We start from the raw sequence: 102,471 nt of genomic DNA, 5'->3' as shown, positions 1-102,471 counted from the left end.
TCTGCAAAAGACCCTTATGGCCCCCTTGAGGGCAGAGTGAACAGCTACACTCCACCCACTGGGCTGAGTCAGAAGCGCCCTCTTCCACTAGCGAGGTATCTGAAGCAGGTGGGATGCCAGGCCCGCCAGCAGGCTGCATTGCACACAGCGGTGGCATGGCCATCGGTGAAGAGCACTGACTCTATCTCAGGCAGCTGGGGCCCCCAGGGCTCCCCAAATAGCCAAAGGAGAAGAAGCAGGGAGCACTGCTATCACTCCTTTAAGGCACTCTGGCAAGGGGGTGAGCAGCGGGGGAGCCACATTCTCCTGTAATTTGGAAAAGCCTTTGACATCAGGGTTAGCCCTCTGGTGAAGGCATCACTTCTAATTCAGCAAAAAGGCATCTGTATCCCAGGGCTTTATAAGAATTTGGGTATGGAGTAGTACTGGGTGGAGCCTCAGTTTCTGAAAGAGCCCAGTGGGATGCTGGAAGCTGGGGCTTAAGGGGAATGTGTCAGGCTGCCACTGGGGGGACGGAACTTTTGGTGCGAACCCACAGAGGAAGCCAGGTAGACTGGGTCCAGAAACTCCAGGAGGCAGAGTCAGCTGCGGCCAAGGACTCAACTCAGAACGTGGAGCCGGCGGGGACAAAAGGTGAGGCTTCTTGGACAGCCTGTTGGACAGTTTCTAAGCCCACTGTTGGGCTCTTTCCCAGTGGAGGGTGGCAGATGTGCACGTGGTTGCATATACAGGGTGGAGAACTAGTGAGATGTGTTGCCTTAAGAACATGAAAAGAGCATGTATGTGTTGTGCCTGTGTGAGTGCGGCGGGTGGTGTAATGCCATTGATGCTTGACTGTTGGGGGAATTTCTGGGCCCTTGGAGGCCCAGATGATGCCCAGAAACTTCACGGGAGGCTGGGCCTTGAATTTCGTGAGGGACGATTGCCCAGCCATGCTGGTGTTGCTGGTCTGTGAGGGTGAGCACATCTTCCTAGGCCGCTTCCTCAGACAGACCCCTCCCCTTGTCAAAATGCCAAAAATGGCACTTTGCAATTGCAGGGTATTGAAATACTGGTGACAGTGCATGTGCAATTGAAGGACTGTTTTAATACCCCTCTGGGGGACTCATAAATGTATACTGAGCCCCTACTAAAGTGAAAGCAAGTTGGGCCTGGGATTCCTCTGGGATAAGAACAGACTAGAACATACAAGCTAGGTTAGAAACCTCCAAGAATGCTTCCCAGTCATTGTATAATATGTCCTCGATCAGTTCTATAATGTTAAGAATTAGGACCTTAATCAAGGGAGTCTGAGCCCTGAGTTTTCAGCAGTCGGTGACGAGGTGCCACTCATTAGTGTCTGAGTTAGGGTCCAGGCAAACCTGGCACTTACAGGGGAGGTTGTGGGCTTAATGACCCCATCTCAAGTTGGCCATTAACGACAGGGCACAGACTTCAGTGCCCTGTTTCAGTTGGTGCTGGGGGTGTTTACCATCCTGAGCTCAGGAAGAAGACTCATGGATGTCCATTCAGAGAGTCTCACCAGGAAGGCCAAGAACTTGGGCTTGTTCCAAGTTGCACAGTGACACATCAGTGTCTCCATGACTATGATAAGGAAAGAGCGAGCCAGAAATCACCACCAAAGGGAGCCTTTTGAGGGGAATGGTCCCAACAGTTACATTTGAATGGGTTTGTAAACTTTGATTGTTTTACCCATCAAGGGTAGAAGGGCTTCCCTTTTGGAAATTTAGTGATTGCCTGGAATGATGGTGACTTGAGCCCTGGTGTCCAACCGGGCCAAAAAGAACTGTGCATTTCTGTTTTCCCAGTGGACCACCAGGGTGGTACAGGGTGATTGTCCCTGAGAGGTGGGACAAGCCCTGGGAGCTGCCAGTTTCCTGGGGTAAGGGCTCCGGTGGCTGGCCGTCCTGGAGGTAGGGGAAGGGGCAGAGGTAGTAGCAGGGACTGGCGGGCCAGAGGGTTAGAGGGCAGCTGTGTGGTAAGAGGATGGATGGCAGAAGGACATTTGTAGCTGGGAGAAGGCTGGTTTCAGGGCCTGGAGTTTAGAGTCTGGCTGTCCAGAGATTAAGTGGCCAGGACACTGAGTTATAACTTCCAGGAGAGGTTTGCCTGGGCATGTCCAAAGGGGCAAAATTGGGGGAAGGAGTGGGGAACGCTTTCCATTGAGGGAAATTTGTTCATGGCTAGACCCTTCCCGGGCAGCAGAAGCGGAGGCCCATGAATCTGAAGTATCTGGGCATCTGGGAGGGACGCCCCTCCATGTCCAGCAGTCACGTCAGCACCCTCCAAACCTGCGGTTGGTTTTGGTGTCCCAACAGAATGTAGTAGCACTGTCCTGCCATTAGAGGAAGCTCCCTGTAAACAGAATTCTCTGGACTCAGGGTCAAATGGGGCCTCTTCAGGGTTGTCAGTAAAGATGGGGTCAGTTGGGTGACTCCAGTCATGGAAATGGTAAACCCACTGTACCCTGCCAACTTTGCACAGCAGGAGGCGAACCTCATCTAAGGTTTTCCATTCACCTTGAGTCTTAGCGCTGATTGTGCTGATGGAAGAAGGGTGGGCACAGGGCCAGGCAGTAAGTAGTTAATTGAGGGGAAGGAGAGCCCTAGTATGAATATCGGTGGCTCTTGGGGCCTTTGCTTCCCCTTTTCCCTCTTCCTTCTCACTAGAGGCCTTGCAAATCCTGTCAGCTTTTCCCTGGGTGACAGCGACGCCTGCTGCCGTGTGTTTCTTGGGTCTGCCCCATTTAGGGGAAAGCCAGGGGCCTGGGGTTCTTGGAGTATGGACATGTAGCCCAGATGGATCTTTGAAAAAGTTATGGATTTTAGGATTTACAGATACCAGGCAGTTGATGCATTTCAGTAGCCATGACTATGTGAAGCCTGGCCTAAAAGCCCACAATAAGCTCCCTCATTTCCTTCCTGCTGCATGAAATCTTTAAAGAAGTTTTGCATTTCAGTTAAAGTATAGTTTCTGAACTCAGTTACTATGTCCTGGTTTTCTCCCATTGACTTGCCTGTTGTTAACGTAAAAATTTGTGGATGGCATCCCTGTGAGCCCTCCCCATGGGCAGCCACTTTCACTTCCACGGTGTCCTAATGAACCTCCCTGGAATGGGGTCCTCCTCCATGAGTTCAGTGTGCACAGGGTCTCCGGCCAAAGCCCCTAGGCCTCTGGAGCACAACACCAGAGCATTGGCTTATTGGTATCTGCAGTGCTGAGCAGAGCCCAGGAAGTATCCATGGGGTTTGCATATGCCAAGGAGCTGGTGCATATCCTTGGGGACTTTAAGAGGTGCTGGCACCAGGTATTCAGAACATTTCTATGTGTATATAACATTTTTAGCAACATTGCACCAGAGATTGGACCCACGCTATCCCATCAGGTCAGGGGATAAAGAATGACAGCAGCAAGTGAAGTGCTGATGCAGGGACCAGAGGCTTCTGCTGAATTTCCCTGTCTGCGGTGCCATCGGTCTCATGCTGCAAAGCTATTTACTTGTCCAAGTTAGGACACACAGTCCAGGCATCATGCACCGACTCCATGGTTGCAGGCGGAGGTCCCAGCCCTCCTTACCTTGGGAAAATCCTTTTCTGTTGGTTTTAGTCCAGAGCCTCTTCTTTTTCCCTGACAATAGTCTTGGTGAGCCAATCCACCCTCCCTACCTCTCCTTGGCTACTTGCTGAGTGTCTGTATTCCCCAACTAGCATTCTAGGAAGGCTGGGGCTTGGCTCTTACACTCACCACCATGTCACCCATTCCTAGAATAAAATGCCTAAGACTCATCCACAAACATACACGGGGTGCCTAGTGTGTGCCGGATGCTGTTCTAGGCTCATACTGGATACTGAATATATGTTGGTTGAGTGAGGTAAGAAACGAATAAGTGAATGATACCATTCCAAGATTCTTTTTTATAAGCCTCACTAAGGTGAGCATGCAACCATATTTCTACATATTTTAGCATTTTTAAAAGATTTTATTTATTTACTTTTAGAGAGAGGGAAAGGGAGGGAGGAAGAGAGGGAGAGAAACATCAATGCAAAAGAGAAACATTGATCGGCTGCCTCCTGCATGCGCCCCGACTGGTAGCAGGACCCCAACCCAGGCCCGCATCCTGACCATGAATCCAATTGGTGACCTTTCATTTTGCAGGATGACACTCAACCAACTGAGCCACGCTAGTCAGGACTACTTCAGCATTTTTTTAAAAATTCTCACCCAAGGATATTTTTATTGGTTTTAGAGAGACAGAAAGAGAAAGAGAAACATCAGTGTGAGAGAGAAATGTTGACCTGTTGTCTCCCATATGTACCCCAAGTAGGGATCAAACCTGCAATCCAGGTATGTGCCCTGACCAGAGATTGAACCTGCAGCCTTTTGGTGCACAAGACGATGCTGCAACCGACTGAGCCATCTGGCCAGGCCATACTTCAGAATTTTAAAAGCGATTTCTTTACATTTCCATCACCTGTTAATGTGCATCTTCTCTCTCCATTGATATTTGAACATATAATTCCATCTACCTGCTGGAGCCCCTTAAGTGAACATGCATAACCACATGTGCAGAGCAGGACATTTGCATCCCCACTTTGGCCCAGGAAGGCAGGTGAACATATTAATCTCTGGCCACACAGAGCTAGGAAAGTCTCTTAGTGTATAAGGATTGGTCCTCGGCTAACCTGGGAACCTTTCACTTTGCAAATGATTTTCCAGACAGTAGAGCTCACAGCCTCAAGTACTGCTTCTCATTCGATTGATATTAGTAAAGAAAGTGACAAACCAGCTTCCCCAGACACCAGGCAAACCCTTTCTATCTTTCCATTAGCAGCAACATCACCCATTTTTGCTGCTCCTGTTTGTGGCTTTTCCTTTGGCCTGTTCTTTTCTATCTTCTCTGGCTAAAGGGAAAAAAAGTTACAATCTCTTAAAAAATAGAAGATATCATTTTATACAACACTGCTGGATACTATGCACAAGAAAACAGGCATGGAGCAGCTTTTCACAACAATGTGCGTTTTTCAAATGTATCTTCAGAATAAAGTATTGCTGTGTTGAGCGGACATACAGAGATATCAAAATAATCAATAGAAATAAAAGTAGCATCAACTGGCATGTTGATGCTTTCAACTGATGTCTAACTGGGGAGGAGGAAGGGGAGGGGACGAGGTGTGGAGAGACCACACAGTCTTTGGAGGAAAGTGACAGGAGATGCGAGGTCTGTTGTCTCCCCCACTCCTCTCTTTGCCTCAGCATCTCTCCAAACTGCCAAGGGCTGGGTTGTGGTATGTGGGGCTACAGAAGATTAACCTGAGAGTCGCATTTGTTCGCAATGCACTGTAGGAACACTCCTGGGGCAGCGGCGTGGGAGCCTGCGAGGAGACCCCATCCCCTCCAGCAGTGGGGGACTGACCGCACGAGTGGCACCGCTGCCCACGCCGCGGGTCTCCTTCGCCAGCGAAGTCCAGAAACAACGTAGGAAAGGGAGCGATTGCATGGATCTTAACACATTTTAAATTATTTAGGGTAAAACCTGAAATGAAAGGAAATGCCAAGTATAAGCATGATTGAACGTGTCCCCCAAAACTCTTAAGTTGAAACCCAATCCCCAGTGTGACTATATTTGGAGACAGGGCCTTTATGGAGGTAACTAAGGTTAAATGAGGTCATTGGGGTGGCACCCTGATCCAATGGGATTCATGTCTTTATAAGAGGAAACACAAGGGAGCTCTCCCCCTCAGCTGTGCTCCCCACCCACCATGCAAGGGTACAGAGGGAAGGCGGCCACTTACGAACCAGCACCCCAGAGGCTGGTACCTTCATCTGGGACTTCTGGCCTCCTGTGGGAAAATGAATTTCTGTTGTTTAAGCTACCATTCTATTTTGTTGTGGCAGCCTGAGCTAAGATATAATCCTTTGCAAATCACTTTATATTCTTTCACATTTTATCCCCCAAATGCAAACAATCACTGTAGTGTTTTTCTACTTTATATGTGTTTTCAGCATTTAACCCTCTTCAGTTAGCGAGAATTCATTGTGTTACAATGAGGACAGAGAAGAAAAGAAGTAACCTGTCTTTAGTGTCTATTAAATGCAGGGTGCCATACAAAGTACTGTATATACATCATTTCCTCTTCATATTCTCATCCGTCCTATGAGGCGACACCCTTTTCTTTCCAAACATCACACAACCGCAGAACTCTCGCATGCAAACTCAAGTGTGTCTGACTTCAAAATATGAGCTCCTTCTCCCATGAAATTATTTCTCCTTAAACCTTAACTACATAAAATAAAACTGATGTTCAAAGGGAGGAGAGTAGGCTTATAGATGGAGGTCTGTCTTATAGTAAAAGATTAATATTTAAAAATGAAATAAAAGCCTGTTGTACGGTTTACAGGTCAGTAAGTTCTCAATCCAAAACACATCAAAGGAAAAGACACAGCTCTGTACCCCAGCATGGACTCACATTTATGCAAGAAGAGAGACCCACATCCTACCCTTCAGGTCTTGGCATGCAGTGCACAGCTTAAGACAGCCCGCGTTCAAGAATCACCCTGCTCTGCTGGTTGTGAGGCTGCCAGATGCTCTGGAAGGCAGAACCCACACTTGCAAGTGCTTCATAAAGTCCCTAAAATGTTGTTGGGACTCGTCTGAGGTTGTCCGGGGTGTGTACTGACTATTAGTTTCCATAAAGATGGGAGGGACACCATGAGAAGATGAAAGTCACACCTAACTGCTTGCCTGCTCTACTCCAGTTGCAGCTCATGGGCAGGTGCTGCCACTGGGATCTCAGTCCTCTGCAGGCCACCTCTCACATAAGTTACCAAAGGGAGGAAGTCAAGGGCAAATTTGGAGGTCTGGAATTTGCAGCTCTGTGCATAGTTACTCCAGGTAATAATGGAACCTTCCATCAGCAAGTTTTAGGTCTTTGGGTACGCGGACAGTATTTCAGGTGAGCCAGAGGAGTATAACAATAGCGTCTGTCTTCAAAGCACCTTCAGAGCAACTAGAGAAATAAATGACCTCATGTCCAACAATCAGAGATCTAGGACCCAGTGCTGTGATGGTATTTGGACTGTAATTACAAAGACAGATGTCATTGTGACCTGAGGTAAAGGAAGTCCAGGAGGGGACCTTGAAAGATGAATGGAATTTGGAAAGGGTAAGGATGGAAAGAGGTGTGGTAGTCAGAATAAAGACCTCCCATAAATGTCCAAGTCCTAACTCCTGTCACCCATGAACATGCTAGTTTACATGGTAACAATGTACTTTGCTAATGTGATCAAGTTGGGGATATTGGGGTGAGATTTTCCTGGATTATATGAATGTGCCCAGTATCACAGGGTCCTTATAAAAGGGAAGCAGGAGAGTCAGGGCGAGGAGTAAGAAATGCAACAACAGAAGCAAGAGATTAGAGCAGGGGAAGGAAGGGGCAATGGAAGGCAGGCACCTCCAGAAGCTGACAAAGGCAAGGACATGGATTCTCCCCTCAGCGCCTCCCGAGAAGGAACCAGACTTGCCAGCACCTTGACTTCAGCAAATGAGATTGATTTTGCACTTCCAACCTCCTTAACTGTGAAATAGTAAGTTTGTGGTCATGCGTTACAGTGGCAGTAGGAAACTAATATGGGGTCCGGGGCAGTATTCAATTTGGAAAGCAGCAAGATCAACAACCAAGAAGCAGTGACTCTAAGTGAAATAAACTCCTAATCCAATATTGGGGTTAGGGAAAAGAAGGATGAAAAGTGAGGTGCCATGATGTATTAGTTTGCTGGAGCTGCCATAACAACAGAAATGTATTGTCTTATAGTCCTGAAGGCTAGATGTCCAAGATCAAGCTGCTGGCAGGGCTGTGCTTCCTCTGAAGGCACTAGGGAAGGATCTGTTCCAGGATAAGCAGGTAAGCGGAAAACATTGAGAAAGCTGCTCCCAGAAGTTGTGCCAACTGCTTAGCCCTGCCCACCTCGGGAGGGTAGTTCAAGCTGGTCAGTCCCCCAGAGACTTTTTAAATCTGTGCTCTCATCTGCACACATGCCCCCTTCACAGGACAAGGTCACCATGTTAGGCCATGACAGCTGGTGTTCTTACTCCGGCCTCCACTGTGCCCTTGATCATGGCTTATGTCATTTAATTTTAAAAATAGGTTGGCCTGTGTTGTTACTTTAACCCCCAAAAATAAAAAATAAAAAAAAAAATAGAATGACAGTCAATTACTAAATACTGAATGCTATGGTGTCCAAATGCCCTTGTTATCCAGTACAGAATGAGAGAAGCGTTCACGCAATAAATATTGAGAGCCCACTATGTTCCAGGTACTGTGTCAGGCTCTGGGAATGCAAGCGCGAACTAGACATAGTCCGTGTCCTCAAGGGATTTCCAAACTAGGTATGAAGGCATAAGAAGAGTCAACACTTAAACACTCACAACACAGATGGCAACTCCTACAGTACACATTCACACAGGGTGTTTTATGTACCCTCCAAGGGAACCCAGCCAAGAATGGAGAGTTAAGGAGTGTCCTGGAGGAACTGAGACATTAGGGGCACTAAGTAGATTGTGGATGTCTTAGTGCATTCAAACTCTTATTACAAAGTGCCATAGCCTGGGTGGCTTATAAACAACAATTTATTTTTCACAATTCTGGAGGCTGGAAGCCCAAGATCAGGGTGCCAGCATGGCTGGGTTGTGGTGAAAACCCTCTTCCCAGCTGCAGAAAGCCAACTTCCTGCTCTGTCCATATGTGGGAGAAGGGTCAAGAGATCTCTGTGCAGTCTCTTTTATAAAGGTACTAATCCCATTCATGAAGTTTCCAGCCTCATGACCTAAGCCCCCAAAAGGCCCCACCTCCTGGAATCATCTATGGGTTTAAGATTTCAACATATGAATTGGGGGTAACCCAAACATTCAGACCATAGCAATGGGTTTAGAGACTTTTCCTGAAAAGGGCAAGATAGTATTGTTGACTTTACAGGTGGTAAGTTCTCTTTCACAACATCTCAACTCTGCTATTGTAGTGTAGACATGGTAGCTCTAGACAATACGTAATGATCAGTATGGATATTTCAATTAAACCTAGCTTATGAACACTGAAATCTGTATTCATATCATTGTCATATGTCACAAAATATTATTTTTTAAAATACATTTTAACCTTAAAGGCCAGTCTTAGCTTGTAGGTCATTACAAAAGCAAGTGGTGGGACAAACTGGGCCTGTGTCTTGGACATTGCTGACCGCTGAACTAGATGAAGAGGTGCGCACAGCATTACATGAGGAGGAAACAACTCATGAGAGAGGCTCATAGGCACATTCAGGAACTATAAGCAGTTGTTAAAGGTTAATTTTTTTAAAAAAGATAAAATCATGATCTTGTACAAACATAAAACAAACATGTGCCAAAGATTTATTTAACTTATTAATTAATGAGGGAGAAAGTAAAATATTATAACCAATTCAAAGAGCACTTTTTAAAAAATATATTTTATTGATTATGCTATTAAAGTTGTCCCAATTTTTCCCCTTTGCCCCTCCCCTCTCTACCAGGTAATCCCATTCCCTCAGGCAATCCCCCTCCCTTAGTTCATGTCTATGGGCCATACATATAAGTTCTTTGGATACTCTATTTCCTACACTGTTCTTAACATGACCCCATCTATTTTGTACCTACAAATTTATGCTTCTTAATCCCTGTCCCTTTTCCCCTTCACCCCCTTCCCCTTTCCAGCTGATAACCTTCCATGTGATCTCCATGTCTATGATTCTGTTTCTGTCCCACTTGTTTGCTTAGTTTGTTATTTGGATTCAGTTATTGGCAGTTGTGAATTTATTGCCATTTTAATGTTCATTGTTTTGATCTTCTTTTTCTTAAGTAAGCCCCCTTAGCATTTCATGTAATAATACCTTGGTGATGATGAACTCCTTAAGCTTTACCTTTCCTGGGAAGCACTTTATCTGCCCTTCAATTCAAAATGATAGTTTTTCTGGATAGAGTAATCTAGGTTGTAGGTCCTTGCTTTTCATGACTTTGAATACTTCTTGCCAGTACCCTCTAGCCTGCAAAGTTTCTTTTGAGAAATAGCTGACAGTCTTATGGGAACTCCTTTGTAGGTAACTATCTGCTTTTCTCTTGTTGCTTTTAAGAGTCTTTATCTTTAACCTTTGGAATTTTAATTGTGATGTGTCTTGGTGTGGTCCTGTTTGTGTCCTTCTTGTTTGGGACTCTCTGTGCTTCCTGAATTTTCATGTCTATTTCCTTCACCAAAATAGGGAAGTTTTCTTTGATTATTTTTTCAAATAAGTTTTCAATTTATCGCTCTTTCTCTTCCCCTTCTGGCATCCTATTATTCAGATGTGGTATGTTTAAAGATGTCCCAGTGTTTCCTTAGCCTATCCTCATTTTTTTTAATTCTTTTTTTCTTCCTGCCTTTTTCTTCCTTGTGTTACAAATCATTGATTTGATTCTCAGCTTCATCCCCTCCACTATTGGTTCCCTGTAGATTTTTCTTTATTTCACTTAAGGCAGTATTCATGTCTGTCTGGGTCATTTGTTTGCTGTTGCAGTACCCAATGAGTTCTTTAAGCATCCTGATAACCAATGTTTTGAACTCTGCATCTGATGGGTTGCTTATTTCCGTTTTGTTTCGTTCTTTTTCTGGAGTTTTGTGCTATTCTTTCATTTGGGCCATATTTCTTTGTCTCCTTATTTGTTTCTGTGTGTTAGGTAGAGATACTTTGACTTGCTTAGTAGCGCAGCCTATTCTAGAACAGTTCACTTGTAAATTGTATGGGGTGGAGCCTTAGATAATCGCCAGGGCAGAGCAACCCATGTCATCACTCCGTGGTTCTGTGTGGAGGACGGTTTAGAGAGGGGACAATGCCCTTGCCTGGCCTCTGGAGTTTTGTCCAGGAGGAAGCTCTCTCCCAGCACTTGCCCTGTTGCCAGTCACTTCACTTTCTCCATGTCCTGTATGCCACCGGTGCCCTTCCGGCTGTTGGCCTGGTGCTGAATCTGAGAGAGGGTGGGTCTGAGTTAAGTCCTAATTCCATTGTTGGCCCTCTAAGAGGAGTCTCTTGAGAATCCTGCAGTTTTTTTTCCGCTGCCCTAACCCCCACTGGTTTTACAGCCAGAAGTTATAGGGACTTATCTTCCTGGTGCTGAACCCTGGGCTGGGTGGTCTCGTGTGGGGCTGTGATCCCTTCCTCCCTAGGTATCCCTCCTGATTTTTATCCACCACATGAGGATGTAGGACCACTTGTTCCTCGTCTCCACACCTCTCTGCACCACTCTGTGACTCAGTGCCTCTCTGCATCTCTGCCTCTCTTACCTGTCTGGATGAATGTGGCTTCTTTAAATCCTTGGTTGTCTGACTTCCATACAGCTCAATTTTCTGACAATTATAAATGATATTTGTTTTGTACTCTAGTATGTTTTGCCATAGTTGTGAAAGGAGGCAACACTTGTTTACCTACGCCTCCATCTTGACCAGAAGTCAAATTTTTTAAAAACACACATATATAAGTATCAGAAATGCTGAAATGAAGTTAGTCAATGTCTAGAAGGCAATGATCTCCACAGGATACAGTTTGCATTTCTATGGACAAGAATCATTTGCATTATCAGTAACCAGGGGCAAGCTCCTTAACTTTTTTGTGCCTCAGTTTCCTCATCTGTAAAGTGGGAATAACTTAGTATACCTCACAGGGTCAATGAGTGAATTAAATGATTTAGTATGCCTCATAATCCTACAAAATACTTCCATTTTTCTGGACTCACTGAAACCTTAAAGTATGCTACTGTGGCACTATCCCAAAAGAACCACAGAATGAAATAAGTGAAACCTGGCCATGCACCATAGGCTGTTAGAGGGGCAAAGATGGGGGAGGGCTGTTGCCCCATGTGTAGTATGAGTGGCATCATTTCAATGTAGATTTTACTTTCCTCATCCTGAGGGCAAAGAGAATTGTAATTATCCATGACTCTTTGTTAATAATTTTTACATAGAAGTGACAGTTTTCACATTCTCAACAACTTAAAATTTGGTACATTTTAACACTTTCCTTTCGGGGTTGAAATACATTTTAAAATTCTGATAGGAATTATAAAAGCCCCCAAGGGACCCAAGTCACCTGGCTGTCTCTTAAATACCCTCTGAGCTCCATTTCCCTCAGCCCGGTAACAAGTGCTCTCCGAGACGGAGTATGAGCTGGGAGCTTCCAGGAGTCCCTCCAGTCCCTGGAGGCTGTATGGATTGTTCTATCTTCCTCTGTAAGGCAAGGAACTGGGAAAGTTGGTTATAAAAGAAACCGAAGGGTAAATCTATCAGCGTTCTCTCCAGGTGCCAATAGGCTCTCTGCCTGGGGTCACTGAGGTAACACAGGGCGGTTGACATCGGTCCTGACAGGAAGGGTTTTGCAGCTTCCTCGCTGCCTGAGGATGTTGTAGGCAGGCCCACACCCACCCTCCTTTCAGAGTTTGACAGCACAAGTCAGCTCCATTAAGCATTGAGATCTTAGATCATTCAGGTTCACGGAATCTTATTAAAGACTGGTGAGCTGTTTTAATGTCTTCTGAGACTTAGTAATCCTCCCCACACCCCATTAGGACGTGTAAGCATCCTGGTGCCCCATGAAAACTGCTTAGCCCTCGTGAAATCTCCTTGAGTTTGGGCAAGTCTCTGTGGGTGCTGCTTCCTGAGCCCTGCCATTGGGTGGGCCACCACCACCGAGGACAAAAGGCAGGGGTCACAGCTGGACAAGGCTCATCGAGGAATTCTGGTTGAGATAATGCTGCCATCTCTTGTTTCCCTTTCCAAAAAGCATAGTAGCTTTATTGCTTTCCCTGAACAAGGATAAATGCTCATCTCTTCCCAGGCTGCTTACCTAGGTAGGGGTATGAAATGGTCACTCCTCCTACATTCGAGTTCAACTACATACATTGAATTGTGTACTTCAAACAGGTGGACTTTATGGTACGTAAATCAAGCCTAATGGAATTTGCCAGCTATGAAGGTTTTGCGACTAGAGCAGTAGAGCCAAGCTCCACGCCGTTGAGTCAGGGACTCAGGCCTGACCCCCGGCCTGCCCACCTCTGCTTCTCAGGCGGGAGCACAAGTCCGAGCGGGCGGCAGGGAGATGAGAGATCTGGGAAGGGTTCACAGAAAGATTGTGGTCTTCCACGTGACTTTTATTTTCTTCTTCATGCTTCCTTATATTGTCTGATTTGGAGTAAATTAGCATTTATTATTATTCAGCAAAAGCAGTAAAACTCTTTTCTTTTTGGAAAAGAAAACAAGACCTTTGTTTAAGAAGAGCTGTACTGAAAGACTGCTTCTGATTAACTGGTAGACCAAACTTTTGGTTTAATGGACAAATATTTTTCTTGAAAATACCTCCTTTCTGACAACAGCCTAACCTGAACCTTAATCCTAAGGAGTAAATCGTTAAGTCAGATAGTGAAGGCAGATATCCTAAGAGTATGGCATTAATATACAAGAAGATAGCCATGGTCACCTACACATGGTTATTTGTAGACAAATTTCTGAAATTTGAATACTGTTGTCACTTTAATTTTTATTATAAAACTGGAGATATATATATCAGGGGAAAATCCCTCAAGATGTAATCAAATCACTCATGAACATAGCAAGCCTTTTAATTTATATATTTAAAAAATACTTTTTATGAAATTCCAATGTTTGAGATTTCTTCAAAATAAACAAATATTTACTGTCTAAAGTTTTACATTTAGCACAATAATTTAAAATACTACAGGGGAAATAGTATTAGGTTAATAAAGCAGATCATAATCCAACCAATGAACAAACTGAAAAGTTCCTCCATTTCGCTGAAACTCCCTGCTGAAGTTTCTACCTAAAAACCAAATACTACTCTTTGGTCTCCTGCCGCCTGGTGCTTTGTAAAAAGAAATAAAACAAGTTCAGCAGAAACTGACTGCCAGCTCCCTCCTCTGTGTCCAGCCTGAAATGGAAAAGACATGACTCCAGCTGTCTAGGAATTTGCTTTCCAGTATGCCTGTAGGGAACAAAATTAAAAAGAACAGTGGTAGCAATTTAGAATGTAGTAATAAATAAAAAGACAATTATATAACAAGTAAGAATCTTTGAAACACATTTCTGAAAAGCTTAAAGGTCTATAAAATTAGTATTTAAAGAACGTTTGAATCTATTCTCTACTTAGTCAATGTTGTGCAAAAATGAATGTCTAGTTTTGGCTTAGTGCACAACCATTACCTACCATGAGGGAATTTATTCTCCATGAGCTTATGGGAATCCTAAATATGCCTTTTCAAGCATCCAGCAGACTTACCCACTGACACTGCACATGAGGTTTGAAATGGATACTTTAATATACTGATGGATAAATGAAATTTAAGACTCTGACTTAGTTTCATTTCTATCCTATAAACCTTCTTTGTAGGAGAATGGAATCCCAAGACATATGGATTTCTGAACCACTTAAATCTGCAGTTCCCACGGTAGATATACTTGCTGAAATCACAAGGCAAACAAAAGGTGTGTGAGATATTTAGAATCATCCTGAGTCAGTTGGGATTTGACAGAATGTTGGAAAGCAGAAAGGAAGCATCCCACCTGTTTCCCCTAGAAGTAGTTTGGGGTGGGGCTGGGGTCTCCCGTTTCTTAGAAACAAGCCCCTTCTAGTTCAGCACATGTTATAGGTGATACATATCAAGCTGCCTGAAAATGTCTACTGAAGCATGAACTAGAAAAAAAAATGAATACATAAAACAGGGAACAAAATACCCCCGCATTAGCCCTGAAAATTAAAATTAACTTTAGAGAAAATGAGAAGGTTTAAGGGAAGAAAATTAAGAAGCTGTAAGAGATAGGGGAGGGGGAATGAAACAAAGGCAAATTACATTTTGTCAAGAAAGGCAGATGGTGATTAATTAAAAAAAAAAAAAAAAGGAACAGTTGACCTAAGTTACTGCAGGGCCTAATTAGGGTATTAAAAAAAATTTTTAACTGTTCTGCTATTAGACACTAGAGAAAATTGTCATGTTCATGTCTTGAATGTTTTGCTCTCAAGAAATTCCCTTTGATAACTTTCCTGTGCCATCCAACTCTGGTAATTTACTGTGCTTGATAAAAGCCAACCTAAGTCAGTTCAAATCACATGTCCTTAAATTTTAGAGTATAAATTTCTAATCTAAATAAGATATTTAGATTTTTCTGATATAAATATAACCATATAAGTTTCTTAGAACTTTCTGCAATTTACTATCATTCAGAAAATAAAGTGCCTACAGTGTACAGTAAGTTTGGCATTTGAGAAGAGAGTGTGATATATTTTAAATCCTTGGCCAAACCCTTGTGGGGTAGAAGATTATGCCCAAGCGAATTCATCACAATAGGGTAGATGACAAGCTATCCATCCATACTCTAAGACTAGAGAAGCGGGCAGGAAATAGACCAGATTCATCTAGATTCTGGGATGGCCAGCTCTGTGGAGGTTAGGCAAGACCTAACAGTGGAGAATCCATGAGACTTTCAGTACTGAGGATCTGTCTGTTGCAGCAAAGTGGTGGGAAGAGGCTGACATAAAGGGGGATCCACCCCGAAGGAAAAGACAAGGGGCCGGTTCCTGCTCAAAAGAGAGGACTCAAGGTAGACACAGTATAGTCTCCAGATACTGGGCCAGGTTTCCTACTAGGAAGAAAGGACTCTAGACAGACACCCAGTCCCACAGAACAGGAAGACAAGAGGCTGTGTGGTGGGTGAGAAGTGCTGCCCTCTGCTGGGCATGAGAACAGCCAGCGCTAGGTAGAGTCTGATGAAAATGAAGATCACGGTACACAGGAGTTTACCTGAGGGGACTGAGCTGTTGGCTTCTGAGCACAGGAAACAGGAGCAGCACTGGAGTCAGAGCAAGAGCAGTAAGCATGGGTCTTCTCTCTCGCCCTTGCCATCATGTTGCTCGGAGTATTACAGGGAGGCTGACACCAACATTTCATTGCAAAAGAAGCCTGTCTCTCTCTCATAGTACTTCTAAAAGAGAGATAGCCAACTGTGCCTGGAGGAGACGATAAAAACCTATGAAAGGGGAGAGTTAAAGGTAAAATGGAGGAAGGAGAATGGCGTGCCACAAGAGTAACGGTCTGTGTGAACCCAGTCGTAGAAGTGCATGGCATGTCCAGGGACAGCGTGCGTGGAGCAGAGCTCCCATGGAGGGTGCATAGTACAAGAGGTTGGGACCAGATTGTGAGCAAGTGTTGGTATGCCACAGTAAGAAAATTGGACACTGTACGTAAAAGGGAGCCAGTGAAGGTTTGTAAGCAAAGAAATAACATGTGTGAATGTGTGCTCTCTGGTGACAATCAGGAGAATGGCTCAGAATAATCAAGAACAAGATTTAGGAGGCAAGTAGAGTCTGTGTTAGAAATTATGACAGCCCTGATTAATAGTTTGATGTAAGGTTTTAAAGTGAAGAATAAATGGAGTAGAAAAGCTGACAACATTTGGAAGCTGGGGGATTTATTTCATAATATTTGATCTCATCTTGGAAAATGCTAGGTTAAGAGTACATCTGAAAATGTAATGTGTTAAAATGCTCTGCTTTAAGTAACTGAGGTAGCATAACTTTGTTTTGGTCATCAAGACCTGGCCACTAAATACTATATGTGGTTTTTCTAAGCAAAATAAAACAGTTCAGTCAATAATATTTAGCCTTTTTTCTCCAACCTTCTCCCACACCCCATTCAACCCCCATCCCCATTCTTAAAAGGATCGTAGGTATAAACAAGTCAGTGAAAGTTAAGGCTTTCTGACTGACCATGTGGAGTAGAAATAATGAGAATCAGGTGCTGCTTCAGGCAGACTGGCACAAAGAAGGAAGCACTGAGACTTTACGTCCTCCCATTGGGTGATGGTCTGAGGCCCAGACTGAGCCCTGCAACTTCCTTCTGAAAGGACATGATGGTTTTCTAATGCCAGCAAGCCACGGCCCGAGGGAAGTCGCTACTACTGCACCAGTCACCAGCCGTGTCTATGCTGAGGGGAAAACACAGGGTCTTTGCCGGGAGGACAGCCAAAGAAATAGCTAAGGCCACTTCCCTTTTTGTCACTGAAGCCCATCAATGGTTTAGGGAGGCCAGGTTTAGAGATTTTGATTCTATGTCTCCAGAGAATGAAAGGAAAAGAGAGAAATGAAGCATAGCTGAGGTTCCTGACTTGCACGAATGCATGGGTAAAGACGCCATTCACTGAGATGGTATGGAAATGAGGACGATGGACAGGTTTGAACAACTGTGAACATCGTATGTTTGAGGTGCTGGTGAGTCATCTTGCTAGAGGTATCAAGAGGCAGTTGGAAAAATGGAATAAAAATTCAGGACATAGGTTGGTTTAGAGGTGGAAAAAGAAGTGGTTTGAGCCATAAAACTGTCCAAGTGAGTTGCCTGAGGAATACATGCGGTAAAAGGAGACAGCAGGTGAAAAAGCAGAGGAAATGCCAGTGTTCAAGGGGAAAGTAGAAGAAGAGAATATTTTCTGTTTCATCTCCTTGGTATATGAAAATACAAACAACTTTGTTTGCTGGGTGACTTACTGAAATATTCCAATCCAATTAAATAATGGAGCAGTACAATCTATCACCCCAATCTAGGAAGCACTTAATAGTATCATTTTCAGAATTTCAATGTTATAGCATGTACTGCCAAAGTATCTGGGTAATGGTTAAAAAGAAGAGAAGTGTTTCAAAACCAAGTGAATTCTGGAAGACTGACCTTTTCCATCCTGAGGATGAACACGTGTTGTGTTGCGGGCAGCAGTTACAGGCAAGGTTGCAGCGTCCAGGACCCATCCGCGACATAGCCTCCTGAACTTTTAATTTCTTTCTTTTGTATTCTTATCTGTTCAATATGAGCCATTTCTTTTTGTCCTCCTCCTCCTCCTTCTTCTTTTCTTATTATTTTCTGACAGGTATAAATCAGTGAAACAGGTTAGCTAATTTTGTCTTAGTGTTGTATTCGTAGAGATAAGTTTACTACCCAAATTCTAGAAGCAGAAATGTTCCATGGACTGTGGGACTCTTTCTCTGTAAGTTCCACAGGACTCAGATTCCTCTCTGCATACCCCTGGAATCTTGGTTTCTGAAGGCAAAACCTGGATGCTCAAGCAAAGGACTCTACAAGTTAGTGAATCATGAAAACATCTGCATTTACCAACCACTCTTGTCCAGATTGAGAGTTTACTTTTTGACACATCATTATTGCAGGTAGGAAGTAAAATGTATTTGAAAAGGTCTATACTTTTCACCCAAGTGAACTTAGAGCATCTCACTCAAACAATTCATTCATTCCTTGAGAGGGCTTTGCACCTCCTTCTTTTGTGAGCGCAAAAGAAGTCTACCTCCTTAACTTCTACTGTTGGGGCAGCTACAAGTAATCTAAACCCTTAGCTATAAATTTGGTAGGAATGTTATAGTTCGTTGCTATAGCCCCTGATTGCAACTTCTCATAATCACTGCTTTCCAAAGTTTGGCACGGAAATGAACATTTGTTGTAAAGTTGAGTTCTCTTTCCCTCTGTGTATAGGGTGTGTATGTGTAAGTCAAAACCTAAGGCAAGTAACTTCACAAATCACCTTTTTTGGCAGGTTTGGAATACCTCTCATCTTTTTTCCCTACCCTTAGGTGCCTCGGGGGAAATGTTTCTACTTAAATTGACTCTCACTTTCAGGTGTGCCTTTACACGCCCTGCCTGCTGCCTGCGCCTCTCAGCAGACTCCCAAATCCCGGTAAGTCTCATTTCCATCTCACTGGCAAGTTGGCATTTTGGGGATTAAATGAAGGTACATGGGGAACCAGCACCAGTTTAACATATCAGGGTATAGAGTATAATCGTTACTTGTATTGAATGATCAATAATCAGGTAATGTACACAAACATGTACATATAATGCAGTATCCAATGGGAAAAGTAGAAGCTTAATGCATAGTGGATGCAGCCAATGACTTGAAGTTTTCTGTTTGTTGAAGGAAGCGTGAAATGATACAGTGTTGAACTGCGCAATTTTAACTTGTGTATTAGGTAAGTGCTTATTTTATTATGGTGATACAACTAGTGACAGTTTAGAAAAAGTTCAAATTCTATAGAACTATCCATATCTTCAAAATATTTTTTTAATATCCTAGGTGTGTGTAAACACTGTTTGAGAAAAACATAATATCTGCTTTGACAGGAAAGGAAGCTTTATAGCTTCAAGTTCTGCATTCCTCACCATGATGCAACTTAGCAACGCAGCTAAAATATCGAATGATTCCTGAAAAAATGTGTTACACAAATAAAGGAAAGTTAAACATAACTTTGTTGACCTGAGCACAGCCTCCAAGTGAGGGCAGATGAGGTAATGTTAGTGAACAGTAAGTAAATTAAAATCTATTAGTGATGCCAGAAAGTTATTGTCAGTTTCACATACTTTACTGTTTATTGCAACACTTCATACATTTTAAGAGCTTTTTATTGCAACACAATATATTTTAAGACCCCTGTCATCCAGCAACATTCATTAAATAATGACGAAAATGAACCCGGCCTCATTGTAAATACATCTACCTGCATTTCATCCAAAGAAGGGGCAGTATTATATATATTTATTCATCCCAATCACTTTTACATATATCAGTTAAACTCACCAATGAATTTAGCAAGAAAAAATTTCATGTAGCTCCTGTGAGGCTTTGCAAATGTCAGCTCTGATAAACAAGCCAGAAAGGCAGCACCAACGAAATGAAGAGCTTGATGAAGGGAGGGGGGGCCGCACGACCACAACACCTGCCGCGCTGCGTGCGCAGCTGTGCGTTTCATAACGCCGGCGTGGGTGACTTCAGGTAATAGAACTTCTACATGTTGCCAGACTTCCTTTAACACTCATCTAATTTGGGGCTCAGATCACCTGGGAAACAGACAACAGAGAGTCAAGACAAGCTGAGCAGTTTATGAAAATGAAGGGTGGGGTGAAGGTCCTGGCGAACGGCACTGTAGCCACCTGTGACTTTTTAAGCTCAGCCCTACTGATACTTCGGGTCAGATAATTCTTTGTTAGGGGGCTGGGCGTGGTCCTGTACATTGTACGATATCCATTTAGGGGCATCCCTAGCCTCTATCCACTAGATGTCAGTAGTATCCCCTTCCCTTATTTGACAGCCAGAAATGTCTGCAGACATTGTCACATGTTTTCTGCAGGGCAAACCAGCCCACTGAGAACCATTGCACAACACTTTTCTGAAAAATAGAAAAACTCATATATGGGCCTAAGGATTTGCAGCGTAATTACAGGGATCAGCAGCCATAATCCACATTCACTGAGAAAGAAGTCAAGAGTTCACTTGCAGTGGGACGTAAAGAAATGAGAAAATCAGGGATGACTTAAATTGCTTTACCCCATTTTATCGGATCATTTCAGGGAGACTATTTTCAGCAGCCTGAATTAACCAGAATTAACTTACCTCTTCATTTGCTGTGCCTCAGGACTTTCAGAGACAGCTAGATTAAAGGATTTAAAACCCCAGCGTTGGCATTCATTTGGGCCCATTCCCATTACTTGGTGGAGGAAAAGCTAGGCACCCCAGCCCTTTCCACCCATCCTTCTACTGGGCCCTGCAGAACGGCCTAGTGTACATGCTTTGGACCATAGACTAGTGCTTCTGACTGGAACACTGTGAATCCTTCACGGGATGTGGTTCAGGATCATTTTGCAAAGCATAGTTCTACAGTCATTTCTAAATGGAGACAAAGACTGGAAGTAAAGACCACTTTAGAAAGTCTACCAGGCTCTGGCCAGGTAGCTAAGCTGGTCAACTCCCTATTCACCAAGATTGGGGGTTTGATCCTGGTCAAGACACATATAAGAATCTACAAATGAATGCGTGCATAAGTAAAACAACAAATTGATGTTTCACTCTCTCTTCCCCTACCGCCCTCTCTCTCTAAAAAAAAAAAAAAAAAAAAAAAAAAAATCAATAAATAGAATGTCTTCCAACTTTGATAAAAAAAAAATTAGGAGTATCGTTGAGTGATTATATCTATGACCCTCTTTACCACTGAAGCACTTCCTATTCCAGTATTTAAATTATCAGATTTTAAAACAACCCCTGTTTCACACCAGCGCTCTGGAAAGCAAACAAATTATGAAATAGGGAGAAAGTTAGAGACTGAAAGCCATAGTATAAGGCTGTGGGAGAAGAGGCAAGTAAAAGGTCAGCAACAGGGAACACCCGGGATTCGCAATTGACAGATGGATCTTAAACCAAGGCTGCAGCAGCCCCAGCGGGAACGCGAGCCGCCAGGGCACAGCTGAGACTTTCGAGTGGGGGTAGAAGAGGTCAGGGTAGTGCAATAGCCAGCAAATAAAAATCAAGCTAAAATGCTTATGTCTGCAATTAGTGTCAAGGTTAGACACTGACATATTTCAAGACAAGAAATGAATTCAAGTCAACAAATTTTTTAAAAATATTTTTCTAAGTACTTCCAGGGACAAGAAGATTAATGTTTGCCTTCAAGTGCTTACGAAGGAAGGTTTAAACAAGGGTAGAAATTTTTTTAAAAATAGAATGTTTCTATTCCTATGTATTTACCCAAGAGAAATGAAAATACACACCTGTATTAAAAACTTATAGATAAATGTATATAGCAGTGTTATTCATAATAGCCAAAAAGTAGAAAAAACCAAATGCTCATGAACTGCCGAATGGGTACAGAACATTGTATATCCATATAGTGGAATATTATTCAGCAATAAAAAAGGAATGCAGGACTGATACCTACTACAGTAAGAATGAACCTTGAAAATATTATGCTAATTGAAAAAAGTCAGTCACAGAGGAAAACGTATCATGAGACTTTATTTACATGAAGTATCTAGAATAGGCAAATCCACAGAGAGATAAAGTAGGAAGGACAAGAATGAGCCGATGCAGGTGACAGCACAAGGGTATGGATTTCTTGTTTGGGCAATGAATGTTCTAGGGTTAGACAGTGGTGAAGGAGCACAGCTCTGTGAATGGGTAAATGCCATGTTGAAGGTGAATGTTTTGGTATGTGAATTATCTCAGTAAAGCTGTCACCAAAAAAATAAATAAATAAAAAGCAGAGTATATTTTATGCCTGTGCAGATAAGAATACCTCCATCCTTACTTTGACCAGTGTGGCTCAGTTGGTTGGGTGTCATCCTGCAAAGCAAAAGAAAGGTGACCAGTTCGATTCCCTGTCAGGCACATGCCTGGGTTACAGGTTTGGTCCCTGGTCAGGGTATGTGCAGGAGGCAGCCCACTGATGCTTCCCTCTTTCTATCTCCTTTCCTCTCTCTCTCTCTCAAAAAAAGATAGATAAAGAATCCCCCCATTCAGAGGGATGAGAATTTTCACGAGACTTCATAAAAGAAGGAAAACTCTTTTTCTGTCTTCTTCCTAGAAGTTTATAAACAATATAAAAGGTTTTATTCTGATGGGAAAATTATTTTTGTATAGTGAGGGGCTAGAAGAAGATGCGCTTCACTGAGCAAGTGCTAAGAAGAACATGTACATTCAGTCAGGGACAGATCTATGTACCCCTGCTACTCACTCAAATACCATAGCACCATAGCCTGGGCCTGCAGTGTCTAGCCAGCGGACCACCCAGATCACAGAGCTAAGAAAGCATCTGCCACTGAGAGGGTCTCATTAGGTGTTGGTTGCTGTCTCTGGGAGCAACAGCATCTCTGGTCTTACGAGTTACTTAGGGCAGTGGTTTATTAAACTAGAGCTGCACCAGACTCGCGTGGAGGGCTGGTAAGAGTACAGAGTGCTGGGCCCCATTCCGAGAGTTCCTGCAAAGTAGGTCCTGGGCTGGAGTTTGATCGTTTGCACTTCTAGCTAGTTTCCAGGTGCCCCTGATTCCCCTGTTCCAGTAGGGTGACCACCATCTGGGTTTGCCCGGGACTTGGGGAGATTCCCAGGACCTGGGAACTTTCAGAGTTAAAACCAGTAAAGTCCCAGGAAAATTTGTTAACATACTAAGTCCATGGACCACACTTTTGAGAACCACTGTTTAAGGAGATAAGATCAATATTAAATTTGAAAGGTGAGAGGAAGAAGAATACAGAATGAGCCACAAGTTCCTGGCCTAAGCACAGAGGTCCATGGTAATACCAGTGGGTCCTAAACTTTGCTGCATATTGGAATCACCTGGAATCTTTAAAATGCACTGTGAGGACCTCATCTCCAAGTGTTCTGGTTTAATGGGTGTGGAATGTATCTGGGCGGCAGGGTATTTAAATCTCCCCAGGTGATTCTAATGTGCAGCAAAGTTTGGAGAACATTGGCTTATGCCTTTCTCTTAGAATGGACTCCAGGAGAACAGGCATATGAAGCAAATTAATGAGCTTTAGGTGTCTGAGCCATCAATGGTTTTGATCCCTGGCCACATATTAGAATTCTTTGGCCCTGGCTGGTGTGGCTCAGTGGGTTGAGTGCTGGCCTGTGAACTGAAAGATTTCTGGTTCGATTCCTGGTCAGGGCACGTGCCTGGGTTGTGGACCGAGTCCCCAGTTCAGGGTGTGTAAGAGGCAACCAACTGATTGTTGTTTCCTCACACATCAATGTTTCTCTCCCGCTCTTTCTTCCTCCCTTCCCCTCTCTCTAAAAACTAAATAAAAATTTTTTAAATAAAAGAGTATTCTGGGGAGCATCTTAAACACATTACGCCTGGGTCCCATCCCCAGCAATTCTGATTGAATTGACCTGGGTTTGGTTTGAGCATAGGTAGTTGAAAAATCTTCCAGAGATTTTTTTAAAGGGAAGGAATGAAGCATGCAGGCAGGAGTTCTGAATCCAGGACAACGTCAGGATTTGGGATTTCATGCTGTCAAAAGTGTAGCTGGGTTATTGACCGAAGCCACATGCTCTGGCTGAGGAGAAGGCAACAAAAATGCACCCCCTAGAAAACGTGCTGAGGTTCAGGTGGCCCGCACAGAGTGGAACTTCCAAAGACTCCGTCTGGACCCTCCTATAGGTCTTCACAAGATTTGGTATGAGGTAATTAGTCCAAAACTACAGATTTTTACAACACACAGAGTTCATTTTCAGATGGAGATGCTTCCGGAGGGACTGCTTCTCAGTCATTTTCTTACGACATTGGACATCCCAAATGATTCCCAGGCTATGTAAAGAGCCTAGATCGCAGAATGGGAAATTTGCCTAAAATCAGGCATTTCAAAACACTTTCTAAAGGACTTCATAAGAAAGCTGGCATTTGAGTTTAGGAGGGTGGTATTCAAGGCAAAGAAGGCTTCAGAAAGCAGGAAGGCGTGTCCGAGTGCTGCAATACAGGGAAGGGGAGATTAGAGGGATAAAGACGTGGGAGTCACAGGGTAAACCATTTATTAGGACAAGCCCTGAAGGCCAGAATGTCAAAAATAATTCTCATCTGTAAATACATGAAAAATATTTTTATACTCACTACTATTGAAATAAATACTTTAAAATAATGATGAGGTACAGTTTTTTGCTTCCTCAATTGATAAAGCTTTAAAAATTTATAATACTCAATATTGCTAAGGGCTCAGGGCTACAGTTGTTCCCATAGACTATTGATGAGAATGTAAATTGGGACAAACTTTCTTATTGGCAGTTTGACATCAAAAGCTTTAAACACACACATGTATAATGTGTACACATGTGTACATGCATATGTATGTGTGCTCTTTATACATACATGTATATGTTTGTATGCACATGTGCATGCTCTTTGATTCATTAGTTCTACTCCATTCAATATATGCTGAGGAATAATTAAGGATATAAACAAAAATTTAGCTACATATTTATAACAGGAAAATATTAGAAACATGGTACACATCAACTGATAGGGTATTTGTTGAGTAAATTTTGGTTCCTGCATTTAGAGGAATATTATCCAGTAATTTAAAATATTGTTACAGAAGAGCATTTTACTTCATCTCTTCCCAAACCACTGAGGTGCACATACACTTCCATCTATATCAGGGCTCTCACAACAGCGACTTCGGAAGCCCTCTATCCAGAGGGTCTTAGCTGAATCTACAAAGCAGGGCACAGGTTTGGTCTGTGGAAGCCCTCAGAGGATCCTGATGCCCCTCCTTAGGTTAAAATTGCTAAAGTGAAAATATATTGCTGGTACTCTGGCCAGTGTGGCTTAGTTGTTTGGATTGTTGATCTATAAACCAAAGGCCTAGGCTGAGGGTTTGGTCCACAGTCAGGGTGCATATGGGAGGCAACCAATCTATGTTTCACTCCCTCTCTCTCTCCTTCCCCTCTCTCTAAAATTAGTAAGCGTGTCCTCAGGTGAGGATAAATATATATAAATAAATATATATTTAATATAATATATATTTAATGTTATTTATATATATATTATATATATATATATTAGTCTGTCTGGAAAAAGTGCAACCATTGTTAATACAACGAGAACAGTCTGTGCTACATCGATGTAGCCTGGCAGCCAAGGAGAGTGGACTGGAATGCACATGTGTGAACAATGATGACTTCACTGTACTAGTCAGTGGGAGAGGTAGACGCCATTGAGTGAACATGTGTACTGTGTGGCCATCACATTCAAAATGACTGAGCAAGTAAAGCAATGAATCTGCATCAAATTTTGCATTAAGCTTTAACATTCCTCCGCGGAAACTATTTGGATGATTCAGAAGGCTGCAGCGATGGGCAACTGGTGATAGAGAGCTTTATCACAACAACACACCCACTCATGCAGCACATCTCCGGCAGAGTTGTTTGGCGAAACATCAAATCACCCAGGTGACTCAGCCACCCTACAGCCCAGATTGGCACCCTGGGACTTCTGGCTTTTCCCAAAACTAAAATCACCTTTGAAAGGGAAGAGATTTCAAACTGTCAGTGAGATTCAGGAAAATACAATGGGGCAGCTGATGGCAATTGGGAGAACTGTGTGAGATCCCAAGGTGCCTACTTTGAAGGGGCCTGTGGGGTCATTGACCTATGTACAATGGTTCTTATATCTTCTGTAATAAATGTCTCTATTTTTCATATTACATGGCTGGATACCTTCTGGAAAGACTATACATATTCACAAATACATATATATCTGGAACAAAAAGATGTTTGGGATATACTGATGTGGTATCATTTTTGGAAAATATTTACATGCAAGGAAGAGAGTATGGGAGAACCTATACCAAGATATTAACCACTTTTCTCTAAGTGGTAGTACTGTGAATAATAATCCCTTTATTTTGCCCATCTGATTTTTCTGTTTTCAATAATAGGTACATATTAATTGTATAATTTAATTTTTTCTAAAAAATAAAATGAGAAAAATAGGTTAAAATAAAAATATGCAAATAATATTTGTTTCATATTATTTTCCACAAGTAATTGTATTTTGTGATCTCAAAATAGAAAAAAAATTTGTAAAAATGTATATACTTTTATTTTTTAAGGAATTGAGCACTATAAGTATTTTGTGTCCCTAAAGGGCAAGAACTAGCAAATTTTCAAATAATTGACAATTAATGCAATTACTGAGTTTATCAGTGACTGATTTAGCCTCTTTTTTTTAACCTAGCAGAATTGAATTTAATCATTTCCTGACAAAATAATGCAATTTCAACTGACCTTTCTTTTGCACCTTGGTGAGTATTTGTCAAAATCAATTTTCTGCTTATACTAAATTGTTCTAAAATATTTAGTAGAAATAGTTTCTAAACATATTCACCTCTTTTTTTCTATACTCCTACATATTTCCGTGGCTACTCTGTTGCATAGTTGTGTCAAGCAACTAAAAAACTTCACTCAGATATGTTTGGTACTCACACATAGCTATTTCTATCACTCTTTAAAGGAATATTATCCTCAACGGGTAAGTATATTAGTAAAGTAATATACTAATGAGAGAAAAATACTTTCAGATTCATTATTTACAAATATAATGCATTTCAATTTTTAGAAATAGTTCTACTTTGAATGTAGCATTTGTCCCAGTGATGTGATCTCATGAAGAATTTATAGGCAAAATTCCCTGTGCTAAGTGAGCACCAGCTCTGGGCTAATGGGCCAAATGCTCCATGCCTCTTCTGTTTTTAATAAGCTGAGAATAATTTACATTAGTCATAGAAAAGATGTTTCCAACAATCACTCTTTGATCCTGAATTTTCTATAACAGACCTGCTTTTGATTACAAAGTACTAACTAAATTGCTTAGACTCTTCTTTTCAAAAATTCATGCTGAATTTTTTCATGGTAGCAAACTTTAAGAATCCCGTCTTTTAATTTTGCACTTTTTAAACCCTGAGGCAATTGCCCAATTAGATTTGCTGGTAATGGAAGGAAAGAACAGCTCTAGAAGGGAAATGCTCACTTGTTCTCTGTTGAAAATTCCCTGTCTCAGAAAGGTGACTCACAAGCCAGTGGGAACAAAGATGTTTAATCTACATCTGGCTTGGATGTTCTGTTTGGAACTAAACCAACATTCAAAATTAGAAGCAACCACTGAGGATGACTGCGCCTTCTCCCAGCCTCGATGGAGAATAACTTACACCTTGCTCAGAAAGTCTTCCTCGAAGAGATCCCTCTTCTGAAGGAAAGGTCTTCAACAGCGATTTAGCCTGGGCAGAAAAGGCCTGGCTGCAATACATCCAGGATTTCTAAACCTAAGGGACCCCGATATAACCCAAATCCCTATGGCTGCCTATAGTCAAACTACAAACCAGGTTAACTCTCCATCATCAGCTTGGGCATTTTCTGTTTTTTTCAACCATAGGCATTTCTATAAATGCTAGCGCCTATTAAACACTGTGCCTTGCATTCTGACTCAGGAAAATGAGGAGAAACTACCATAAAACATGCATTAGTGCAAGGTTTGGAGAACAGGATGCAAATACAAACCTTATCAAATGCACCTTGTTTGTACTTTTTCTTACCCATAATAAATAATGTGTATGAGTACATAAATGTGTGTTCACAGCCTCTAAAACTGTGAAGTGCTCTCGAAAGTATAGGAAAATGTCTCACATGTTTCAGAAAATTATAACAACATACAAAATTACTGAGAGATTATATAATAAAAGTTTTTTCTACAAAATGATCCTTTATGGAAAATTTGCTGTGCATTTTCTTCAAATGGCCAGATCTCCCACATTCATTCTTAATAAGATTCTATCTTTAAGTTGTATGTCATTTTTGAGGAATACGTTGATTTTCTAAAGGCATAAATATCTTTATCTTTCCTCTTTACTGAATTAGTTCTGACCTATTGCTAATGTAATAATCTGGCAGCTGAAGCCTTTAGCCCAGGAAGGATATTGCTCAGTTTATGTTCAGGCATGCAGCCTTAATTACTTACGTTTCTAGCCACCTTTTGCCAAGTATTTTAGACTGTAAGTTCATTTTTGCTCTTAGAATATTACACAAATAATAGTTAAATTTCCCTAAGTCCTGGAATACTTTTATATCTAAAAAATACAGATCTGTTTAAAACAAGTTTGGCCAAGTTGGGTTATAAAAGCAGGTTAAATCTCTTAGGCAACAATTTCAATAAAAGAATGCAGGATGGAACTTGTCTAAAGGCATAAATCCCTGGAAGAGAAGTTTAAGTTCATCCACACATAGCATAAGCAGAAATTTTATACCTGACCTTGTTTCAAAAAGCCACTCTCTATTGAAATCCAAAATTCTGATTAGTCATTTGTTCTAGGTGCCAATTCTAGGAAATAAGAGGAGATCAGCATTTAAATTGTTGGGCAAATAAAAGGAAAATTCATCTTAACCAATCTAAGACCATTTATTATACAATGAAATAAAAAAACGTGTGACAGAACTGAGTGTTTTCACATATCTATCTCAAATAAAGAGAAAGAAATGTTGTTCCTTTTTTAGAATAATAATCTTCGCAATGAGATCGAAGATAGAAAATTCACTGTTCACACTGACATTTGGTAAACTGTGGGGAAGTAGACATTATGTATCATATTCTTAGTGGTAGAACTATGATCTATGTATGTTTACAGGCTGATGATAATAATAATAATAATCACAAAATAACCAAGTTATAAGAACAGTGGGAAATGTATGAATAAGAGAAGAACAGTATTTTTAAAAAGCTTATATTTGGGTGAGGACAAGTTGAAGGAAATTCATTAGATATAGGACAAGTACATAACAAATTTTTTATTTTTATAATGAGAAAACTGAGAAGAAACCAGGCTTAGTTCATAGTATGGCAATTACTTTTCATTTAACGCCAATCCTCTCACTCTTGCCTGTTGAAATCAGGTCTTGGAATAAAATGTCTGAAGGGAAAAGTATGAAAAAACAGCTGGAAGAGGTCATGTGTGTGTTATTTTAGAATGTAGGTTTACTTGATTCACCATCCAGAGGCTGATGGGCTGGCTGATTTTGAGGGAAGAGAGGATTATCTGGGTGTTTTGCTTTCATTTTGAGGTAATTGCAGGTTCTTGTGCAGGTGCAAGAAATAATAGAGATACCCCATATACCTTTCACCCAGTTTTTCCTGATGGTAACATCTTGCATAACTAGAGTACAATATCACAACCAGGAAATTAACATAGATATAGTCCATTGACCTTATTCAGATTTCACTAGTTCTATGTGCATGCATCTGTGTGTATTTATTAATTCTACACAATTTTATTCACATGACCATCGCCACAGCTAAGATACAGAACAGTTCCATCACCTCAAGGATCCCCAGTATTACCCCTTCATATCCACCCACCTCCTTCTTTCCCTGCCTCCCAAACCACCTAACAATCTGTTCTCCATCTCTACAGTTTTGTCATTCAAGAAATGGAATTACACAGTATATAACCTTTTTAAAAGATTTCATTTATATTTTCTTAGCACAAGGAGAAGGGAGGGAGAAAGGGAGTGAAACATCAATGTGAGAGAGAAACATCAATGTGAGAGAGAAACATTGATCGGTTGCCTCTCCTAAGTGCCCTGAGTGGGGACCAAACTGGCAACCCAGGCATGTGTCCTGATGGGAATCAAACCGGCAACTTTTGGCTTTGTGGGATGATGCTCCATCCAACTTAGCCACCCTGTTCTTCAGGGCGAGTATATAACCTTTTGAGATTGGTCTTTTTCACTCAGCATAACTCCTTTGAGATTTATCCACATTGTTCCCATGTTTCAAGATTCACTCATTTTTATTGCTAAGTACTATTCCATGATATGTATGTACCACACTTTGCTTAACCATTCACCCATTGAAGGAAATCTGGCTTGTTTCCAGCTTTTGACTATTATAAATGAAGATGCTATGGACATGTGTATATAGGTTTTTGTGTAAATATAAATTTTCATATCTCTAGGATAAAAGTTAAGAGTGCAATTGCTGGATTGTACATGCTTCTAAAAAACTACCATGTTTTCCCCCAGCCATTTTACATTCCCACCAGCAGCCCATGAATGATCCAGTTCCTCTACATCCTCTCCAGCATCTAGTGTTACTGCTATTTTTTTTAACCATTCTCATAGGTATGCAGTGCTATCTTATTGCAACCTTGATTTGCATTTCCTAAGGCTAATGATGTTGCACATGTTTTCAGGGCCTTATTTGCCATCTGTGTATCTTCTTCAGTGCAATGTCTATTCATGCCACTTGCCATGTTATAGTTGGGTTAGTTTTTTAATGCTGAAATTTGAGAGCACTTTATATTCTTCAAGACATTTGTCAGGTATGTTATTTGCAATTATATTCTCCCAGCTTGCCTTTTTACTTCATCATAAAGTTTCTAATTTTGATGAGGTCCAATTTATCAATTTTTCTTTTTATGGAACATGTTCTTGTCATCAGTTCTAAAAAGTCTTTGCCCAGCCCTAAGTCCTAAAGATTTTCTCCTACATGCTATAGGAGTTTTATACCTTTATACTTATATATTTTACATTTAAATCCATGATTCATTTTGTGTTAGTATTTGTATAAGTCGTGAAGTTTTGGTGACAGTTCAGTTTTTGCCTATGGATGGTCAATGGCTCCAGCACTATTTATTGAAAAGGTTATCCTTCTTCTATTCAATTGCCGTTGTACCTCAAAAATCAGTTGGGCATATTTGTGTGGATGTGTTTCTGGATTCTCTGTTCTGTTTCATTACTCTATGGGGCTATCCCTCTACCAGTATTACATTCTCTTGTTTACTGTACATATATAGAAAGCTTTAATATCAAGTAGAGAGATTTTTAAAATTGTTTCAGCTATTCTGGGTCCTGTGTCTTTCAATCTATTTTATTTCTGCAAAATTACTATGTCTATAATTTGAATTTTAATCAGGAGAAAACTAGTGCCTGTATTTTGGCCTGGAGAATCAAACAGAATTCTAACCCTTTAATCAAATTTAAAAAGATACTATACTGTCTTGTTCAAATATACTTTTAAAAGAAGAAAGAGAACTATACTATAAATAGCTATCAATAAAATATTACAGTCAACTCACAGTGTACCTGCATCTAACTTTATCTGTGTATTAACCTTACTTAGCCCCAGTAAGATTCTACTTTGTTTTCTTGAATCTTCCCAACAATAAACAAATCTGTTAATATATTATGGTTACAAAAGTGTAACTTGAACATAATAGAGCAAACCCTGTAGGCAAACCATGCAGGCAAGAAATAGTTCGGATTACCCTACCCATTCCACATTCACATACAGAGATTTAACAATTATCTTAACTCAGGATTTAACATTTTAAAACATATAGAACTTTAAAAATAGTTTTTAAACTGAGATTTAAGAGTATCATCTCAGAGGCTGTACATGAAAAGTAAAGAATTGAAGTGACAATAGAGATAGAGTTGCCCTTGCAATGATTTTATACCTCTTGTGACCATATCCCATCAAGACAGATCTGTCAGACAGCAGGTGTGAGGGGCTAAGTGTGCTACATAGACTGGGACTCCCTGCCTCACTTTATCCCAAAGGGGCATGATTTATTCTATGGCACATGTGAGCCCAACAATTCATGTTATAAATGGATCAATTGAATTTACATATGTTTGGAGAATATTAGGCAGGATTAGGATTCTCCTTCCTTGTGTCTGTGCATTAGTCTTTGTTTTTTGCCTGAAAATGATACACAGAGAATTAATTCCCAGTACAGAGAAGTTGTCTCAGGTGAGGTTACTTAGAGGCAGAGCCTGAGACAGGGATTTGTGGGCATGCGATTTATTGAGGGAGTGCTCTGAGGAGTAAGAGTGAGGAGGGGAAGTGGGGGATGTGGTCCCAGCTGGAGTCAGGCTGTAGCCTCCTCCTGTGGAGAGGTTCTGAGGGCAATTTGCACAGTGGAGTTGATCCTACCCCAAGGCAATGGCCTATGTACTGAACTATGTATTTATTAGTCATTGGCTACAAGCTGACCCAGGTGGAGACGTGAACGCAGATGGTATAACCTCCCAGGTTAAGAAATTTCCATCCAACTAAGGATACTAACAGCATCCAGGACAAGGGTCTCAATGATCAACAAAACTGGTATTAAAAATAAATGGACTGTTAACCTTCCAACTTAACCGGTTACTTCTTTGAGTCTTCAGCTACCTTTGGACTGCTTTCTAAATAACTGTTTCTGTTGTGTTCAAGGGTTGCTTAGTTATGCAAAAGCTGAAGATGAATGCAACAAACGTGCCTGTTATCCCACCACCGGCGATCTCCTGGTGGGACGCAGCTCACAGCTCACGGCTTCTTCCACTTGTGGGCTACATGGAGCCCAGAAATACTGCATCCTCAGCTACCTCGAGGTGCGTCGGTTCTAGGTTTACTTTTTGGAACATTATTTAATCAATGATGTCGATTCTTCCAAGTTCATCTGGGGCTGTTCAGACAACAGTAAAGAAGGAGACAACATTCCTTTTGGGACATCAGGGACACATGAGATACAATTCCAATCCAGGAAGCCTTAACAGATCAGAAAATAGATTTGCTTCATCTATTTCTTGTTATCTTTAGAATTAAACAGAAAAGTTTTTGTTTTTTTTTTGGTTCATCCTTTGAAGAGAATGACTATAAAATATGGCTACCATAGAGCAAAACTAATTGAATTAATCAGTGAAGACAGGATCCATCAGGCCCTCAAGGCCATTATGCTAAACAGTTCTCCCTGTCCTGCCTTAGAGATAGAAGGGTGTAGTACCTGGTATTCACTGCAACCTCATAATGCCACTTAAAAATTGCCTTGGTCTTACCTAAAAACCATAAAATCCCCTTGTGAACATATTTTGGGCCCTACTTTTCCTTGAAGACCAGTGTATTAAAAGGACAAGTTGCTTTAGAGTTTTTTCCTTCCCTGTGCTCTGGGAGCAGATCGAGCATCGAAGGTCATCTGTGCATCATACCTGCTGAAAAGCCTGAAGCAGTCATGTCAACCTTTCAATGAGAGGATGTGCAGGAAGGAAGCTGGACACAAGCCTAACGTTACTGGCCCAGGCTTTTCCATGTATTGTTCATTAAGGCAACTCCTGGAGGTCTGTGGGAAATGCTTTGTATTCTCACTGGTTTCTAGCAAAAGAGGATGATTATAAATAAATGGAGACAATACCTGAATACTTAGCACTGTTCTAAGTTTGGAAAGTAATTGTAAAAGAAAGCAAATTCTCTACATGTACAAGAAAATGCCACTGTGGAAGTTTGCTCAACTCTAGGTCAGACGGGATGGATAGCCCTTCAAGTAACTTTACGAGTCCAGGTCCTGTAGACAAGTGGTTCTCAACTCTAAAGTTAGAAACTTTCCAACCCAGGCATCACCCATCTTATTTGTCAACCACTGGCATTTCCTTACTGTTGTCCTAGCCAACCCATGATATACTCGGACAATAATCAGAAATTCCTGTTCCTATAACTTAATTTCACTCCACCAAAAACAGAAGTAAACCAAACTTCACAGGCTTCTTTTGTCTATAGAATCACAGAAATCTTAAAATCTTAGAGCTGAAAAAAAAATCTCAAAATATCTTCAGGCTGACAAAGTATCACAAGTAGGGCTGCAAGTCCACATAAACATTGTGCAGGATGGAGGGTGGTTTTTCCTCATCTGTTATCTAAGAAACTGCTACCAAGCAAAGCATTCTCTTCAAAAACTTCAAGTCAACATCATCCCACAGTGTCCCACAAGTTGGGACTCCCGCTTAATCACTACAACTAAGCACCCTCTGTAGCCAGTCCCAGCAAAGATTGTGCTTCTGAAATGTTCACAGAAAGAATAGCCCACAAGCCCTGAGTATAAACATTTTCCACCAAAATTTTTATAGTATTATTGGAAATACTTTGAAGTCTTAACATCTTTTGATGTTATCACTGGGCTTCTGCTGCTCTTTTAGGACAGGTCTGAGTCAAACCTCCCCATATACAGATTTGAGCTAGCTTCCATTGTTCCTTAATTTCTTCAGGTAGAAGGTTTACAGTGGCCAGTAATTCTAAAAAGACTTTATAGCCCTAACCAGTGTCACTCAGTCGGTTGGGCATCATCCTGCAAAGCAAAAGGTCTCTGGTTCAATTTCCCATCAGTGCACATGCCAGGGTTGCAGGTTTGGTCCCCAGTAGGAGTATGTATGAGAGGCAACTGATCAATGTTTCTCTCTTACATTGATGTTTCTCTCCCTCTTTTTCCTTCCCTCCCCCATCTCTAAAAATAAATAAATAAAATATTTTTGGAAATAAAAATAAAAAGATTACATGGAGCTCCTGAAAGGCTGATTTGCTTTGATATACGCTAGCTGAAATAATCGTTAAAATCATCATGTTTGCATTCAACAATTTTTATTGATCATCTACTATGGTCCAGACACTGCTCTAGGTAAGGAAAATACAGCCATAAACAAAAGAAAGTCCTTGTCCTCATTTAGCTTGAAGCCTAATGATGCCAATGGGCAGTGATCCAACCACTATATAATATAGTCACAGGGAGTGATAAGGGCTTAGAAAATATTGTCAAGCACGGTAAGGGACAAAAACTGGCAGGGGCCATAAGGGTGGGAGGTGGTAGTATTTTACATAGAAGTCAAGGAAAATTTCTCTGAGATGATGGCATTTAAGCAGAGACCTGAAAGGAGGAGAGGAGCAAGAGATAAGAATATTTGGTGGAGGTTCGAGGGGAACTGAGAACAGCTTGTGTCCAGATTGTAAGTCAGGAGAGTTCTTGGTAAGCTCAAGGAAAAGTGAGTGTAGCTAAGGCTGAGTGAATCAGGGAAAGCCGTCAAGGAGGTAGCCATGATGAAGTCATGTAGGCCCTTGTAAGTCATAGTCAGGACACAAACTCAACGCTCGCTGAAAACCAACTAGTGCATTCATTGCTGTAAGCAGTTCCCAGAACAACGTATGGTAATAAACAGCTCCTGCTTCCTGAAAGGTTTGCAAAAGTGTTCCTCCAGAGTCCCACTCCCACATAGTAGCCTGGAACGACTGAGCAGGCCATGGGCAGTCTTTTGGAAGTCTTTGGAGATTTCCTTAGCAGGCTTTTTGTTGTTGTTGTATTTTATTTTTTAATTTTTTATTATATTTTCTTCCAATACCACGTATCTCCCTTATACTCCCCTCCGTGATCACCACATGGTTGTCCATGCCCCTGAGTCCTTTTTCCTTTTTGCTCAATCCCTCTACCTGCTAACCTCCCTGCCCAATAGCTGTCATCCTGTTCTCTATGTGAGTCTGTCTGTATTTTGCTTGTTAGTTCAGTTTGTTCATTAGATTCCACATATGAGTGAAATCATATGGTGTTTGTCTTTCTCTGACTGGATTATTTCACTTAGCACAATGCTCTCCAAGTCCATCCATGCTGTCTTAAAGGATGAAATTTTCTTCTTTTTTATGGCCGAGTAGTATTCTATTGTGTAAATGTCCCATAGTTGTTTTATCCACTCATCTACTGAGGGACACCTGGGTTGCTTCCATATTTTGGAGATTGTAAATAACACTGTAATGAACATATGGGTGCTTACGTTCTTTCAAATTAGTGTTGTGTTTTTTTGGATATATTCCCAGGAGGGTTATCTCTGGGTCAACAGGCAGATTCATTTTTAATTTTTTGAGGTGTCTCCATACTGCCTTCCACGGTGGAAGCAGTCTGCATTCCTACCAACAGTGCAGAAGAGTCCCCTTTCTCCACATCCTCACCAGCACTTGTTGTTTGTTGATTTATTCATGATAGCTGTTCTGACAGGTGTGAGATGATATCACATCCTGGTTTTAATTTGCATTTGTCTGATGATTAGTGATGTTGAGCATCTTTTCATATATCTATTGGCCATCTGTATGTCCTCTTTGCAGAAGCATCTATTCATGTCCTTTGCCCATTTTTTAAATTGGATTGTTTAATTTTTTTGGTGTTGAGTTTTGTAAGTTTTTTATGAATTTTGAATATTAACCCATTATCAAATATATTGGTGAGTATGTTCTCCCATTCCATGGGTTGTCTTTTAATTGTGCTGATGGTCTTCTTTGCTGTACAAAACCTTTTTAGTTTGATGTAGTCCTATTTGTTTCTTTTGTTTCCCTTGCCTGGGGAGATATATCAGATAAAATGTCGCTATGAAAAATGTCTGAGATTTTGCTGCCTATATTTTCTTCTAGGATTTTTATGGCTTTGGGTCTAATATTTAAGTCCTTAATCCATTTTCAATTTATTCCTGTGTGTGGTGTAAGAAAGTGGTCCAGTTTCATTTTTCTGCACTTATCTACCCAGTTTTCCCAACACCATTTGTTGAATAACCTATCTTTAGCCTATTGTATGTGTTTGCTTCCTCTCTCAAATATTAATTGACTAAAAAGGTGTGGGTTTATTTCTGGAATGTGTTTTAAATAAGTACAGCTACTAGCAGACATATTCAATTAAGCATACTTCAAGGCCTATTTGGCTGCTAACAACATTTTAAAATCCATCTCATGCAAAACTAGTTCCAATTCATTAATAAACCTAGTCTGCAATACAAGAGAGTGGGGCTCTCTGTTGTGAGTTTATGAAAATCTTTTACAAAATCCATATGTGTGAAATAAACGTTTTGGAATTGGAAGCTTTTCTGCCAAAAGTATGCCTGAGAAAGAAAAGATGATGGTTGCAGATAACCTAGTGGTCCATTATTTCATTAGTTTCATGCCAAATATTCTCTTTTTTTTTTGCCTAAGGGAAATAATTCCACTCAAAATTATATTCTATTTATTTCTCTATAGTTGAAAATAATCTCCAGATTATCTGGATCTTGTATGAAAAAAGAATTAGTTCCACATATATTTGCATTTTTGCTCCAAGTATATAAATTTATAAAAATTCTATGTGATATTTTAATTTCATTTGTTATTGTATTTAAGCATCTCTTGATGGAAAAATTGATGTCTTGTTATTTCCTCTGCTTTTTATTCTTAGCCAGACTGAATGACAAATATAGTAAGTACAGTTTGTTTTTAAATTCAGATCAACAATAAGTAATTACAGTTCTTTATTTTAAATGTTAATGATGGTGTTTTCCAGAGGGAACAAAAATGCTTCATTTGTGACTCCAGGTTTCCATACGATCCACACAACCAGCCCAATAGCCACCCCATTGAGAATGTGATTACAAATTTTGAACCAGATAGAGAAAAGAAGTGGTGGCAATCTGAAAACGGTATGATTAAGTTCCAACGATTAAGTTTCCAATGTTTTCTTTCTTCATACTTTCAATGAGGTGTCTTTCTGTGTGATTTTAACAATGTGAGAGCAAGGAATTATATTGGAATGAAACAGCATTTACCAAAATGCAAAACCCTGTATAAGAACAAATCTCCTTTTCACTTTAAGAAAGGTTATTTTTTTCTAGAGAAATAGAATTGTATTTTATGCACATAACTCAGAACGTTTCACTCTTTCCATGCTAGAGAAGAAAATATCTCTGCATCCTTTTGTTTTTTGTAAATAATAATAATAATAATAAGGGAGTTTATGAGGTGTTGATAAATAAAGCCCAACATAAAACACACTGATAAGTGGAATTAATAACACCAGGGGAAGTCTGAGAGTTCATACCATGTGCTTTTTCCTTCAACATAAGAAGGAAGAGAGATAAAGGACATGCTGTTTCTTACTGCAAGCCAAAGATGTTGATATGAAAATTGAATTGAAAGAATAGTTGGCTACTGACTGAAGTTCTCTCCTTTCTGGATTTATGGCCTTCTCTGGTCATGAACAACTGCGCTATTGGACTTCACACTGGTATTTCCTAGATGCCCACTCTAACTCTGAGCCTGACCAGGGGTTCCTTATGTCCCACTCAGCTCTGGGCCTTAAGCACTTAAATTCATGTGGACTGGCTCACTCAGGATGGCCCCTCTTCCAGGCTTCTCTGGAACCCTGAACCGCACCTCCCCAGCCCCCACCCCCACCAAAAGAGTCCATTTGCCACATCTGGATATGTTGCACTTGGGGCTATAATCCCTCTATTTTCTTCAGAAGTAAACAGATTTCCCTGAGGGGATCCTAGCCCATTAGAGGGAAGTGTGAGAATAATCACACAGGATTGCTAGGGCAAACATAGCGTGAGGCTATTTTTCCATCATCCATTGGGCAAGTACATGATTGGTGTCTACTAAATGCCGGCTCATTTTGGATCCTCATTATTGACTCTAGCTGGTCTCTCCCTAATGAATGTGAGGTATTTTTTACCACAAACATCTGTCTTCACTGGTAAATGGTGCCATTTTTGCTGTATAGCTGTTTTGACCTACATGTCCAGCGTTTGCCCCACATCTCACAGAGGGAACGCCATCCATCAAAGCTGATTACATGGAAAAGGGTTCTCAACCAAGAATTTTAGAGAGGGGAAAGCGGATCTCTTTTCAAGAAAGAGTTAGGAGCCCTTGACAGGGTCTGGAATGTGGCTGCCCTCTGTGCGGCAAACCCATCCCCGAGCCAGTCACCCTGGAAGGACAGCTGCACCCCAGGGCACTGCAGTCCAGCCACGGTTCTGCAAGCTTCCCTGTCCAGTGCCATAGCCCTGAGCTGCACGTGGCTACTGAGCGCTTACAGCATGGCTCATTCCAGTTGGGGTGTGCTGCAAGTATAAAAACACCCCAGATTTCTGACACTTAGTTTGGGGGGAAATGTATAATAAAACATTACTAATTTTAAAAATGTTGATTATACTCAGAAATGAGAATATTTTTTATTTATTTTCTTAAATATATTAAAAACAATTTCACCTGCTTCTTTTTACTTGTATAACTATGGCTGCCAGAAAATTTTAAATGGCACATGTGACTCCTATTTCTATTGGACAGTACACTTCAGAGAGATCGGGGTTTCCGTGGTGTCCAGACTGGGGCCAGTCCTCCACGTCCACACTGAAGATGAGGGCAGCTAATTACCTCAGTGCGAAGCCCCGGCCAGGACACATCCACCTCCTCCTCATGCATGGAGGGGCCCAGAGATCCTCACTCCGGGGGAATTTCCAAGCTGTGTTTTATGCTACATAACAATAAAACTAGTTCAAATGATGGTTAGCAGCTGTTGGAAGCACAGGACATGTCGATTTACCATGCTCTAGCTTGCTAGCTCACATTTGTGTGTAGTCTTGTGTGTAGTCAAGATTTGAATTCAAGGAAATGAGCCCTCTTGTTTCACCTATGGGACATGCTCTTGGCCATATGTAATACTGCCACACTGTGGCCATAAGCATTGCCACCAAAACAAGGATGTGAGCACAGTCCGGGCAAACACTATATTGCTCTCCCAGAGATCTTCTCTTGGGCGTGGAATGGCATGGGAAACCACTGCAGCAGACTAGGAAAGAGTGTTGGTCAGCAGCCATGTGATTTCAAAGGGTTTTAATATAAATAAACCACAGCAATAGATTAGCATCATAAACAGGGATCTCTCAAAATCACTGACTTTCTTCTTTCTGGATTTTTCTTTAGGTCTTGATCATGTCAGCATCAGATTGGACCTAGAGGCATTATTTCAGTTCAGCCACCTTATTCTAACCTTTAAGGTACGGATACGTAGGCTTGCTGCCCCTTTTATCTACTCACCAAAGGCTGGGCCTACCTGAAATTTTACTTCCTTGCTTCCTTGCAGAGAACAAAAAGCTGTGTGCATCCAGACTCATGCTTTGTCATCTGGGTGTTTGTTCTCGAGCAGAAACACAATACTACTGTTCATTAATTAATAACTTATATGGTCAACAAGAACAAAAAAGTCTAAGACTCTGTAGCAAAAAGGAATTGACTGTGGGAAGGGGAAAAATAGAGATAACTGTAATAGAATAACATGATTTAAAAGTAAAAAATTAAATTGAAAAAAGGAAATCATGAAGCAGTGGAGGATAGAGATCACAGGAACGAAAAAGATAGCTTTGAGGGGAAGAGGGCAGGAACTGAAAATTATTTAGGGAAATATGGAAAGGCCGTGATCAAAAAAGGAAGAAAAATTAAAGGGTCTTTGCTAAGGTTAGAGAGATGCCAGAGAAAATCCTGTGCTGTAGTCATTTTCTAATCATTCATCAAAATTCTAATTATGCTGTCAGGTCTCGTGCTAAGTTGTGGTAATAAAACAAAATGAATATAAAATGAAAAGTTATAAAAATAGAAAAAATGTTAGCCTTTGTCCTCAATGAGTTCACAATCTAGTCATGGATACAAACACATATATAAATCAAAAATTATGATACAGGGCTATGAGTGCCCAGACACACGGCAAGAACGGTGGGGAGTTCCTTGACAAGGCTCAGTCTGCTCTGGGGAATCCAGGTAAACTTCATGGCAGATTTTCAAGGCTGTATAAGAGTTTACCAGAGGAAAAGCATTCTAGGCCAAGAAAACTGCATGCAAATTACTGTAAAATATCAATTACATTAGCTTTTTAAAAATTAATATGCCATCTTCCTTCAATTATTAAATTACATAGCCATAAACATTTTAAAATGGAATTAGATTACAGGGCAAAATATATGCTCATAAACACCTTCCCACTTTTGGGAAGAGACTTTGGTATATTCTTTGTATAGTGATTTTAAAGGATACAAATACATTTTGAAAATATAAAGTTAGAAAATGTAAATATTCAGTCTGAAGTGGGTAATAAAATCTTCCTTTGTGAAGCATCACAAGTTAACTCATTTTTCCGCAGACTTTTCGGCCTGCCGCAATGTTAGTTGAACGTTCCACAGACTATGGACACACCTGGAAAGCATTTAAATATTTTGCAAAAGATTGTACAACTTCCTTTCCCAACATCACATCCGGCCAGGCACAGGGAGTGGGAGACCTTGTGTGTGACTCTAGATATTCGGATATTGAACCCTCCACTGGTGGTGAGGTAGTGTTTCCTTTCTTGGATTTCTTTGATGTAAAATAAACTTTATTTTTAATGTGGTTGATTTAGGTGAAAATAACTTAAGTAGTGTTTGCTGAAGTAGAACTTGAGTGGTTGGTTTTTAAAAATAAGAGAGTTTAAAGTGAAATGAGTCCTGAATTAATCTCAAATCCAGATAAATGATAAATACCTTTTAAGAAACAATCCTGCACGGAGAGACCAGCTAAAGGTGAGCAGGGGCCAAAGGCCAGGCTGGGCACCGGGGCCTAGGGAAGCCAGGGGAAGAGCATGTGTTTCTAACGCTTGCAAGGGAGCACACAGGCTAGTGCGCACTGGGTTAGTTGTCTCATCTCCTTTCCCTATAAACCAACATCCCCTGCGCAAAACTGGTAACTGGTAGAGGGTCCAAGTAGGAGTGGGGTTGGCAGGCATTACCTACCAGGCCTAGGAGAAGGGATTGGGGCAGACAGCAGCTGCAGAATTCCCTGCCAGATCCAAGCTGATGAGGACTCGCTGAACTGTGGCCCCATAACTCCACCGCAGCCCAGAGCAGGAGCCCTTTTTACCTCTGGGGTCACAACTTCTGCCTTCATGGACTACTCGTGCATAAAGAACCAACATGACTGTTTATGGCTTTCATTTTCCTTCTTGGTACTTTTATTCATATGAGAACCCAATGATAATCTGTGTCCTATGCTAGCTGGGAAGCATGAGCTCAGCCTTCTTGTAAGATCAGGATCTCTTCTTTAAGAGTATACTGTTTAACAATAACATTTTGGGGTAAAATACTTTAAATTTACCTACAATTTGTTTTACAGGTTGTTTTAAAAGTTTTGGATCCCAGCTTTGAAATAGAAAACCCGTATAGCCCCTACATCCAGGGTATGAATCACTTTATATTTTTCACATTAATTTCTTTTCTAAAATCTCATGTTAGGCATACTCCTTGTCATTAGTACATTAAGAGGATGTCAGTCAAGAAGGGCACCTTGAAGCAACACAACCTAAATGCACTTTGATTCATCGCTTTTATTATTTTCCTTTCTCTAGACCTTGTTACAATAACAAACCTGAGGATAAACTTCACCAAACTGCACACCCTTGGGGATGCTTTGCTTGGAAGGAGACATAATGATTCCCTTGATAAATACTACTACGCCTTGTATGAGATGGTGGTTCGGGGCAGCTGTTTTTGCAATGGCCATGCTAGTGAATGCGGCCCGAAGCAGATGGTGCGGGGAGATGTGTTCAGCCCTCCTGGAATGGTGAGTGGCTTATCTAGAAGAGCAGTCGGCTCTCCTACCTTCCCGTCACTATCCTGGTGCTCAATGTAGATCGACTTTTCATGTGGGGATCAACAATGTGCCAGTCTTGTGTTGGGGCAGGTATGATTCAATCTGGCCCGACGGACCATCTCTGGGCCTTCAGTTCTCTCTCCAGAGAGTCTTGTGGATCCTGCCACGTATGCGCATTACTGAACTCATGATCAGAATTTATAACTCGTGATTTTAAGACAGCCCATCTTGCTCTGTTATTTGTTTTTTAGGGAATGGAGATTTGATAGGGAGGACCCATAATTTCACATGCATTTTCTCACAAAGATTTATTGAAGGTTTGTTGTACTCAACACCACAGCGTGTGAATAATACCTGATATTGTGAAGATGGTCACTCCAAGTAACCATCTTAACTATGAATGACTGTCTTCATAGTCCAAATCTCTTCCATTCTTGGGACCAGTCTTAAAGAGTGATGTGGTAGAAGAATTGTATTTTGATGCAGAGTCCTGGGGGTGTGTCTACTAAATAATTTTAAACTATCAGTCATAGTCAGGCAAGGTGTGATATCAGGGTTATTGCACCTTCTTCTTTAGATATCTCCATGTTTCACTGGAAATAGAACTTCTTTTTGAACTTGGACATTTAGGGCATTTTGTGGATAATTACATACCTTTCTCTAATTTCTTTCAGTTTTCTAATTCCCCCTTTTCTCTTATGCTTCTAAACCACCCTGGACACACACACACACGTGTGCGCACGCACACACAAAGCATCTTATCCTTCATTTTGCTGAGGGCTGCAATGTGCTGCCCTGAAACTAGTAGTCAGAAATACCGAAACAATTCTACTGTAAATGTATACTAAACACCTTAAACTTTTAAATTGTAAAAGCTAGTTAAGCAAATAATAATAAATAGTCCAGATTGGTAATGTAACTAACACAGGGGAAACTAAGTCTTGGACCCGCGGCCTGGTATTTCATTTTCCATTTAAAGAACCCCAGCATCCTCAAAGATGAGCCCTCTTTCAACACTGTTTGTTTATCACACAATGCAGGTTCATGGTAGGTGTGTGTGTCAGCACAACACAGACGGCCCAAACTGTGAGCGGTGCAAGGACTTCTTCCAGGACGCTCCTTGGAGGCCAGCTGCAGGCCTGGAGGACAGCTCCTGCAAAGGTGAGTATAAAAGAGTTCTCTGCACAGACCGAGTGTGCCTGTGTTTCCTTATTTCAGAGAACACTTAGTTCATTTGGACCGCTGGCAGCACACCTGTGGCTTCCAGCTCCAGCTGATTGAGGAGCCAATGCCTCCCATTGTCTCACATGGAAGAAGCACCAATGTCTCAAACCTTCACTCCAAAAATTAACATTAATTTGAAAAATGAAACAATATACATGTTGGGTGGCCCCTTTCCAGGGGAAGGACAGAGCCATATGATGATATTGGTGGGGAAGGCAATCCAGGAACTGGGTGAGTGTTAGATTTGGTACAGAAATCCCTACTGTTTTCCTGAATAATCATGCATTCCATGAGTATGACCTTAAACCCCTATATCAGATAATAGGAGAAACGAGGTCTAGGTTCAAGTTTGACAGACTATTGTACTTTTTATAAAATATTTAGGCTAATAACATGGAGAATTTTTATACTGTGTTTGCTGCCTCTAAATTTTGATGCACTTTCAAACAAACTTATTCAGTTTATTTTCCCAGGCTTGAGAAAAATAAGATTTGAGGGAGTAAGAAGTCACTAGAAGAGCCCATTAAAAAGCCTTGTCCGTGAGTCACAGTAGACAAGACCCAGCAAATATTTATGTGGTTTACAGGGAAGAAAAAAAGCCCTACAGCGTAGATAGATATTACCACAAAGACACAAATTCTTCCAGAGAGACTGCCTTCCCTGTATTGCTCTGGCTGCCCCCAAGGTGGGATGAAAATGACCTGCGACCCCTCTTCCAGCTCCCTGCCCACAGGGAGAGGCGGAGTGAGGCTCTGTTTCAGTGAGAATCCCAGTGCCTACAGAACATATAATGTAAACAAATCAAATTTACAAAGTATGTCAGTAAAAGTATTCTTTACTGAATGACAACAAAAATATTGCACCTTAGGGCTTCTAAATTACCCAAATGACTTACTTTTGTTTACTTGATTTTTAAAAATACCTATACGGTAAACCTTTGAGGAACACATTTCATGGAGAGTATATGAACATTATGAATACTAGACAGATCTTCTGAAAGCACCTAATTTACTGTTAGTATACATAGTGTGTCCTTAAAGAGAAGGTGGAGTGGCTGAAGAAAGAGGAAGAGGAGGGGGCGCAGGGATTAGAGGGAGGAATGCCAGCTCGGTCACTCCCAAGAAAGGGGTGAATCCCTCAGAAACTCTCCTTCCCCAGCTTGTAGCTGTAACGGCCACTCGGACCGCTGTCACTTCGATATGACCGTGTACCTGGCCAGCGGCGGTGTCAGCGGGGGTGTGTGTGAAGACTGCCAGCACAACACCGAGGGACAGCACTGCCATCGCTGCAGGCCCCTTTTCTACAGGGACCCCCTCAAGGCCATCTCGGACCCTTACGCGTGCCTTCGTGAGTACCCGAGTCCCCAGTCTCTGGCCTCATCTTTTCCACTGTTCTGAGAAATGCCGAAGGAGCAAGTCTCACTTGGGCTGCCAATCCCCACTCGGCTGAGCAGCATCTCCAAACGGCCCTCTTAGGGGGAGTGGGGGATTGCAAAATCACTTCAACTCTAAGATCGTTTCTTCCTCTGAACTAATTGGGCCAGATAATCTGTCCATCCTGGCAGTCTTGCAGCAGTGGCTTCTCTTGGAAAATCGGGAAACTATTCTAGAATCAACCAGCAGGGGGCGAGTGGCTTCAGAGACGCCGCGCACCTGGAGTTTCTAGGCGGTCAGCTCCAGCAAGTAGCTACTGAAATTACCTACATTTGACTGGCTGTAGAAATTTCAAATTTGTTGTTAAGATGGATTAGCTAACTATTACCTTGTTTATTTTTTCTTTTTTTAACCTTTAAGAATTTCATTTTATCTTTAATATCAACTTTCAAAAATAAGATATTTCAAGCATATATGTACAAAATAACGGAGAATAATACAGTAAACACCCTTATAACTACCAGCAGCTTCGTCATAATTTCTTACCTATCATTTTCAATACTTTAATAAAACACTACAGGTACTAGTGATGTCCTAGGTTTAGCCTGTCGCATTTGTCTACCTTTCTTTCTAGAGATAAACTAATATATTTAGCAGTTATCACCATGCTTATTTTTATAATTTAATCTTATTGTAATTTTTTCCATAGCCATTCAGTTCCCTATACCTCTCTCCCACAGCAATCACCACATCGTTGACCATCCTTATTTTTATACTTCCACACATGTTTTTATTTACAAATGTTATTAAAAAAAATTGGCATATTTTCAAACTTTAGATAAATGATATTATGCTGTATTATCTTTGAGTATTTCATTCAACATTATATTTTTAAGGTTTGTCCTTATTAGGTGGCCCTAGATCTCCAATTTTAATTTCTGTGTGCAATTCCTTCCTTTCTATAAATCTGACAAAATCTATTTGTCAGTTTTGATTTTGATGCTACAATAGCCATGTATGTGGCCTTGTGCACATGCACAAAGACTGTCCCTAAGAGCCATGCTTAGGAGTGAAATTAGTGGGACGTAATAGAAACTTCTTCAAATTGATTAGTGAATTGCGTATTGTCCCTTAGGCAGGTGAGCCAGGTAACAGCCTGACCAACAGTGTACAGGGGTTCCTGTTGCTCTATATCTTAGCCAACACTTGGTTTCATCACACTTTGATTTCTGCTACTCGAATGGGATCTCGCCATTATTTTAACTTGCATTTCCGGAAGCACTCACTCTGAGTCATCTCAGAGTCATGTTAGCATAGGGTTGACACTTGTCACTGGCACTAACCTGGCAGTGAGTGCCTCCTTAAAGTTTGTGTCCGCGGCACCTTGCCTGCCTCTCTCTAGTCTCAGCACTGCTGTCAGTTATTGCACAGAGAAATGCTCTAATCCGGTTTCAAACACCCAGGGTCAGTTACTGGGTTTGAGAACTTGACTTGCAAAGGAACAAATCAGCCTGTTACTGTTTCATGGATGCTGGTGGAGAACATGAAACTCCTGGGTTAAAGACAGGGGACTTTATTACTCATGGCACAGCAAGTGGAGAGATGTTTGTATTGGGGGGCGAGTTCCCAAGCCCCCAACCCTGAGCTCCGTGAGGCAGCACAAAGGGTATCAGGTGGATCCTGCACACCTAATGAGTTTATCTCATAACCAGGAAACACTGAGCAGAGGATTCATTGCTTTTACAGCAATGGAAGCAAGCTCATTCTTTGTCTGGGGGAAGAGGTTCCTCATTCTTCAAGGTAGCTTGCTACACACACAAGCGTGAGATGTGGCCTGGGCAGAGAGCAGTCTGGGCCTTGCACTGTCCGCACTCTCAGCCGAATGTCCCAGGGCCCAAGGCTTGCGGAGTGCTTCTCTCAGTACCCAGGGATCCTGCTTCATGTGCTATGTCGTCAGTATTGGGTAGGGGACTTGCTATGAAACTACATAATACATAACATATACAATGAAGTCTTATGCAAAAGGAATTCAGTAGCTACCTGAATATATACGATATTCTAGATTTCAAACTTTAAATCATCGCAACATAAAAAAAGCATAAATTAATTTCTTTGCTCAGATTACTCAGTAGGTACCTGATTGCATAAAATTTTACCTTACATGCCTATTTAAAACTTGAAGAAAGAACTGGAATCTCAGAAAATATATTTTGTAAAATCAATGTCCTACTTTTTTTTTACCAGAATCCATAATCTCACACACACACCTTTTATTTATGTTTTTAAAGCTGTATATTTATTAAAGAAGATGAAACTGCTCTCTTATGTGGAATCAGGAAAATTTGATCTTTTGAGACTGATAATCTCAGAATATAGAAAGAGGTTGGAAATAATTAAAGCAAATGTATTGAACTAATTCTTTTTCCTTGAGAACCTTAGGTATTAGCTTGATGGTGCTTTTGAAGGAAACCAAATAAAAAAAACTAGTACCCCCGATATGAAATCAAGAAGTCATTCTTTGTAAACAAGGAGTTTCTCGAAGAAAGGCAGATAATGAGCTTGTAAAAACTGACTCTTCAGTTTCTCCCAGTTTACCTAAACACATGTTTATGTGTGTGTAAGTGTGTCTATACAAATGACATGTATTAAGACTGACTAGCTGCGATCACATAAAAATTTTCTCTAAGTTGTTTTTGTTTGACTCTAAATATTTACATAATCAGATTCCAGGCATAAGAGTTGACTAATTTTAAGTCTTCTATGATTAAAACACAGAAAAAAACAAAGATTTGGTAGACTCAACCACTGATGATAAAAGTTTATTAGAATTAATTTGTGTGACACTAGGAGATTTTATTGAAATTCTATCCTAAAGGCCATGACACAGGGTTATTTCAAAGTTAAATTACTACCCACTCACCCACATCCCCCAAAGATGCTTCCGTACATAGTTAAGTTATTCTCTGGAACTCAGTGCTAACTCTTTGGAGTGTCTCCCAAATAAAGCTGAGCTTTTTCCTTTTGGCTACTTCTAAAATGAATCCAGTTTGTTCCTTTCTAGAAGCAATGGCTTTAATTAGAAGAAATTGTGCTTTTCCAAACTAAACAGAATCCAGTGCTATTTTTCCATAGTCAGATTTTCTCACAAGTCACAATTCAATAGCAAACAATTGACATCAAAAATTCTGTCAGACAACCAAGTGATTGTTTCGATGACACCAAACAACTGGTTTGACTGGATTTTTTTACTAAACACACTAACCTAACTGGTTGTTATGAAAACATAGCTTTAGACCTGAGGATTTTATTTTTATTAATTTAAAGAAAACATGTATATATGTGAACGTAATTATTCCTTAGTATCAGGATGTTCATTTTTTTTATTCTTATTACATTTCTTAATAGTGGAATCTCTTGAAAACACAGCACCACAAAGATACAAGAGTCCTTGGTAATCATTTAATGGCTACTGACACACGCGTCCTCTGAAAAAGCCTCTGCCTGGACACCACCGCCTGTGAGGAGGCCGCTGCTCTGCTGGGCAGCCCTAACTGTTAGGGGGTTCTTGCCTAGACTCAGGGAGGCTCTACGTTTAGTAACTTCTACCCTCTGGAATATTCACACTAGCAGCATCCATTATCATATAACACTCCTTCCTTCAGTTGTTCAAGTTTCCGCTGGAAAAAAGGGGGAAGGGGAAGTTGGAATTTTTGTTGCTCCTTTGCTGCAAGTGACTGTTTATCTCATTTTCAGAATTTCTTCAAGGTTTTGCCTCACCAGCAGACATCCATAAGGAAAACAAGGATATGAACATTTCTTGGTCTTCCCCCTTTCTTTCTTGTAGGTGCTCCTAACAGGAACAATTCAGTGGCACAGTGTCGTGCAACCACCACCTCTACCTTGCTCCAAAACATTTTCACCATCCCCAAAGTAATCAATCTATTATCTATGTCCAGTTTTCGTAATAGCTATCTTCTCTGGTCCTCTTACTTTAGAACCACTTAAAAGTCTAAAAGTCTCTTTAAAAAAAAAAAAAAAAGGTGGGGGGGAGGATTTTTTCAACACTTTCAAAGGCCAGAAATTTGGGAGATATTTCTGAGCAGCCCTTGCCCACTTGTCTAATTATTTAAACATATTTAATGATTTAAACAAAGTAAAATAGTTACAGCATGAGTGAAGTGCTATGCTTCCATTTTAGGTTTCCCAGAATTTGCAGTTAACTAAGATAACGCATGTCTGTGTCCCCAGCTTGTGAATGTGACCCTGATGGAACCGTTTCGGGTGGCATTTGTGTGAGCCACTCCGATCCTGCGTTGGGGTCTGTGGCCGGCCAGTGCCTGTGTAAGGAGAACGTGGAAGGAGCCAAGTGCGACCGGTGCAAGCCCAACCACTACGGACTGAGCGCCACTGACCCCATGGGCTGTCAGCGTAAGTCAGCAGCAACTGGGCAACCGGCCGGGGTGGTTGAAGGCTTGGGGCTGTCTCCGTCATCTCTAAACTTCGGACACTGTAAATACCCGAGTCCTTCCAGCTTCTCGGTTTTTAAAAGTGATTCAAGCACGCCCACCAAGTTTAGTTTAGTTTTGTTTAGTTCAGGTCTCCGTGGTTTGCTGAGTTTATCACAAGGGACCAGCAGGGGGCGCACACACCTTTTCTGCTGGAACAGGCAGTGGAAAATGCCAAGAAATTTAGTGCCAAGTTGTGAAAATTTAGAAAAGCGCCTTCCACTAGGACTCTCCTATATAGACTGTTAAATCACAGGCATTTCTGTAAAGACTGATGACTTCTTGGGAAATTTTCATGTGTTGGTTTCTTCATATTTTATTTTTTTTAACATTACTTTCTTTTCTTCTCAAACCTCCCTAGTATTTTTATGTTTGTTCTCTGACAAAAAATTAGAGGCAGGTGAGGGGTTGCAAGGAAACAGGAAAAACCTCAGGGTTTCCCAGAGCCAAGTGAAGAAGCCCTTGGCTTTAGGATCACACAAGTTTAGAGTTGCCTAGGATCTCAAGGAGCTGCAGAATCCTCGGGGAATCTAGGTAAATCATTTCCCTCCTGTCACAGCATCATCATACTCTATATTTTGCCCATATAAAGAACTATACATCATTTGCATGCTTACAGAACAGTGTGCTGAATCTTTCTGTAATAATATTTTCTTCTCGAGTTTAATAGCAAAATTAAATTTCAGGAGAATGAGTTATAGAGTCAAGCCAGTCCCATCACACTTTGCAGCACTCCAGAGATTTTCCCTGGTTCACTGACTAACTTAATGCCTTGAGAATAGGCCAAATAGGGGTTTTGGCTTTGTTTTGTTTTTCTTTTGTAACAGCTTTAATGAGGTATAATTCATATACCATGTAATTCACCTTTTAAAGTATACAGTCAATGATTTTTTTTGTATACTCAGAGTTGTGTAACCATCACTTCAATCAATTTTAGAATATTTGTATTATCCCAAAGTGAAACCTTATACCCTACTTCTGGCTATATACCCAAAAGATTGAAAGCACAGTCTAGAAGAGACATTTGTACATTCATGTTCATAGCAGCATCGTTCACAGTGGCCAAAAGGTGGGAGCAACTCAATGCACATCTATGAATGAGTAGATAAGCAAAATGTAGTATCTACGTACAATGGAATATTATTCAGCCTTAGAAAGGAAGGGAATTCTGATGCATGTTATAACATGAATGAACCATGAAAACCTTACACTGAATGAAATAAGCCAGTCACAAAAGACAAATAGTATATAAGTCTACTTATACGGGGTACCTAGAATATCAAATCCATACAAACAGAATGTAGAATGGTGGTTGCCAAGTGCTGAAGAGGAGGGAGAAATGAGGAGAGATGGGGTTTAATGGGAACAGAGTTTCAGTTTTGCAAGATGAAAAGAGTTCAGGAGAATCGTTGCCCAGCAATGTGAGTATACCAACGCTACTGACCTGTATACTTAATGGTGAAGATGGCAAATTTTATGTTAAATGTGTTCTACCATTAAAAAAAAGAAAGAAAGAAACCCCATGCTCCTTATCTACTACTTCCCTATCCTCCCAATCCTCCAGCCCTAGGTAGCACTACTCAACATTCTGTTTCTACAGATTTGCATACTATGACCATTTCATAAATTGGAATCCTGTAATTTGTGGTCTTTTATGGCTGGCTTCTTTCACTTAACATAATGTTTTCAAGGTTCATCCATGTCACAGCATGAATCAGTACTTCATTTCTTTTTTATTACTGAATAATATTCCATTGTATGAATATATCACACTTCATTTATTCATTCATCAGTTGTTGGACATTTGGGCTTTTCTATGAAAAATGATTCCTCCTGCATGGGAAATATACTTCTTGCTTTGGTAGCATGATTTCTTAACCTTCATAATATAAAAAAGATTCAGAAATGTCTATGGGTATAAAAGAAAGAGGAAGAGGAGAACAAAATGAAAACACAACAAGGCAGTAAAAAAAAGAAGTAGTTAGGGAAATGGTAGATGCATGTACTACAGAAGGAGCTGTCAGTGATAACCATGACACTCAGAAACCTTTGCCGCTACTCAAAGACCCAGCCAGCCTCACTGAGACTATCAGTGCTGGGCACTCAGCTTGCATGGCTTCCTCCACTTTTTTGTCTCCTCCTAACCGCCATCTAGTAGGGCTACACGAGGGCTCTGGCAGTGTTTGGCACTGGATTTCCTATGCACAGTTGTGTGCAATACAATAAGCATGCAGCCAGGCAGACAGTAAGATTGGCAGGGCTGGATGTTCTGTGTTCCTGTGGCCACGTGTTTCATTCAGTGTGAGCTTTAGGAACATTTACAAACAGGGTGAAATAGAAATAAATGATTGCGTTTATAAATGGTTGTGTGTGCTGTGCTTTCAGCCTGTACCTGTAACCCCCTGGGGAGTCTGGCACTCTCGCCCTGTGATGTAGACACAGGCCAGTGCCTGTGCCAGCCTTTTGCCACCGGACCACACTGTGAGGAGTGCGCTGTACGTATTTGTCTACAATTTCCCTTGCAAGTAGTGATGCAGATTTCTACTGCCATTGCCTAAGAGAGACTTGGTCTCGCTCATTGTTTTCCTTGCCCTATTGTGTTTGAATTCTCTTGTGCTAATACTATTTATACTACAGAAATCAGCAAACACTAGAAATCAGCTCCCACCCTCCTGCAAAGAGCTGGGAGTTAAACATTTACCAGCACACCAACATTTACCAGATTTGACTGAATTGACGCAGGTACCCATGCCAATATTTTGTTGTTTTGTTTTTGATTCACTTTATGTGTTTTGCTTTATTGTACTTCAAAGATGTTCCTGGATTATTTTTTATTTTCCCTCACCTGAAGATATGTTTTTATTGCTTCTAGAGAAAGAGGAAGGGAAAAAGAGAGAGAAACATCAATGTGAGAGAAACATCAGTTGGCTGCCTCCTGTACATGCCCCAACTGAGAGTCAAACCTGCCATCCTTTGGTGTACGGGTCGATGCTCCAACCAAATGAGCCACCCAGCCAGGGCAGATGTTCCTGGTTTTATAAATTTTATTTTTAATTATACTTGACATACAATATTACACTAGTTTCCAGTATATAAAACAGTGATTAGACATTTATACTCTTTACAAGATGATCACCACAATTACTACAGCATAAGGAATATAGCTCCTGTCAATAGTTTTATCCTTTGTCCACCTAAAAGTGCCAAGCACTAGAATATGAGAGCGTTCACCTCCCCCTCCCTTCGGCCTCCTAGACCGTGGGCCTCTTCTGTCCTCTGCCCTCAGCCCACTCCTACCACGCCTTGCCTAAAAATATTTTGGACAGGGTCATTTAAAAAAATGGATTTAAATGTTTTTAAAAACATCTTAAAAACATTTTTAAAACATTTACTCCTGTGAGAAATAAACTCTTAAATTTTTCACAGGCTTCACTAAACACATATGAGTATGGTATGTCTTAAATTAGTCAAATAAAACATTTTTACTCCATAAGAAATGTGTTATGCAACAGGGAGTTCAAACCCAACTCTTTTCTTTGTTCTCCAGTCTTGGCAGCCCATCATGACATTTTAGAAAGGGAAAAAAAAAAACTGAACCTAATAAAAGAACAGTGACCTTGATGTGTCTGAAGAAATGTAGCTGATAAATATGAAACATATGTCTATGAGGACATAGTTTTGTGCTAATATTTTCAGTAATTTTACTGAAAACATATGAGGGTGGAGCAGAGGAGATGGGAAAGAAAGCATGGAAGCAAGTGTGAAGAAGGCACTCAGTGTGAGACAGGGCGAGTCATCTCAAAGTTTCACTTAGCGAGGCGAGCCACTCCACGCTTGGTGACCATGCGTGGGCAATGCAAAGAAGCATGCAGAGCTGTTTAGCAGGAGCCGTGAAGGCACTGCAGCAGATCATTCCAATAAACCTTAGATTCAGGCTGCCTTTTTGGTTGGCAGGTTAACTGCCAGTTTGCAGTTAACTCACTTGTGTTTGCAGGAGGAAAATAACAGAGCAAGGGCCACCCCAGGGGCATCTGCCATTGTCAGGGAGCCCACACATCTGCCAGGCACCCTGCATCCACATCTGTCCGATGGTGCACTGGACCCGCGCTGAGGCGGCCCGCATGGCAGTGCACCCTGCCCAGGGGGAGTTTTCCCATCCACATCCCCATGGAAGCGGTTCATTTCACATTGTTTCTGCCTAAACTGAAACTTGGTTTTGGGAAAAATATCAGAAGTCCTTTGCTGCATTTTGTAACAAATTAGGTCAACTTTTAATGTTTAAAATAAATCTTCTTGAGTAAAATTGGACATAAAATTTTACCAAGATTTAAAAAAAGTATGGTTATTTAATGAACCCACTTCAAACATTAGTTCCATGCCTAGTATGAGCTTAATTTTATCTGAGCACATTCAACTGAGACTTGAGAGGAAAATATTTTCCTGATCATTTTATAAAAAATCTTATCAGATGTAAGAAATAGTTGTTTATATCTCACCAGTTGTTTATACTGAATAAAGGTCAAGATGTTGCAATGATGAAAAGTCTTAAGCAACAGAGCTGACTCTCAGGGAAAGAGATTATTATGACAAAACTTTATTTACAAACAAGTGATTCTACTAAACTGTGATATTCATATCAGCACTCAAAATCAGCTTGACTGATTTTTTTTTTTACCCCCAAATGTTTCAGTATTGTATAAGTAAAAATCCCTAGGGTTTTTACAGTAAAGAAATCTATTGGTTCTATAAAAGCAGTGGCAAATTGGGTAGTTAAAGAACCTCTCTTGACTGGCCTTAAGCAACACAGCTTGAGGCTACATTGGTCCTGCCAGAGGGGCCGTGTGGTTTCCATTGCATCTCCACTTGAACAATCCACAGACAGCTTGCCTGTCCCCTTTATTGCAAGTCCTTGGAACAGGAGCTATGTGTCTGAAAATCATTACCAAGTGCACAGGCAAAAAAAGCTACTGTGTGATTTTTCAGGCTGTGTGCTCATTTGATAGATGTCAATTGAACAGTAGTGCTTTCAGCATGATACGCCAGAGCAGCAATTATCTTCATACCTGAGTCAACGGAGCATTTTCTCTCTGTAGGTTGGATATTGGGGACTGGAAAACCATCTCCATGGATGTGCTCCCTGTGACTGTGATATTGGAGGTGCTTATTCTAATGTGTAAGTCAGTAAAATGAATAAAACAAAGTTTTGTGACAATATTCCTCCTTTACATGTCCACATAAGAGCACATTTTATTCTGACAAGCTCATAGTCACAAGTGAAGGAATTTATTTCATGACAAGCAAAAAACATCAAAAAGCAATGATCTCAAGACATTAATCAGAGCACAGTTGATTTATTTTACTTGAAATATTTTCCAGCATGAGATGACAATTCTGCTGTCCTGGGTCTCCCATGAGATGATGGGATAGATGCCTGCAAACATGTGACCTGACCTGACCTGCCTAAAACACTAACTCTTCGCCACCCTGTAAAGAAAGATCCTACCCTCTTCTTTTCCTGGTTTTTAGAGCAGAATCAGAGTCACTGAGGAAAGATGTGACTACTTGGTTTCAAGGATCTGGATTTGCTTTCCAAGACCAACCTTCTAGAGCCCACAGCTCCTCATTATCCTCCCTAGGACAGTTGATTGATCAATTCGAAGAAAGGATCCGAACTTGGGGAGCAGTTAGCTCAGCACTCCCATGCCTTTATTTTGCACTTGCCCCCTCAACATTTTTTTTCAGATGGATTCGTTTTTCCTCAGGTGTTCTCCCAAGGATGGGCAGTGTGAATGCCGCCCGCATGTCACGGGCCGCCGCTGCTCGGAACCGGCCCCCGGCTACTTCTTTGTTTCTTTGAACTTCTACGTCTATGAGGCCGAGGAAGCCATGCCGCTCCAAGGACTTGCCCCTTTGGTTCGTATTTCACTTAACTCTCCTTTCGGACTTCATTTGATGGAATGTCAATAAATATATGCCACCCACCCTTGAAATCACGGCTAAGGTACCTGGAAAAGATGGTTTTACCCACAAACACAGATCAGAGTAGAGTTTATTCTGTCATGGAAGTGCAGATTATATAGATTCTTGAGGGCAGAGTCTGCGTTTTGTTGATCTTTGTATCCCAGTTCTAGCCCAGAGCCTGGGCATAAATGTGAATTGGATTAAGTTGTGGTAAAACCGACTTAACTTTCGCTCTTTCAATGCACCCACCAGATAGAGTGTGTTTACTGAGCCTCTACTTGTCTGTCTCCCCCATGACATTATAACCATTAGAGGGAAGGGAGGATGTGTGCCCCATTCACCACTGTTGCTCTAGTGCCTTTCACGCAGGGGGAACTTGATAGATGTCTGCTAATGAATAAATGAATGATTGAATGAATGAATGAGGTACAGGAAAGCAGTGTAAATGTGCTCTCTGGCCTCTTACGGCTACTCTGGGATTAGCAGTTGTCACTGAAGTCAGTGATTTTCACAGGAGTGTGTGACTGCAAGTGACACTTGGTGCTCTACTTCATTTCCTACCAGCCACACTCCTGTGGGATATGTCAATGAAGGAAACATCCAAACCTGTAAGAAGTTTAGGAGTTTATTTGAGCCAAACTGACAACAGTTGCCAGCGAACAAAATCTCACCAGACTGAGAAAATGCTCAAGAAAAATGGGAGTTTTACCACTTATTTTATACATCAGAATCAAAGGGGAGGATGTAAGGGGGTTACATGAAATCCACTGATAGATTAAGGAGATGGGAGAAAGCAAAGCAGGAAAATCTCTGAGATTGGATAAAAAGTAAAAGGAATAGACATTTCTTTTACATAGGTGGGTAGAGGATAGTTAACAGTTAACAATTAACATGATAACAATAACAATGAGCGTTTTGTGGTCTCTTCTCTGGCACAGTTGAGGGGTGGGGAAATTACCCAACATTCCAAAGGTAAGTTATCATAGATGCGAAAAGAAAATAGACAGACTCAGTTAGGGTAAAGACTGACCTTTGTCAGGGAAGATACTGACCTAGGACATGACTACCTGCCATGACCTACTTTTAGTTAGGAAGTTTTAATTTCAGACCATCTTGTGTGGTTACTTTCTGTCTCTGAGTTTATAAGGCTACTATGAAGGCCTCCCCTGAACTTGTCAGGCTTAGAATGTGGCCCCTTTTTCATCCATAGATATTTTCCCCCAAACAATTTTTCTTTAAGTTTTGCTATAGGCACAGACACACACATGTAAAGTGATTATTAGAGAAAATACAAATTAGACTCCCATAACATTCTCAAGCATGTGACTCTGGCCATAGACAGGATATACGACGAAGGGAAAGGTAATGTGAGGTGTAATCCTTTGAGGAGAGAAAGCATGTGAAAGTCGATTCTGAGGATAGAATTTGGAAAGAAAAATGGGAACGCGTTCCATCTTCCAGTGACTAAATCTTTTCCTGATGTCTCTTCCTTTTTCTTCTTTTTTCTATGATGCACTTTGTTTCCATTCCAATTTTATTAGTTTATTTTTAAGTTTTTACTTATTTATTGTTAGAGAAGGGAAAGGAGGGAGAGAGGGAGAGAAACATCAATGTGTGGTTGCATCTGGTGTGCCCCTGGCTGGGGACCTGGCCCACAACCCAGGCATGTGCCCTACCTACCCTAGGAATCAAACCAGCAACACTTTGGTTCCCAAACTGGCACTCAGTCCACTGAGCCACACCAGCCAGGACTGATGTCTCTTCCTTATCTGATCAATGATAGAAATTCAAAGAGATAAAAGTGCATAAGGGGTAAAAAATGCTACCACAAGCCTTGGAATTTGCTGTTTTAGTGACTGGAGTTGGAGCGGCAGGAGGCTTACCACTGTAGGGGATATAGAATCAAAGGGAAACAATTCTATGTCTGCGTTCTTCCTCATGGTTTTTAACATTGCATCTTTATAACAGTAATGAAAAAAACTTTTGGAAAGGAATGTTGGTATTTATATGTAGGTGATATCTATTATGGATTAATAGCGAAATAAAGTTGTCTTGGCTCCTGATGCAGAGCACCTAACTTCTTCGTAATTCCTTAGTGGTAAGAGCACTTAGGAACCTTTTTTGTTCTAATATTGGGTTGACCTGGCTCTAGATGCAGAGCTCCTGAATCCTTAGGAATTTCCTGAGCAATAGAAGGAGGTAAGATTGTCCTTTGTTCTAGTGAGGCAACTCTTGATGGGCTTCTGGGTAGCTTCAGGATAGGAACTGGTCACCAGAAAAACCAAGCCATTATTAGAAGCTTGAAACTTTCAGCCCCATCTCCCATTCTCCAGGAGGGGGAGAGGGCAGGTTGTTGAGTTAATACCTGAGTAATGAAGCATCCATAAAAATCCCAGGAGTACTGGATTCAGAGAGCTTCCACATTGATGACCACATCCATGTCCCAGGAGCATGGTGCACCCCAACTGCAAGGGGACAGAAGCTCCCGTGCCTGGGGCCCTTCCAGGCCTCACCCTGCATATCTCTTCATCTGACTGTGTATCTGTATATTTTATCCTACCCTTTATTAATAATAAACCATCAAATATAAGTATTTCCCTGACTTTTGTGAGCTATCCTAGCAAATTGTTAAGCCCAAAGAAGGGGTCACAGGAACCCCCTTTGTAGCCAGTAGGTCAGAAATACAGGTATCAACCTCTACTTGTGATTGGCATCTGAAGAGGAGAGGCAGTCTTACGGACCTGAGCTCTTAACCTGTGGGATCTCATGCTAACTCCAGGTAGATAGTGTCAGAACTGAATTAAATTGTAGGACAGCCAGCTGGTGTCAAAGGCTTGATGAGTATGGGAATAAACCACACATCTAGCATCAGGAGTGGTGTGAGTGTGGTAATACTGTGAGAGTAGAGAAACAAGAGTGTTTGTCTTATACAACTATAAATACAATAGTTTCCATTTTGGGAGTAAGAATACACAAAACAAACATGATTATCTAAAATAGATGGAATGTTACTTAACATTTTTCAGTATGCACCATATGCTGACAAGCAGTTAAATAGGGTAATATCACATATGCAAATACAGCTCCAAACTGTGAACAGAATGACTCATGTGACTCCTTACTCATCTCTCCATCGCTTAAAGAAAAATAGCAAGGATACAGAATGGGTTTAAAAAGCAAGGAAAATTACCTGAAGGATTGGAAAATAATATATATGACAAAGGGAAGGAAATTAAAGATGGGATGGATGTTAACTGTTTAAAGGTTAATAAGTTAGACACAATTTAATTATTTGAACATTCATTTAACAAATAGGTATTATGTGCTGCAATATAAATAAAACTTCCATTGATTTAATGCTCTGTGCTTTGCACCTTATATACATTATCTTACTTAACTTTCCAGACAACTTACCTATTATCATCTGTAATTTCCAGATAAGGGAAAACATTAGAGAGGTTAAGTAACTTGCCCAACGTCAGACAGCTGGTGGACAGTGGAGTCAGGACTGAAACCCAAGTGTGTCTGCTTTCAAAAGTTGCTCTCAGCCATCAGTATGTTACCCATCCACGTGCATAATGCTGAGCTTCAAGCTAAGGTTTGCATAGAAAGGGACTAGTTAGGGTCCTGCCATTCTGGAGTTCCTAACTACAGCTACTACACTTACATATATAGATAGTACAAGACGGGGGCAGTGCCATATGAAGAGAAGAGTCAATAAGTGCATTAGGATTTCAGCCATGGGTGATTCTTGATGAACAGGCTTAACACAGAGATAGAATAATTAACCTGAGACTTGTAAACAATAAATTTCAATTAGTACACTAGGTGAGAAGATAGTCCAGCCAGGAAAAGTTGCAAGTAATGATTCAGAGAAAAAAACAATGCAGTTGTATTCACAGGTGTAACTGGAAATTTTTATAAGGAAGAAGTATTGGAAAGGAACATTAGATTCTCCTATTAAAGAGGCTAAATTTTATTCTCTGGACAAATGAGAACTCACTGAAACTTTCTAAGCAAGGGAATGACATTATGAAGACTATCCTCAGTGTTCTTTTTTTTTAAAAGTGTACAGAGATTTCATTCTTATTTTTTAAATTATTTTTTATTGATTATGCTATTACAGTTGTCCCGATTTTCCCCCTTTGTCTACCTCCACACAGTGCCCCAACTCCCTCAGGAAATCCCCACACCATTGTTCATGTTCATGGGTCATACATATAAGCTCTTTGGCTGCTCCATTTCCTATACTGTACTTTACATCCCCATAGCTATTCTGTAACTACCTATTTGTACTTCATAATATCCCTCACTTCTTCACCCATTCCACTAAGCCCCTCTCCCATCTGGCAACCATCAAAATGCTGTCTGTATCCATAGTTCTGTCTCTGTTTTCAAGTTTGCTTAGTTTGTTATTCAGATTCAATTGTTGATAGATATGTATTTATTGCCATTTTATTGTTCATACTTTTCATCTTCTTCTTCTTAAATAAGTCCCTTTAACATTTCATTAATAATGGTTTGGTGATGATGAGCTCCTTTAGTTTTTCCATGTCTTGGAAGCTCTGTATCTGCCCTTCAATTCTAAATTATATCTTTGCATCGCTTCTTGGCCTTTTGGCTAAGATTAAGTGTAGTATCTGTTCTTATCAGTTTAATTATATCCTTGCTAGGTAGAAAAATCTTGACTATAGGTTCCTGCTTTTCATGACTTTGAATATTTCTTGCCAATCCCTTCTAGCCTGCAGTTTCTTTTCAGAAATCAGCTGACGGTCTTACGGGAACTCCTGTGTAGGAAACTAACTGCTTTTCTCTTGCTTCTTTTAAGATTCTCTCTTTGTCTTTAAACTTTAGCATTTTAATTATGATGTGTCTTGGAGTGGGCCTCTTTGCATCCATCATAATTGGGACTCTCTGTGTTTCCTAGGCTTGTATGTCTATTTCCTTCACCAAATTAGGGAAATTTTCTTTCACTATTTTTTTTTCTTTTTGGGGTTTTTTTTTTCACTGTAAAATAAAACTTTATTTTGAAAAATTATGCAAAACTTACATACTGAAATGAAAATAGCTTCCCTCTTTTTTATAGTTATTCATCTATTTATTTTCTAAAATTTATAAATCATGTGTATTCTACTACAGTTGTCTCAGTTTTTACCCCTTTACTGCCCTCCACCCATCCCACCCCCCGCTTCCACAGTCAATTCCCACTCTGTTGTCCATGTCCATGCATCATTCATATATGTTCTTTGTCTAGTCCCTTCCCCTTCTTTACACCATTGTTCTCTTTCCCCATCCTTCTGGTCGCTTTCAGTCTGTTCCATGTTTCCATGCCTGTGGTTTATTTTGTTCATTAGTTTATTTTGTTGAATAGATTCCACTTTTAGGTGAGATCATATGGTATTTGTCTTTCACCGAATGGCTTCTTTCACTTATCTTAATATTCTCCAGTTCCATCCATGTTGTCGCAAAAGATAGGAGTTCCATCTCTTTCTCTTTCTTTCTTTCTTAAATGCAGATTGAATTTATTTATTTTTTTAAATGTCAAAGTTAATTGTAATATATTAAAAAAATGTAAAACCATTATGAAGTTTCAGCAATTAAACCAACATGACACCAGCACAGAAATAATCAAGTAGATCAATGAAATATAATGAACATTCTAAAGACTAACATATATATGTCTAACAATATAATATATGATTAAGTTGATGTTTCAAATCAAAGGGTAAAATAATGATGTTATTTTCATTATTCCTTCATTATTTGTTGAAACTAAACCTGTTTTAGTATCTTTCATGACTATTTCTATTTTTTTTAAAAAAGCTTTAAATGACTTTTTGGTATTCTTTATCCATTTATTGATTAAAGGTTTGTAGAACTTTTTTCCCTAAAAAAAAAAACAAACTATGAACCTTTTATTAGATGTGTTGCAAATACTTTTCTATTCCTTGTCCTTTAACTTTTTTTATATGTATATTACTATATAGTTAAATGTTTAATACTGTCATATTGTTAATATTTACTTTGTAGCTTCTGGGTTTGAATATTTTACTTCAGGTCATGAAAAATATGAGTTCTATTTTCTTCTAAAACTCCTTAGATTCTACATATTGATTTTTAACTCACCTGGATATTTCTTGTATAATGTGTGAAATAGGGCTCTATATTTCTTTTATTTCAAGTAGTAATGGTCGCTATTTTTTCAAATAGATTTCCAGTTTCTTGCTCTTTCTCTTCTCCCTCTGGTACCTGTATGATGTGAATGTTGGATCACTTAAAGTTGTCCCAGAGGCTGCTTACACTATCCTCATTTTTTTGGATTTTTTTTTCTTCCAGTTGTTCTGATTGGTTGTCTTTTCCTTTCTTATGTTCACAATCATTGATTTGATCCTCAGCTTCATTTACTCTACTGTTGTCTCCCTGTAAATTGTTCTTCATTTCAATTAGTATATTCTTCGTTTCTGACTGGATCTTTTTTATGCTTTTGAGGTCTTCACTAAGCTCCTTGAGCATCCTTATAACCAGGGTTTTGAACTTGCATCTGATAGATTGCTTATCTTCATTTCGTTTCAGTTCTTTTTCTGGAGTTCTGATCTATTCATTCATTTGGGCCATGTTTCTTTGTCTCCTTGTTTTGGCAGCCTCCTTGTGCTTGTTCCTATGTATTAGATAGAGTTTCTGTGACTCCCTGTCTTCATAGTGTGGCCTAATGTAGCAGGTGTCTTGTAGGGTCCAGTGGCACAGCCTCCCCTGTCACCCAAGCTCAGTGCTCAAGGTATGCCCTTCATGTGGGTTGAGTATACCCTCCTCTTGTAGTTGAGCCTTGGTTGCTGTTAGCAGATCCGGGGGAGTGGGGGGAGATTTACCCAGGCCAATCAGCTGCAAGGCTTGGCTATGACCATTAACCATCAACCTCCACCCTTCATGGCAGGTCAGCTGTGCAGAGGCAGGGTGGTGGTGCTCTGACATGGCCTGTAGCTGTCCACTGGGTATGTAGGCTCTGAGGTTTCCCTAGTGGTGCAGGCCAAGGTCAGCTGCCACCTGTGTTTTGCCTGGGACCACCCTGCCAAGTTATGAAGCAATCTGAAATGGCTGCTACCTGTGCTGGGCTTGGAGATTCCCAGTCAAAGCAAAGCTGTGAATCTAGGCTAGTTGCTGCTGGTGCCATGCCTTGGGCCACTTAGCAAGAGGTATGGGGGCAGGGAGCTCAGAGGCTGGGGGCTCACTGAGGCTGGCTGTTGCTTATTTGAAAGGATTTAAGAAGTTGTAAAGCATGAGCCATTCATATTATTTTCCACTCATATGGAAAAGCACCGTTAACAGCTGTAAGATGGGTGTGATGGAGCCTCAGGTGATCTCCAGGACAGGGAAAATAGTGTTAGCCAGGTTGATGGAGTCTCAGATGTCTCAGATATGGCACCCACCTGCCAGCTCTGTGGCTCTGTTGGGGGAGGGTTCAGAAAAGGGATAATGGCCTCTGCCTACCTTTCTGTCTGAGAGAAAGCTGTTCTCCAGCTCTTGCCTTGATTCCAGACTTCAATTTCTCCCTGTATGCCACTGGTGCCTTTCAAGGTGCTATCCCAGTGCTGGGGCTCAGAGGGAGTGAGTCTGAGTAAGTCTGTGTGTGGGTTCTTTAAGAGAAACAACTTGGGACTCCAAAAGTTTCCTTCACTGACTCAATACCTGCTGGTTTTTGTAGCCAGAAGATACGGTGACTTATCTTCCTGGAACTGGAACCTGGGCTGGGAGCCCTGGTGTAGGGCTGGGACTCCTCGCTTCTGAGATATCCCTCCTAAATTTATCTACCATATGTGGATGTGAGACCAACACACTCCATATCCTTCCTACCAGTCTTGATAGATGTGGTTTCTTTAATTCTGTAGTTGTCAGACTTTCATTTAACTTGATTTTTGGTGGTTCTGAGTGATGGTTGTTCTATAATTAAGTTGTACTTTGGTGCTGTGGTGCAAGGAGGCAAGTCATGTTTACATAGGCCACCATTTTGACCAGAAGTCTCTTCAGTGTTGTTATAAATGCAATTTAACCCAAGAGAAGCCTGGGGTGAAGGGAGGGCAATCTGCAATGGTACAGTCAGGAATAAGGAAAACAAAGGATTGAGATAGAGGTATGAAAGGGCATGAATCCCAGATCACATCTTATGAGTAATTGTTCTAATGCTCAAATTGGAGAATTAAAAAGAATGTCAAGTAGCTCTCTTGATAGGTCTTCAAAAGGTTATATACAGGCACACCTCAGAGATGTTGCAGGTTTGGTTCCAGATCACCTCAATAAAGCGAGTCATAATCTCTTTGCTGGTGAAGGGTCTTGCCTTTGATTTGTAAAAAAACACCATATCTGAGAAGCACAATAAAGAAAAGTGCAATAAAATGAGATATGCCTGTATATATATTTGTCTTAGTCTGTTTGGGCTGCTATAACAAAAATATCATAGACTAAGTGGCTTAGGTTTTCTAAAATTTTTTATTTTTAAATCATGTTTATTCTATTACAGTTGTCTCAACTTTTCCCTCTTTGCCCTCCTCCACCCATCCCACCCTACCCCCAGCAATAAATTCCCACTCTCTTGTCCATGTCCATGGGTCATTCATACGTGTTCTTTGTCTAGTCCCTTCCCCTTCTTTCCACCATTGTTCTCTTTTCCCATCCCCTCTGGTCACTTTCAGTCTGCTTCATGTTTCCTTGCCTGTGGTTTATTTTGTTCATTAGTTTATTTTGTTGAATAGATTCCACTTTTAGGTGAGATCATATGGTATTTGTCTTTCACCGAATGGCTTATTTCACTTAGCATAATATTCTCCAGTTCCACCCATGTTGTCACAAAAGGAGGAGTTCCTTCTTTCTTTCTTCTTTTTAAAATGCAAATTGATTTTATTTATTTTTTAAAATGTCAAAATCCATTATAAAATATTAAAAAATTTAAATCTATTATAAAGTCTTAGCAATTAAACCAACATGACACCAGCACAGAAATAATCAAGTAGGTCAATGAAATAAAATGAGCATTCTAGAAACAAACATATATATCTAACAATATAATATACGATTAAACTGAACATATAGCAAGGACTCATGGACAAAACCAAAGGGGAAGAGCTGAGGGAGGGAAGGTGGGAGGGGGCAAGGGAAAGAGGTGGGGGGAAGGCAGAGACAAATGTATTTAAAAAGTAAATAAATTAATTAAAAAAAAAGAAAAAAAAAGAAACATACAAATCTTAAAAAAAATAAAAATAAAAAAAATAAATAAACTGATATTTCAGATCACTGGGGAAAATAAGACTTATTCAGCAAATAAGGTGCATGGAGCAGTATTACTTAAAATAAAAGAAGTACAGAGCCCTATTTCACACATTATACCAAAAACATTCAGGTGAGTTAAAAATCAGTATGTAAAATCTAAGGAGTTTTAAGAGAAAATACAAAATAATATTTTTCTTATCCTAAGGTAAAGGATTCAACCCAGAAGGTATAAGGTGAAATATTGACAATATGACTATAGTAAACACTTAAGACTATATAGTAATATACATATTAAAAAAGTTAAAGGACAAATAGTAGAATAGGAAAGTATTTGCAACGCATCTAATAAAAGGTTCTTAGTTGTTTTTTTTTAGGGAAAAAATTCTATAAACATTTAGTCAAAAAATGGATAAAGAATACCAAAATGTCATTTAAAGTTTTTTTAAAATAATAGAAATAGGCAAGAAATATACAAAACCAGGTTTATTTCAACAAATAATGTGGTAACAATTAAAATAACACATCATTGTAACAATCAAATTAATAAGTATTAAAAATGTTGGTAATATGAAGTATTGGAGACTGTGAAAGGAACTGGGTATTCATAGACTCTTTTTCTTCATCTTAAAGCAGTCCCTTTAGCATATCTTGCAATGCTGCTTTAGTGGAGGTGTATGCTCTTAGCCTTCTTTTGTCTGGGAAACTCCTTATTTTGCCTTCCATTTTAATTGAGAGCCTTGCTGGGTAGAGCAGTCTTGGTTGCAGGCCTTTGCTTTTCATGACTTGGAATATTTCTTGCCATTCCCTTCTGGCTTCTGGTGTTTCTGTTGAGAAGTCAGCTGCTAGCTGTCCTGGGGCTCCCTTGTATTTTACTACCTGTTTCTCTCTTGCTTCCTTTAGGATTCTCTGTTTGTCTTTGATATTTGCGATTTTAATGATGATGTGTCTTGGAGTGGGCCTCTTTGGGTTCCTCTTGAATGGGACCCTCTGTGCTTCCTGGACTTGTGTGACTTTTTCTCTCCTCCAATGAGGGAAGTTTTCCATCATTACTTTTTCAAACAGGTTCTCTATCCCTTGCTCTTTCTTCTTCTCCTTCTGCTATCCATATTGTACGGATATTATTATGTTTCAGGTTGTCCTGCATGTCCCTAAATGCCTCTTCATTCTTTTTGAGTCTTTTTTCATTTTCTTCCTCTTTGGGGGAGCTTTTTTCTACCTTATCCTCCAGCTCACTGGTTCAGTCCTCTGCTTCCTCTTCTAGCCTGCTTTTGATTCCTTCTATTGAGTTCTTCAATTCAGAAATTATATTCTTCATTTCCTTTTGTCTCTTATTGATGGTTTTTATGACCTTTTTCATGCTGATACAGTTTGCAGTAAGTTCCTCATAGTTTCTCTGTAGTTTTTTGTAATTCTCTCTGAGCTCACTGAGCTCATTGAGCTTCCTTAGAACCATTGTTTTAAACTCCATATCTGATAGTTTACTTGCTTCTGTTTCATTTAGTTCTCTTTCTGGGGATTCCTCCTTTTCCTTCGACTGAGGGGTGTTTCTTCGTCTTCCCATTACTTGTGAGATTCTTCTTTTTTGCTTCTCCTTCTTAAATTGATCTGTCTTGATCTCCTGACTTTGTGGTGTGAACTTCTATGGTAGGAGACTGCTGTTTTCCCTTTCTGGATCCGCCTGTGATGATGACAGCTGTTGACCCCATCTGACCTTAGGCAGTCTGTTCAAGACTTCCAGGAATCTACTGTCTGTGGCTGTCTCCTTCAGTTATTGAGCTAGTCACTCTGCACTCAGCAGTCAGGATTAGGCACCACAAGATGGGGCAGAGTCCCTCCTGAGCATAGGGTTACTGGGTCCTTTCCCGCTGCCGCTGCTCAAGGCAGTAGCCTGCCTGAGCCAGATCGCTTCTGCTGTATGAAGGAGGAGTGAGCACCAGGATCCTGCCTGCTACTCTTTCAGTTCTCTCCCCAAAGCCTCCTTCCCCAGTCTCTCCTGAGGTTTCTCTAGCCTGCTCTGCCCCCACCTTTGTTGGAGGCCAGCGTAAGTGGCTGTTTGGTTGTGCTAATGCTGATTCTTCTGTCTGTCCAAGGTTATTCCTTTCCATTTTTTTTTTAATAAATGTGCTTTTGTGTCTAGAACAAAATGGCTTCATTTCCTTGTCCCATTCAAATATTTATTTTCAATGATTGTCCTCAGTCTCACTCAGTTTTCTGAGTGGATTTGCTACTTTAAAAACCAGGGAGGAATTTTGGCTCTTGGTAAATCTGTCTTAGAGAGCCGCTTTCCTTGTGTCCTTCTAATATTTCAATAATCTCATTTTATAAAAATGCTTTAATCTTTTATGGAGAAAACTTTGCAAATGGTCAGCTCAGGCCACAGAGCCCACTCAAACTCCTGGAGAAAGGCAGTTAAGAGGGGAACTCTTCCCTTCCAGCTGGTGAGGTCACAGAGTGCCGCCCCCAAGGAGTTCCTGCTGCGGCCTCTGGACCAAAGCTAACCTGGCAGGCAAATGCCCAGTTGAGGGGCCTAATACTTTCATCAGTTTTCATTTGTAATTAGCATTATTTTTATTCACGTGGTCAAATGCATATTTAAATCACTTGTTCCTTGCAGTTAGTCCAATTACTTAGGCCAGTGATTCCCTGGCCTTTTGGAAATTGAAGTAATTTCTGTAGCTCTCCCATCCTCCATCCTTAGGCTTCATTAAAAACCTACTTGATTAAAGTACATGGAGTACGAATTTTTTATTATTAAGACCAAATAAATTTAATTTTCTCCCTTTTAAAAAATACTTTTTTTAAGAGTAATTTTAGGTCCACAGAAAAATTGAGAGGAAGGTATAGAGATTTGCCATATATCTCCTACCCCTACAGATGTACAACCTCCCCCGTGATCAGCATCCCCATGAGACTGGTACATCTGTTACAATTAATGAATATACATTGAAGCATTATAATCACCAAAGTCCACAATTTACATTATAGTCCACTCTTGGAACTGAACATTCTATAGGTTTTGACAAATGTATAATGACATGTATCCATTCATTATAGTAGAATACAGAATATTTAGACTGTCCTAAAAATTCCCTGTGCTCTGCCTATTCATTCCATCTAGTTCCCCACCTCCATTTCCACCCTGCCCCTGGCAACCACAACTCTTTTTATTGTTTTAATAGTTTTGTCTTTTCTAGAATGCCCTATAGTTAGACTTATGCAGTATATAGTCCTTTCAGACAAGATTGGGCCCATTGGGGTTACTGGGTCCTCTCCCACTGCCGCTGCTCAGGGCAGTAGCCTGCCGGAGCCAGATCGCTTCTGCTGTATGAAGGAGGAGTCAGCACCAGGATCCTGCCTGCTACTCTTTCAGTTCTCTCCCCAAAGCCTCCCTCCCGTGGCTCTCCTCAGGCGCCTCTAGCCCACTCTGCCCCCACCTTTGCCAGAGCCCAGGGAAAGTGGCTGCAAATAAAAATTTATGCTTTGGCCCTTTAAACAGCTCTTTGCGTCTCCAGCCACCCATGTGTCAGAGAGCAACCCTGCCTTTTTTGCAGCTTGCTGTTATCTGTGTCCTTTTTGGGCTCTGGTGCTGTAGGCTGGAGATCCCCACTTATGTTTTAGACTCCACTCTTCCCAGGGGGATCCAACTGGCCATTTCAATATCCTGGTGTTTCTTCCCGTGGGCGCCTCTCCTGCCTTCTCGAATCTCTACCGTACTCCTTACCAGTTAGGTTGTGCTAAAGCTGATTCTTCTGTCTGTCCAAAGTGATAAGGCTCCTCTCTCACTATTGTTCAGTTGTTTGTTCCAGGTGATTTCTCCACAATTTAATTGTAATTTCAGATTGGTCCTGGGAGGAGGTCAGTGTGACTTCTACCACTCCTCTGCCATCTTGATTCTCTCTGAATAGGTGGCTTATAAACAACAAAAATTTGTTTCTCACAGTTCTGGAAGCTGGGAGGTCCAAGATCAAGGCACCAGCAGGTTCAGTGTCTGCTGAGAGCCCATTTCCTTGTTCATAGCCATCTGTCTTTCTGCTGACTTCTCACATGACAAAAGTGGCAAAGGAACTGTCTGAGGCCTCTTTTGTATGGACAATAATTCCAAACATGAGGGCTCCACCCTTGTGACCTAGTCACCTCCCAAAGGCCCCACCTCTAAATACATCACCTTAGCCTTCAACATGTGAATTTGCAGGGGAGGACACACACATTCAGTCAGTGGCAACATACTTGCTCTCAAAATGTGGTCTGTAGATGGACCATCAATAATGACATTACCTGGGAGTTCATTAGGCTTGGGGAATCTGAGGCCCCACCTCAGACCCATTGAATCAGGTCTGCATCTTAACAAGATCCTTGGGTGATTCATATGCAGTTTGGAAGTCACTGGTTTGTTTTCTCATAGAAATTACCTGTGGTCACAAAAGTTAATATTGATTGAATTTAACATAGTATAGAATTTAATATAGTATACTACATAGTTAATTCCATAATGTGTTTTGTGCATAAAATTAGTTAAACAGTTCATAATTTTGTGTTCTAAGATGAACGCAATTGGTAAAGAAAAAGGAAAAAGAAGAGGACCAAAATCTCAGTGAGTCCTGTCTGAAGGGTCCTCCTCACAGACAGGTAGAAGAGCGATCAGAGAGCATGGCTGAGACTCTGAACAGTAAGCACTAGAATAAGAAGATTCTAAAGGGCCACAGCTGACCTCACGGCTGCGTGCCCATGCTGAGCAACCAGGGCGCCTGTGAAATTAAAGATGTTGTATATAAAACCAACAATGAAACATAACCAAGCAAACACCAATGACCTGAGTACAGTGAACATTTGGAAACGAGTCATTGGAGAGTCTAACTGGGTTGCAGCTGAATGACTAAGAACATATGAAAGAGAAGCCCACAAAACCCAGAAGTTTAAAGAAACTGGAGTTTCATAATGCAATTTTTTGCTTCCTTTTGGCTGGTGCAATTTGACTATTGTGGTATAACCTCACATGGCAACTTACAAGGCCAAATCCTACAAAATGTGAGAACTAAGAGGAATTGGTCAGGAGTGTGTCAAAATTTACAGTAAATCATTAATCTTTGAATCTTTGTACCATGCCTATCATTGATTTTCTGCAGTTTTCTTCTTGACATTTCATGTTTAAAACATAGCATTTTGTACTTTTTCTTATACATGAAACTAGTAAATAAGAATAAATATTTTCCCCGTTTAGAATGTCATTAGTATAGCATCCTTTAAAAATAAAAACCAATATGTGGATTTAGGACCGCCAAAAACTTCCTGTTTTCACAGAAAAACAAAAAATTATAAACTGCTTCCATGACTGCTTCCTGAGGCTATTAAATGAGGACTATAATTACTTTTTAAATTATGATATGATCTGAAATTCTTGAACTTCAGGGTCATTGGATCTTTTGTTGCTTACTTATGCTTTCATTTTTTTTTCTTTTTAAGATATTAGCAACAGCTTTGCCTACATGTGAGGTCTATTTGCAGCAGCAAGGAAATGATTTCATAATTGACAAAGGAAATATAATGCTGAAGAGATATCAGAAACAGAGCGTGCATGCTGATGAGCAGAGGGAGGTAAGCCATCTCTTTATGGCCCTGGTTTGTCGTGCCGTAAACAAGTAACCTAAGTGACACACTAAGAACCATGCCTAGCACATGGAAGTACTCAGTTAGTGTAAGGCCTTGTTATCCTCAAGAACAGAATGGAGCAAAGAGGAAGCAAGCTCCAAGTAATTAGAACCCGTATTTCTTTTCACAACAAAAATTTCGAGAATGATGGATTCCAAAGAGTTAGAGGGTCAGGTACTGTGAATTCACAATTTCTTGTCATTTTAGTAGGAAAAGGTACAGTGCTGAAGAATGGCTCTCCTCCTAGTTGGGCCAAAAAAAAAAAAATACTGCTGTCCCTGGGGATGGTACTTGGCTATGCCCTGGATTCTGATTTGGTTGTAATTGGTTAGTGCTGGTGTGAGTGCCAGGACAATGCCCGCCCCCTCAGGGCCCTGCCTCCAATGGCTTCAGAAGGCTGGCAGAGACCTGAGGACCTTACAGCCAGCCAAATATCATGTACTCAGAGTTGGGACTGCTTTAGGCCCATGTGTTTGTTCATTCATTACACTGAGATCTTTACTGAGAATTCCTGGTGCATATGCATGAATGTGCATATTGGAAAAGCAAATGAAAACAATGTTGGCTGTCTGGTTTACCAACCTAGCACCTGAAACAGTTAATTTCATATAAGAGACCTTCTTTTGTTGTTGTTGCTGTTGTTATAAGAGAACTTCTTAAGTGAATGAAATGGCGGAAAGAGAGATGACAGAAATATTTAGCCTTGAAACTGCCTTTAAGATTGTTGTTGGGAAATGAGCCATGTACACTAATGTGTGGCAGGTGGGCCAAGTCCATAGAAGAAGGGCATAGACATCGTGGAGGTATGCCTCCTGCTGCACCCGTGCGCGCCCGTCCTGGTGGCTTTCCTCTTCCTCCTGTTTCTGTTGCCGACTGCCTGCCCATGAAGCCTTCTCTGGCTCTCCAAGATTTTCAATCTGAAGTCCACCTAATGAGAAGTCCACCTGAATGTGCTCCTTGTGACATACATCAGTCAGCCTCAAATTTTACTGTGTGTAAAGAATAACCCAGGGGTTCTTTTCAAATGCATATTCTAGGGCCTTACCCTTGAGATGCTGAATCAGGGAATCAGACTGGTCAGGAAATATGCATGTTTGCCAAGCATCCCAAGGTGATTCTGATACAATGGCCCATGACTACACTTTGAGAAGCATGGCTTGAAACCTTCACAAGCTGCTCTCCGAACTCTTGCCTGAAATGACCACCTCTGTGGTACTGATTTGCAGACCTTCTCCCAATTCCTTAAGACCCAATTCATATCCAGTCTTTCTCATACATTCTCCGTCCTGATGTCTGGACATAATTAATTGCTTCCATCTCTGGGGTCCCACAAATCAGAAGTTTTCAAACTGTAGTCATGCCTATTAGTAAGTAGGTGATAAAATCATTGGATAGGATCAACTTAGCACCACAGAAGAATACAAAACAAGGACATATTTTTTGTGTGTGAAATTGTTATCTTAGTTTTATATAAATGTATAGGAATGTACATGCTGAATAGATTGGGTTCCCTAGAAGCAAAGGTTACAACAGAGATTCCAGTGGATGAGCTTTATTGAGGGAGCACTCATCAGGAGAAGCTTGTAAGGGAGGGAGGGCAGTAGGCTGGGAAGGGGGAAAGTGAGGCAAGTGTAGCGGCTGGGATCAAGCCTAGCCTGGGCCTGGTCCCCTGGGAAAACGCAGAAGCGTAAATTGGCACCACAGAGCTGTCCTCCCCCTTGGCCCAGAGGTCAGCCTGTTATATTCCCATCTCAGTCAGTCATGACCATGGGCTGCCACGGCAGAGGCAGGTAACCTCCCAGGTGAGGTGGTTCCCCTCAGCCAAGAGCAATTCTCAAAAAGAGAGGAGCAGCGGTGAGTGAGAACCACCACCAATCACAGAAGCTCGTGGCTGGATAGAATGGCATCAGCTAAAGTCCACTCCTTGGATGCTCAGACCCACATACAGGGCCCAGAGCAAAATAGAAATGCAGGGTGCCTTGCTCAAAAATTAGGGAAAAGGGTGATTGAAGGTAGTAAAATATAAAGCTTTTTACTTTCTTCCATGGTCTCTCTCATCAAAGCGTTTTTTATTTGGTATTTAATATTGTTCTAAGTAAAGAAATATTAAAAATGTAAATTATTATCATGAGTCATACTATTCATCTTTATAGTATGTAATACCAATTTTAGCTGCAAACATAAGGGAATTTAACTCATGCATATCGTCACTGAAATTATACATTTGTAGTTTTCACTTATAGGTGCATTTGTACTTTGTTCCTCCCAGAACAATAGGCATGCTATACAAAACTGACTCAGCCATTTTTATTTCACTTCTTGATACATGTCCTACCAACACTCTCTACCTTTAGCTTACTGATGGATAAGAAAGGACTGAAAGCAAAAAAGACTATGAGTTGCTCTATCTTTCTTTCTCCTTCTAGTCATCATTTTCAGTGTAAGCAGTTGGCTTATACAGGGAAGTAAAATGAATAATGTGTTTCTTGGAATGTCTTCACCTTCTTCCTGCTTTCAAATTCTGGTTGGAACAGAAAGCTTGGCTTCTTGGAACTGTTTGTGCCCCTGTTTACTCAGTCATAGATGTAACACACTTTCTTTGTACTCATTTTGAGTCTCACTGAACACCAGTGCATGGTAGATCCACTTCAATCCTATGCCCATGGGCATCACATGCACTGTATGTGAATGGGGCAGCAAGGAAGCAGACACATATTGTGCTTATGTCTTTAGCTCATGTGCATGCTCTATCATCTTAAGAGATTCCACTTACAAGATAACTTCAAAGATAAAAGTATTTAACATGGTGACAGAAGAGCATTAAGCTAAGCATGGACTCTTTTGAGCCCAGGGCCCTGTGCAACTCCACAGGTTGCATGTCCATGAAGCTGACCCTACCCGTTTGCTTCTAGTTAAGTTCACTCCTTGCACACACAGCTTCTCCATGGTCACAATTCCTGAGGAAATTTACAAAAGCAAATCAGCCTCCTGCTGCTGCAGTTGATCCCAAGGTTGTAACTAATACTCACTATCTCCCTCCCTCCTCGCCACTCATTCTAGATTCCCCTCATCCTCACCTAGCACTTCTTGGGTGGATGACCTGGGGATCAGACCCTCATCCCTCCAGGGCTCAGACCCTCGTCCCCCCAGGCGCTGAGGCGCAGGTTATCATGCCCTTATCGGCCACATGTATGGGGCTGCCTCGGTGGCTCCCCTCAGCTGCCATACATCTTCTTTGTGTCCCCATTATACAGCAACAGCCCTACCAATAATGGGAGTTCCTTCCATGCCTGCTGGTCTATAGGGGTCAGGAGACCAGGTGACCATGAGCAGCCGTAGCTTCAGGGTTAGTGAGATTCTTTGTCCCTGCCCAAGAATCAAGACATTTAGACCCATGGAGCCTAATGTTGCAAGAACAAGAAGCCCAAATGCTTATGGTCACTGGGAGTGACAATAAGCTTGGCTACTCCTCCTTGGTCCCTAAACCCATGTTTTCTCCCTTTTGGGGACACAGCATTGCATAAAGTCCATTGGTTCAAATAGTAAATAACATTCTAAAGAACACTTCCCCATCTCACAGGGTGCAATTTCCAAGCTAGTAGAGCTGATACACCTTTAGGAGGCCCCATTCCACTGCCATCCAGGTGAGCATCTTCTGGACGCCATGGTTTGTGTAGGAGCAATGGCTCCCAAAGTCAGATGACTCCTGCTACACTTCTGCTGTAAATTGAGTCCTTAGGGCTGAGGAGATATTATGTTTTCTCACATTGGTCAGCCAGATACTCTGGGAATACTCAGAGATGGTGCTGACCAAGACCATGGAGTATCTGATTCTTACTGTGGGAGACCACATAACATCACCTTGGACCAAGGGACCCACTTCACTATCCTCCAATACCAGGGATCTGTGTACTATTTTGCAGAATATCAGGATGGCCCAGATCCTTTTGAGTTATACTGCTACAGAGAGCAGAAGAATTAACAGCATTGGGAAAGACCTGAATATACACTACTACCCGTTCCAAGAAAATACAAATTGCTTCCATTCCTTCTTTTTCATGGGAATGAAAAAGAACACATTTTGCATTTCAGTAGCGGCATATTATAGACCAGCATGGTGTTAATCTACTCTAAAAAGATACTCCATCTAGCGCAACAGATACAAGCAGGATTACAACTTGGTTGTTTGTTTTAAGTTGGTAATGGGAAAACGATGGGAACCACTACAGTCTTGAAAGCAACACTTTGAGGATCCCTCTGATTTGCAATATTTTTTAATTTACTATCTTGGCTTGGTAGGGATTTGGTGTAGGTTGGGCATGTCACAAGCTTATAGTTGGCATTTCCTAGAACTATAAGAGCTCTTACCCTAAAGGTGAAAGAATCAATGTCCACTGCTAAGCAGGTCCATACAATTACATATTCAGAAACTGGGGGAAACGATCAGTCTGTAGTTCAAAGGCTCATGAGGAACCCACTGTGAAAAGGAGCCAGGGCTCCATTTATTACCTGAGCATTATACGCCTCATACGCCTCTATTCTAATAGGGGGACCATGGTGGCACTTTGGGTACCTGATTATGAATATCAGCTCTGATTCTGTGTCCATCAATGCTTGGGAAAATCTAGATATTTTTTCCTTCCCCAATAGAACCAAGTAAATAACCATATATCTCTTTGGGAAATAAATGAGAGAATCACAATTAGTGTGGTGTTGAAGAGTCTTTTCTCATGGACACCTGGACTCTCATTTGGTCACTGGGTTCTGTGTCTGAGAAGTGGCTCAGATCTAGAACTTGGCAAAGGATCATAGATTTCCATTAGAGCTGCTGACCCTAGCCTTCTGCTAATTCATTCTTGATCACTTTTGATTATGAATATTCAGCAATAGTTTTGTTGACTGCTCACCTATCTTGCTCCTAGGAACACCATGTTCTATTAATCATTTCCACAGAATATTCCTGTAAGTCAAGCCCCCATGTCTCCTGTTCCAACCTTGCTGCTGGTATACTTACACCTATCTTGCTTTTGAGAATTAACTTGCTACTCAGCCTTTGATGGTCTGAGGTCCGCTTCTCCACCTTGATACAAAGGAGCTCAGCTTCATACTGGTTAATCCTAGCAGCCTACAGAGGATACCCAAAACTCCACTTCTCAGGGATGCTGGTGCCCCCCTCAGCAGTTCAGTCCTTACTATTTTGGTAATGGAATGTCCTCCAGATCTCCCCCCAACATAGTTCAGTTGGTGGGTTTTCCAGTCTTGTATCTTAGATCCATTCTTGCATGCCACTTCTTTGAGTCTTGTAGTCCTTCCTCCACAGCCTGCTATAGCAGTTCTGGCACTTCTTCTTCATTAGTCTGGGATACAGTTTTTGCCAAGCTTCTAAGAGCTACTCCAGCGACACATTAGATCTGTCTCCTAGGGCTCCAGGACCCTTGTCAGAGTGTTAAATCCTAGATCACTTGTGACCCCTGAATCAACAAACTCTCCTTAGCCAGTTTCATACTGTGCACCCTTGGCCTAGCACCCTCAGGATTTGAACCCAACAATTCTTTCCCAGTTTCTACTACTACATGTTAACCAGGTTCCTCTCAAAGATTCAGAACTGTCCCAGTCAGATCATGCTGGAACTTGGCCCTAATTATCAGGCAAGTAGTCAGAAGGCAGATCCTGAGGCAGGTATACATTTAAGGTTTTTACACTGTTTTCAAATGTGTCAGGTATTGAGTGGGAGTGTCTCCATTTTCCACTAAGAGTAAGTGGATAACTTCTACAGTCCAAGAGTGCTCGGGAGAGCCTTCGGGCTCAAGGTTCTCTTGTGTATCACCCATGTCTGAAGACCCCCACGGCTTCCCTGTGAAGGGCCTGACTTTGGCATAGGTGACTTACCTAAGCTGACAATTCAGCCTTCTCTGAAGTTCTATAGCACTTCCAGTTAAGCCCTGTATGTGGTCTTTATTTCTTCCCTCCTGTAGCTAAAGGAGATGAGAACTTCTTTAAATGCCACCAAGGAGGCCCTCTGATTCTCACACTTTGTTCTAAGTGGGTGACTGATTGCCCTGTGCTTGTCATTTTCTCTCATCAAAGCATCAATGGTCTCCAACAACAACCACCCATCTCCACAGTCCTTATAATAACTCTTTCCCCCATATCTCTCTGTGCCAGAAGTGTCACTCATGTCAGTAACCCCCCTGACCTCCCTCTCCCCTTTATGCTGCCCCAGTCCTCCACAGGCGACAGTTTCAGCAGTTGTTCTGCTACTGCACGCTGGGAACCATCGGCATGCATTCCTCACGGGGGTTGTCGTTGCCAGCTGAGCAGTGAATTATCCCCCTCCAGAAATGCATCTTATAATCTACTTTTAGGCACACTGGTACGAACTGTCTCATGTCAGGTTCCATGGAAAGAGAGCCTAAGACTGGATTTGGGTGCATGTAAAACTTTATTAAGGAAAGTTTTTGAGGAAACCTCTTTAAGAGAGTTAAGAAAACATAGAGAAGAGGGAAGGGTAGATGTTTTTCAGTTAAAACAAACCTTGGATTGAAGAACAGAGAGCTCAGAAGTAAAACTGCAGGCAAAGTTGTCCTGCCTCTTGAGACAAACAGGCCAGCCTTCAGCTGTGAGCTACCTTGGAGAGGGAAGATGGGGGTGGCGGGAGCATGGGGGGCAGCTCTCCAGCGAAGGGGAGCAACACACACAGCAACTGAGTGGCAGGTGCACCAACCAGGTAAAAATGACCTCAGAGAGGTACCTACAACATCCGCAATTATGAGAGTGTTTGGAAAATGTTGCATATAGATGAGTTTGCATATACCAGTGTCTATTGAAACCTAGGGATATAGTTCTTTATTCACATTTCTCTCTCCAGTGGAAGATTCTTAACTATTCTGTGGCAAGGACTCTGTCCTATTCATTTTTGCATTCTTAATTCAGAGGCAGATGTTGAACTGTTACTAAATAAACATTTATCAAATGAAGAGCAGTTTGGGGAGATCACAGAGCAATTTGAACTCCAAGCTAAGTATTTTGGGTGTGATTCTGTTGGCAGTTAGAAAGTTTGAAAGCTTGTTGGCAGCGGTGTTTAATATGTATTGGATTTGGGAGAGAATGGACAGAACAGCCAAGAGACTGTTGCAGCAATACAGACAAAAGCACCAAGAGGCAGAATTCCCATGGAGGCTGTGAGTATGGAGAGGCAGATGCAAAATCCATTAAAGAAAAATTATCTACAGGGTCCAGGTGGCCCCAGGCTAACATCTAGCTCAGAGCTTTTCAGGGATGTTAATCAATCAAGTGAGTTAGTTTTGTGCTTATCTGCCCCCAAGCAGATAGAAGACCATTTCTCATGTTTGCATGGAAGAAATATCTAAATAATAAATCCATGTGGGTTTTCTCACTGTCATTGTGCACATTTAGGCAAAACCCATGCAGTAGGCATGGTGATCTTTTCTTTCTCTCCATATTTTGGCCAGGATCCTACAGTCATATCTGAGAAAAACTCAAGGTCATCAATGTGGAATTTGCTCAATTCATGAGCACATGGAATACTTAAAATTAAGGTGGTTTCCAGTGTCATTGCTTTCAAATCAATCATTCTATCCATAACATATATTTCAAAGTTGCAGACTGAGCACATTATTCTTGACTGTATTCTGGACTGTATCCTGGGTGGAATTCTTTATCCGTGACTCAGATGGATCATATACACACAAGAAAATGCATTGGTTTCTTTTAATTTTTTTCTGAACTCTTCCAGGGCTTGATTGTCAGCAAAGCTATGTATAATACATTTCTCTCTGATTTTAGGGCTCAGTGACTTTTGGCCAGGTGCCTGCTGCTCACGTGGTCTTCCGAGAGCCAGTTCCCGGGACATCTGTTACCTGGACCGGACCTGGATTTGCCAGGGTTCTCCCTGGGGCTGGCTTAAGATTTGCTGTCAATAACATTCCTTCTCCCATGAATTTCACTGTGGCCATTCGCTATGAAGCTCAGGTATCCTAAGTCCAATGTATTTGGTGGTGAAAGTCTCAAAGACATTCTCGCACTAAGTGTTTCCATCCCAGTCTTGCTAGATATGTTTATCATAAAATGATTTGCAAAAAGTAGAACATCTGGAGAGCATTATACACCCAAAGGGTTTCCTAAAGATAATAAAGCAACATAGTGAGCCATACACACACACACTTTGCTCCAGGGAGAGAAGCTGAAGTTGGAGTTATCTATTTAAGGCGCTAGGTCTAAGGAAGTGGTGATGGAATGTTTGTAGAAGAATAATAAATAACTAAAATAACATAAATCCTTTTCTCCTGGTACTTTTTTTCCTAAAAATTTAATAAACTAACATGTGCAGAGATTCAGACTTAAGGGATGCAGAAGAGGCATTTATTTGCATTTGTATTTTCTCTGAAAGAGAAAAACTAAACTAAAACATAGGCTGCTTCTCTTGCCTCCTACAGCTACCTTATCCTTCCCCCACCTTTTGAGAAAAGCTAAGACAGAAGAGAAAACAAATTAGAAAAACACTTGGTCTAGAACAATTGTTCTTAACCTTTTCTTTGGTAATCTGAAACTCCACAGATCATCTCCCCTGAAAGGTATTTTCCATGGCTTGGTGGGGGAGGGGGTCCCAAAGTCCCTCTGGAAATGTTTGCTGTGTGTTACATGGCCAGAGCTGCTGACCCATTGTGAAACTCTTGATATGACATAATTCTGTAGTTCACACTTACAAATGAAAGTCAAGGGACTTCAGTGAGTATGACAAAGAAGTTGTTAAAAATATATACATATAAATTTTTCCATAGAGAGGGCACATCTCTAACAGCTTTAAAAATCTTTTCCAAATTGTAAGGCTTTCAGAGTATAGCTAATATGCATATACTATAAATATATATGTATAATTTTATACATATAAATATATCTAGTAATATAATAATTATTAAATCATATAACTTATATATGTAATAATATTAAAAAAAAGTACATATCCTTTTGTGAAGGATTCCAAATTTTTATTTTTGTTCTGTGATCCATCAACACGATTAATTAATTGATGCTTTGGGAGACAGAGGTTAAAGATAAGATACGTCAGGAGTACCAGGGTTTTTCAGATTCGTGAACTACTCCTACAGAGCTATGGCCAGAAACAACATTCCTCTACCTGGATCACAATTCAGACGCCAGAGAATTGGGCCTGAGAGTGAACCTCTAAGACTTTTTTCAACTCGAAAAATCTATTTTCCAAGTGAGCTACGGGTTGCAAATTCAATTCCATGCACTATTCACCAGGTACATATTTGTGCATCCAAATCAGATTCCCACATCGTCACAGTGACGTGCTTTTATGTCCTGCCTGTCTAGTCTGCTGCTGACTGGGTTGTCCAGGTTGCGGTCAGCCCCCGCGGAGGAAGCGAGCGCTGTCCGCGCAGGACCCCTCCGCAAGAGCCTCCGTCTTTCACCTTACCAGCAGCCTCCAGGTATGCTTCGGACCTATCCTCAAACATTGATGGTTTCCTAAAATGTTGTTCACCTATCAACAATTTATATCCAGGAACTAAGTTCAGAGAACGGATGTATTAAAGAGAAGTCTAAAGAATGTTCCTTTCCTGTTCCCCCCAGGGCCTTGAAATGTGAGAAAGGAAAAATGCAGCAAGAATAAGATTAAAACATTCAGCTTGAGTTATCTCAGCTGAGAGTCTGCGAGGTAAAAAGCATTTTTTTGAGGCCACTAATTTTGCCTCATTAGAGATTTGTGGCAAAATAAAACAGACGCTGATGAGATTAGCATGATAGATAAGATACAGGACATTTGTATTATCCTTTCCCCACAGCAGCCATGACAGCCCATGGCCAACAGTTTCTAGACTGTGCTATTTGCTACAACCTATGGAAGCGCCACGGAGAATGTCAGTGTGCATTTACTGTCTGCCCAACCCACACAGACCGCGCCTGTGCCCACAGTGGAGCCCACATCCGAGCACAGGTGGAACGCTACCAACCACTGTGGTCACTTTGGTTATATAACTGTCCTTTTGTCGCTGAATTTTTGCTTTATTTCTCTTAATACAGAATCATGCTGCTTCCCACACCCATCTGTTTAGAACCAGATGTACAATATCTCATAGATGTCTATTTTTCGCAGTCTTTGGAAGGAGGGTCCTACGCTCATTCACACATCCTTGTTGATTCTGTAAGTATCACAGAGCTTTGTGGGTGCTTCCTTCTAAACTGTGCTCTATTATAGTTCTACTTTTAGACTCTCTGGTGACATGTTTCCTGGGAAGTGTAAATGTATTTGTTTAATAATGAAAGTCAGCTATTCTCTATAAAAGTTACTTAATAATAATTGCAGATCTTACAGATCAGTATGTGCCAGTGCCAGTAATGGTTTGAAGTATTTTACATACTCTATTCAGTCTCATGAAGTCAACGATTCTGTAAGGTAGGTACTCCTATTATCCTCACTTACAGGTGACAGCACTGATGCACAGGGCCACAGAGCTAGTAGTGAGGAGCTGGAATCAGAGCCAGACTGCCTGGCTCCAGAGTCCCGCTCTGAGGCACGACAACACACCGGCATTCCAGAGGCCTTAAAGAGAAACCCCGCCACTTTAATTATCATCATCTTACAAGTTCCCGTTTATTCATATTATGCTTTTATGTTGTAATCAGAGCACTCACACAAGTATGCATATGGACATATTTCACTTTGCATTATACCATAAACGTTTTCTCAACATGTTTATGTAGCCTTATTTTTAGGAACTATGCATTGTATTTCTTTGAGTGACTTTTTAAATTTTTACTTTTCAATTAGGGTTTACACTCGATATTATTTTATATTAGTTTCAGGGTACGGCAGAGCGGTTAGATAATCATATACTTTACAAAGTGGTCCTCCTTATATTTCCAGTACCTACCTGGCACCATACATAGTTATTATAATATTATTGACTATATTCACTATGCTGTACTTTACATTCCTGTGACTATTTTGTAACTACCAATTTGTAGTTCTTACTACTTTCACTTTTTTCACCCAGCTCCCCAAAACCCCTCCTCTTCAGCAACCATCAGCGTGTCCCCCTTCTCTATGAGTAGGTTTCAATTTTGGTTTTTTGTTTATTTTGAATGACTTCGTTCAGCATCTTTCCCCCACCAGGCAGGGCCACAGGTAGTCCTTCCAACTCTCCCTCTGTGCATATCTTCACACTCAGGCTTGTCACTGGGCAGAGTTTGGAACTGAGTAATTTTACATAATTTACTTGTCTATTCCCCTACTTGTGAAATACTAGTTGCTTCTATTTTTCATGATGTACAGTTGGTACATATTTTTCAATGTTTTAAAATATAGTCCTATTTACCCAAGGTTTTATGGCTCCTGAAATAACTTACCAAATTAATTTCTGAAAGCTATTCTCCAGTTACTTTGCAGGATTATCAGTAATGTACAAAAGTAGCAGTTTCATCCCATTTTCAGCAGAATTGTATATAATTGTTTGGGATTTTTTTTTTAAGTAATTTTGCTTTTTTAAAATTGTATTTTTAAATATTTGTGAGAATCTTCTAATATCATGTTTTAATTGGCAAACTATGATCCACAAATTCTATTAGAACAAAGCCATGCCCTTTTGTTTACATTATCTACACCTCCTTTCAAGCTACAAAGGCCGAGCTGAGTAGTTGTAACAGAGACCAAAAATATTTACTATCTGGCCTTCAATAGGAAGTTCCTTGGCCCCTGATTTAATTAGCTGTATATCCATATTTTGTGAATTATGTCCTCAAAGTTCAACTTTTCACCATTGAACATTTTCAATTTATAACCCTGGAACTTTGTTATTTCACCATCTACTATAGAATTCTATATGAGGCAGGGATATATTGGATTTTATTTAACAAGGTAAGCTCTTATAACATCAAAAAATGTCTTTGTTTTAAGATTATTTTACTAAAGGCAGATTGCAAGATTTTGCAAAAATGGGAAGAAGGAAGGAAGGAAAGTTAGTGAGACAGGGAAGGAGGGAAGGAAGGAAAAACAGAAACAAGATAGCCAATTAAATTTGAATGCGGTATAAATATGTCCCAAATATTGCTCTCAAATATTGCATGAGATATACTTACCCTAAAAAAAGTATTCATTGTTTCCATGAAATTCAGTTTTAACTAGGTGATTTATACTTTCTATGTCAATTTTATCCAAAGGTAGCATAAAACCTGCACTGGAGGGCCATATAATATCATGGTGAGGTTCTACCATGTGATGGTAGAAATGAAGTGGAAAGTAGAAACAAACTCTTAAAAGGGAAATTCAGACTATTGTGATTCCCCTTGCCACACAATTTATATTATCTGCTGAGGAGTTTTAAATAGAACTGTGTTCCTGAACTAACAATTAAGTTACAAAGAAATAAAATCATATCCAATAGATTTCATTCAGGGGGAAAAAAGCTAAAAGTTAGGAGCTCAAGCAGAGTAAAGAAAGGGACAGGAGGAAAATAAGGAAGCCCTAAATCACAAAGGGATGTAATAATAATAAGAATAGTCATGAAACTCAAATTTGTAAGAGCCAACTTACCCTTCATTTTAAATCCATATCCTAAATATTTCTAAACTTCATAAACTCCAGAGATTATCACCTGATGCTATATTAAATGCATCCATCCAAATTACTCATTCATCACCCAGTCACTGAGTGTGTGGGCCAGGCACTGTGCTGGTTCCTGAGGAGTAAAATACGACCCCTGCCCTCTAAGAATTCTCAGTCTGATACAGAAGAGAGCCATGTAAACAAAATCATGACAGTGATGCTTGATAGATACATAATGTAAGTAGATAATTTGGAATTAACTTTAAAATATATCTATTTGATCAGTTTTTAAGCAATTATTCTTTTATATAAGCATGAAAACACTGAAACCTGAATGAGAATTCAGAGAGTACACTGATCTTGGCAAACTGTCAGAACCTGTGGAAGAGGCCATGGGTCCCTGCTTTAGGTCAGGTTCCTCAAAAGCAGAAGCTGTGACAAACACTAGGGTGCACCTGATTTATTGAGGGCAGGTGGGCAGGAGAAGAGGAATGAGGGGAATAAGAGAGGACAGGGGAAGAGCGAAGCAAGGATATGGTCTGCCCTGAAGCGGAGCTGCAGCCTCATCCCACAGGGAGCTTTGGAACAGGAATTATACCACAGAATTGGTTCCGCCTAGAGACAAAGTCATGGGCTTGTGTGTGCTCAAGTCATTGGCTACAAGCTCACCACCCCATTCCCAAGTGAGTGCATTAACTCCTGGACAAGGTGATGGACTCCAGTTTTCTGGAGAAGAGGACAGCTGCGAGCTTTTGGCAGCAATGCCACAGCAGCTGGCAGGCGGGAAGACCTGATCCATGCCCCCCTATATTTCCTAACGGAGGATGTCTAGTAGGAGAAAATCATTGGACATTTTATGATTACAGACTAATGCAGTTGTTTCTACACCATCAATTTTGCTGCTCTGGGAAGATACTTGGCTGTCTGGGGCTTGATCCTTTCAAAGTTTCTCTGCAGCCAGATTAACATTTTCATCTAAAACTAAGATGAATTACCTGGAAGACCAGATGAAACTTCTGTTCATCCCCAATGCCCCTTCCGCATAAATTTTTTTTTGTTGGCAGTATAGTGAAACAGTTAAAAAAAATTTTTCGGTTTCCCTGATTACAAGATACATGCATTCATAAAAGTGTGTTTAGCCCTGAACAGCGTGGCTCAGCTTGTTGCATGTCACCCCACAAAGAGAAAGGTCGCTGGTTCAATTCATGGCCAGGGCACATGCCTCAGTTGCAGGCCCTGTCGCAGTTGAGGCATGGGTGAGAGGCACCCAATCGATGTTTCTCCTCCACATCAATGTTTCTCTCCCTCTCTTTCTCCCTCCCTTCCCCTCTCTCTAAAAATAAGTAAATAAAGTCTTTTTTTTTTAAATGTGTTTAAAGTCAAAAATATATCAGGTATCCTAGAATATAAAACTGCCATTCTTCTTTCAAACTGTGGAATCAACTGCACCTGGTAAACATAAAGTGCTTAGAGTTTCTAGGAGAATTGAGTCATAGCATTGCAAAATTCTAAAGCTGACAGAGACTCTTGTTATTTGGTCCATCTGATACAAACTCTAAACTGGTTCAGACCAATCACTCTGAATAATGAGCCCCTCGCTGGCTGCCGTCATCCCCAACCCCAGCCCATCTGGCTTCCTTTGGCATCTCTCTCCCCTTGGCTTGTGTTTGAAGAAAGTAGAGACATTTAAGTATCAGCTTGAAGATGTGATACTAGAAATTTATATAAACGTCCTTATTGAACAAGTTTGTATGCAGCACATACTATAAATTAGACACTATGGGAGGCACAGGTGTAAACAAAAGAAGCTCCTTCCCTGCATGCCGAGGCTTGGTCTCTGAAGAGGAGATGCAGATGGTAACGCAGGATCGACAACAATGCGGTGTGTGTTAGGTGGTGCTAGGGGCCATGAGAGGAACCTGAACTGAAAGGTCAGTGCTGCTCAGCAGACTTCTCAGCATCACCTGACCCAGCCTCCCCTTTTCTATTACAAATATTTTGTAACACCCTTCACTACCTTGAAATGAAATCCATGGACATTATAGCCTGCCGGCACCCAGAACTTCCATAGAACATCAATGTAATGTACAATTGCAAGGAAGAAATAAAAGGAAAATAATTTATAAAGCAGTCACATGTACTGCAATGGGAGTATGCATAGGCATGAAGGCACCAGGAGACAATGAAGTAGGAGATGCTCGTACATGTAGAATCGCTGTATATGAGACAGACACAAAAGCAGGTGTGTTGGAAAATTATTTAACATGTTTTAAAAGCATAGAGTAAGTAGGGATTTCTTCTTCATGGATATTCAGTGGAACATTCAAAACCTACTGTTGAAGACATGAAATGATTTTTCTTTTTTTGAGAATGTCTATAGCATTTGTGACCCCCACCCACTAAATGCTAGTAATACCCCTCGCCCAATTGTGACAACCAAAACCACGCACCGTAATTTCCAAAATGCCCCTTAGAGTTGTCCCATGTTGACAACCATGAAGCTGAGAGGAATGAATTGAATGAATGAACAAGTAAATGAGTGAGTGCATGAAAAGCTTAGATTTTACTCTGAGACAATGGAAAGCCACTGAAGGAGGGCGTTATCCGAAAAAGAATTGCTCCTTTTAAAGGATCAGTATGACGATACAATAGAATGTTGATGAGGAAGGGAAGACAGGAGTGGAAGATGAGACATCTATTGGGCTGCCACTATGGTAATCTAGGTGGCCCTACTAGGGAAAGTGACAGGAAACCAAAAAGCAAAATGCACCCTAAACACAGTTAAGAGGTCAGATTGACCAGCCTTGTGATAGAATTGATGTGTGGGGGAGGTGGAGTAGGTGTGGAGCACTGATGACAAAGAGACAGAGATGACCTTCTTCAGTTCTCTACACGGAGCAGCCTGGTGGATGGTGGCATTATTTCCTGACAATAAGAACAGAAGGGAAAGCAGGTTTCAGGTGTGTTTGTTTTGCAGTACCTGCGGGACCAGCAATAGGCTTGTCTGAGCATATCTGGACAGATCGAGAGCCCACTATCGAGATGTGGGCAGGAGATGTAAATTCCCATGTCAGCAATCTGTACATAGTAATTAAAACACAGCATTGTCACGGCCACCTAGGAAGTGGGCTTGGGGTGAGAAGGAGGCCAATGGAGGAACCCTGAGGAACATTAAGGATGTGTAGAAGGAGAGGTACTGCATCGGCATGAAAAGTGAATGAGAGAGGAGGCAGTGGGATGGCAAAGAAACAATTTTTCAAGAAAACCGGAAAATCTTTAAATTCAAGAAAAATTGTCCTTTAGGGTCCATGGCCTTGTCTCCCTGTTCACCTGAGCTGTCAGGGAGTCAAACTGGGCAGCTACCTGAGGTCCAGGAGGTGATTTTACAGACGACAGAGACTTAAGCACATTTAAATGCCAGTTGAGAGACAGAGATTAAAAAAAAAAAAAGAATAACCCACAGAAAAGTGTCCTGAGGGCAGAGAGGACAGCAGTGAGACACTTCTCCCACTGGGATCCTTCTTCCCTGTCAACAGGAAGGGTCAAGGACAGGTGGTCGTCCCTGTGAGCCGGGAGTTTGGCAGGCAGGAGGTAGGAGGCTCTAAGTGCCTTGGCTGGGGTCTATTTTCTCTGTGAAGTGAGAGAAGTAAGAAGCAATGACACATGCTGAGAGCACAGGGGAAATGAGCGTGGAGGTCTGAGGAGTGGCGACACTTGGAAATAGTCGTCCAACGTTAAATTCCACCTTCTGCTGTGCCAAAGGACGAACAGATAAGGACTAGAAAGGGTTGGAGTTAAAAGACCATGGAAAATGGTATGAACAAAGCAAAAAGATCAGAGGCGACTTACCCATGCCACTAGGTCGTCTCTCCTAACATGATCTCCTGCATTAAAACTTATTTTTAATGCTGTTTTTCTACCAGCTGTTCAAAATGGCCAATGTGGTATGATTAATCTGCCATGCTAACACATTCTCTATTATATCATGTAATATGTAAATAAACCTTTCAAATAGCATTAGACTATAACTTAGATAAAATCTTCTTTAAACTACAGCTGTAAAGCTTTTCTTCACATAGATGTTAAACTATAGATGATTTCTCTTTGAGAATGAACTAATAATGCATTTTTCCCCCATAATAGCCATAAGATCTAAGCCAGGAATTCCCAAAATGCATCTGTGAATTACTGATTTTATGAGATGTTAGTATTACTTGAATATAGGACCAAATGGTTAAGTAAGTCTGAAAACACTGAGTTTAAAGAGCATCTTTCTTACAGGACTTCTCAGAGCCTTTGCTATGTTAATCTATTCTGTGAATCTCCAAGAGGCAGATATAGTTTGATGTAGAATGCCATTTTCATATGTAATTGAAAAAGACAAAACTCATAAAGAAGAGTTTTGTGGAATTAGAGTTCCACAGTAACACTATGGAATGCCCTCCGCCATGATTTTCTATTAAAAGTAGCCTAGTATAAGTCTCTCAAATCTAAGACAAATTTATTAGCAAATTATGAAATAGTAGTTAGGACAATTAAAAGATACAGGCTTATTTATTTTATTTGCCATTGGTAAATACATGAAAATATTTAGTTGAAGTATTCTCAAATAAGTTGAAAATCTTTAAATATTTAGTTATAAACCAGGGACGTCCAATCTGTGGCCCGTGGGCCACACACAGCACAGGATGGCTATGAATGTGACCCAACACAAAATCTAACTTTACTTAAAACATTATGAGATTTTTTTGTGATTATGTGTTGCAATGTATTTAATGTGTGGCCCATGACAACTCTTCTACTTCCAGTGTGGCTCAGAGATGCCAAAAGGTTGGACACCCCTGTAAATTTAAAGAATTGAACTGAGTCTCTTTTTAACCATTATTTCCATATATGAATCTGATTTTTCATAACTGGAATCTGAACAGCAGACAGTTGTATACATAAGTCTTTTCTTGTTATTTTAAAAGCTTGGTCTTCTTCCCCAAATCAATGCATCAGAGGATTTCTGCAGCAAACCGGATTTAGATGAATATCAGCTGCACACCTGTGTCGAAATTGCCTCGGAACCAGGAGCTCAAGTGCTCCCTGGTGCATGTGAAAGGCTCATCGTCAGCATGTCTGCCAGGCTTCATGATGGGGCAGTGGGTGAGTGTCCATTTAGTAGGTTCTACTGAAGCACTGCTACCCTATAAAGATGCTTTTTGGAACATGAGTGAATTGATTTAATTTATTTTAGCATCTATTGCAAAAACCAACTGCTTGCCCAGTGATTAGATACACAGAGTGGTCAATGATGTGCTGGAATCACAATGTGCAGCATAGAAACTGTATAGAAAGAGGAGCCATGCAGTAGGATTAAGATGCTAGCTTGCTGGAACAATAGCCCTAAAATATTTATTTAGAATCCTGGGATTTTAGATCTGGACTGAACTCTAAACAGCTTCTTTCATCCCTAAGGCTTCATTTAAGAAGTGAGATGATTAGGGTTCGAAAACATTAGGTAACTTGCCCATGTCCCTAAGCTATCGAGGGGTTCCTCACCCTCAGTAGTTTTGACATTTTGGGTTGGATGACACTTTGTTGTGGGGGCGGGGGGTGTTGTCATCTGCACTATAAGATGTTTAGCAACATCTACCCACCTGATACCAGTAGGCACCCTTCTCCTGGCTGCAACATCCAAAAATGTCTCCAGACTGTGTCATATGTCCCCTGGGGGCAAAATTCCTCCCAGTGGAGAACCTCTGCTCTGGAGTGGCTGTGTCTGCGAGAGCCTGTGCTTCCTGAGCTCCAGGCAGATGCTTTCTTCTATAGAAGGGCTATGGCTTCAGGGTATCTACAGCTTCAAGAAAAATATAGAATAAGAAAAATCAAAGGTGTAGTCCAGCACCAATGTAGATCATTAGGAATTAACATAATAATAATAATAATTACACTGGAACAATTAATTATTAAAACAATCTATCTTAAGCCTTTCATTAACTTAAATATTTATTATTATTATATTTATTGAGCACTTGCTACATGCCAATCACTGTCATAAATACTTCACAAGCCTTATTATCTTTAATCCTTATAATCTCATGAGACAGATCCTGTATTATCCTCCTTTAACAGATAAGGGATTAGGGACTGGAGAGGGACCACAGGAAAGAGAGGCCCACTAAACCTGCTAACAGGATGAGGTGTTTCTCTGTCACTTCCTTCACCTCAACTCTCTTTTTTCATTCCCTGTAGCCTGCAAGTGTCACCCCCAGGGCTCAGTCGGGACCAGCTGCAGCCCACTTGGAGGCCAGTGCCAGTGTAAGCCACACGTGTCTGGGCGCTGCTGTGACAGGTGCTCAACAGGAAGCTACGGTTTGGGGCATCATGGCTGTCACTGTATGTAGCAAAAAGCAGATGGGGGAAACACTCTTGTTCACAGCCTTGGAGTTTCGAAGGCAGGAAAATTGATGTGGGGAGTCACAAAGGGGAGGGGATTGGGAATTGGACTACATTACCCAGACTGTCTATGTAGACAAAATGTACTGAAATTTTTTCTGCTGTACTTCATTCATCCATTCACTGTGCAGAGCTCTATTAGGAAGTGTGTGTGATGATAAAATCATGGTCCATGCTTCTGGAACTTTGCAGCCTGTGTCAAATAGGGGTGGCCAGGTAAGAGGTGGGAACACCACGAAGGGAGTTGTCTGTATGATCTGGCATGTAAGCCAGAGGCTGGAAAGGCTAAAACAATACCAAGATTGAGAAATTGAGAAATGGGACAAAACTTTGACCAGGATATTGCACTTTCTGATGCTGGAGTAACAAACGGTCTTGGAACTCATATTATAGGTTACCCATTAATGAAGGCTTAGAAGGGGCTTCAAACACAGTGGGTAGTTCAGTTATCATGGCTGTCATGTTCAAGGTATAGAGCTCTCTGTTCACCATGTCAACCATTAGTGAAAATTGTGTCACCCGCAGAAAGCTGCCTTAGGAGCCGTGAAAATCACCAGATACATTAATTCTCCTTTCAGGTAGGGAAACCTACCTTTCAGTCCTGATTCGAAGCAATGGCACACCTTCCTGGTCATTGCCGGTCTAGCAAACATCACAGCAAACAGCTTAGGTCTACCATCACTTCTTTTTTTTTCTTTTTCTTTAAAAAAAAAAAATCAATTGCTTGACATACAGAAAGGAGCAAACATTTCCAGGTAGTATCCTGTCAAACAAATAAGCATCACATTTTTTTGTATAGGGAAGATCAGCTCATAGGACTCAACAATTTAGCAGAAAAGGGTTGAGCATCTACAATCTCATCAATCTATTTAAGAAAAAGAAAAATCTGGCCATCTTGAGAGATAGATTTAAGTTTTTTATTATTATATTTTATTGATTATGCTATTACAGTTGTCCTGATTTTACCCCTTTGTTCCCCTCCACCCAGCACCACCCACAACCTCAGGCAATCCCCACACCATTGTTCATGTCCATGGGTCATGCGTATAAGTTCTTTGGCTACTCCATTTCCTATACTGTACTTTACGTTCTCTTGGCTAACTACCTATTTGTACTTCTTAATCCCCTCACTCCTTCACCCATTCTCCCCCTCCCGCCTCCCATCTGGCAACCCTCTGGTAACTACTTTTCTCTTACTGCTTTTGAGATTCTCTCTTTGTCTTTATTCTTTGGCATTTTAATTATGTGTCTTGGAGTGGGCCTCTTTGCATCCATCTTGTTTTGGACTTTCTGTGCTTCCTAGACTCGCATGTCTATTTCCTTCACCAAATTAGGGAAGTTTTCTTTCACTGTTTTTCCAGATTTCCAATTTCTTGCTCTTTTTCTTCTCCTTCTGGCATCCCTATGATGTGAATGATAGACCTCTTGAAGTTGTCTCAGAGGCTGCTTATACTATCCTCTTTCTTTAGGATTCTTTCTCCTTCTTGTTGTTCTCATTGGTTGTTCTTTGCATCATTATGTTCCAAATCATCGATTTGATTCTTGGCTTCATCTACTCTACTGTTGTTTCCCTGTAAATTGTTCTTCATTTCAATTCGTGTATGTTTTGTTTCTGACTGGGTCTTTTTTATGCTGCTGAGGTCCTCACTAAGTTCCTTGAGCATCTTTATAACCAGTGTTTTGAACTCTGCATCTGATAGATTGCTTATCTCCATTTCTTTCAGTTCTTTTTCTGGAGTTTTGATCTGTTCTTTCATTTCCACCGTGTCTCTTTGTCTTTTTGTTTTGGCAGCCTCCCTGTGTTTGTTTCTATGTATTAGGTAGAGCTGCTTTGACTCCATGTCTTGGTTATGTGGCCTAATGTAGTAGGTGTCCCATAGGGTCCAGTGGCTCAGTCTCCCCTATCAGCCAAGCTGGGTACTCAAGGTGCGCCCTTTGTGTGGGCTAAATACACTCTCTTCTTGTAGTTGAGTCTTGGTTGCTGTTAGCAGATCAATGGGAGGGATTTACCCAGGCCAGTCAGTTGCAAGCACTGGCTGTGACCATTGACTACCAACCTCTGCTGTCCATGGAGGATCAGCTCTGCAGGGGCAGGATGTTGGTGCTCTGATGTGGTCTGTAGCTGTCCACTGGTTGCCCTGGCCCTGGGGTTTCCCTGCTGATGCAGGCCAAGGTCAGTCCCCACCTGTGTTTTTCCCGGGGACACCCTGCCTGAGCTTAAAAGCAATCTGGCATGGCTGCTACTTGTGCTAAGCTTGGAGATTCTCAGGTGAAGCCAAGCTGTGAATCTAACCTGGCTGCCACTAGGACTCACTGAAGCCAGATGTTGCTTGGTTGATAGGATTTAGGATCCAAGACCAACCATTCTTATGGAAAAGCAGCTTGGGTGGGCCCAGAAATTGGGAGGGGCAGAGCCTCTGTGGATCTCCAACGTGGGTCAGACAGTGTCAGCCAGGTTGATGGAGTCTCAGATATGGCACCAGCCTACCAGACCTGTGAGGGAAGGGTTTGGCAAAGAGACAATTGCCTCTGCTCCCTTGATGCCAGACACTTCAGTTTGTCCCTGTATACCACTGATGCCTTTCAAGCTGCTACCCCGGTGCTGGAGCTCGGAGGGAGTGAGGCTGAGTAGGTGAGTCCGTGTGTGGGTTCTTTAAGAGGAACTGGTTGGGGGTCCATAAATTTCTTCTACTGACTCCATCCCTGCTGGTTTTAGCAGCCAGAAGTTGTGGGGACTTATTTTGCTGGCACTGGAATCCTGGGCTGGGAGACCTAGTGTGGGTGTGGGGCTCCTCACTGCTGAGATATCCCTGCCGAATTTTTATCCATGTGGGTGTGGGACAAGCCCATTCCATGTCTGCACCCCTCCTAACAATATAGATAGATGTGGTTACTTTAATTTTGTAGTTGTCAGACTTCCATTCAGCTCGATTTATGATGTTCCTGAATAATGATTGTTCTATATTTTAGTTGTAATTTTAATGTAGTTGTGTGAAGAGGTGAGCCATGTCTGCCTACACCACCATCTTTTTTTTATAGTCTTAAAGTTTGACTCCCAAGACACATGAAAGTTCAAGTCATTAAAAACACATTACTTGTTCAGGTCCTCTGTATAAACAGCATTTATCAGACCCAATTGTTTACAATTCACTGTTTATTGAATGAATTGGGGAATTATTATTTAACAAACATTCACCTGGTACTCACTATATGCCAGGCTCTGCTCTAGGCACTTTAGAGACTCACTCTGTTCATCCTGTTTGGGATGAAATGGTAAGTTAAGTACTACAAAACTACAACTGTACCTCTCTCACCAGCACACCACTTGCCCCCGACCCCAACATGCTTCTCTTTGCTTTATCTAGCATGTCACTGCCACCCTCAAGGCTCAAAGGGCACTGTGTGTGACCAAATAACCGGACAGTGCCCCTGCCAGGAAGAGGTGGCTGGCCGCCGTTGTGACCGGTGCCTGCAGGGCTATTTTGGATTTCCCAGCTGCCGCCCTTGCCTTTGTAATGGATTTGCAGAGCTTTGTGATCCAGAAACAGGGTCGTGCTTCAATTGTGGGGGGTTTACAACTGGAAGAACCTGTGAAAGGTATGGAATTCATATGTGCTTTCATTTTTAAACTTTTTTCTTTTGTTCTGATCTCACAACATTCTCCAAAGAACCATTGAGTAGAAGCTCAACGATATTTAATGTAGAAAGATTGCTCTGGGTGGGGAAGATTGTGTCATTCCATAATCCGTCAAAATCTTGTTATAGGTTAGACAGTGTCTGATTAAATGAGTACTAGGCAATTGCCTGGCACCTTGCTTTTTATAGTCCTTAGATACAACATGTAAATTAAGTGCTATTATATTGAGTTTAATGGCTATACCGTGGGACTTTCGATAGCAAAAAAAAATCCTTTTGCAGAGCAAATAAGCATCTTCTAAAATACTGAGTTTTCAGAGTTGCACAGTGCTAATGCACAGCAAATTCACATTGGCTAACTTGCAGGCTTTTCCTGGGAACATTTTCCTGGGAACTTTTCCTTGACAGATGCATCGATGGTTACTATGGAAATCCTTCTTCAGGACAGCCCTGCCGTCCTTGCCCGTGTCCAGATATTCCCTCGAGCAATCGGTATTTTGCTCATTCCTGTTATCAGAATCCTTGGAATTCAGATGTAATCTGTAATTGTCCTCAAGGTTATGCAGGTAGGTAGTATACTTTATGGTGGTTGTTTTTCTTCCATTACACACTGTTATCTGAAAAATAATTACATATTAATAATTTATCTGCCTTGGCCAAATGAGTGTTGCAGAATATAAGTTAATGGTAAGAAATACAAGTTGGTAAATTTCTGCTTTACGAACAAAGAATTTGAATGACTCAAGAACCAATGACAATTAACTCATCCCACTTGACTATAAATTTTAATGGTGTTCTGGAAAACTCACTGACCAAATGAGTTTAAACCAGATTAATTTCTTTAAAATAAAATCATCACATGTTAAGATATATATGTGATTAAGTAAATATATGTGACATATTGTGTTGGCCAAAAAGTCCATATGGTTTTTTTCATAAAAGACATTTTTCATTTTCATAAATAACTTTATTTATTTGGATATTTTAAGTATGTAAGCTATCACTGACATGGTATAACATTAACTGTTCTCAATTAATGTCTCACTTTGATTGTATGGACTTTAACTGGTCCACCTGATGTGGAGCATTGCCCAGTGAGAAATCTCCAGCACGAAACTACACAAAACACTTTTGACATGTTCAATCAGTCACAGCACCTTCTCCATAAACTGTACAAATCCTTTTCTTTTTTGCATTTCAGCTGCATTTTTACCTTTCTTGAAATAATAAAGCATAATATGCCAAAAATGTCACTTATTTTCATCCATCTTCAATATTAAAATGGCTATACAAAAATTCACCAATTTTGACAAGTTTTTTAAAAGTGCACACTGATGACAGCTGTCGCAATACAATCTAACAAAATTATTTTGAACTAAGTTAAAGACAATTAAGTGCTACTAGAGCCAACCCAATATATTACATATAACATACACTATTAAAAAGTAAAAAAAAGAAAAAAATTTTACCAAATGCTTTCTTCGTATAATTCCAAACAATCAATTGGACTGGTATTTCACAGGTACAACTAATTTTTTCAGGGGTCTAGAAGCACTGATTTGGACAATGAAGAGAGACTACATAAGTTAATTCAATATTTGGGTTTGTTGCTCAGTCAACAATTTTAAGTATGAGTGTAAATATGTAATGCAAACAAGGGGGAAAATTTTTGAAGTTCATTTGATTTAATCACACTTAGAAAATACGGTGCTCTTATTTTCTTCAGTGATAATTACCATCATGATAATAAACTACATGGCTAATTTTTTTTATTATTTGTTACCTCTAAGGTTATACATTTCTCTATTTAATTCTTACCTTCTCTCTTATAGTCACTTGTCCATGTACACTTTGGCTTGGTTGGTCAGTTCTTAAGAGTTAAGAGCATGAATGGACTACCAGAGCATTTCTAAATGGGATGAACAAAAATGTAGAGAGTAGACCCACAGTTTGGGCACCTAAACAAGTTGTCTCATGGTTGGAAGGGTAAAGAGTACAGGGATGGTTTCTCCATAGAGTGCCCTCTTGCACTCATTCATCAAGGAAATTACTCTCACCAATCTTCACTTCTAGACACATATCTCAGGCTGCTGCTGTTTCACCTCTAGGACTGGGTGAGAAGAGGGGCTGAAACAAGCTTTGTGTCCGGAGGCACACAAGAGTGACTCTGGTTCTGTAGGGATCTGGGGGTCCTCTGCCTACAACTCTAGGTTTATAAGAAAGACTAGAATCCATTGTTCACCAAGGACTTTTTAGCTCTGGATTATCATTTTACCTTCTGATTGAATAATAAATTAAAATGAATGTTTTGTTTTAAATTAAAACCGTTTTCCTTATTCATCCTCAATGTGTGACCTCTCATTATTCCTAGAGGAGCCTAATTATTCTCTATTCATACCCATCTCCATCCCCTCTCTGCCAATACACACGCAACACCCCTCTGATCTCATTCCCTTTTCCCTTCCCCATCATTCAGGGAGGCAGTGTGAAGAATGCTCTGCTGGTTTCTATGGAAATCCAAGAATTTCAGGAGCACCTTGCCGGCCATGTGCCTGCAACAACAACATTGATGTAACTGATCCGGAGTCCTGCAGCCGAGTGACAGGGAAGTGCCTTAAATGTCTGCACAACACTGAGGGGCCAAACTGCCAGCTTTGCAAACCTGGTTACTTTGGATCGGCCCTCAACCAAACCTGCAGAAGTAAGTCTGTAAGGCTGCCAGGGGAAATGTGGCAGCAGAGTGGCAGCTCATGAATGTTGTGGCAGCTCTCCCATGCTCGTTTCAATCAGGCCAGTAGTGTCAGCACCCACTGGGTGATGGGCTGGGGCAGTGAACTCATCAGCAGAAATGGGTGCAGCTAGAGTATACTCACTGGTGTTACTAGTTTTCCTTTTCTGACTATTGCCTTTAACTCCTGCTCTAGTGGATTTTGAGCATTGTTTCTCAAGATATGGTCCAAGGTGCACTGTGCCAGAGTCATCTGAGGATGGGGATGGGGTATTAACACTCAGATTCCTGGGCTACACCCCAGACACACAGAATTGGATCTCTTGGGGTAGGGCCCAGAAATCTGCATTGTGACAAACTCATCAAATGACTTAAATGTATAAATAGGAGAATCATTGATGTAGAGGAGGACATAGGTTTAATTCTACGATAAATAAAGAGGAGAAATAAACTGCTCTTTTGTTTAGGAACTATCTCAACTATTTCGGTTCACCCAAGTCAGTTTAGTAAACGATTTGTTTTCAGATCTTGTACATAAATGGAACTCTGGTGAATGGCATGAGGGAAAAAGTGAGACTTGTGGTCTTCCTAAGTGTGAGCTCTTGGAACATAGTAAGCTCAACCATATGAAACTGCTGTTTGGGGAGATCAACAACAGTTGAATGAGTTAAACTTTTTAGATTCTTTGATAAATTCTGTACCATTGTAAGATGTTTTCTCGTTGAACTATTTGGAGAAATGATAATCCTGAGTCTAAAAAGCTGTTTGCATGGGTTGTTGAAAGCCAGCGTTATCACTGAATTTACTTCCTGTCATCTCAGGATGCTCCTGTAATCCTTCTGGCGTGAATACCACTGAGTGTCCCCCTGGTCGGGGAGCTTGCCTCTGTGACCCTGACACTGGCACATGCCCTTGTCTGCCCAATGTCACAGGGCGGACTTGTGACCGTTGTGCTGATGGATACTGGAACCTGGTCCCTGGCAGAGGATGTCAGCCATGTGACTGTGACCCCCGGACCTCTCATGGTAGCCACTGTGACCAGGCAAGATACTTTAAACTCTACTAAGCTTGTCTTGTCTATTTCCTGCCCCTTTTCTAGAATCAGCCATTTCTTCAAAGAGTGCCAGTTCCTTTTACTGGAGAATGGTATTAGAAACCAAGATCTGGGCCCCAGATGACAGTGCCTGTTTTATGTGTTCCCCCCACCCCTCCACCCCTCGTGCCTGCAACTACCAACAATGAACAAACTGCTGCATACCCGCATGACTGCTTGGCTTCCTGATTCATGCGGAACTCCTCATGTTCATGACATCACTCTCTGGCATGCTTCTTAGACCTTTGGGGAAACACATTTGTAGCAGACTCAACAAAGGGCACAGTTCAGGCATGGAGACTGAGGAAGCCTGTGAACCTGAAAGTCAGACGGCACTGGTTTAACCAAAGAGCCCTTATGACAAGAAGATTGGGGCAGCCCGGTCCATAGGGAATTCCTAGGGGAAGGCTGCTCTTTACAGTTACAGAACACTTTTCATTGGAGTACAGAGGAAACATGTGAACATTTAGATTCTCAGCTGTTTAAACAACTATGATAAATGTCTCTATCTCAGCCAGTAGGTGATTCCCCAGTGTATTCTTACAGAGAGATATAAATGTGCTGTCCAATATTTCCATCAACAGCTTAAGACGCAGATGGAGAAACATGCTTTTCAGATTTGCAGATATTGTGACGTTGTAAGCTAATGTGATAAAGACAGAACAAGAGACAAGATATCCTAATAGGCTATCTGGAAACAAGATGAGATCTTCACAGGGTCTAAGTCAATTTTTGCAATTGCGTTCTAAAAATCTGCATAAATACAGGGTAGGAATAATAACTTGGCACCAGCTCATGTGAAAAATATTTGAGGGTTTTCATATTGTGCTTCAAGTGATCCAGCTGTGGGATGGGCCGTCATGGAGATGATGCCCATTCAGGCTGGAGTAGGGGCGGGCCATACCCAGGCTCAAGGCAGTCATTGTCCCACTGTCCTCAGTACTAGCCAGGTGGCTCCACGAGCACTGTTGTCATTTCTGAGTATATTTTAAACATTATATTGACAAACTAATATGGGTCTAAAAGAAGCAACCAAGACACTAGATGGAACCATGGTCTTCTGTGGTGAAGGCTTGAAAGAATAGTGGGTGGTCAGCCTGAAGAAGAGCAGCAAATACAAGTTGAGAACGACTATGTATATTGGGGAAAAGGCTCTAGGAGGGAAGAGGAAGGCTGCCTGTTTTGTGCAGCCTATAAGGTGGGCCTCAGAACAATGGGAACAAGTTACAAGGAGCAGGTTCTACATTAGTGTAATAAAGCATTGCCCAACAGTCAAGGACAACCAGAAATATGGCAGCCCTCGGGAGCACCAACTTTCCCATAATCCTATATTTGAGCAGAAGCTAGTGGTTACTCCAAAGATGGGTAGAAACTTAGTAGATCCAGCTACCTTCTGAGTCCAGTTACATGTTCACTGGAAGGATACTGATGGAGTTGTTGTTTAAGAAGATTTGGACAAGTATAACCTAAGACCACTACAATAGAGATTTGCTTCTATATTTTTCTGTTGTTAATTTTGCAACCTTTTTGGTTTTCAAAAAGACTGGCCAAGAATCCAGTTGGAAGGGTACAGAAAAGGTCGACCCTCTCTCCAAAACAGAGTTAAATAACTGTCATTAAATGATCAAACATCAAGTGCAAAAAAAAAATGTTTTGTTGTGCAAAACACTGGTCCAATTGGGAGAAACTCCATCAGACATTCCATCATGGAAACATTCTTTGCTGAATTAATTGATGAATGTTTGTCCAGGTCTATAGCCTCTCTGTGTTTTGGGAGAACTCCAATAACTGTAGAGGAAAAGAATGTGGCCTGTTTCCCATTATGCGTTTTGTTTTCATTTACTTCTGTGTATGTTTCCCAGTTTGGAGCCACCTGTCCTTGAACAGCTGGAAGCAGGCGGTATATTCAAGAACCCTAAGCCAAAACACAGGAACTCCTGATCCTTGGCATTGCCAGGGGTCATTGCTGGCCGTGGGAATCATCCCTCCTCTGACTTTGCACAGCTGTATGTTCTAAATCATTGGAGGGAAGACTGTTTTGTACTGAAATGCATTTTTTTTTTTTTTAGATCAGAAAGCTTGTTAATTCCTCACCCATGAATGTTCTCACAGGTTACAGGCCAGTGTCCGTGTAAATTAGGCTATGGTGGGAAACGTTGCAGTGAATGCCAGGAAAATTATTATGGTGACCCACTGGGGCAATGTGTTCGTAAGTATTGGTAATTCTGAAAACATAAATACAGTCAACTTGGTCCTACCACAAGCGTGCTATGAACCAACTGAATTTCAAACTCCTTTATTTGGTCTTTGTATGTTTCCCAGTTTGGGGCCACAAATTTTAACTCACAAATTTTAATTCCAGTTTTGAAAATAATTTTTTGTGGCCCTATAAAACAGATTTTTGTTCTGTATTAAAACATTGGACTATATTAAATATAAGCCTATGTTCAAACTTGTACCTACATTAACAGTCCTCAAAGTCATTAAAATGAAACAGACCTTTGAGGTTATGACTTGTAGCCAGTTTTCTGCTATTTGGAAACATGTTGACAAAAATAGCTACTCTGGATTGAGGTACAGGCTGCGAGATATATGGCAGAGAGCCAGCAGAGGCTTCCTGAATATGGCTCTCTCATAATTCTGTGTATATCACATATTCACTCATTCATTTACTTTAAAACATTAATACAGTATCTACTGAATACTCTAGGTAGCAAACAAGTAAGACAAGGCCCACAACCTCAAGGAGTTTGAGTTCTAGTGCCTCTCATGCTATGTCATAGCACTTGTAAGATTTAGAAGCAATGCTGTCCAATAGAACTTTCTGCAGAGATGGAAATGTTGTATATCAGTGCTTCCCAGGGCAGGAGCCACATGTAGCCGTTGAGCATTTGCTGTGAGGCTGGTGCGAATGAGAAAAAGAATGCTTATTTCATTTAATTCATTTAAATCTAAATAGCCACATGTGGTTAGTAGCTACCAAGTTGGACAGTACAGATTAAAAGTTTGAGTTAGGTTCTAGAGAATGTGATTTTTGAATCTCTTTTTAAAGTCAGCTTCCAAAAGAAGTCAATTCAAAGAAATAACAGACACAATAGGCTTATCTATACACACTGCAATTCTTAACTCCTTTCCATTTTTCTAAATCATGTTTATTCTATTACAGATCTCTCAGTTTTTCCCTTTGCCCTCCTCCACCAATCCCCGCCCCCCCGCCCGCCAGCCCCCGCTCCCACAGTCAGTTCCCACTCTGTTGTCCATGTCCATGGGTCATTCAAACATGTTCTTTGTCTAGTCCCTTCCCCTTCTTTCCACCATTGTCTTCCTTCCCGATCCCCTCTGGTCACTTTCTGCCTGCGCCATGTTTCCATGCCTATAGTTTATTTTGTTCATTAGTTTATTTTGTTGAATAGATCCCACTTTTAGGTGAGATCATATGGTATTTGTCTTTCACCAAATGGCTTGTTTCACTTAGCATAATATTCTCCAGTTCCATCTACATTGTCGCAAAAGGAAGGAGTTCCTTCTTTCTTTTTTAAATGCAAATTGACTTTATTTTTTTTTAAATGTCAAAATCCATTATAACATATTAAAAAATTTAAATACATTATAAAGTCTCAGCAATTAAAACAACATGACATCCACGCAGAAATAGTCAAGTAGGTCAATGAAATAAAATGAGCATTCTAGAAACAAACATGTATATCTGTCTAACAATGTAATATATGATTAAATTGATATTTCAAGTCAATGGGGAAAATAAGGCTTATTCAGCAAATAAGGTGCATGGAGCAGTATTACTTGAAATAAAACAAGTACAGAGCCCTATTTCACACATTTATAATAAAAATATTCAGGTGAGTTAAAAAGCAGTATGTAAATCTAAGGAGCTTTAGGAGAAATCACAAAATATTATTTTTCTTACCCTAATGTAAAATATTCAGACCCAGAAGCTATAAAGGAAAATATTGACAATATGACTATGTTAAACATTTAAGACCATACAGTAATATATATATAAAAGAAGTTAAAGGACAAGTGATGGAACCGGAAAGTATTTGCAACACATCTCAAAAAAGAGTTGATAGTTTTGGGGGGGTTTTTTAAGGAAAAAAATCTACAAACATTTAGTCAAAAAATGGATAAAGAATACCAAAAAGTCACTTAAAGCTTTTTAAAAATAATAGAAATAGGCAAGAAATATACAAAACCAGGTTTATTTCAACAAATAATAAAGTAACACTGAAAATGACAGATCATTGTCACAATCAGATTAATAAGTATTAAAAATATTGGTAATATCAAGTACTGGTGACTGTGAAAGGAACTGGGTTATTCATAGAGTCTTTTTCTTCACCTTCTTACAGCAGTCCCCTTAGCATACCTTGCAGTGCTGGTTTGGTGGAGGTGTATGCTCTTAGCCTTCTTTTGTCTGGGAAACTCCTTATTTTGCCTTCCATTTTAATTGCAGCCTTGCTGGGTAGAGCAGTCTTGGTTGCAGGCCTTTGCTTTTCATGACTTGGAATATTTCTTGCCATTCCCTTCTGGCTTCTGGTGTTTCTGTTGAGAAGTCAGCTGCTAGCTGTCCTGCGGCTCCCTTGTATTTTACTACCTGTTTCTCTCTTGCTTCCTTTAGGATTCTCTGTTTGTCTTTGATATTTGCGATTTTAATGATGATGTGTCTTACAGTGGGCCTCTTTGGGTTCCTCTTGAATGGGACCCTCTGTGCTTCCTGGACTTGTGTGACTTTTTCTCTCCTCCAATGAGGGAAGTTTTCCATCATTACTTATTCAAACAGGTTCTCTATCCCTTGCTCTTTCTTCTCCTCCTTCTGCTATCCATATTGTACGGATATTATTATGTTTCAGGTTGTCCTGCATGTCCCTAAATGCCTCTTCATTCTTTTTGAGTCTTTTTTCATTTTCTTCCTCTTTGGGGGAGCTTTTTTCTACCTTATCCTCCAGCTCACTGGTTCAGTCCTCTGCTTCCTCTTCTAGCCTGCTTTTGATTCCTTCTATTGAGTTCTTCAATTCAGAAATTATATTCTTCATTTCCTTTTGTCTCTTATTGATGGTTTTTATGACCTTTTTCATGCTGATATAGTTTGCAGTAAGTTCCTCATAGTTTCCCTATAGTTTTTTGTAATTCTCTCTGAGCTCACTGAGCTCGTTGAGCTTCCTTAGAACCATTGTTTTAAACTCCATATCTGATAGTTTACTTGCTTCTGTTTCATTTAGTTCTCTTTCTGGGGATTCCTCCTTTTCCTTCGACTGAGGGGTGTTTCTTCGTCTTCCCATTACTTGTGAGATTCTTCTTTTTTGCTTCTCCTTCTTAAATTGATCTGTCTTGATCTCCTGACTTTGTGGTGTGAACTTCTATGGTAGGAGACTGCTGTTTTCCCTTTCTGGATC

The 102,471-nt window shown here is 40.8% G+C and overlaps 1 protein-coding gene and 1 pseudogene across 1 annotated transcript; both read left to right on the top strand.

Moving 5' to 3' along the window:
• Nucleotides 1–26,628: 26,628 nt before the first annotated feature.
• On the top strand, nucleotides 26,629–97,033 carry LAMB4 (laminin subunit beta 4). Its single transcript, XM_054564459.1, has 22 exons — nucleotides 26,629–26,662; nucleotides 32,623–32,780; nucleotides 37,499–37,634; nucleotides 39,919–39,992; nucleotides 41,129–41,317; nucleotides 42,133–42,196; nucleotides 42,365–42,579; nucleotides 43,650–43,770; nucleotides 44,992–45,180; nucleotides 49,455–49,634; nucleotides 52,097–52,206; nucleotides 54,805–54,884; nucleotides 55,474–55,624; nucleotides 78,383–78,568; nucleotides 79,934–80,049; nucleotides 80,642–80,762; nucleotides 88,133–88,310; nucleotides 89,400–89,543; nucleotides 92,969–93,200; nucleotides 93,648–93,805; nucleotides 95,716–95,940; nucleotides 96,789–97,033. Exons 1-22 carry the CDS (start codon nucleotides 26,629–26,631, stop codon nucleotides 97,031–97,033), a joined length of 3,306 nt encoding a protein of 1,101 aa, XP_054420434.1.
• LOC129063607 (uncharacterized) lies at nucleotides 60,274–60,409 on the top strand (annotated as a pseudogene).
• Nucleotides 97,034–102,471: the final 5,438 nt, after the last annotated feature.

Source organism: Pteronotus mesoamericanus, unplaced genomic scaffold, assembly GCF_021234165.1.
Source record: "Pteronotus mesoamericanus isolate MK-2021 breed Mesoamerican mustached bat unplaced genomic scaffold, CSHL_Meso_final scaffold_85, whole genome shotgun sequence".
Classification (NCBI taxonomy): domain Eukaryota; kingdom Metazoa; phylum Chordata; class Mammalia; order Chiroptera; family Mormoopidae; genus Pteronotus; species Pteronotus mesoamericanus.
Note: the sequence above shows the minus strand (reverse complement) of the source record. Positions and strands in the feature narration are given on the sequence as shown.

Bases quoted from the DNA above. Each gene is read 5' to 3' on its own strand.
- LAMB4 (XM_054564459.1), top strand. From the start codon at position 26,629: ATGCAATTTCAACTGACCTTTCTTTTGCACCTTG. The intron at 39,993-41,128 runs GTACGGATACGT...ATTTTTCCGCAG, and splicing joins ACCTTATTCTAACCTTTAAG to ACTTTTCGGCCTGCCGCAAT. The intron at 43,771-44,991 runs GTGAGTATAAAA...CTCCTTCCCCAG, and splicing joins GGAGGACAGCTCCTGCAAAG to CTTGTAGCTGTAACGGCCAC.